This window comes from Schistocerca gregaria, chromosome 11 (genome assembly GCF_023897955.1).
Source record: "Schistocerca gregaria isolate iqSchGreg1 chromosome 11, iqSchGreg1.2, whole genome shotgun sequence".
In the NCBI taxonomy this organism is placed as follows: domain Eukaryota; kingdom Metazoa; phylum Arthropoda; class Insecta; order Orthoptera; family Acrididae; genus Schistocerca; species Schistocerca gregaria.
This window is the reverse complement of record NC_064930.1, coordinates 99413966-99558144: the sequence shown is the minus strand read 5'-3', so window position 1 is coordinate 99558144 and position 144179 is coordinate 99413966. Positions and strand designations below refer to the sequence as shown.

Genomic DNA, 144179 nt, shown 5'->3' with positions numbered 1-144179 from the left:
TCTTCTTTTTGTTGCTGCTATTTATTGCGCTACAGACACGACCATTTGTAAAAATGATTGTACAAACCAAACTAAATAACCACTATTCACTTTCGCTTTCACCATCGCGCCGAACTCAACAGAAGTAAATTTACAAACACTAAACAGCTCAGTGGTGTGAAGAGAATGAAAGCTCATATTTAGCCTAAGCCTTATAAAAATTGCTTCTTTCTACAGTAGACTCTCCATGAAAGGTGGGGGTTCATGAATTTATGTGAAGAGAGGTATTTCATTTAAAGACAGAAATGACCTTACTGCATTAAGTGTTGATAAATATTATGAACTCTCCGCTATTGAAGTAACAGAACACAGCATTTTAAAAAAATGGTTATTTGTGCGTAGCAACACCAAGTGGTGCTGTGAAAATTTTTTCTCTAAACTGAATAGGACGCAAGCTAAGGTATCTTGCTCAAAAACGAGCATAATCGTCTGTGGGGACCTCAGTATTAATACAATGAAGTCAGATGATGTCAGTTATGCCTATTTAAATGTTTTACACAGTCATGGCATGAATTCGCGTGGAAACTGTTCCGCTAGAATAACCAAACAATCTTCTACATTGATAGACCAAGTAGCAACAGACACAGACAGGAAAAAATGCTGTATACATGCTCAAGAGCTAGGCTTATGGTATCATTTTTGCCAGATATTAAAAGTAAATTTTTGTGTAGAAATACCCCCTAAATTAAAAGTATACAAAAGGCTCTTCTCAAAGTCAAACTTACATGAATATTCAGCCCAGATACAATATGAAAGATTAGAGGAAGTCTATGCAGAAACAAATGTGAACACAATGTTTTATAGTTTCTTGCACATTTTGAAACTAAAATTTGAGAAACCATTCCTCAAAACTTTGCATACCATTGCAATTTCAGAAAAAAATACATAGATAACCAGAGGAAACAAACAAATCCTCTGAAACTCTTAGGTACCTCGCTTCAACCAAAAATAGACAGACTGACCCAGCCTTTTTCCGATTTTATTAAAACTACAAGAGAATATACAGAAAGGTACTACTAGTTGCTAAAAACCTCTCGCACAATAAAATACTACTGTGGGCAGAAAACAAAAGCAAAACAGCCTGGCATATTATCAAATGGGAAACAGCAAATACAGAGCAAAAACATTTGAATTCAAAAATTAAGAACAAAAATAGACAAACGAACCACCCAAAATTCGTTAACAGCATTGCTAAGAAATTACAACAGAACTTTGAAGACATATCTTACTCACCACCATTCACCGAACTCAATGGCACTCTATCCAACAACTGATAAACAGGTAGCACACGTTAAACATCAATTACAAATCAACTGGTCTAGATGAAACCCCAGCTCGCGTCCTTAAAGAATACGCAAATTCCATAAAAGCTCCATTATCAAAAATATTCAGTGAATCATTCAAATATGTTTCCCTGAGCACCTAAAACAAGCGAAAGTGATACCCATACTTAAAAATGGTGATGTGTAAAATGTAGAAAACTACAGACCAATCTCTCTACTTTCCACCATTCCCAAATTTTTGAAACTGTAATGAAAAATAGGTTAATGCAGTATCTAAATAAGTTCAATCTTCTTTCCAAAGAACAACATGGTTTCAGGCCCAAAAGAGGTACAGAATCAGCTATTGCACAACTTATAAAGGTCATTCGTGAGGCACTGGACGAAAATGACAATGTGAATGGAATTTTCTTGGATTTATCGAAGGTATTTGATACAGTGGACCACATAAGTTTATTACATAAAGGTGTGGTGAAGAAGTGGTTTAAGTCCAACCTAGAAAACATGATGCAGCATGTTGAGATTTCACATACTTCAGGATTTCTAGTAAAACACTTATCAGGTCCAAAATATATTAATATAGGTGTCCCACAAGGTAGTATATTAGGTCCAATCCTTTTTCTTATTTACATTAATGATTTTCCGCAGAATACTATTTACTGATGACAGCAACATAGTGATCACAGCCAAAACGCCAACATACTTGTCAGGATAGTCCAATGCGCTCTTCAAAGATGTTCACAAGTGATCACTGAAAAATATAATAACATAAGGAAAACTAATTGTATGTACTTTCAGTCGAATGAAAGACACAATCATGGTAAAATAACAATGATGTAAATGAATGTATCATGGATACCAATTTTTTGGGATTGAAGCTATACTGCCAGTTGAAATGGACAGAACATGTAAAAGCTTTAACAAAGTGACTGTCCACAGTATGTTATGCTCTATGAATATTTGCACCAGTGTGCAATATTTCTTGCCTCAAATAGAAATATTTTTGATACATACACTTAAACCTCAGTTGTGGAATCATGTTTTGGGGAACAAGAGATGGAAATATTCAGTCTGTCTTTCATGTACAAAAAAGAGCTACAGTATATGGATAATAACCAACAGCAGCAATAGAGCCCATTGTACTGATATATTCAAAAAACTAGTAATTCTCACTGTCACATGTGAGTGTATTTTGGAGACTGTGACGTATGCGAGGAAAAATATTCATCTGTGTGCTACAAACAGCTCAGTATGTAACCATGAAACTAGATCCAGCCACTACTTATGCCTAAACAGAAAAACAAGTCCAAGACACAGAACAGTATGCTATGTAATGGCCAAAAACTGTACAACTGGCTGCCACAAGAAATAAAAATAAACTTCATACCTTTAGCCAAAAGCTAAAAACATATTTATTAAGTAAAAGCTGTTACAATGTAAATGAGTATTTACAATAATTGTAGACAGCTATTTAATAGACACAAATATCACATAGACCTATATAAATTGACAGTAAGGGGCATAATTACATATATTGTAAGAATTGACCTGTAAAAATTGTAATAATTGAATTGTAAACATTATAATAAACCATGTATGTTTTAGTTCATAAGACACAACTGACGACATACATGCAATTTGTATTGTTATACGGATGAATAAACATATCAGTTAATCTATCTGTTTAAATTACTGGCCATTAGGCAACAAAATCTAGGCGAAGTGTCTCAGCTGTGAAGTAAGTGCACAGTGTGAACTAATATTAAAGTATTCCCCACTGACTGCTACTGCGAAAAGGTATTAATATGTACTAGAAGAAAATAATAAATTAAAGTAGTTTATAGGCGGAAGGAAAACACTGCAAAATGAACGACATGTACCTTGTTCAATGTGCTTTGGTCACGATTTTTCCAGCGGAACAGAGAACAAAACTGGCAGTGAGGATAATGTGGCATGCAGAAGTTCAAAATAAGATTCGTAATAAATTAACGAAGAAAAGCATGTATCAGAAATATATGTAAACGTAGCCCAACTATACATACTGTAGGCAAACCATCAGCTTCTGTGGAGGTGATAAATGATGACTCCTCCTCTTCCAGCACCTTGTAAAGAATGTGGAACTCTCCTTCACAGTCTCAATTTTTTAACATTTTTCTAACCCAGACTCTTTTTGCTCTCTGTTCATGATCAAGTGCAACAGCAATCATTAAAACTGCTTTAAACTAAATTTTGGCATTTTCTCCTAGAATAGTTTCAACGAGAAATATTTGGTGTACTTTACAACTGAATGCTCATTAGCACAGTGGTAAAAATAAGTCCTCTGTTGGGAATGCTATCAAGATGACGTGAAAAAATTATATGAAGAGCAGTTACTTATACATGTAAACATATACCACTATATGGGAAATGTATTTTTCCTAGGAATGTTTGATATGGTATTCACACACAGCAGTCTGATGCATCTGTTGTATCAAACATTTTTACATAAACTTTATAACTCCATTATATTTACAAAAGAAGATAAGATTGCAGATTAGATTTGATTAGTTTGATTTGATCAGTTAGTTACTTTTATGTTCCATGGATCATCATGATGATGTGAACCAAGTCGTTTTACTTTCATATTTCAAACTAATTTGTACATCTATTTGCACTCTAAACAACACCATACAATTTTTCCTCCTGAAATGAAACAAGACATACAGATTACGTTAGCAGTTCCTACCTACCACCTCTTCCATATTACATACATAGCAATTCTTCTACAGAATAGGAGTTGTCAAGGAGAGACTTTTGCAATTTATTTTCAAGTTTTACCTTGCAATCTGTTAGACATTCTAAATCACTGGGTAAGTGGTCAAAAATTTTTGTTGCAGTGTTGTGCACCCTTTTCTGTGCTGAAGACTACCTTAATGTTGAGTAATGAATGTCATTTTTGTCTTCTAGTATCGTAATTACTGGTCTCATTGTTCCTTTTGATCTGTAGTCGATTATTCCCAACCAACTTCACGAGGAAATAAATATACTGTGAAGCACTAGCCAGAATAACCAACTCCTTAAACAGATGTCTACAAGATGATCACAGGTGAACACCACATATTATTCTTACAGCACGTTTTTCGGCAATGAAGACCTTCTTTCTTAAAGATAGGTTACCACAGAACATTATACCATATAATATTAGTGAATGAAAATAAGCAAAATATTTCAGCTTGTTGATTTATCTCTCCCCAAAATTTACTATGATGCTAAGTGCAAATGTGGCTGAACTATGTTGTTTTAGAAGTTCCAAAATGTGTTTTTTTTTTTTCAATTTTAATTCTCATCAATATTGACACCTAAGAATTTTGGTTTCCGCCTTATGTATTACTTCATCACTTTGTGTTACACTTATCACTGTTGCAGTACCCGTAGAGTTGCAGAATTGAATAAAATTTGTCTTTGTGAAATTCAGGGTGAGACCATTTGCAGAAAACCAGTCAATATTACTTTTGAGAAATTTGTTCTTCCATTTCTGTATGTATACTGGGAGTGATTACAATACTGGCGTCATCAGGAAAAAGAACTCATTCTGCTTGTTGTTCATTATCCAGTAGGTCATTTACATATATGAGGAACAGTAGCTGAACTAAGATTGAGATCCTTTTGGTTAGGTGTGACATAATCAATTTGTTGGTTATACCGTCAATCCCATAAGACCTAGGTGTAACAAAACCCAGATACCCATAAATGTTACAAGATAGGAATATGTGTATTGTTTCATCTGCATATAAAAAATTACTAAACTTTATTTGCATCAACAAAGGAAAATTTATTTTCCGAATTTCAGTACCCATCCAGATAGCCAGAACGCTGATACTGCCTATATGTACCTCAATCTGTCAAAAATAGTGTAACATCAGTAATTCACTTTGTATGTTGAAGTTTACTATTATTTAATCATCATGTGAAAGGTACTTTTCCAACAAAGACAACTGTTGATCTGGATTAAATATAAATTTTCTTTATGACTAATGCTGTAGCGATCTATTTCACTGTTTCTTTAGGTGTCAGGTATCCTTAGCAATTATGTTAATAATTTGTTGGAAAAAATGAGAGTAGATACTTATACCTACTGAGGACCTTTGGTAGCATGCCATGAGGGACGTTAATTGCATTCAGTTCCTTCTGTTGTGATGTATTGAGATTCTACGGTCAAAGTTATTATAAAATATTATTTAGCAAAGACTAATCGGATATACACCAACCAAGTCACAGACTGTGATAATTCTAATCCTTTGAAGTACAGACAGCCTGATTCTTTGCATGTTATTCCAATACTGCACCTGATTGCGTTCTTCTGTGCAGTTTTTGATGAACTGGAGCTTCTCCGTACTAGTGACAGTCATATTCTCGTAGAAACGGATGCTGTAGAATACCAATTGTGATATAATTAAGTAATTTAAAAATTAATTTTCTGTACTCCTCCTCCCCCCAAAAAAGTAGGGTATAGATCAACCAGCCTGCCATTGATATAATGTGGCATGTGTTCATATGAAATTATCCAGTTCCATAATCCAGATGCGAGTGAAAAAAGACAATGTATGTGTATACAGTCTGTGTGTTTCACTATCCACATGTCAACTTACAGTTAGATTAATTAGGTGACACTTTATTGCACTGTGACGGTGTCAGGTAATTCATTATTACATATTTTATGAACAAGTTCATTTTTGTAAATTTTTAAGCTCTGTAGGTAAACATTTGATGTCTCGTTTAGTAGCTATGGATTGAATAATTATTAATTCTTATATGTGTAATAAAATTAGACAGCCCATAGTGATTCTCTGTTCTGGATTTACTGATGTTGGTTACTGATTTGTTGATCTATAAATGAGTTACTCAGGTCTGGTGAAATTTCTTCCATGCTTTGGTTTATAATGTAGGCAGTAGTGCTTCACCCATGCTCACATTATCATCAATTTTGTGGCCTGAGATATTTGAATACTTAGCATGCTCCATACATTATTTACCATACCTGATTAAAATTGTTTGCCATTCACTTTCTCACTTTCTGACTTAATTTTAAAGATACAGTGTTTCCTCACTGTTGTGACTATTATATCCTACTTCAGTGTGTGACACGTAATGACATAAAAATAAGTCTTAAAACATTTAGCTGTGCCATGTACTTATTTTATTAGGTTAGGAACTGATATTGTGCTAACAGTTTTTCTTCTAGTATCTAGCACAGATTTTTTCCAAGCTTTTCAGTTAGCGTGTAAGCTTATTTTCTTGCAGTATTAGTTGTAGTGCACTTGAGGTTTTACCCATTAATTGGTCTACTAACTACACCTGAATACTTTTTTTACTATTCAGAGGTAGTCTAAGTGCAAACTTTTCCCAATTTAATTGTATTACTTTGGTTCTCATTGAACTGGACGCTGGGATCTGCTTTGATCCCTGGTAGTTTCCATAGTTATGATAATTACAAATTATTATATTAAGAAAGAAAGATAGTTGACAGTTAAGGAAATAAGAGATCGAACTGTGCTCAGATTTGATGTTATCATAGGGAAGGAAAGCAACTGTGGCCCTTTCATGACATCATTCCAGTACTTGCCTGTGGCAATTTGGAAAACTATGGAAAACACAAAAGTGGTTGGCCAGCCCAGAGATTGAATCTGGGTCTGCTATATTATCGAGATACACAGTGTAATGTGCTAGTTATTTACACAGTAAAAAATAAACAATGTCTTCAGTGAATGGCTCAAGTTTACTTTTAAATGTGCCTAGGGCGGTTATGACTTGCAGCTGTTTCCAAAGAGCAAGAGCAGTTAACAAATGTCATTTTTTGAACTCTTTGCCTTTCCATGGATACACAAACATTGGCACCATGCTAAGAACCTTACTTTAGTGTGTTTATTGTTTCCACTATACCCTTAAGGTAAGCAGTAGTTTCCTTTGATAATCAATAATGCGTTTATGTCATCAAACATAAAATCATTGAATGTCGCCAGACTCACATATTCTACACACCAACCTGAATAGTCGTTTTGTTGCCACTTCCCCTAATGATTTTAGAAATTCTGATGGAACGTTATCTATCCCTTCTGCCTTATTTGACCGCAAGTCCTCCAAAGCTCTTTTAAATTCCGATTCTAATACTGGATCCCCTATCTCTTCTAAATCGACTCCTAGTTCTTCTTTTATCACATCAGACAAATCTTCAGTCTCATAGAGGCTTTCAATGTATTCTTTCCACCTATTTGCTCTCTCCTCTGCATTTAACAGTGGAATTCCCGTTGCACTCTTAAGGTTACCACCGTTGCTTTTAATGTCACCAAAGGTTGTTTTGACTTTCCTGTATGCTGAGTCTGTCCTTCCGACAATCATATCTTTTTCGATGTCTTCACGTTTTTCCTGCAGCCATTTCGTCTTAGCTTCCCTGCACTTCCTATTTATTTCATTCCTCAGCGACTTGTATTTCTGTATTCCTGATTTTCCCGGAACATGTTTGTACTTCCTCCTTTCATCAATCAATTGAAGTACTTCTTCTGTTACCCATGGTTTGTTCTCAGCTACCTTCTTTGTACCTATGTTTTCCTTCCCAACTTCTGTTATGGCCCTTTTTAGAGACGTCCATTCCTCTTCAACTGTTTTGTCTACTGCGCTATTCCTTATTGCTGTATCTACAGCGTTAGAGAACTTCAAACGTATCTCGTCATTCCTTAGAACTTCCGTATCCCACTTCTTAGTGTATTGATTCTTTCTGATTAATGTCTTGAACTTCAGCCTACTCCTCATCACTACTATATTGTGATCTGAGTCTATATCTGCTCCTGGGTATGCCTTACAATCCAGTATTTGATTTCGGAATCTCTGTCTGACCATGATGTAACCTAATTGAAATCTTCCCATATCTCCCGGCCTTTTCCAAGTATACCTCCTCCTCTTGTGATTCTTAAACAGGGTATTCGCTATTACTAGCTGAAATTTGTTACAGAAATCAATTAGTCTTTCTCCTCTTTCATTCCTTGTCCCAAGCCCATATTCTCCTGTAACCTTTTCTTCTACTCCTTCCCCTACAACTGCATTCCAGTCGCCCATGACTATTAGATTTTCGTCCCCCTTTACATACTGCATTAGCTTTTCAATATCGTCATACCCTTTCTCTACCTGTTCATCTTCAGCTTGCGACGTCAGCATGTATACCTGAACTATCGTTGTCGGTGTTGGTCTACTGTCGATTCTGATTAGAGCAACCTGGTCACTGAACTGTTCACAGTAACACACCCTCTGCCCTACCTTCCTATTCATAACGGATCCTACACCTGTTGTACCATTTTCTGCTGCTGTTGATATTACCCGATACTCATCTGACCAGAAATCCTTGTCTTCCTTCCACTTCACTTCACTGACCCCTACTATATCTAGATTGAGCCTTTGCATTTCCCTTTTCAGATTTTCTAGTTTCCCTACCACGTTCAAGCTTCTGACATTCCATGCCCCGACTCATAGAACATTATCCTTTCGTTGATTATTCAATCTTTTTCTCATGGTAACCTGTGTCTATCTCGAGCAAACATGAATGCATATTCCTGATTGAAACGAACTGTTTCCTGTTATTCAAGTAAGAAGTGATGATGGCTAAAGTGTTCTCTTGCAACCCATTGTATTCCAATTTCCTTGGTAGGATGTCGACAGAAATGCAATCAAATGCCTTGCTTAACTCACATAATAGAAGTGATACTTTGTTTTTGTTTTCAGTAGCAGATAATATTCTATCATTGATTTATAACACAGCAGCAGTTGTGTTTTTCCCTTGCGAAATACAAACTGAAAGTTACAAAGTAAGCCATGATCTTCAAAGTAGGTATTTAGCTGATTGCGCGTTAGTGCATCATATATTTTTGACAATATAGGCACAATTGAAATTGGTCGATAGCTTTGAGACGGTTCTCTATTCCGCTTTTTAGAAACTGGGATGACTTTAGATATCATGAGTGTATTAGGAAAAACTCCAAATTCTAAGCATTTATTAAAATTTGAGAACAGTCAGGTTACTTTTGAAAGGAACTATTTCCTACTGTTATTGTAATATTAAACAATGGAGAATCTGGGATGTAATGTAACATATTATGAAAAAGCTACCTCCTTACTGCCATCGAGTTGCCTCTACAAACATGTACTGCTGCTACTCATAGTGTGGCTTCAGGTCTCATAGGTTGTGGTTTGGTTTTGTGTGTGTGTGTGTGTGTGTGTGTGTGTGTGTGTGTGTGTGTGTGTGTGTGTGTGTGTGTGTGTGCGTGTGTGTGTGTGTGTGTGTATGTGTGTGTGTGTGTTTGATAAAGGACTTATGATAGTTTTTTCATTGTATGTCACAATACCCATTTACTCCCACTGATCACATTTTTCTCGTATACTAAGTATAAACATGGGATTTCCACCAGATGCGTGTATTTGTCTTGAAAACAACAAAATTCAGCAATTTTCTATGCAGTAAATGCATGAATCAGTTTTAAGAGAGCATGTTACAGTCTTTAAGAGTGGTTCAGTGTTCATGATTTTTGAAATCAATACCTTATATTAGATGCATCTGAAAAATTTCGTTAATCGTCTCAGAAAATAAAGGAAAGCAGGCTTACAAACAAAATACCTTTACTGGCATACAAAGTACTCACCATTAGCCATAACACATTTTTGAAATTGGTGATAGATGTGTTGAAAACTGTTAGCAGTCCTTCTGGAATTTTCAAAGCACTGTGGTCATGCAACAATTGAAAAGCCTAAGCCTTTCAGGGGTAATTTAAGGCAGGTAAACAGAAAGAAATCTGCTGGCACCAAATCTGGAGAGTAAGGGGGCACTTAAGAACAGTCACCTTGCACTGAGTCAAACAGTTGAGCATGTAGACGTTGTGGGTATCCAACTCGTGACTGTGATGATTTAGGCTATTCCTCAAGATGTGTTTGCTGATTTTTCAAAAGCTTTACTACCAGTTTCAGAAGTCTGTTGTAGTGAATGGTGATTACTCTTGAAAGTCCCTATAGGTATTTTGTTTGTAACTCAATTTCTTTATTTACTAAGGCCATTGAACGTTCCAGTTGCTCCAAGAGACAGATAGCTGAAAGGAGTAGAGGAATGCATTCTGAAGAAAGGAGAAGACTAGACCAAGGCGAAGACGTAGAGATGGTGGCAAGACAGAAGGCGATGGAGAAGCCTATGTTCCAGAGGCTGGAAACTGTCGAAGATGATGATGATGACTGCTAATACTGCATTAATGACACACTGCTTCTAGTGAATTATAGTAATACCGATGCATATATGCAATACTGTTAATGGCCTACACAGTATGGAAAAAACAAAGGTCAGAGTAGATAACTAAAATCTCAGTAGCACAAACTTTCTATAATGGTGAGTCACCAAACGAGACAACACACACACAGACACACACACACACACACACACACACACACACACACACACACACACACACACACACACCATCCATCCGAGACAAAGCAAGCTGGGATCTCTCTATTCCCTCACTTGTTTTGCCAACTGCCTCCTTAAATTCATTTTATTTTCATTTTTACCTAATTACAGTACCATTAATATTCATGAGTATACTCTGCATTTCCCTTAAAGAGAAAGGTTGGCAGTCAGTCTTAAAGAATACAGCGCCAACTCTAATTTTGTGCTTAGTTTTTGTAATGCAATTAATTTTCCAATTTATTTTGACCATTCCTAGTTAATATCTTTTGCCACACATCATTGTGGAGTGACATTAGTAATTGTTTCAGGACTTATATTCTATTGCTGACTTATAAACAAATATACATTTTGTACTAACTATAAACATTTGGAAGAAGAACTACTAGAATTGTTAAAGTATTTATTTGGCTCTATTCAAAAACATATTAGCAAAGCCAGCTCTTAATTTATTCCAAAATAATTACCAGGTTTGTCAAAAGTATTGTTTGTACAACTATATCTCTTAATTTAATTATTTAAACAAATAATTCAGCCTAACCTTTGTGATAGAAGGAAATGATAAAAAGAAGGGATTTTTTGATGTATTCAGTTAATTGAATGAGTAATGTTTTAAATGTAGCTTCTGTAACTTAACATCAAATAGTATATAGTTTCAGTGCCTATTATAGTGAGGTTATGTAAAGGACCGATTTTTCGTCCCCAGACAGTCAGCCCAAGGCCAATTCTCAGACGTGAAACATGTAATGTTTAGATTAACATCAATGCATCAACTTAACAGTGCAACAATTAGGCTATATGTTAGAAAATTAATGACAATGTCCGTTTATTTTTTTAAAAAAATAGTGTCACACATATCATATTATTCTGCAAGAACTGTGTGGTTAGGTTTTCACTGCTCATAGATGTTCAACACCAAACTGTTGTGACAGTATGCTGATGCCTGCAATGCATCATTGAGGCTTATCAACATATACCAATAGTGGACTGACCATAGAACTGTGTAATATTGGGAGGTTGTGAACAGTGAAACTAAAAGAACTATGAAATCACATTGTGCAACTGTCGGCTACATCATTTACAGTAGTCAGTGTTGAAGTTCAACTCCCCAATATTTCAGCCAGTATAACAATGCAGTATACCAAGACAGAGGACTATCAACGTAGAAATAAAGCAGGTGAACGTCACACATCCAGTGGCCCATCAACAATCTGCTTACAGATGCATTATCAACAGTAACAAATGTACCTTAAATAAAAAACACATATCTTCAGTCTGAAATTAGTCTAATCCACAAAATAACAGCAAGTGCCTGAGAACAATTTGACACACAATAGAACAATTGTGAAGCATCCAGCTTACACAGCAGAAAAACACTGTCCTGCAATCAGTAGAAGAGCTCCCACAAATGTCTGCTGCACTGTAGCACAACGAGACAGAAAAGAGATTAAATTAATTTACAGGGTGAGGCCATTAAGACAGGCCAACCCAGCCTATTCAGATAGGGTAAATAGAGCACTATGTTTCAGTGGATAGTGTGAAGAATTGTGCGATGTGTGTAAGTAATTTATTATGTTTATAGTTGTAGAATTATGACACTAACTTTATTATTTTTTATGAAATCATTAAGGTTTTTCCCTTGTAGCAGGGCCTCAACAACATAACATGTATCAGATCTCACTGAGGAGCACCAAGATTAGAGGGCACCAAACCACCATCCTCCCATCAGCAGTAGAGCTGTCTGCTGTACAGGAGCAGATGTAACCAAAAATGAACCTCACGTACAACTGATGTGTTTACCTGTGTGCCTGCAGCCTGAAGTCCCATTAATTTGTGCTCTGCTGTTGCAGCGACTGGACAACTTGCTCATAAAGCTGTTGAGACACTCATAATGTATAGGAAAGATGAAAACATTAATATAACTTATGGCAGATGCCGCCAAGATGTTAGAGCACTGGTGCAGTTGCCTGGGAACGGTATCCTTAGTGTGGCCGCAGCGTACCATTTGTCTTTGGAAACATTAAAAAAATTCTAATAATTATAAATGTGGATAGTAAAGTACACCAACAAAGAATAGAAGCAACCGATGAAACAAATGCAAATAATATTTCAGCAGCAGTAACATACAATCCAAAAGCTATTTCTTGTAAGAGGAATCACAGATACACAATAGGGATCTACCAAAGGAGTGATCTGCAAACACTACATTCCATCACATTTCATTCTGTCCACATTTCACTCCATCTCTAGGTGTCTGGCAATGACTTACAAAATTAGTTACAGATTTGAGAATGTTAAGTAGGAAAACTGGAATGAGATGTGGCATATCTATGAAAAGTTTTGTTTACGGAAGATGGATCCTTTATAGACCACGAGCAAGTCAGTCTTCACAATTTCTGCCAACAGTCAGTTTACAATTCACAGTACACAGAAATGGATAAAAATACAATGCTGGTCTATCAAAGTTGGGTGCACGTCTTAAATACACTCTGCTACCTACATGATATTTTTATAGATAATGACAGAGAAAAAGCCTTGTTTCCTTAAAGTCCCCTGTATCGTCCAGAAATTATTTTTAGTACAATAGCCAAATACAGAATGATTTTCTGATTAAAATTTTTTATTAGTATTGAATACATGAATGAATATCACTGAAACTCAAATGGATTAATGTTTCTTAATGGTGTGTGTGTGTGTGTGTGTGTGTGTGTGTGTGTGTGTGTGTGTGTGTGTGTGTGTCTGTGTGTGTGTGTGTGTGCCTTTCAGCTCAACAACCAATGGCTCAGTGTGTTGGGTTGTTGTCTAAGCTATTTTCACATAGGACACAGAAATTGCCTACAGTAACCATAACCCATAGAAGGTCACAACTTTATAAAATTATAGAACAGATATGATTCTATGTACTAGTCCAGTAATTACACATTTCATTTGTTCATATGTTGTAATAACTTACGTTTTGTTTTGTTGTTTCACAGGTTTCACTTATATTCTGTTGCTTCACACTGTTGATAAGGATTTTCCTTGTACTGTAGTTAGTAATAACAATTTGTAATGCTTCAGACACTGTTTAACAAATGCTAAATTGGTATGACTAGTGTTAGCAGCACACTCACGTTTGTGTTTCTCATTTTGTAGGCATGCATTTTGTTGTTTAGCACTAAATGAAAACATTTTAGCGCAATAACACAAGAAAGGAAACAATCTTCCACACGAAACCAAACAAGAACTAATATTAGACATGAAGGAACCATGCACCATGGTAAATTATTGACATTAATTTGCCAAATGAAATGAAAATCAGAAGAAACTAGTGAAATTCAAAGTACTTTTGAAAGTGTTCTCCAGGTCTAGATGAGCTGCTCCAAAATCTTGCGAACAATAACATAATATTTTATTGTCATTGCCAATCTAACATCATTGTTTGTTCTTGATAAGCTGATAACATTCAACAAATCTGGAGAGTTAATACACTGATATTATATGTTATTGGCAAAGGTTATACAGGCTCCTTTTTGAGGTTAGATTTTTAACATTTAAAAAGTACTTAATACAATATTACTGGTACAAATTTTCTTTTTCCCACCACAAGGAATGAGCACACATTGAATGGCATCGACATGTTAAGTACTAGCCACAGATTATGTAAAAATACAGTGGAACAATTTAGTTGTATGTTGGAGTACAAAATGAAAAACAACAGTATAGCTTTACTTTATGTGAATGCACAAGTCAGCAAACCCCCCTCATCATATGCATTACGATCACCTAAACAGAAGTTGTGACTCTAAAAAGTTCGTAACTTCTCATGCCCAGAATATACATTTTTTAGGTGGTGGAAGTACAGAAAAGATAAAATCTTTTCAGTCTTAGCTCACTGGGCCCCAATTATGCAGATTTGTCAATGCAAAACTGACAATCACACTGTTTAATTAAAACCAAAGTTTCCCAGAAGTCTTGACAAATCATTGACGTTAAAGTTTCCATTGAGCGTTTCCAATATCTGCCATGATTTTCACAGTACCTGAAGACTTACTGAGGCAAATAAAACGCAATACTTAAATAAAATTATTTTTCAGTCATAAATACAGAAACAGTTACATTAGTATTATGAACATATAATCAATACTAAACATTTCTTGCGAAACACAACTAGCTCTTTATACTCATGAAGTAATGAATGTTATCGGCAGGGGATGTCAAATAGATTCCATATTTTTAGATTTCCAGAAGGCATTCGACACCGTTCCTCACAAGCGCCTTCTAACCAAACTTTGTGCCTCTGGAATATCACCTCAGTTCTGTTACTGGATTCGTGATTTTCTGTCAGAAAGGTCACAGTCCGCAGTAATACACGGAAATTTATCCAGTAAAACAGAAATAATATCCGGCGTTCTCCAATGAAATGTTATTGGACCTCTCTTGTTCCTGATCTATATAAACGACACAGGAGACAATCTCAGTAGCCGTCATACTGTTTGCAGATGATGCTGCCATTTACCGTCTTGTAAAGTCATCAGACAATCAAAACTACTTGCAAAATGATTTAGATAAGATATCTGTATGGTGCCAAAAGTGACAATTGACCCTGAATAAAGGAAAGTGTGAAGTTATTCGCCTGAGTACTAAAAGAAATCCGCTAAATTTCGATTACGCGATAAGCCACACAAATGTGAAGGCATTAAATTCAACTAAATACTTAGGGATTACAATTACAAATACCCTAAATTGGAACGATCATATAGATAATGTTGTCGGTACAGTCAACCAAAGACTGAAATTCACTGACAGAACACTTAGAAGGTGCAACCGATCTACCAAAGAGGATAGGGGAATAGTGCCACAGACATGATACGTGACTTGGAGTGGCAATCGTTAAAACAAAGGCGTTTTTCGTTGTGACAGGATGTTATGAAATTTCAGTCGCCGGTTTTTTCCTCCGATTGCGTTCTGGTGGCACCCACCTACATAGGGAGAAATGATCATCATGATAAAATAAGGGAAATCAGAGCTTGCACAGAAAAATTTAAGGGCTCATTTTTCCCGCTCGCCGTTGGAGAGTGGAATGGAAGAGAGACAGGTGATTCATTGAACCCTCTGCCAGTCACTTTATTGTGAATACCAGAGTAATTAAATAGACATAGATGTAGGTGTACCCACACAGTGTAATTATTAAGGTACTGAAATCTAAATTGAAGTGACTCTGGTACAATTTTCAGCCCTCCCATAATGATTTCCATATGGCAAGGTTTCTTTCAAGATATCCCTATTGCTCCCCTATCTCATTCCATTCAAACTGAACTAATGTCACATCCAAGTACCTGTAATATTTTTTCTTATTTCCATAATATATAGCAATGTTTCTTTCTATCTTTGCTGGTAACCAAGAGAATATAGTAGTTAATCTGTTTTATTTTTGACAATATTTCTGCTGAAGGGACCTTAATGGGGTTACAGAATAATCAATGGTTCGCTCTGTTTGCAGAATCAAGGCACCTTCACAGGAAATACGAATTCACTCTGGTTAGCATAAAATCAACCACTTTCAAATTATTGAAGGCTCAAATCCTCTCAAAAATCCTCATAAATGCTTCACTAATATTGTTCATGTTGTGTCCTCCTATCAACATACCTACATGATATAAATTGCCCAATGCTCCCTCCTTGCCCATACCCTTCTAAGCATTTTATAAAAAATTCATATTCGTCACCAGTATTTGATTTGACTACATTATAATTAGTCTCAGTTTCATTTTTTGTGCAAACATAATTTTTGTTGAAATTCTGAAAGTGTTCAACATTTTTCTCTTGTGGCATGCCTTTTCTTGATTTGATGAGCCAGTTTTTGATGCTGGTTAACATCTTTGGATTGCATTCTGCTCTGACTGACTGTCATCAGTGAGAAATGCACTTGGTTCATGGAAGTTTCCCCCCAAAATTTTCCCCTACTAGCTCTTTGAAAACCTGGAACCCTATTACCAAAACTTCACAGCTTTCAGATGAAGTCACTATAATGCGCAGCAGCAATCCTCCACATTCACTGTATGTGAGCAATACAAAAACTCTGCAACCATCATGGTCCAGAGAACTTGTAGAATCTATAAAAACAATTTTGGATGCAGCTTGCCTGTGTAGGTGCACTTTCTGCATTAATGGTGAACAATTGCTGAAAAGAAAATACACTTATATTAATCCTGGCAGCATTTATGCAATCTACACTTGATAAACTACAACTAACTGAAAGTGCTCTCTTACCATATTATATAATCATCACCACTCAAAACCATCTTAGAACATACAGTCTTAACTTCCACTAACTTGCCCTGATACTTATCATGCACAGCATGGATTGTGACTTTCATTTTTGAAGGACAGTTGGTATTCTCTGTCACCTTATTCACTGCTAGATCATGAGTTCTCTCAAGACATGTGTTATACTGACAGTTTAACCTTTGTTTAAAAATGACTACTTTTCCTGAAACTTGTTCAGTGTGACTTACTGAGTATGTTGTCTCAGTTTTCTCTGGAAACTGTGCCAACAACTACCAAAATTCGTATCTTGATCTAGCTTCCACTAGAAAATTCTTAGCTCTGGCATATCACTGGCATTATCCTCAATATCCGGCACATATGTTTTCTATTCTGGAAGAATTTCCTGTTAAGAAAAATAACAGTGTGTATTAGTAATATGCCAAGTTGAGAATCTGCCTCTCTTGAACCACAAATAACATGTGTGGTGTACACTAGAATGTCACAAATTTCATGAAGAAAAAACCAAGCATAGTAAAATTTTCAGACAAAACTGAACAAAGTGTCAGCGGCCTCAATTTTTTTTTGGATAATTAGAGACTGTTTCAGAAAGACATAATAAACTATAATGAAGATAATTACTATGAAACCAATTTCATCTAATAATACAAACTCTTTGGGAAACAAATATAAGTGTATGAGCCCCCTTACACTAATACTGAAAGGGGAATATGGAAGAATGTCACACAGCAACAAATAAACAGTTGAAATCATGGCAAAAGCATTTAATAAACTGGAAGCAAAGAAATGTTATGAATCAATGTAGATATGCAAATAAAATCCAAACTCAACGAATTAAACCCTTCAACTTTCCAAGAGATATGAAAGACACACAAAGGACAAAAACTTAATTGTGATATGGTGAAGATTACGTTTTTGTTGAGATGTGAAAGTATTCAAGTGACAATCGGGACCTCCTTACACATGGCTATGGATAACTGGAAAATTTCCCCAAAACTGTTCTATAGCTTCTGTCCATCCACTAAACAGAAAGAGTGATAAAAGCAATCTGTACAACCTCATAAAACAAACTTGTGATAAGGTGAATTCCCATCCCAATTACCAGTACTGTTCAACTGTGGACTGAAATGTGAGAATTGTGTAAGGTTAACTCAAAGCAGACAAGAACTGAAAGTACAAAGAGTGATATATGTTTAAACTGCTCAGAATTTGCTGATGATCTGGCTCTCCTACCTAACAATTTTCAAGAGACTACACAGCAAGTTAAATTACGGCAAGCACAAAAATTTGCTTATATCATTTGGAAAAACAAAAGATCATGGTAACTGAACACCTACTTGCAAACAAGATTATAACTGAGGAACAGGAAATCAAAACTGTTTATAAATCTACATTATTTCGGTGTAATCATGACATACGATCAACATGAGAGAGCAACATGGTAAACTAGAATAAAAAACATTACCTAAAACACAACTTAAAAGAATGTCTACAGCAGGAAAATTAAAACATTATAAAACAATTATACAACCAGAAACAACATATGCAGCTGAAACCATCTTCAAAACAAGTAATACAGTAGGAATTGACAACATACCACATGCATACATAAACAATATCAAATAAATGGACATTGAAGGATGGCAACAAATGAAACAGTGGAAAAGGGAACAGAACCAGAAACGAGTACAATCAGGAAGAAACACATCTTGTTCTTTGGAGATCTGACGGGAGCAGCAGAAAATAGAGTTAGTCACAGGATAGCAGATAAATTGTAAAATAGTAAGAGCAAAATGAAATAGATCACAGAAACAGAGGAAGATGTAGGATAATTCTAAATTAAAGTAGATGACTTGAAAAAACAAAACTGTGAAAACTAGAATACTGCAAGAAACATGAACCACACTGCAAACGAAGATCAATTAACTGACAATATTGAGATAGCTCTTAAACAAAGAAAGAAAACATCTCAAAGTACGAAAACATATCAAAGTACGAAGAAATTGTGGGCAGGCAGAAATAAACAGCCTTTATCCAATAATACATCATCCTTGTACAGACACTGTATAAATCTTTGCATAACTGGATATAGCTGCCCAGTAAGGCCATAAAATAATGTTAATAATAAAGGTAAGAAGCTAAAAAGGGTAGTAGGAAAACAGTACTGTAAATAAACTACTGGCCATTAAAATTGCTACATCAAGGAGAAATGCATATGATAAACGGGTATTAATTGGACAAATATATTATACTAGTACTGACATATGGTTACATTTTCACTCAATTTGGGTGCATAGATCCTGAGAAAACAGTACCCAGAACAACCACCTCTGGCCATACTGACGGCCTTGATACGCCTGGGCATTGAGTCAAACAGAGCTTGGATGGCTTGTACAGGTACAGCTGGCCATGCAGCTTCAACACGATACCACAGTTCATCAAGAGTAGTGACTGGCGTATTGTGACGAGCCAGTTGCTCGGCCACCATTGACGAGACGTTTTCAGTTGGTGAAAGATCTGGAGAATGCGCTGGCCAGGGCAGCAGTCGAACATTTTATACATCCAGAAAGGCCCGTACAGGACCTGCAACATGCGGTCGTGCATTATCCTGCTGAAATGTAGGTTTTTGCAGGGATCGAATGAAGGGTAGAGCCACGGGTAGCAACACTTCTAAAATGTAACGTCCACTGTTCACATTGTCGTCAATGCGAACAAGAGGTGACCGAGATGTGTAACCAGTGGGACTCCATACCATCACGCCAGATGATACACCAGTATGGCGATGACAAATACACGCTTCCAATGTGTGTTCACCGCGATGTCGCCAAACACGGATGCGACCATCACGATGCTGTAAACAGAACCTGGATTCATCCGAAAAAATGACGTTTTGCCATTCATGCACCCAGGTTCGTAGTGAAGTATATCATGGTAGGCCCTCCTGTCTGTGATGCAGCGTCAAGGATAACCACAGCTACGGTCTCCGAGCTGATAGTCCATGCTGCTGCGAACGTCGTCGAACTGTTCGTGCAGATGGTTGTTGTCTTGCAAACGTCCCCATCTGTTGACTCAGGGATCGATACGTGGCTGTAGGATCCGTTATAACCATGCGGATAAGGTGCCTGTCATCTCGTCTGCTAGTGATACGAGGTTGTTGGGATCCAGCACTGCATACCGTATTACCCTCCTGAACCCACCAATTCCATATTCTGCTAACAGACATTGGATCTTGACCAACGTGAGCTGCAGTGTCGCGATACGATTAACCGCAATCGCGATAGGCTGCAATCTGACCTTTATCAAAGTCGGAAACGTAATGGTACGCATTTCTCCTCCTTACACGAGGCATCACAACAACGTTTCACCAGGCAACGCCAGTCAACTGCTGTTTGCGTATGAGAAATCGGTTGGAAAGTTTCCTCATGTCAGCACGTTGTAGGTGTCGCCCCCGGCGCCAACGTTGTGTGAATGCTCTGAAAAGCCAATCATTTCCATATCACAGCATCTTCTTCCTGTCGGTTAACTTTCGCGTCTGTAGCACGTCATCTTCATGGTGTAGCAATTTTAATGACCAGTAGTGTAGTTACAGCTATTTCAGTCTTTTGTTTGTCCGCAATTTTATCACTGAAAGTAATCATAATGAATTATAATTGCTAACTTCGACCAAGCGAATAAAAAGCGAAAATACGACTCCATGGGAATGCAATGCACGTGTTTCACATCACAGAACAACAGTTATATACTGACACAGGTTTAGGTGCACGCAGGTGAAAAATATCGCTCTCCCACTCCCCTTCCAGATGTGTCTTCTCAATGGTCGTTTGGTTAGAGCTGGTATGACGTGGTGGAGAGAGTGCGAAACCACAGCGTGTGTTGTGACATCACAGCAGGTGTCACACAATATCGGCTCTTTGGCAGCCTGGAAGACCCTGCAACACAGACGGTTCAATAATGAACAAACGTTCGTCAATCTACCATTACTTCCCGCGTCTTGTGGTATAAACCTAAATTGTCATTTCAAGTAGCACAAAATAAATATGGACGTAATTTCCTTCACTAATGCCTATTACAGCTGCAAATATCATATTCGCAATATTTCGACTTTGTTGATGGTGCAACTTCATAATTTTAACATAAGCTCGTAGAGTGACAATACATAAATGGTAATGTGCCTTTTCATATAACGATTAGCGATCCACACGTGTGCCTGTTTTATGAATCAGAATAAAACTAACACATTTTAATGGGAAAGAAGTGCAGATGTGAATCACTAATTGTAAAATATAGCAGGTGCATACCATGTTCATTTTCTGTTAATGGAAAATTACCAAATTAGCTGTAACCTAGTCACCAAACTTTCGTTACATACGATTACACAGTTAAAGCAATAGCACACAAATTAACGCAAACATTAGTGAGTCTACTGATTTATGTCATGTCCTCAATGACTAAGTTAACTAACATTCACGACTCTTTAAAATAATTGAGAAATTCAGTTACAGGTAGTTTTCTCTCTCACACACACACACACAGAAAGTGAGGGGGTGGGTGGGAAGAAACAGAAAGGAATAAAAACATAAAAGTGACTTTATTTTGCCTCATAATATGATTACCAAAACACTGTTCTACATGTCAATAAAAAAATGAAAGTAAAGTTTTTTCATTTTTTCATTATTTTTAAACATTTGTATTTTTCTTCACAGAAGCCTCATTTCTTCTCTTAGTATAATAATTTAATACGATATTTACACAACAGAGCAACATGGAACACCTGGTAGAGTCAAGGGTATGTCTGTTTTCACATTGAAATCAACTACCTCTACATCAACACGGATACTCGGCAAATCACATTTAAGTGCCTGGTAGAGGGTTCATCAGATCACTTTCACAATTCTGCTAGGGAAGTTACTGCTCACCATATAACGGAAATGCTGAATCGCAGCAGATAGGCACAACAAAAAGATATTCTTCATACTTAAAGCTTTCGGCCAAAGGCCTTTGTAACAACAGACATATACTGTGAGCAGTGTGGTGTGTGTGTGTGTGTGTGTGTGTGTGTGTGTGTGTGTGTGTGTGTGTGTGTCTATTGCTGACAAAGGCCATTGCCCGAAATCTTTAAGTGTGGAAATGTTTTTGTTGTGCCTATCTGCGACCCAGCATCCATTGGTGAAGAGCAACTTTCCTTCTCTTGTACAGGTACATTCCATCCTGGATTTTCCATTGTTTGATTTTCACCTCCACAATTCTCCATTATTCCCGTCTCGTATAGCGCACGGAAAGAACGAACAACTGTATCTTTCCGTACGAGCTCTGATTTCCACTAAATAATCATGGTGATTGTTTCTCCCCATGTAGGTAGGGAGCAATAAAATATTTTCACATTTGGAGGAGAAAACTGGTGATTGGAATTTCGTGAGAAGATTCTGTCGCAACGAAAAATGCGTGTGTTTTAATGACGTCCACCCCAAATCCTGATCATTTCAGTAACAGTCTCTCCCCTATTTCGAGATAATACAAAACGTGCTGCTCTTCTTTGAACTTTTTCAATGTACTCTGTCAATCCTATTTAGTAGGGATCTCACACTGCGCAGTAGTATTCTAAAAGAGGACTGATAAGTGTAGTGTAGGCAGTCTCTTTAGTGGATCTATTACACTTTCCAAGTGTCCTGCCGATAAAAAGAAGTCTTCGGTTAGTATTCCCCATCAACATTTCCTGTGTGTTCCTTCCAACTGAAGCTGTTCGTAAGCGCAATTCCCAGGTATTTAGTTGAATTTATGGCGTTCATATTTGACTGATTTATCGTGTAACCAAATTTTAACGGATCCCTTTTAGCACTCATGTGGATGACCTCACATTTTAATTATTTAGGGTCAACTGCCAATTTTTGCATCATATATACATCTTTTCTAAATCGCTTTTCAATTTGTTTTGATCTTCTGATGGCTTTATTGGTCGATAAACGACAGCATCATCTGCAAACAACCTAAGACAGCTTCTTGTCTCCCAAACCGTTTATAAGGAACAGACAAAGGCCTGTATCACAACCTTTGGGTGCGCCATAAATCACTTCTGATTCACTCAATGACTTTCCGTCAATTACTACAAACTGTGACCTCCAGTCGCATAACTGAGGCGATATTCCATAAGCACGCAATTTCAGTACAAGCCGCTTGTGTGGTATAGTGTCAAAAACATTCCGGAAATCCAGAAATACGGAATCAATCTGAAATCCCTTGTCAGTAGCTCTCAGCACTTCATGCGAATAAAGGACTAGTTGTGTTTGTCAAGAACGATGTTTTCTAAATTCATGTTGACTGTATGTCAATAGACCGTTTTGTTTGAGATAATCACAATGTTTCAACAGAATATATGATTCAAAATCTTGCTGCATATCGACGTTAATGATATGGGCCTGTAATTTAGTGTATTACTCCTGCTACCTTTCTTGAATATTGGTGCGACCTGTGCAACTTCCCAGTCTTTCGTTATGGATCTTTCTTTGAGCGAACAGTTGTATGTGCTTGTTAAGTTTGAAGCTATTGCATCAGCATACTCTGAAAGGAACCTAATTGGTATACAGTCTGGACCAGAAGACTTGCTTTTATGAAATGATTTAATTTGCTTCATTACTCCAAGGATATTCACTTCTACATTACTCATGTTGACAGCTGTTCTTGATTCAAACTCTGGAATATTTACTTCGTCTTCTTTTGTGAAGGCATTTTGGAAGGCTTGCTTTTAGTAACTCTTCTTTGGCAACACTGTTTTCGATAGTATCTCCATTGTTATAGTGCAGAGAAGGCACTGATTGTGTCTTTCCGCTAACATACTTCACATACGAACAGAATCTCTTCGGATTTTCTGCCACGTTACGATACGAAGTTTCGCTGTGTAAACTATTATAAGCATCTCTCATTGAAGTCTGCGCTAAATTTCGAGCTTCTGTAAAAAATCGCCAGTCTTGGGGATTTTGCATCTGTTTAAATTTGGCATGATTGTTTCGTTGTTCCTGCAACAGTGTTCTCAGCCGTTTTGTGCACCAAGGAGGGTCAGCTCCGTCGTTTGTTAATTTATTTGGTATAAATCTCTCAGTTGGTGCCGACACTATTTCTTTGAATTCAAGTCACATCTGGTCTACATTTATATTGTTAATCTGGAAGGAGTGGAGATTGTCTCTAAGGAAGGCGTCAAGTGAAAATTTATCTGCTTTTTTGAATAGGTATATTTTCCGTTTATGTTTGGAGGATTTTGTTACAATATTCAATCAATTTGTGTTCGCTTATCCCTGTATCCATTTTGATGCCCGTTATTAAGTCAGAATTATTTGTTACTGAAAGGTCAAGTGTGTTTTCACAACCATTCATACACACCAAAAAACGTTTTGCATCACCCCAGTTCCTAGAACTCCTGAAGATAGACGTTGACTGTGAATACTGTATCATAGACACAGTCTATTGACTGTTCAGAGATGTCACTGAACCTGCACAAAGATGTAAACGACCATGAATAAGCAGCGCCTATTTGACGGAGGGGTCCGACAGCCGATCAGTTCCAATCATGCCACCAGGAAGAAGGTACACAGCTTGTGTTGTCTGTAGTTCAACCATGCCTAGGCAGTCAATACTGTGCTTCAATCGCGTCCGCATAGCTACTTTGTGCCTGGAAGGACTCTCATCAAGGGAAGTGTCCAGGTGTCTCAGAGCAAACAAAAGCGATGTCTTTCGGGCATGGAGGAGATACAGAGACACAGGAACTGTCGATGACATGCCTCACACAATTAGCCCAAGGGCTACTACTGCAGAGGATGACCGCTACCTACGGATTATGGCTCGGAGGAACTCTGACAGCAATGCCACCACGTTGAATAATACTTTTCGTGCAGCCACAGGATGTCGTGTTAAAACTCAAACTGTGCGCAATAGGCTGCATGATGCCCAACTTCACTCCCAACGTCCATCTTTGCAACCATGACACCATTCGGCGCGGTACAGATGGGCCCAACAACATGCCAAATGAACCTCTCAGGATTGGCATCATGTTCTCTTCACCAATGGGGGTTCCATATGCTGTCAACCAGACAATCGTTGGAGATGTTGTTGGAGGCAACCTGGTCAGGCTGAATGCCTTAGACACACTGTCTAGCGAATGCAGCAAGTTGGATGTTCCTTGCTGTTTAGTGGTGGTATTATTTGGGGCCGACATACACTGCTGATGGTCATGGAAGGCCCCGTAACGGCTCTATGATACGTGAATGCCATCCTCCGACCCATAGTGCAACCGTATTTGCAGCATATTGGTGAGGCATTTGTCTTCATGAACGACAATTCGCGTCCCATCGTGCACATCTTGTGAATGTCTTCCTTCAGGATAATGACATCGCTTGACTAGAGTCACCGGCATGTTCTCCAGACATGAACCCTATTGAAAATACCTGGAATAGACTGAAAAATCGCCTGTGAGGAGTGGGAAAATCTGGGCCAACAGTGCCTTAATGAACCTGTGGGTAGTATGCCACGATGAATTCAGGCGTGAATCTATGCAAGAGGACGTGCTACTGGGTATTAGGGGTACCGTTGTGTACAGTAATCTGGACCACCACATCTGAAGGTCTCACTGTATGGTGGTACATCAATGTGTGATTTTCATGAGCAATAAAAAAGGCGGAAATGACGTTTATGTTGATGTCTATTTCAATTTTTTGTACAGCTTCTGGAACTCTCGGAACCATGGTGATGCAAAACTTTTTTTAATGTGTGTACTATTCACGTGGGATCATGAACTAACAGCTTGAAATAATTTTCAGAGAATGTGCTTAGCATAATTTTGGATTATGTTTTATGCATATCTCTGGAATTAAACATGTATTTTCGTCAACATATCGAGGGTAAATTAAAGACACCATCAACTACAATCGTATAAGTCGGGCACATGTTTGAAATCAAACTCAAGTTTTCTTTGAACCTTCAGCAATTATATCATCTGAATTGGCAGGTCGGGAAAAGCATCCAATCATTATTTTATTCTGGTTGCCAACAATGACCTCTGCCCATACTAATGCACAGAAGCTGTCTACTTCAATTTTGCAACAAGATAAACTAGTTCTAATAGCAACAAACACGCCACAATCAACCGTGTTCAGGCTATCCTTTCGGAACTCCATTAGGTTCTTCACAAAAGCTTATCTCCAGCTTTAGCCAGCTTTCAGTGCCTATAACGATTCGAGTATCAGTGCTTTCTATTAGCACTTGCAGCTCTGGTACTTTCCAAACACCACTATGACAATTTACAACTGATATACTGATGGTTCCTGTGTCTATGTTCTTCCTGTGTTCAGCTTGCGCCCTTTCTGACTAAAAACCTTTTTCCTGAGACCCTCTAATCTAAAAAAACGGCCCAGTCCACACCACACAGCGCCTGCTACCCGTGTAGCCACGTCCTGCCTATAGTGGACTCCTGACCTATTCAGTAATACCCAGAACCCAACCGCCCTAAGGCGCAAGTCGAGGAATCTGCAGCCTACACCATCGCAGAACCGATAAACCTTTAACTCGGACCGTCCACTCGGCTCTGTACCAGAGGTCCGCAATGGGTCCTATCGACTATGCTGCAAATGCTCAGCTTTGCCTTCATTTCGCTTGCAAGACTGGCAGCCTTTACCGCTTCTGTTAGCGGCTAGAAAACAGAGAGAACCTCTCCTGATTCAAATTGACTCACATCATTGGCACCTACGTGGGCCACCACCGGCAGTTGGCTGCACTCTGTGATCTTCAAGGCATCCGAGAGGATTCATTCATCTGGAATGACTCCACCCGGTATGCACACACAGTGCTCATTGGTTTTCTTCCCCTTCTTGGCAGCCATGTTCCTAAGGGGCCCCATAAAGCACCTAACATTGGAGCTCGAAATTATCAATAATCTGAACCTCTGTGGTTCTCCAGATCTTGCAGGATGAAAGGTTTCCTCTGAAACAGGACAGGCAATGGCCTCTGGCTCAGTGACAGTGTCAGCCACAGGCAGCACCTGGAACATATTAGTCAGACTAACAGGGGAAGCCTTACTTGCGACCTCCTAGGAAATCTGTTGTCGCCTGCTACGCCCTGGGGCAACCTCCCACTTGTCCACAGGTGAAGGGTCAACTTCAGTCTGAGTAGTAACTGGAGTGGCCGCCGTTGAGAACAAAGTGTCACCAACTTGGATCGCACCCACACACAACAATCACAGACTACCAGCATCTGCTGAGGAACTCTACTGTAGGCACTGACGCAAATACAGGAACTGCTAACTACCAAAGCACTCAGGTGAAACGAAATAAAGGATAGAAAAATTTCCAGTATCAGTCACAAGAAAAGATTATTTATGCGTCACACAACTGGTTCCAGGCTTATGCCCATCCTCAGGTATTTATACATTCATATACATGTTTATATTGCTTGGGATCAATAAAGATGATGCATCATTATTACAATTAAGTAAATTATATCCATAGTGGATACTGTAGAACTCCGTGACTGTTCCCTAATGGGAAAGTTAATAATTCACCCCTGATCAGGAACTTGTTATATGACACAAACTCGGTTTAATTTCCGATGCAATCAAAAACACGAGAACTGTGGCTATTAAATATTACTTTAACACACAGGAACTCAGGAAACTAAACTATTAAAGCGCACAGATGATGATATAAAATTCGCTTCTGGTTGGGAACTTGTAAAAGTCACCAAATCAGTTACTTCCCTGTTGCTGTGTGTGTCTCAGCCATCTGCTGCTGCCTGACTAAACAAATGTTTTTTTATAATTTTTTGAAAAGTTATAATATTATGAGAAGGGAAGTTCCTACTCACCATATAGTGTAGATGCTAAGTCGCATAGGCACAACAGAAAGACTCACAATTATAGTGTTGTTTCAGCTGTTTGAGACCGCAGTCATTTGTGTGTGTGAGTGTGTATGTCTGTCTATTGTTTAAATAAACATAAGTTATACATGACACTACATCTTCTTTGACATATGCCAAGCCTCCTTGGTCCTTTGCCATTATCAAATGATCATCCTGCTTTACTTCATCTGTAATGGGAAATACTTTGCAATACTCAGTGATTTTTTTTCAGCACTTGGTGTCAACAGTATCCTGATATGTAGTGCAATATTGGCCAAGTGTCCTCCACCATCCCTTCAACATAATTCTCGCCTACTACCACATTTAATAAATCTGTTACTGGGGTATCTTTAACTGCAGGACTTCAAAAGTTGTTTCAAAAATATCTGACACCTTAAAAACCACATATCCAACGACTTCAGCATGTTTTCCATGCTCTGAGCCCTAAGTTTTAGCTCAGTTTCAAAAACCAGTTTAAGAGAAATGTGGTAATTTCCTCCACTTTGTTGGTGGTATTTACAGAATCTATCTTCCAGACTGTCAGTCTGTACTTTTCCAAGGAGTAAATAGTACTTGTTTTTTTCAGACAGCCAATAGCTACTGAAATCAATTGAAGCAGTTGTATGTTTAGAATTAGTAGTTACAGGTTCCCAGAAAACATTTCGTAGCTTCTGACTCTTAAGTAATGTTTCTACATTCACAATACATTACTATAGATTTATTATTTTTATAAATTTTGCGGTGCTTTCCCAATTTTGAATTCGTTTCTTTGAACATTGTTTCCGTAAACAACCACTGTCATCTCATTATAGATACAAAGCACCAGTTTTTTTGCCTTTCAATTGAAGTTGGAAACAGATTTTACAGTTAGGGAATTTCCGTATAATAATGAATCATATTTTTCAATCATGTGCAGCTATTTTAGTGCTGTGTCTGATTAAAACCCTCCCTCCATGCTCTCATTGAAATCAGGAAAACACAGAATCTGCTCCTTTTGTCTTAACCAATTGTTCTGGATACACTTTAAAAGTTTTTGCAACGTGACAATACTTTATCTGTACTTCTGGCAGAGTATTAAAGTTAGATATTGCTTTTCTATTAACTGAATTATTGCCTCCACTAACACAACCAGATCAGTTTCAGCTGCTTCTAATTTAAGAATAACTTTTTTTATGTATGAGAAAAGTACATCAGCCTGAATTGTTTTAACTGAGAGAATGTGTACCACATCCTTGTAAGGTGGATCTAAACTTTGTATCATAAAAACACAAGCAATTGTTGCAAATAAAAATTTGTCACTGTTGGAGACACCACCGACAATATTCCCACCTTTGTAATCAAGCTGGGATTTAAATTATTTCATCAATTAACAGAAGCACTGTTTTATCCAGTGAGTCAATGTTCCAGCTTTTAGTATGATATAACTTGTGAACTGATCACTATCTTGTTCAATGACTGGGCCAGCTTACTACAAAGTCTGCAGTGTATTTGTATTTGGCATACTAATAATGCCACTGCTTCTCAGAAACTTATGTCCGCTTGGGCTAATAGTATTTACTAATGACCACATAATCAGAGTCAGCATAATACCTAAACTGAGATGAACTTTAAGATTTCAGGAAAGATACCTGTTCCTTTAAAAAATGTGTGAGTTTCCCTTTCTGGCACCTTCTCTACTAAATTCTGCAATTATCAACATGAAAGTCATCTTTATTGTACACCAAAAAATAACAGCATCACTCAGCTCTTGTGTGTTGCAGACTTTTTTTGGGAAATTTCATCTTTCCAACACATTTCAATTCCACATCATTCATAAAAACAATGAGAAATAAATCGCTGTTTATAACAAAGTAGCAAACAACTCTTGGGTAAAAACTGTGGTTAATTAACAATAAACACACAGTGTCTACTTCGTATACTGCCTATTTTGTTAACTACAGTCCAGTGACTATGCTTATCGCAGACACTTATTTTACTTTTTAGCTGCTCTAAATTACGGAAAGAAGTCGCTTCTGTCAATTTCACCTGCGTTTCTACACTTTGTCGAATGGAAATGTGAAGGCACTGTCTTCTAGTCGCTATCTGCTACTTCCGGGGTCCTCTCAGGCTGATGCTGGCATATTGATATTGGACAAATATGAAGGGCATCCTGGTAACTCTGAAGGTATAGCATCTGAAAAAGAAAAGCTTAACATCAAAAGACATGCAACTACACAATCAGCTTTCTTGTTACGACAGTATAATTCACAAATGTAGGCTCCTCCCTAACATTTGGCTCTTTAACCTGCCTTTTCTTAAGCGTCGACGATCCAATGGTGCCGTTACCAGTTTGCAGTTCTTGGGTCGTACATACTTGTACTGCTTAGTGTTTAATATATCTTATTCGTTGAAATGCAGTTCACAAACCTTAAAAGAAGCGTTCAGTTGATTGTTAAAGATGTTATGAAAACTACCGTTAAGATGTACGAAATTGTGTATTACTTCCATTCGTAACACATTTTGGTATAAAAGGTATTATGTGTTATAGTTTATGTAATAGTACTGTAGTAGTTAACAAACACAACGATACTTACAACTGAATGTTTGCTAGGCACTCAATCTTGTCTGTGAACGGCCGAGATCTATTTCCGTCTTAGAGATTCATCAGACAGAAAATAAAACACAGACACCTTAGGCCCATTGCCGTAATTGCCTCTGCAATACACCACCTCCGTGGCATTCTGATAGCGCTTTAACTTATTTGGCACAATTGAAAACGTTAACGTTCACTTGATCCGAAGCACAACACACCATGTGGTACTACGTACTCAAAGAGATCGGATGGTTCAAGATCATTACGCCTGATGTCGTAGCCATCTGAGAAGTGTGCTATTTTGATTTGTTTTAGAGAAGGCGTTGGCAAAACCACTGTTGTTTCCATTCTGGCGGGCCCTTACGCCATCCAGAGACGTAACCGAAGATAACTCTTTGGATAGAACAGTTGCTCACCGAAGTTCTTTGGGTTGTATGAAAGTGCGCATGTAAATTCGACTGGCTTTGGTGTTTTTCCGCTGCTAAAACAATTTTCGATCTGTTTTAAGGATGAAGCAGGAAGTGAGTTGAATTTCTGTATTTTTATGTAAATAGTTTCATTTTTTATTGGTATAATTAAAAGCATTGTTGACGTATTCGGAAATTGGACATTACCAGAAACTCATAATCGCAAGTATGAGCGCCGTTTAGCCCAAAAAGATCTGTCCACTACGGGTCAGCTGTCTCATCCTTCAAAGTAACTGTTCGTGGGCTGGTAGTTGATTTATCTTTCTTCATTGTGAGTGCATATTTGATTTATAGTAATGATATTAAATTAGTAAACCCCCAATTTTTAGAAAACCGGTTTTCTAAACTGATTAAGCCGACGTTAACTATACACAAGAAACTCGTAACTTGGTACATAAAAATATGAATGTTTCTGATAAAAAGTATGTAAGTGATTGGCAAAGAGAAACTAGCCGTGGATTTGCGGATTTGCTTCCAAGCATAAAGTCTTTTTGGTTAGATGTACTTTTGATTCCTTGTGAAGAAATACAGGTATAGAACATGTCAGGAAACAACAGTACACAAATATTTATAAGAAATACGAGTACGCTAATTACCATCCACAGATCCAAAGCATTTTAAATCCCAGATGGGCTTCATGGGTGTGGAATAAATCACAAAAATCTTAGAAGGAAAGAATGTCATTTGAAAGATAATAGGCCTACATATTTTTTCTCAGAACTTGTGACTGTTCAATACACTGAGCTGTCCGTGCTAATTCTTGGGCCATTCTCTTAGACATCAAATAGGAAGAAAATCATTTTACAACACTTATTTGCAATGGCTGCATTACTACATTGAACTTGCACAGAAGTTATGGATAATGTGTGTACTTGTACAAAGGACACATTTTTCGACCAAAGTAAGTATAGTAACTCTAATTGTTTATGAAGATTATCGTACTGATTCCATGAACTGAGCTGTTGGTTTGACAAAGAGAGATTTTTAATGCCAAAACTTCATTAACAAATGAATGTCAGAATGCAGTAGTTAGTATCCCTAGTTCCTCTTTAGCAAAGGTCATACAGTCAGAAACTGTGCGAGTGAAAAAACAAGTGTATTTGTCGTGTGTAAGGCAAAAGATATTTGACATGTCTAAATCTTAACATAGAGAAGTAAATGATGATGTTTTAGAAAGCTTGAACACTTTTTAGTGTGACAGCCAAATTAGTAAATTGTTTCTGCAAAAAGGTGATGCGGGTCAACCAAAGCGTCCGATCCCACCCGTCTGCTTTGACCCATGACGTACGGCTGTTGTGTGTGATGTCACGACGGTGCGGAATTTAGTTTGTGAGAGTGGCATGTTTGTAGGTGCCGTCGTTTTGATGCGATTGGTGGTGCTCTCTGGTAGTGTGTTAGGGGATGTTTTTGGTTTAGTTTGCGAGTGTGGTATCATGTGTGAATTTTGGTAAATTGCTTCTTTTTATGTCTTTGGTAGGTATGGATACGACTGACAGGGTCAACAGTTTTCGGTTGTCGGCTATGATGGGGGACAGTGCGTTGTCTCTAATAAAATTTCTTCAACTATTCGGATTTTTGGATGAAGTCGTGAAGTGTTCAGTATGTCGGGAAGAAATGAGGCTTATTTAAAGTTCCGGCGTCTCGGACCAGGCACGTCTGTATGTGGAGATGTAAAGATAACAGGTCAAGGGAAGTGTTCGATCCCAATGTGTGGCTCTAAATGTTGGTATCGGGAGATGTTTTTGAGTTATATAGGTCAAGGGAAGTGTTAGGTCATAATGTATGGGATTGGGAGCTGCTGTTGAGCTATATAGTAAAGGGAAGTGACCGATTCCAGATGATATTGTTTTGTGATGTCGCTTTTTTCCGTGGTTTTGTATGGGGGTGGGTCTCTAAATTTGTTTAGTTTGTGCCCACCCAAAAAACCCCTATTTCCCACACTTGTCCCATTAGTATCATTAGGCTTTTTATGGAATGTGTGTGTTTGTGTTTTTCGATGTATTTTCGTCCTCATAATGTGTACGTAATGACTTTATATGCCCCATATTGGAATCGTGGTTTATGGTCATTCCGCCATATTTGTGACGTCATGAGTCAAAGCAGGCAGGTGCGATCGGACGCTTCCATATTTCCGTAACCAAGATAGCAGAAGTGCTTGCTGTTTCAAGAGGCACCACATCAAAGATTTCTAGTGCATGCAGTGAAAACAGAAAAAAAATCGTCCACTGAGTCATGACCTTGGAAAGTGTGTGTCGAGCGATCATGACAGGCGGCCGTCGAACAGGATAGTGATGAAAACTAAAAGAGGATGACAGCTGCAAAAGTCACTGCAGAACTAAGTGTCACACTCTTGAATGCTGTTAGCTCTGTGAGGTGGGAATTGCAGAGTGAGCTTGAGTTTGAAAACCATTTGTCAGTGATGCAGGATGTCTGTAGCAGGAAAATGTGGTGCTGAAGGCATAAAAAGTGGAACTGTGGAGAAAATCATTTGGTCACATGTGTCTTGTTTCATAGTTTCCAACTTCTGGTCAGTGTGGGCTCCCAAGAGTGAAACATGGTGAGAGTTCGGTGATAATTTCGGAAGCCCCGTTATGGTAGTCCATGGGCCTTGTGATTACAGTGTAAGGTCATATTTCTGCCAGGTGTTATTTGACCACTCTGGCTGATGAGGTCCATCCCATGGTACAGTATTTTTTCACCATTGGTGTTTCTGTACTGCATGATGACAAGGCTCCTGTTTCATGGAGCTCACGTCATCCAGGACTGGTTTTCTGGTTACGAGGATGAATTATTGCATCTTCCTTGGTCGCCACAGTTACCGGATCTCAGTGTTATGGAGCCTTTGTGGTCTACTTTGGAGAGAAGGTTGCGTGATCGCAGTCCACTTCCATTATTGCCATTCAAAGATGACTTGAAGCTGTTTTGAATGTCTGCAGTTTTCCTGCACCGTATTAAGCATGATACTGTGATGTGTTGGTGGGGTATCCATATTTTTGTCCAGTTCCTGTAATCTGAGTGCCTCCTTCTCTGTAGTATGAATAATCTTTTATTCCTGTGATGACAGAGTTCTCCACTGCCCGCACCACCACCACCACCACACTGTGATTCCATGTTTCATATATGGCTCAAAAAGTAGATGACAGACTGTGCTTAAGAGGTCTTGATAGGTATATTATTCCAGTTACATTATTGCAAATATCACTGAGCTGAGATTATTGGAAACAGTATTTATCTGCTAAACAATGCTTTTTTCAGGTGGAAATACATAAGCGTCCGATTCCACCCATCTGCTTTGACTCATGACGTTACAAATATGGCGGAAACGACCATACACTACTACTCCAACATGGCGCCTATGATGTCATTATGTAAACATGACCACAAACACAAAAGTACATTGAAAAACCTACACACACACATTCCACAAACAACCTAACGAAAGTAACAGGACAGGTGTTGGAAATTGGGGGTTTTTGGGTGGGGACAAAGTAAATATAAACTAATTTAGACACACACCACAATACCAAACCACAGAAAACAACAACTGACAACACAAAACTCCCCAAATTCCACTAAACACATCCTCTGGAATCTGACACTTCTCTTGACCTATATAGCTCAACAGCAACTCTGATACCGCAACTCCCACAGCCACACATTGGAATCGAACACTTCCCTTGACCTATACAGGTCAACAGAAACTACCGAAATCAAATCGTAAAATCCAAAACTACAACCACATCCACTATCATCACTACCTCAAAAAACACAACAAAAATGGAATCTAACACTTCCCTTGACCTGTTATCTTTACGACATCTCCACATATAGCTGTCCCTCGGCTGAGACACCGGAACTTTAGTAAGCCTCATTTCTTCACGACACACTGAACACTTCACGACTTCATCCAAAAATGAATAGTTGAAGAAATTTTATTAGAGGCAACGCACTATCCCCCATCATCGCTGACAACCAAAATCTGTTGACCTTGTCAGTGATATCCATACCCATTGAAGACATAAAAAAGCAATTTATCAAAATTCACACACAACGAACAGAAAACAACAACAATAATGTCAGTATAACCAAACCAAAATCATTAACTCACTGAAAAAATTCTGCTGAAAGTGCAGTCACTACTGATACCACACACATGCAATGCTACCGTGCAAATGAACCCAATACACCACGTAACACGCTTCCTATAAACACACAACCAGAGAGAACCACTGACTGCAACAATACGCCACACACGAAAACTAAACCAAAAAAATCACCAACACACAACACATAAACACCGCCAGAGAGCACCACCGATCACACCAAAAGACCTACAAACACGCCACTCTCACAAACTAAATTCCGCGCTGTTGTGACGTCACACACTATAACAGCCTTACGACACGGGGCAAAGACGGCGGGTGGGATCGGACTCTTCGGTCGACCCTTTCAGATTGATTAGCTCACTCTCCATGAGGCATTTTGCCATATTGACTTTGAATTACTGTATTCATAATCTGAGCTCTGTTTGTATCACCTGACATGTTTGAAATTAGTCTAATCGTCTTTTTTGACTTTGTAAGTTACCTACTTTCTGAAGGCATGAACATTAAAAGGTATAGAAGTTTCCTATATAACCCTTTTCTGTCTATCTTTGTAAATATGTTGCTTGTATTAAGGCCTTTCCTTCAAGAAATTTTAACAGTATTGCTGCTGCTTTGGACATCCATTCTGTACATTTGGAGACCTGTCACGATGTGCTCTTTATTAACTTTAATTCAGACTTGGTGGAACATCACTAAGACATTCTACAACATATTTAAAATTGCAATGTTCATGTCGGCTGCCAACAGAATGTAATGGAATGTAAAGAGTGCTTCAGTGTTGATGGAACTATGATATCTGCTTGAAGCATCAGAAGTTAATGTCTCATCTTTGTGCTTACTGATGTAACAAACTTGCTTCCTCCACATGCTCTCTATTTCATTCATAGCAAATTCTATGCAAGGACATGTAGGAAGTAGTGAAGAGTACAATTCAAACCTTCAGTTTTGAATAGTGACACTATCAGACAGCATGCAGACTGTGATGCCAGTCATCCACATATATTGTATTGTTTGACAATTAGGAATAGCATCATACCGAGTGAGGTGATACAGTGGTTAGCGCACTGGACTCGCACTTGCGATTACGATGGGTCAAACCTGCACCTGGTATATATTTATAATATATGGCCATTGGTGATGAATATGTGTGTGAACTGCCACACGTTGGTTAATAGCCTGGGATTGATGTGGTCAGGCCTTACGTGGTGGTGAATTGGGTGTATTGTGTTTTATATAACTTGAGTGATAGTTCAGTGAGGTGTACTGCAGTTCTTCTGTTGTGTCCTGCTATTGGCAATTCATTATTGTTATGTGTAGCCAACCAGGTGATAGTACACAGTAGCCAATGAGAATTGCTAAATCTCACGGTTTCTGTCAATAGAAGATACATAATTGTTACATTTGCTTTGCATCGTGAATACAGGATTATAAACACAAAATCAAATAGGGGTAATGCAGGAGTAGGTTTAATAATGAATTTAAAAAAATAGGAGTGTGGGTAAACTGCTAAAAACAGCATAGTGGACACATTGTTGTGGGCAAGATAGACACGAAGCCCACACCTACCACAGTAGTACAAGTTTACAGGCCAATTAGCTCCGCAGATGATTAAGAGATTGATGAAATGTATGATGAGATAAAAGAAATTATTCAGATACAAAAGAGATGAAAATTTAAGTGATCGGTGACTGGAATTCGATAGTAGGAAAAGGAAGAGAAGGAAACGTAGTAGGTGAGTATGGATTGGGGGTAAGAAATGAAAGAGGAAGATGCCTGGTAGAATTTTGCACAGAGCATAACTTAATCATAACTAACAATTGGTTCAAGAATCATGAGAGAAGGTTGTATAAATGGAAGAGGCCTGGAAATACTGGAAGGTTTCAGATAGGTTATATAATGGTGAGACAGAGATTTAGGAACCAGGTTTTAAATTGTAAGACATTTCCAGGGGCAGATGTGGATTCTGACCACAACCTATTGGTTATAAACTGTCGATTAAAACTGAAGAAACTGCAAAAAGGTGGGAATTTAAGGAGGTGGGACTTGGATAAACTTAAAGAACTGGAGGTTGTAGAGTGTTTCAGGGAGAGCATTAGGGAAAGATTGACAGGAATGGGTGAAAGAAATATAGTAGAAGAAGAATGGGTAGCTTTGAGGGATGAAATAGTGAAGGCAGCAGACTAGGTAAAAAGACGAGAGCTAGTAGAAACCTTTGGGTAACAGAAGATATATTGAAGTTAATTGATGAAAGGAGAAAATATAAAAAAGCAGTAAATGAAGCAGGCAAAAAGGAATACAAGCGTCTCAAAAATTAGATCGAGAGGAAGTGCAAAATGGCTAAGCAGGGATGACTCGAGGACAAATGTAAGGATGTAGAGGCTTACCTCACTGGGGTAAGACAGATACTGCCTACAGGAAAATTAAAGAGGCCTTTGGAGAAAAGAGAACCATTTGTATGAATATCAAGAGCTCAGATGGCAACCCAGTTCTAAGCAAAGAAGGGAAGGCAGAAAGGTGGAAGGAGTATATAGAGGGTCCATACAAGGGCAATGTACTTCAGAACAATATTATGGAAATGGAAGAGGATCTAGATGAAGATGTAATAGGAGATACGATACTGCGTGAAGAGTTTGACGGAGCACTAAAAGACCCAAGCCGAAACAAGACCCTGGGAGTAGACAACATTCCATTAGAACTACTGGCAGCCTTGAGAGAGCCAGCCCTCACAAAACTCTACCCTCTAGTGAAGCAAGATAAATGAGGCAGGCGAAATGCCCTCTGACTTCAAGAAGAATATAATAATTCCAGTCCCAAAGAAAGCAGGTGCTGACACATGTGAAAATTACCAAACTATCAGGTTAATAAGACATGGCTGCAAAATACTAACGCAAATTCCTTACAGACGAATGGAAAAACTGGTAGAAGCCGACCTCGGCGAAGTTCAGTTTGGATTCTGCAGAAATGTTGGAACACATGAGGCAATACTGACCCTACGAGTTACCTTAGAAGATAGATTAAGGAAAGGTAAACATACATTTGTAACACTTGTAGACTTAGAGAAAGCTTTGGACAATGTTAACAGGAATACTCTTTTTCAAATTCTGAATGTGGCAGGGGTAAAATACAGGGAGCGAAAGGCAATCTACAATTTATACAGAAACCAGATGGCAGTTAATAGTTGAAGGGAATGAAAGGGAAGCAGTGGTTAGGAAGGGAGTGAGACAGGGTTGTAGCCTCTCCCCGATGATGTTCAACCTGTATATTGAGCAAGCAGTAAAGGAAACAAAAGAAAAGTTTGGATTAGGTATTAAAATCGACGGAGAAGAAATAAAAACTTTGATGTTCGCCGGTGACATTGTAATTCTGTCAGAGACAGCAAAGAACCTGGAAGAGCAGTTGAACAGAATGGACAGTGTCTTGAAAGGAGGATGTAAGATAAACATCAACAAAAGCAAAATGAGGATAATGGAATGTAATCAAATTAAGTTGGGTGATGCTGAGGAAATTAGATTATGAAATGAGACACTTAAAGTAGTAAAGGAGGTTTTGCTATTTGGGGAGCAAAATAGTACAGAGAAAGTAAAATGTAGACTAGAAATAAGTGTTTCTGAAGAAGAGAAATTTGTTAACATTGAGTATAGAAGTAAGTGTCACGAAGTCATTTCTGAAAGCATTTGTATGGAGTGTAGTGATGTACGATAGTGAAACATGGACGATAAATAGTTTGGACAAGAAGAGAATAGAAGCTTTCAAAATGTGGTGCTACAGAAGAATGCTGAAGATTAGATGGGTAGATCATGTAATTAATGAGGAGGTACGAAATAGAATTGGGGAGAAGAGGAGTTTGTGGCACAACGTGACTAGAAGGAATCGGTTGGTAGGACATGTTCTGAGGCATCAAGGGATCACTAATTTATTATTGGAGAGCAGCGTGGAGGGTAAAAATCGTGGAGGACGACCAAGAGATGAGTACACTAAGCAGATTCAGAAGGATGTAGGTTGCAGTAGGTACTGTGATAGAGTAGCATGGAGAGCAGCATCAAACCTGTCTCTGGCCTGAAGACTGCAACAACAACAACATGGAAAAGTGCCATAATAACTTGTACTAATGTGCCTATTATGTATTTCAAGATTGCTTAATGATTTTGTATTTATATCCATACAGGAGAAAGCTACGCGTACATCAGAACAACCTGTACTCGAGCCTGTGGCCTAAGTGAGGTTGGAATATGGTAATTTTCTTGAGAGTTGGTAATGAATCTCCAAATGGAAAATAAGATTGTCATAATAGGTTTGTGTGTAGTGTAGCACAAGATATATATTTCTCATTGCAACAACCAAGTTGTAGGTCTCATTTCTGATTATGTCAAACATTCCATTGATATGGTTAAATTCAGTTTTAACCAAATAGAACAAAATACCAGCTAATTTTATTTGCGAACCATAGAAAATTAAAAATGGTAATCCCATTGGCTACTTCCATGTGACTAATGATTTGTCACATTGGCTTATCACAACTCATCATGTGAAAAGCATGCAATAAAAAAGCCATAGTACACTGTAATTGTACTTTGAGGCAAAAGTGCACTTGCGCTGTGTCACAGGTCTGTTTTGTGTAGCTATTGAGAACAACAGTGGACCCAATATTGGTCTGTGTAATGACTATTTCCCTTTATAAAGGTGCACTATCATTGTGTTCACTCTTCGGGTTTCTTAGTGCAGCAATCTACATGCTTTTAGTTAGATGCCATAGAAAAAAGTCACTAGCAGAATCTCTGATACCTAATATTTTGTCTTGTTTGGGAGAGTAACTGTGTACTGCACCATCATGATTTTGGGCAAGAAAATACCCATTCAGAGTAATTTGTCATTTAAATTTTATACAATCAAACAATGGAATATCCAGGATGGAATGTAACAATATTATGGAAAGGAAAGGTGCCACTCACTATATAGCAGAGATGATGGGTCGCAGTTATGCACAACAAAAGGACAGTCACCAGTTAGCTTTCGGCCAGTATGGCCTTCGTCAAGAATAGACAACAGATAGACACTGCCAGCAGTGTGGCTTCAGATCATAGATATTGCTGGTGGCTGCCTGCAGTTCGGCTGCAGTTGCCAGAGACTGCAGTCGTGTGTGTGTGGTCTATTATTGACGAAGGCCATCTGGCCAAAAGCTAATTTTAATTAGTGACAGTCTTTTTGTTGTGCCTATTTGTGACTCAGCATCTCCATTATATGGTGAGTGGCAAATTTTGTATGTCATTTATGAATTGAAGAATAGCAAAGTTCTGTGCAGAGAACCTATTGAAATCTAAATTGACACTATTTTTTTTAATCAAATTTTTTTTCAGGTGACTGTCAACAGCATTGAAATAGTTGGAGAAATACATGATACACATTGTGCTTTCTTAGAATACATTTATTCACTACTGGTTTTGATTGTGTTCCATCTTCACAGTAGAAAAATATTTATAGTAACATGTTCACATGTCATAACTCGACAGGCTGTAAATCGTGTGTATGGCATGTGAAGTTGTCACAGTAGAACCTATGAGTGTTCTGTGACACAGTGATGATGTGATGAGTGGCATCATTAATGTGTAAACCGGAAGAGAACAGATGACTGATAATATCTTTTTGTCTATATTGTTTTTTTGGAATGTAGGTTTGGGTGACACATTGACTTGTAGTGTAACCCAAGATATAGGTGACAGGCTGCTTGAAGGTTAGTGAAGCCAATGAACATGAATGCAGAATTGTAGGTGTGAGGACATACTGATGTGTGCTTGAGTCTAGGCCTAGATTAAGTTGAAATTTGAGTGTTTGGTTAAGAGTTGGCAACACAGTACCGAAGGCTTCATTTAATCTGTTCTTTCTTACATAAGCTTCTCCATTACATTCATGGAGTAGATAAGTAGTTCATGTGATTTAATAGCTCAGTTTTGTTTTCATAACTGCTGTGGTGTACGAGGTTATGCACTGAGTGCACAAAATGGAAATTTATTGAGAGAGACATTGTTTTATGATTTGTGAAGAAAGAATCATAAATACAGCCCCGTTCCAACTTCATGTCGAAAGCGTTCATAACCATCTTTTGCAGCTCGGATGTGCAGAAAGAGTATCATTGATGTTTTGTAAGGTACTGGCTGGGATGTAGAGCCATGCTGACTCCAGTGCCGTGACCAGCTGAATTTCGTCTCACAATTGAGGATCCGTGGTACAAACAGCTTGGTCGAGGTGGTCCTACAGATTCTTGAATGAGTTTCGATTGGGCTGCGGGTGGCCAGTGTAGTATGGCAAACTCGTCTCGCTGATCCTGCTGCTGTTTCGAACCACACACATATACTGTGAACTGTGCATTGCCCATTGTGCCGAGGAAATACAGACTGCATATAGCCGTGAACATAGACCTGAAGGATAGATGCATATCTTTGTTGATCCGCTGTGTCTACCAGAATGACAAGATCACCCAGGGAATGCCACGAAAACATCCCTAGTCCGTAACTCCCTCCTCCTGCCTCTGGACGCTTCTGGCGGTTATTGTAGGGGTGTACATGCCCATGCCTGTCTGTCCGGTGGAGCATAAAACGTGGTTGATCTGTAAAAGTCACGTGTAACGTGAGTACATTTTGTGCCTACGTCCAGAGATAGACACTTGTGAATGGCTGAAGTGGTTTCTCTTGTTTTATCTCTATAGTGTGAGTTATCTGCCTTTACTTTGTCCTTCTGTTTCTTTGGTTCTTCTCTGTACCTTCTTCTCCACTGCGGCGTTTGAGAATTTTTCTCTTCTTTCCTTTTCTGTGTTCCTTTTCCTTTCTTTTCTCCCTGTGTGTGTCTGAAGGTCGACCCACACGTTCCCACGCATAGCCCGTGACGGGGTGACATGTAATTCCCTGCCCTGGGTAGACAGGTAGGATACTTCCGTAGTCCCTGGTAAAGGCCAGGCCCAGAGAGGGGTGATTACCCGAGCTGGTACCTTCCGAACATGCCAATTGGTCCCTCTGTCCATTTCTTGGGAGGTGTGGCAATCACCTAAGGTAGGAGTGCCCTCAGAGAGCGCCTCCACCGTGAAGGAGCGCATCATCGGATATGCTGGTAATCGTGGGGGATACTTTCGCGATGGTTTCTTCTTCTACTACAACTTCTGCCCACAAGAGGGAGCTAGATGAGTCTCACCAACAGGAAATTCTTCCATCATTGCCAAAGTTACTAGTTGTTTCTCGGTCTGACGAAGTTCAAGACTTCTCAACAGTGAACCCTTTCATTATTCAAAAAGGTGTCGACACAGTTGCAGGTCCTGTAAAGTCTTATTCCTGGTTACAAAATGGCATCTTGTTGTTAGAAACAGACAGTGCCCTCCAGGCACAAAAATTGCTTTGAACTGCACTGCTAAACACCTTCTCTGCCTGGGTGGAAGCGCACAGCATTTTAAACTCATGATGCGGGGTGGTTTATACCAGATCACTTGACGGATTATCAAATGAGGACGTTCAAAATTACCTTTCTGATCAGGGAGTAAAGGCCATGTATCCAGTAATGAAAAGGGTTGAAAAGGAATTGGTAACAACCTGCACACTCTTCTTGACATTGACAGAGTTCAACTTCCATTGAACATTAAAGCAGGATATGAGATAATTTCAGTTCACCCTTTCATCCCCAACCCTATGTATTGCTATCAATGCCAGAGGTTTAATCATACCAGCCACTCATGTTCCAATACAAATGGGGCTAGAAAGCCACCTTGGCATTGCCTCTGGCCCTGCCTTCTTTGTGACCTTTGTCAACTTTCCAAAGATAGTATCCCCCCTATACTTTATCAGCGAGCATTTGGTGCTCTATGCTCACAAATGGAGGATGCCACATTTATTTACACTGACGGCTCCGAGACTACCTTTGGTGTCGGGAGTGCCTATGTTATTAACGACACCCCTATTAGATTTTGGGTTCCCAACCAGTGTTCAGTTTTTACTGCAGAGCTTTACGCTGTTCTCCAGGCTGTCTAATACATCTGTCACCATCGGCAGATACAGTACGTTACATGCAAGGATTCGCTCAGCTCTTTTCTCATCCTCCAAGCTCTTTATCCTGTCCACCCTCTGGTCCACCAGATTCAGGACTGCCTCCACATGCTCAACTTCGGGAGCATCTCTGTGGCATTCCGCTGGATCCCAGGGCATGTTGGCATATGTGGAAATGAGGCAGCTGATATAGCAGCAAAGGCCCGCTGTTCACGTGGTTCCCTTTTCCGATCTTGAGAACATTTTATGTTGTGGTGTTGCTCTTTTATGGCACACACATTGGCATTCACTTCAGGATAATAAATTATGGGGCACAAAACCTCTTCCCTGTGCTCGGAACTCTTCTTCCCGGCCTCATCGTCGGGAGGAGATAATTTTAACTAGGCTCCATATTGGGCACTGTCTTTTTAGCCATTGACATCTTTTAAGTGGCGACCCTCCCCCGCTTTGACCCCACTGCTCTTAATTGTGGGTGGTGAGACACCTTTTACTTCAGTGCCCCTATTTTAATCTGCTACGTGACCGTTTACAGCTGCCGCTTGATACATCTTCCCTTTTAGCAGATGGAGCTTGGCCAATTGTGTCCTTGAGTTTATAAGTGTTAGTGAGAGGCATTTGAAGCTCTTCAATAGCACTTTTCTAAGATTTCCTTCTGTTGTTATTTCCCTGCCTTCAGTTTTGTTCCCATTGCTGCTGATTTAAATTCCTGTTTTTGCCCTTCACTAAACCACAGAATGGGCGCTTATGACTATAGCTGCTTTGTGCCCTAAGACCATAATAAAAAAAATTGTGGACTTTCAGTTGCTCAACAGTTGCACGTCTGTTTGTGTGTCCACGTCTCTGCAGCCGGGTGTGCCACAGTTGCCTTGGCGACCATTATTTTTTCTTGCACAGTATTGTTTAAGATGGCAGCATGCAAATAGTTTACAAACAACACACTTTATATAGCCTCCACTGTTGGTGTTGCCACCTGCCGTATTTGTGTTGTTATTGCACGTTGAAACTGAACGTAGGTGGTGATAACATTAATGTGACCGGACCTTGTATGAATTAAAGTGTTGGGTAGTGTTTTCTGTTTTTACTTGACTGGGATGTAGCCTTAAAAGGGAATAAAATTCTGATGATTTTGACAAGAAGAGACTAGGAACTTTTGAAATGAAATGTGCCACAGAAGAATACTGAAGACTTAGTTCATAGATAGGATAGCAAATGAAAGAGCACTCACTCAAAAAGGAAAAAAAAATTATGGCTCACCTTGAGTAAATTTGGGTCGGTAGGACACTTTGTCGTGTCAGTCGACAGTTAATTTGGTAATGGATGGAAGTGTGGAGATGAAACATTTTGAACAAGACAAAAGCTTGGCTATAGTGAGCAAGTTCGAATGGATTGAGGCTGCAGTAGCTACGCAGAGCTGAAGAGACCTGCGCAGGAGAGCTGCATCAAGTCACTCTGTGGACTGAAGATGTCCAGAATTCATTTGATATTTCCTTACACCAGACTTCAAATCAAATTGTGTGCCAATAGAGTACCATTTCATTTGTGCGACTGGATTCGTGATTTCCTGTTAGAAAGCTCACAGTATGTAGCACTGACAGAAGTCATATGTGGTCTACCCCAAGGAAGTGTTACAGGCCTTCTTCTGTTCCTAATCTATATAAACAATTTATAAGAGACAATGTGACCAGCCCTCTTAGATTCTTTGCAGATGATGCTGTCATTTACCATCCAGCAAATTCATCAGAAAATCAAAACCAGTTTGCAAAGTGATTTAAACACGATATCTGTATTGTGCAAAAAGTGGCAAATGTCTTTGAATAAGGAAAAGTGTGAGGTCATCCACATGAGTAATAAAAATAAATTTTAATTATGTGATAAATCACATGCATCTAAGAGCTGTCAGGTCAATGAAATATGTTGGAATTACAATTACTAACAACTTACGTTGGCTCAATCACAAAGATAATGTTGGGGAAAGGCGAACCAAAGACTGTGTTTCATTGGCAGAACACTTAGTAGATGGTAAACGTTTATGAGGGAGTGCTGAAAAATAATGCCTCTGAATTTTATGTGAAAAGTCTTAAAGGTTTTAAAATAAAACAAACATTATTAACATTCTACGTCTTTACTCTTCAGGTTTACATATTTATTTTTTAACAAAGGCATTGAAGCGACAAACACGTCTCCCGATGAGAGACCAGTTTGTTGATACTGTCACTGTAGAATGTGTGACTTTGCTGATGGAGCCACAACCTCCCATCTGCTTCCACTGCTTCACATCACTATCAAAGAGAAGTCCTCGAAAGTGCGTTTTAAGTTTTGGAAACTTGAAAATCGAATGGGCCAAGTCAGGACTGTATGGAGGATGATCAATGACTGTTAACCCGAGGCACTGGATTGTTGCAGATCTCTCAATGCTCCATGTGTGGTCAAACTGTTTGAATTTGAAACACGATGTCAGAACACTGTTTCTCACGGGCCGATGTAGGTACATCACACACTGCCATGTTATGCACTGCATTACAGAGTCCTTTAGCACCAGAGGACTGCAGATGTATAAGCATGTAGAATGTTGATGACATTTGTTTTATTTTAAAAGCTGTAAGATTTTTCACAAAAAATAGAGAGAACCGGAGACATTACTTTGTACACTGCTCTGTCCTCTGCTAGAGTATTGCTGTGTAGTGTGGTACGTTACCAGATAAGATTAATGGAGAACATAAAAAAAGTCCAAAGAAAGGCAGCTCATTTTGTATTATCATGAAATGGGAGAGTATTTTTAACGGGTATTGCAGGTGGGGTGGCATTTGTTAAAACAAAAGTGTTTTTCATTACGATAAAATCTTTTCTCAGAATTTCAGTCATAAACTTTCTCCTCATTATTGCCGCCAACCTATGTAGGGAGAAATGATTGTAGTAGTAGTACAAGAGAAATTAGAGCTTTTACAGAAATATATGTATAATTTTTGCATGTGCTGAGTGTGGAACTGAAGAGTAAGTGTCCTAAGGTGATTCAAAGAATCCTCTTCCGGGCACTGAAGTGTGAATTGCAGAGTAGTCAAATTGGTATACTACATGAATGACAAGTGTTTCATGTGGAATACAAATACCGTAGGTTTCTCAGCTGTTAAAATCGGTGCTTGATTTCAGCTATGGATGACTAAGAACAGAGACCGAGAGTTCCACTTCATACAGCTTGTAGTGACAAGAACACAACCTTAGTGTACCTGTCATATTAGTTTGATTGTTATCTTATAACTCAGTGTGGCAGAGGCAGATGCATGTATGGTCTCCGTGCATTATCTTGCCTGCCTTTGTTCCACTTCAAGGAAGAACAATTCAGCAGTATGTATTGTCCAATAAACTGTCAGTTCTGCAGCCATCAGTGTAGCAGTTATGGACTATTACATTTCATAACCTCGAGGAATCGGTTGATGCAAAAGTCTGATTAAGTAACTGCTGTTGTGAATTCAAATGGCTTTGTACAGTGCTGTTCTATTCGGCCACTCGTACTGCTATAACAGGGAAAGTTGTAAAAAATGAAGGATTATGCACATATTGTATGATATAGACAGATCAGACAGTGAAATAAACTAAGTATGGAATATTGTTAAAATGGAGACAGGGAAGTGAGTCATAGATGATATTTTCTGCTATAGCATGGGACCATTGTAAAAGACAGTTCATGTGTAGCATATATTTTTAATAATTACTTTTTACAGAGATCAGAAAACTGGTGCAAATAGTTCAGAAGAGAAAGCAAAACAGTACACCAAAGTCACTACAGAGGATGTTAATGAAATAAAAATTAATCTTGCATCCTCATCTGAAATTAGAAAAATCATTGTGATTACAAAGAGTTGAAAGTTCAAATGGGTGCATAGTAACTGAAAAGCTGTAGGTTTCTAAAATGCAACATCCTACTTCAGTTAGGTAATGCATGATGTAATGTTTTGTTAGACTGTTTCTTTAGACAGGTTGAAATATGCCATTGTTACGTCGAATCTGATATTCATACAATAATTTACTGAGTACAATAACATCTTTAAACGATAAAATATCACCAGATGGGATCTTCTGTGACTGTCTAAGACATTTGACTTTGTGAATAAAAATAATCTGTTATAGAAACTTTTATAAAGTGTTTAGTTCCAGATATGTCTGGTACAATTATTATTCAAGAAATTGAATTCAGAGTGTTAACTAAGGCATTTTGAGTATTAAAAAGAAAGCCGCCATGTCATCTGCATGGGAGAAAGTACGATGGGAGTTCCAAAGGATTTGATTGTTGTCCCAATACTGCAGGGCTTCACAGCAAACATTCTCTGTGAGCAGGCAGTGAACTCGTGCCTGCAAGCAGCGAGTACCGTACATCCTTCACCATCATGGGGAATAGGACGAGGAAACCGTGTAAGCAAGGAATTCAATTCTGAGGGAAATTTTTGAAGAAATCTAGACTGCCTCTATACTTCCTGTTGCATTACAGATCATCACTTTCAAAATGCAGAGTAATACTATTTTGTTATTGTAAGCTGTTTGATTCTCCCATTCTGTTGCACTACAAATCCTGGTTTTTGCCCTTAATATGGCTGATGGTCCATCTGTAGGCACACAAACTAATAAATTCTATGACAAACCCACACATTTTCTACACTTTCTTCGACACTGATACAGATGACACACCCAGCTGTGTGCTTGTGTTATCTACACTTGCATAGAGTGCCAAAGAGTAGCAACGAACTTTTTACAATGATTTTGCAAACTGGTTCTGAACATCATTTGCCATAACCTTTGTGAACCCGTGAGTGTCACAATCATTCTACCTAAAGTGGACATAAATCTTCAGCTGGAACTACCATGTTTTCTTTTATTAAATTACAATATGTGATAGGGCACAAGGACTTTGCTAAAAGTAGTGCAGTTTTGTAGCTCATCCAAACGGCACACTCACATGATATTTCTTCTTTCTATTCTTCCTCTTCAGTAAGCTTCTTCTTAAGTCTCAACAACTCGTGTACATACTCAAGTTGTGTGCATTTTTGCATCTTGGTGTTATTTGATGTAATAAAAAAAAAAAAGCTGTGGCTCTATAAATTGAATTTCCTGGAAGTATTGGGCATCTTACAACACAGTAAAAACTGCGCAGATCCAGCTTTTTGTGTAAAATAATGAGATTCCTTGTACTGTGGATTGAAGTGCAAAGACATTCTTGGTGATATGCAATGCCAACTCACATAGGTGATATTAAGTGGCACCACAGTTAAAACTGCTCTTCACTTATGTCAATTTGCACTTCGTCCCTATTGTTGTGGTATGATGCACACACATTTCCCTCACTCTCCACTTTGTTGCAACTGGTGCATTTGTGAGCAAGAGAATGAGCAGATGCACACACTCAAAATCAGCGAGTTGTTAAGCCGTGCACTAGTGTTCATACCTTGTGTAAATGATCTGCCATGAGCCAAAATTAGTCCTGTTTGCAGATGGTACAAGTACTGTTGTGAAGTGGAGCAAAGAAGCTTCAACAGAGAAAATAGTAAATCATGTTTTTTTTAAAAAAGTTACTGACTGGTTTTGCACAAACGGGCTAGCTTTATTCTAAAAAAAATTAAAAAGAGCACACGTACATGCACACGGGGGGGGGGGGGGGGGGGAGATCATTCAGTTGTGGACTGTTAAAAATATCCCACTTCCTAGTAACATAGTGGACCAACAAGAAATAACAAACAGAATAGAAAGTTCTGTTATTTCTTGAAGATTTGACTAATTTTAGTGTTAGAATAATTGCCAAGTTGGGGGATGTAGATGTCAGTAAGTTAACATATTTTCATTCTCTGATGTCTTATGGGACAATATTCTAAGATAACTCCTCACTTAGGCAAAAAGTGGACTATACACTGCATAAATAAATTAATTAGAATTGTGTTTGGGATTCACCCATGTACATGTTGCAGACACCTCTTTAAGCAACTGGGAATATCAACTGCATCCTCACAGTACTTTTATTCACTTATGAAATACGGTTTCAACACTCCATCTGATTTTGAGAGCAGCCAGATATATTTACAAGTGCAACACTATAGGGGGAAAAGATCTGCATTACCCTTTAACGAATCTTTATCTTTTGAACAGAAAATGGTAAAATATCCATATAAAACTCTCTATTTGCCCATTGTTATAAAACGTCTGACAAATGTAGATTAAAGATGTCTCTCCGTAACACAACTTCTAAGCTGTAAATGAATTTTTAATGGAAATAGTCTTTTTTTTTGCGAGAGAGAGAGAGAGAGAGAGAGAGAGAGAGAGAGAGAGAGAGAGAGAGAGAGAGAGAGAGAGGGGGGGAGAAGTAATTATGCAGCAGCTTGTAGACATATAAATACCGTATTTACTCGAATCTAAGCCGCATTTTTTCCGGTTTTTGTAATCCAGAAATCCGCCTGTGGTTTAGAATCGAGTGCAAAGTAAGCGGGAGTTCTGAAAAATGTTGGTAGGTGCCACCACAACTAATTTCTGCCGTCAAATATATGTAGCGCTACACAGGCATGCTTTTCAGGCACAGAGATAAATACTGCCGCCGAAACCTCTGCTTCAGTAAATAAATTTAAAAAAAAAAAGGTGGAAGACGAGTTTTTTTTCTTCGCCCCGAATTTCAACCACTGCATTTTCATACATTATCCAAATTCCGTATTGTTCATCTTCGAAAGTAGCAGCCTTTCAATGTACTACAAAAATCTGACTGACAAGGCTGTTTGGGATGTTTGTTAATATGGCCGGTTCTACGTTCTGAATTTTTTCCTACCTGTGACAAGAGATGGTTGCTAATAGGAACTTCTATGAATTCTGAATGGCATGCAGCATTCTCTTCACCATAAGAATAATACGAATATAAACATTAAGCCATGTATTCTTTCGTGTTTGCCGCTATCTCATTTAAATCCTGTCTGCCTAATAAACTACGAAACTAGAGTGAGACAACAGCAAACGCGGAAGAATATACATATAATGTCATGTTTATATTCGTATTATTCTTATGCCAAATAGTGATACAGTCAGAAATGAAGCACGGCAACTGACTACATTTTTAAATCTAAGATGACTAATTTCTGTGCAGAATGTAATGTACCAATCAGGTGTCTGCAAAGATTTACAAACGGAGAAAAATTTTCGCTGCACTTTCGTTCAGAACATCTTCTATCATACGCAGTCAATTATTTGGTTCTTGCTGATCATTATCAAAGAAAGCAGTAGTGTGAGTAACAACAAATAGCAGTATATTGCCATTGTTTCACTACTGAAACGGTATCTATCTCTTTTTTTTTAAATTGTAGGTTGCGGTAGGGCGCACAAAAGCAAGCCATGCCTTGAGTGCCGACAGGCCGTAAGCACTCATTATCAGAATGCGACAAGCAATGCATGACACAGTACAGTAATGCATTTTCAGCTTAGTGACATAAACAACTATAACAAAGAGAACGGCACTTATCAGATCAAAGAAAAATAAGCAATCAATTCAAGCCAGGCGAAGCACATGAAAAAGGGTACCCTTATAAATACGAACAGAGCGCCTGGTGCATAGCAGTGGCTGGCTACCTGGTAAAGCGTAACTGCTAAGCTTAAGACTTGAACCAAACTAATGTAGCTGTATCGTCATACATTTAACCTAAATTGTCCCTCATATTACAATGGAACAACTTTGTTTCGATTTGGAGGTGCGGCCTAAAACTTAAAACTTTTCTCTCCCCTTGAATTTAGAGTCTCAAATTTCAGGTGCGGCTTAGATACGGGGAAATTTTTTTCTTTGATTTCGAGTGTTATTTTGCAGGTGCGGCTTAGATTTCTAGTGAATACGGTATTATTTTCATCTAATTTTATGTAATTCTTTATGTATTTGTGTTTCATTTTTGATCTGTCAAAAGTTTCACAACATTCATCATCATAATGCTTGTCATGAATATGATCTGTTGAAGGAAAAACTAACAAACATACTACGTTTAGACATATTTTGAAAGAGATATGTCTCTTCATAGAGGTACAAATGCTTCTCATTTTGGATCAAATAATCAGCAGTGCAGGAACTTTTTGTAATTCTTACCATGGAAAGCTTTGCTAATAGGCTTCACTGCTACCTGCATAAACAAGAGATGAAAAAAAAAGAATACAAAATGGCGGTGGTTTACATACCAAGAATTCTACTTGTGTCTTTGGCAAATGATTGATGATCCAAATATGTATTATCAGTGCATGGTTGAGTGATGTTTGTAAAAATGAGTGCAGTTTGACATACTCTTTCATAATTAGTAACACACCATCCAGCATGTTAATGTGAGCACAGTGAAGAGTATATGTCAGGAGACGTGGGAAACAGTGCAGTCATTGTTGTTATGCAGAGATGAAGCAATTTATCGTACATCCAAAAGGTTATGATCATTGCCTTTCCAACCAAGGACAGGAGCACTTCTGAAACAGCTACGGCTGTAAGCTGTTCACATGTTTCAGTGATATAATGTGCATGTCTAAATGGCACTGTCCAAAACTGGTGTGGAGGCAACTCTGGTGCACCGCGGGCCACAGATGACAGGGGTGAACGACAGCTGTGGAGATGTGCACGGGCTGATAGACGTGTAACTGTTGAGTGACTGATGAACCGAGGGACTGCAGCTGTCTCTCCTCGACGACCATTCGGCAAACAGTGCGGCAGGTGGGTCTCTGCAGTATTCGTCTGGTTTATGTGCCTGTACTGACGGCCGTTCATTGGTGACGAAGGCTTGAATTTTTCACTGGGTAACAGGGCGAGTGCTTGAGGACAATGTTCTGGAAATGGAAGAGAATGTAGATGAAGACGAAATGGGAGATACAATACTGCGCGAAGAGTTTGGCAGAGCACCGATAGACCTAAGTCGAAACAAGGCTCCGGGAGTAGACTACATTCCTGACAAAACTCTACCATCTGGTGAGCAAGATGTGTGAGACAGGTGAAATACCCTCAGACTTCAAGATGATTATAATAATTCCAATCCCAAAGAAAGCAGGTGTTGACAGATGTGAAAATTACCGAACTATCAGTTTAATAAGCCACAGCTGCAAAATACTAACGCAAATTCTTTACAGATGAATGGAAAAACTGGTAGAAGCCGACCTTGGGGAAGATCAGTTTGGATTCCGTAGAAATATTGGAACACGTGAGGCAATACTGACCTTATGACTTATCTTAGAAGAAAGATTAAGGAAAGGCAAACCTATGTTTCTAGCATTTGTAGACTTAGAGAAAGCTTTTGACAATGTTGACTGGAATACTCTTTCAAATTCTGAAGGTGGCAGAGGTAAAATACAGGGAGCGAAAGGCTATTTACAATTTGTACAGAAACCAGGTGGCAGTTATAAAGAGTCGAGGGGCATGAAAGTGAAGCAGAGGTTGGGAAGGGAGCGAGACAGGGTTGTAGTCTCTCCCCGATGTTATTCAATCTGTATATTGCACAAGTAGTAAAGGAAACAAAAGAAAAATTCAGAGTAGGTATTAAAATCCATGGAGAAAAAGTAAAAACTTTGAGGTTCGCCGATGACATTGTAATTCTGTCAGAGACAGCAAAGGACGTGAAAGAGCAGCTGAGCGGAATGGACAGTGTCTTGAAAGGAGGATATAAGATGAACATTAACAAAAGCAAAACGAGGATAATGGAATGTAGTCAAATTAAGTCAGGTGATGCTGAGGGAATTAGATTAGGAAATGAGACACTTAAAGTAGTAAAGGGGTTTTGCTATTTGGGGAGAAAAATAACTGATGATGGTCAAAGTAGAGAGGATATAAAATGTAGACTGGCAATGGCAAGAAAAGCGTTTCAGAAGAAGAAAAATTTGTTAACATCGAGTATAGATTTAAGTGTCAGGAAGTCTTATCTGAAAGTATTTGTATGGAGTGTAGCCATGTATGGGAGTGAAACATGGACGATAAGTAGTTTGGACAAGAAGAGAATAGAAGCTTTTGAAATGTCGTGCTACAGAAGAACGCTGAAGATTAGATGGGTAGATCACATAACTAATGAGGAGGTACTGAATAGAATTGGGGAGAAGAGAAGTTTATGGCACAACTTGACTAGAAGAAGGGACCGGTTGGTAGGACATGTTCTGAGGCAGCAAGGGATCACCAATTTAGCATTGGAGGGCAGTGTGGAGGGTAAGAATCATAGAGAGAGACCAAGAGATGAATACAATAAGCAGATTAAGGAGGACGTAGGTTGCAGTAAGTATTGGGAGATGAAGCACAGGATAGAGAAGCATGGAGAGCTGCATCAAACCAGTCTCAGGACTGAAGACCACAACAACAACAACAACAACAACAACATAACAGATGGTCGTTTCAGATGCATAATATACTACCTTCTATTAAAGAGGTGGCTGTCGGTATGTATAGCCCTGCAAGAATCGTCCACTGCAGAGTGAAAAGCTCATTCTGGAAACATCCCCCAGGCTGTGGCCAAGCCATGTCTCCACAATAGCCTTTGTTTCAGGAGTGTTAGTTCTGCAAGGTATGCAGGAGAGCTTCTGTAAAGTTTGGAAGATAGGTGACGAGGTACTGGCAGAAGTAAAGCTGTGAGGATGGGGCGTGAGTCGTGCTTGGGTAGCTCAGTTAGTAGAGCACTTGCCTGCGAAAGACAAAGGTCCTGAGTTCGAGTCTCGGTGTGGCAAACAGTTTTAATCTGACTTTATATTGTCGACCTTTTGGTATTGACCAGACACTTCCTTCACAACTGACCATGTGGTTTTAATTTTATCCTGTGAATTAGCCAATCTATTTGTGTATCACTTACTCTTTTGCCTTAACAATAACATTTTTGAGCAACTTAAAGTACTTGTAATGGTCTAATGTAGCTTTTTTGACTTCTTCTAACATTTTGATAGAATTCCGACTTTGTTCTACATGATATCCTCATCCTGCTAGTTAGCCACCCACACTGCCTTTTGCTGCTATTACACCGTTTAGAACATTCAAATGGAAAGCAACTTTCAAAGGGCATGGGAAATGTGTTAAGGAATGCATTATATTTGTCACCTATGCTAGCCATTCTTCTTTCATAACGGGGTTTAAAAACACTCTGTTGCTGTTGGATTACCTTTCATACATAGTTGGTAATTATGAGACATTTGTTTGGTCTTGTAGTGTTAAAATTTGTGCTTCATGGTCTGAAAGACCATTCACCCATTTATTAAAAGAATGTCCATCTAGTAATGAAGAATGAATAAAAATATTGTCTGTGGCTGTGCTACTGTTCCCTTGCACCTTGGTTGGAGAAAACAGTTTGCATCACATCATATGAGTTGGGAGATGTACCAACATCCTTTTCCTTGGGGAGTCACATACAAGATTAATGTTGAAGTTACCATATATATCTAATTTTTGGTACTTCCTATAAAGTGAACCAAGAATCCTCTGTAGCTTGAGTAGAAATGCTCTGAAGTCAGAGTTAGGGGTTAGGGGACATATAAACAACAACAATTAGAAGTTTAGTTTCACTAAATTCAACTGACCCTGCACAACATTCAAATACCTGTTCAGTGCAGTGCCATGATAAGTCTATGGACTCAACTGGAATATTGCTTTTTACATATATGCCCCCACCCCCTCCACAAAGAACTTCTTGAAAAACAGGCATGTAATCTGTATTGTGGTAAATGAAGCTTCTGAATTGTCGAACTATTGAAGTGGTGCTCTGATATAGCAAAAATGTCAGATTCAACATCTATAAGCAGTTCACTGACTTTACTTCTAATACTTTTTATTTTTTAATGACATGTGTTAATTCTTTCTCTACTTTGATTCCTGACCTCCTCCTGAAGATAATTTCTTTGTTACAAAGATTTCCTTTAAGCAGGTATACCGATCAGCTCACAGTCTAACAAATGTGCAGCTCTAATACCAACTACTACAGGAATTTATCCACAAGTTATCCCACCACCACTCACCACACTGTCACCTATAAGGTTTGCGAGGTTTCCTATCCATACCTATTGAGGTACAGGCCACACTTAGTGAAACCCAATCTCTTGATATTCTTAACTGACATCACTGCAGTGTGATCCATGCCCTGTGCCATCAGTGTCTTATCCAGCCCCATGTTAACACATGTAACAGCAACATCAAGGTGAGGCCAATCATGACCCTGAAACAGTTGCACAAAGTGCACATTGGTGCCACCACTTCGAGTAGATATCTTTACCAGGTCACCACTTACATCATGTTCCTTGTCCCTATCAAGACTATACCCTCCTCCACCCATTATATCACTACCTTATCCTCTTTTGTAAAATTGCTACATAACTCCCCTGTACTGTCAGTCATGTAGCCAACCCTGCAAAATGCTGGTGACCTGGTACTCACTCCTCATTCCCCAACACTTCCTTCAACTGCTGGCCCACGCCTCTACAGTGTGAATGTAGAATTCGTGACTGACTTAGGTGTCCTACTGCTGAGTACTGCTGCATGTTTCCCACGCTTACATCTACAAGAAGCTCCTCTCCACTCAGCTCTGACAGTTGGTCAAATCTATTGCATATCCACAATGTACAACTATCTGAATATCGCCTCCTCCTAGTTGCCTTCTTACCACCTGCCAGTTCCCATTCCTCAGAACCCTTCACCTTCCTCACCCATCTAGTTCCTCCTTTGTGTCTAGTAACTGCACTTGAAGGGCATAGATCTTATGCTCCTGCTCCTCTATCAACTTATTTCTACTTCAGATTCTTTATTCCGGGGAGAGTATCTTGCAAGAATGCCCATTGGCTTCTTCCTTGCATTCCTCCCACCCACCCCCTTCAAGAAAATACCTTGAACAAATCCCACTAATCACAACTAATACCACCAAAACATCACACAATTTTGTAGCTAAAACAAAAAATGGAAGGGGCTACTGGAACATTCAATAAATTGAAACTATGAATGAAAATTTTACTGAAATATTTCACTAGAAACCATAAAAAAAACTCAGCTGAAAACTACTGCCAGGAAGTTTTCATATGACACTGCATTGCAGAACCAAAGTTCATTCTGTAACCGTTGTTGATATTTGATAATACACCAATGATTTTACAGCAACGTGAAGAGTTGTACCAAATTAAGTCATTGAAATTAGTATGTGCGTGTTCTAGGTGTGAATCAAGTAACTTTGCTGAACTTCCCCGTAGAAATATACGCAGAAAATTATTTGTTACTGTAATGTGTGTTGCTACTTATTGAGGTATGCGATACTTTCATTGTGACACTGCGGAATCTGTATTTATTGAACTGTTTGACGTTTTATGTGAAAAATCCACAGACCCATATCTTGATGTATTTACAGTGTTTTAAGTTTTAAGTGAGACATCTGTGTAACTGTGTCTCTTACATTTTTAATGCTGTAACACTCCTCAGTTTCTTTTTACCCCTTTCTAATTTCAGATACTTGCATGCTTAGCTGTGAATGGAAGTTCCATCAATGGTGGCGAAGATGAAGAAGCCAAAGTGTCAGAGGTGGTAGAAAAGGTATTTTTCTGAAATCTGACTCTTAGTGTAAACTAAATTACTCCAGAATGAGATTTTCACTCTGCAGCGGAGTGTGCGCTGATATGAAACTTCCTGGCAGATCAAAAACTGTGTGCCCGACCGACACTCGAACTCGGGACTTTTGCCTTTACTCCAATTGCCATGGCATCTCATAGAGAGTCTGTTTCATATTATGAAGACTATCCACAAAGCAACCTCTGTTTGACTGTAAATAACATACTGTACTAGTCATACCAAACTTTTTAGAAGAATCTCAAATTTACCAGCTCCCTTAATAGTTCAAATACGTCCCATTTGTTCCGATTCAAAAAATTTTGTGTTCGTCGCCCCGACACCATTATCTGCTATTTTACATGTGTGTTAGCAAAGAAAACTTACCTTTCATCATTGGTGACAATGTCATTCAGTAAATTAATACTTGTATCTGAAGGAACACAGATATTTATGATTCTCGCAAAGGACTTCAGGTACCCAATAAAAACAGAAATTGGGGATTCCGTAATTGTTTGGTAGCCATTTTGCGCAAAACACTCAGAATTCTGCATAACAATTGAGATGTTGTGTAACACTGGTTTTATATGGATTTATTTGTTATTTGACAACTAAAAGATAACACAACTTTCTGTCATTATGAAAATTTGTCCTCCACCTGTTGTGTTCATGAAACAATTGGTGTATAGCACATTGATTTTCTCTGGAAAATGTGGGAAATTACTCATTTGTTACAAAAAACTTTGAGATTCTGCTTCGAAACAATCAGTTGGGTAAGGAACAGTGAAGAAGGGCATTGAGATGTAATGTTGTTTTATCACAGCTAATTCCAGCATGCTACCCAGATGTCAGGAATCTTAGTTTTTGTTCATTATTTATTGTATGATTGCATCTCTTGCCTCTGAGAATTTGTCATGGAGTTATGTATTTATCGTTCATAAAAGAGCAAAAGTAAATTTTAATTTTATGGAAAGTGTAAATAAGGTATATCTTTGAATACACACGTCACATCAGCACCGAATGTTCAGTCTTCAGTTCGTTTCTGTTAGTTTGAATACTAGGAGGTATTTTGTCAACTTTCTTGTAGTGTTGTGGCTCAAATTAATGTTGTAAGAATGTCAGGTTTTCAACATGTGACATGTTCTTGTTATCAAAGCTTTCTGACATTACATTCTAGTGACAACAGTTTGCAGCATCTTTATACAAAAATTTCTGAATGTTTGATGTTTTTGGACAGTGGTGACATGTTGGTAATAAAGAAATTTCCAGGAGTGTGGTTTAAACTGTAAATATTGGCTGAACTTGGAATCTGTATTACTAAATTGGTAACCCGGTTCATGGTGCACATTCTCAGTTTGAGGTTGCCTATCTAATGGTGTGCAGGGGCAACAAAAATTTGATTCTTAATATTTCATGTAATTACAATTGACCAGATTCAAAATGCTTTGATAATGAGAGTATTTAGTTGCTTCCGATAACTTCTAATATAATTTTGAACCTTTTCTAAACATTGTTTGTTTACTTGCTCGACATAAAATAAGTAACTCATTACGTCATTTGGAAAGTAATCAGCAGTGTGAAGCTGTTTGTACCTGGTAGTTAGATTCTTTAAAGAAATACGCTTTACTAGAGATCACTAACAGGTGATGTGGAAAACTTAAATTTCATTTGTGGCAATGAAAACTAGTTCCTTTACAAAGGACACCCAGGAGAAAGGCCACAATTTAATCATTGTATCCCTAAAAGATGTATGAAATAAGTATTATTGTCAATGGTGTTGAGAAACTGCTGAAATAGTTAAATTTTAATATAGATTCAGGGTCTCATGGAATCCCTATAAGATTCTGTACGGAATTTGCAGCTGAATTAGTCCCTCTTTTAACTATAATCTATTGTAGGTCCCTCGAACAAAAAACTGTGCCCAGTTGTTAAAAAAAGGCACAGGTAACATTCTTCTACTAGAAGAGTAGTAGAAGTGATCCACAAAACTGTATTCCAATATATTTGGCATTGATTTGTTGTAGTATCTTAGAAATGTTGTGAGCCCAAACATAATGAGATACCTTGAACAAAATTACCTCCTCAGTTGCAAAAAGCATAATTTCAAAAACATTGATCACATTTTTTCTCACATGGAATACTGAAAGCTTTGGCTCAAGGCAGCCAGGTAGGTGCAGTACTTCTTGATTTTCAAAAAGCATTGTGTTGCAACCCTTGCTGTTCATATTGTATATTAATGACATTGCAGACAATAGTACAATCAGGATTTTTTTCAGGTGATCCAGTTATCTGTTATGAAATACTGTCTGAGAGTAGCTGCATAAATATTCAACAAGTTCTTGATAAGATTTCAACATGGTGCAGAGATTGGCAACCGACTCTAAATGTTCATAAATGTAAAACTTGACACTTTCCACACAAAAAAGTAGTATCCCATGAATATATCAGTGAGTAACTGTTGGGATCAGCCAACTCATACAAATACCTTGGGGGTAAAATGTTGTAGGGATGTGAAATAGAATGGTCACATAGGTTCAGTCATGGGTAAATCAGGTGGTAGACATCAATTTATTGTTAGAATACTGGTGAAGTGCAATCAGTGTACAAAGGAGATTGCTTACAAATCAGCCATATGACCGGTTCCTGAAACAAGTTTGTGGCACCTGAACGTAATAGGACTAACAGAGAATATTGACGTATACAGAGAATGGCAGCACAAGTGGTCATAGGTTTGTTTAATATATGGGAGAATGTTACAGAGATACTGAACATGCTGAACTGAAATACTCTTAAAGATAGATGGAAACTGTCTGGAGAAAGTCTGTTAGTAAAGTTTCCCCTGGAGGAGGAGCTCGCGGTTTTTTTTATGAGTCAGTGTTAGATGCACACAGGGCCCTGAGCTATTACAGCCCATTCTTCCTTCCCTGGCTGTATTTCCTTCACCATGCCCTTCCCTCTCCATCTTCATTTATTTCCTGCTGTCCCATCCTTCCCCTCTTTCCGTGTTCTGATTTATGTCGACCTGGCTATCCTCTGGGGTTCCCTGTATTGCTTCCAGTTTAGTTTCATCCAGCCTGTTCTCTTTCATCCTTTTTGCCATTTAGATCACCGATTGGGGTTTGACCTCCATTTCTACATTTTCTGTTTTTTGTGTAAAACCTTTGGGGAAAACTCCCTCCCAAACATCTACATTGTGGATGCTCTCCCTCCTTCCTTCTTCTCTTCCTTCGCTGCCGTAGCCTCCCCCTCCACCCTGCTAGGTCACCAGCACGTGTAGCTGCTGTGTGTGTGGGGGGGGGGGGGGCTGGTATGTACCCATCTGGCTGAGCCCACCTAACAATGCAGGGATCGCACTACTGATACCTGAGCTGTCCCCATTTATGGCAAGAAGTGTTTGCTTGAGCATAGGAACTTGGGGCAATGGCTGCTGTGCCAGGTGGCCCTAGCTATAGCTGGGTGGCACCCATGGGGCGAGTCCCTGATGATGGGGTGGTATCAGCATGGACACGGTGGTATCAGCGTGGATACTCGGCACCTGAAGTGTATCAAGCTGCAAAATATCTGGCCATTCTCAAATGGTTGTCTCATCAAATGGTAAAGGATCGTTGAATTCTGTTTGGTATGACCTGTCAGCCTTCCCTTCCCTGGCTATACCCAGGGAATAGGTTCAGGCTTGCTGTCTTGTAGAGATGGGCAAACTGAAACACTTAACTGTTTCGAAACAAATGAAACAGTACAATGTAATGTTTCAATACGCTGATTTGAAACAGTTAAACAGTTTGTGTTTTGTAATCTAATAAACCTACACATTTTATCATCTTGAATGTCTTCTGTATAAGTAAGTCCATATAAACACAAATGAGGTGCGAGAGCACTAATCATATTGCAGAAAGTATGAAACTATCACTTAGGTGTATTGGCAGTTTCGTATTTCCTGCAGCAAATGCGGTGCTTTTGTGTTGTGTGAGTTTCATACTTTTCAATTGGCTGAGGACAGCCATAGCTGAAGATAGAAGAGCCACCACAAACGGAACTGGAGGTGAGAGCAAACTGCGGAAATTACGGAAATGCTACTGGGATTCCCACATTCCGTTAGTATGGGTAAGATGCCCATCCTACTAATTTCCATGCACACAAAGGGAATCATTGTGGATAATAGGCACAGTGACTATAGACTCACCAGTAACGCCAAATAATTCGAATAAATAACAAACTAGAAAAAAATTTTGTCTTTCAAGGTGTTTCGAACTGCTGCTATAAATTCACCATGCTCCCCAGCCTTTCCCGTTCACCATTACTCTGTAAGTGATATGTCAAACAGATTGCTTGCAATTATACCTACATCAAATTAATGTATATGTTTAATAACTGTCACTCTCCGCCTTTTTTTATTCAAAATGTTGTAGGCTTATTTGTCTTTCTTAATATGATTACTGTACATGAGCAGAGAAGCGTATGTTATAAAAAAAAGTAATTGAACTGAATGATTTTCACATATTTATTATTTTGAATGTGAATAGTATGCGTTGTTTTATTGTTTGGTTAATGTTTATAAAGCAGATGTTACGCAATTTCGGAATAGGACAGTCAGCTAGAAATGAAGCTTTATTTTCAGATATCTTAAGCTTCATGCTATTGCCTGTCAAAAAGATTTCGACACTCTTGAAAGTGTTTCACGAAGTGGCATGTTGTGTTTCAGTATCTGTGCCGATCCCGAATCTCGTCCGACACAGAGCGCAATGAAACATCACTGTTTCAATACAATTAGTCCGTTCCAAGCACAGGTGGACTGAAACAGTCTTATTTTGAAACAACGATACAGTTCTTGTGTCTGGCTCGAGATCGAATCTGGTCGGTTATCGGAGACAGGGGTGGAATGAAACACCACTGTTTCGAAACAGTGGACCACAGCCGTTCCGAAACACTGAAACAGTTCCATGTATAGATACACTGTATCGATACACTGTATCGAAACATAGAAACAGTGGCCAAGTCTACTGTCTTGGGATGAAACACTTTCCCTGATACCTCGTCAGCATTGCCACAAAGAGGACAAGTTTGGTGAAGTGGAGTCTCTCCTTGTTGATCAAAACTTCTTCCGCCGCCCAATCTGCAGCTCTTCGTGCTTGTGATTGTCTTGGCAATGTCCCAGTCTATTACCTCTCACTAGTCTCTGAATGTGGTCCAGGGAGTGATTTTTCATAGGGACCTCATCCTGTAAACTGATGAAGAATGCCAGATCAATCTGGAGCTACATGGTGTCAATTTTGTTCAATGTGTGCAGAAGAGTCGTCAAGACAACCGCACTGATGCTGGTACCTTCATTCTGGCTCTCGAAGAAGATACCCTCCCAGAGAAGGTGAAGGTTATGTGAAGCTGTACGTCCCACCACCCACGAGGTGTTTTTGGTGCTTGCGTTTTGCGCATATATCCTCCCGGTGTGTGGTAACTGTGAATACCCAATATGTGAAGGAAGCCCCTGTGTTATGCCACCTGTGTGTGTCAGTTGTTATGATCGCCCCTCTCCTCAGTCATCAGATTGCCCAGCTTACTAGAGAGTAAAGAAGATCTAACATTACAAGTCCCAGGATTGTATATGTTGTTCTGAGACTTGCCAAAAATATATGACTGACTCCATTCAGTGTCTTTCTTGAGCTTTTGCCCCTGTTGCATCCTTCCCCTTCACACAGCACACGTATGGAATAACATCAAGACAGTGGAATTTGAATATTTCTGATAAGTAGTGTCAGCCGAGAACCGCTAAACATACATCGTGTACCGGGGGGCTCAAGGATGCAACAGTTTTGTCTATATATGCAATGATTATGGTAAGAAGATGTCAGTCTTCGTGCAGCTGCTCGACCAACATCATTGGACTGCTCACACAGAAGATGGCACGATATTGCAGGAGGAGAAGACGTACCGGCCTAACAGTGTATAGAGCAATAGACAGTACTGCCATTGAAACCAAGAACTCTGTAGGTGCACAAGTCTGCCTGCGTGGTCCTTCAGTGTTCTGTGGTGTTGTTCTTAACTTTACCATTACCGACAATGATGCGTTTTTCCATTTTGGTGTTGAAACTTCCTGGCAGATTAAAACTGTGTGCCCAACCGAGACACGAACTCGGGACCTTTGCCTTTCGCGGGCAAGTGCTCTACCATCTGAGCTACCGAAGCACAACTCACGCTTGGTCCTCACAGCTTCACTTCTGCCAGTATCTCGTCTCCAGAATGAGATTTTCACTCTGCAGCAGAGTGTGTGCTGGAAACATCCCCCAGGCTGTGGCTAAGCTATGTCTCCGCAGTATCCTTTCTTTCAGGAGTGCTGGTTCTGCAAGGTTCGCAGGAGAGCTTCTGTAAAGTTTGGAAGGTAGGAGACGAGATACTGGCAGAAGTGAAGCTGTGAGGATCGGGTGTGAGTCGTGCTTTGGTAGCTCAGATGGTAGAGCACTTGCCCGCGAAAGGCAAAGGTCCACAGCTTGAGTATCGGTCAGGCACACAGTTTTAATCTGCCAGGAAGTTTCATACCAGCGCACACTCCGCTGCAGAGTGAAAATCTCATTCTGGCTTTCGGTGTTATTTGACGTAATAAAAAAAGAAAAAGGTGTGACTTTGTAAACCGAACTTCCTGGAAGTGTTCCGCCTCTTATGATACAGTAAACAGTGTGGAGATCCATCTTTTTGTGTAAAATAATGAGATTCCTTGTACTGTCGATTGAAGTGCAAAGACATTCTTGGTGATACACAATGCCGACTCACCTGAGTTGTCACATCAGTGTGACTTGACTGTGTATTTTTACGAAGGTTGACTGAAAAGTAATGCCTCCACCTTCGTAACTCCTCAACAGTGGGCAGCATTGGTATGCAGCAGGTACTTGCTTGTTCCGTAGCCTCTTCTCTACAGCTCCAGTTGGTGGGAAGCCTTAGCATTGAACGGTAGTGTTGTTACAGTGTTAAGTATGGAACCCTGCACAGACGGTCGATCAGTGCTATTCTTGACAGCAGAAGGTGTCACCACAAAGGAGATTCAGCAGAGAATGAAAGCAGTTTGTGGTGAGTGTGTAGATGTGAGTACTGTGCATAGTTGGGTGAGTAAGTTTAAAGATGTTGAAACGGGAACATCTGACCTGCATGACAAACAGAGTTGGATGCCCTGTGACAGCAACCACCGAGTTTCACAAGCAAAATGTTGGCAGATTGATTCAGGACGATCATCGTATCACTCAGAAAGAAATTGCAAGCACTTTCAGATTTCACTAGAACGTGTGGTCATGGTTTTTCCAGATGAGGGCTGCATCTTGATTTTCTTTTTCTGGGGCGAGTCTTTGTGTCGATATTCCATGTACTGATGTTTTGTGTCCGGGTTGTAATTGTGTTCCCATGTTTTGTCTCCTGTCACAGTTGAATGGAGAAAGGCGTCACCTTCATTCTCGTAACACGAGAGGAGTTCCTGGCAAATTTAGAGTCTGTGCACTTTCATTTGACGAGTCAGCATCTGCGGTGCCCATAATGCACAAATCTTCCGATAGCCAAGCAAGCTACATTGTGACCCACACATTCCTGTGAAAAGCCGGTTGTACTTGCAGTTTCTCTCTGAGTGATATGATGATGTCCTGAATCAATCTGTCAACATTTTGCTTGTGGAACTCGGTGTTTGCTGTCACAGGGCATCCAACTCTTTGTTTGTCATTCTCTGATGAATCTTCTTTGGGGTGACACCTTCTGCTGTCAAGAATTCCATAACTGCTCGTTGCTTAAATCGCACTGATCGACCATCTGTGCAGGGTTCCATACTTAAATCTGTAACAATATAACTGTTCAATGCTAAGGCTTCCTACCAACTGGAGCTGTAGAGAAGAGCCTACGAAACAAGCCAGTATCTGCCGCATACCAATGGTGCCAACCCTTGAAGAATTAAGAGAGTGTAGGCATTACTTTTCAGTCAACCCTCATACATAAAATAAAAATTTCTGGTTGTGTAGATGCATATGACAGAAACCTCTGCGGATATTTAAATAGTGGTGCTGAAGAAATAGGAATTTGAGCAGCTACGTGATGTGGGTATAATGAACAGAATGTGTTTGGCAGCAGAAGAGAGGGAAGATTATGTGATGGAAGAACCCGTCATCTCACACACTGGGGCACTGAAATGCTTCAGTCTGTTACCAGAGTGTGCAGGACTAAATTAGTGACTAGAGAAATGTTTTTACTTTACTGAAATACAGAACAGTTGTTGGGAAAACAGCAAATGAAAAACAGAGCAATAGAATTGTTGATTTATTTTCCACAAGTGATACAAAATACTGTTTTTTTAAGTGTAATTTCTAAAGAAGTTGTTGGTAGGGTTTTGGTTGTTCTGGAAAATCTATAATTCTCAGGTAATTACATTTTACCTGGAAATCTCAGAGAATTTCAGTAATTCTGTAGAATCTTGTGGAATTCTGTGTTTTTAACCTAACATTGGAGCTTAATTTTATTGAGCTTTATCAGTCATGAATTTTAAAATACTTAATTTCATAGTGTTAATTATTTCATTATTAGTCACTATAGATTATAAATGTTTATAAAAACTGGCTGCTAAAGTAGAGCGGAGAGTAAAGAAAACTCATTACTATTAGCTGCTCAAACCCCTCCCGACCTGTTGCCGTTAACTTCTCAGGAGCCTTTTATGACATATTCCCCCCACCCCACCCCCCACCCACCTCCCCACCCCTCCCACCCCTTTACATGGAATTGTCAGAGAATATTTTTTTTTCCAAGTTTGAATAGCTACCCTGTGTAGACCTGGGCCTGTGGCATGCATAGTTGGGTGTTCTGTGTAGCAGTGTTGTCAGCACTTGCTATTATGCATGGTGGGAAGCAAAGGGTGTGTTTCAACTGCCGGTTCTGCACAGCCAGTGAGAGAGCAGTGTTTTGCAGCAGTAGACAAAGGAATGTTGGAGCAACGTCCACAGTTGTAACACAGTCAGAGGAAATGGACAAATATTTTGAACACAGATTAGTAAATTAATTCACCCTGTGCTGTTCTGTCTCAAACCGACCACAGGCATAAAATTCATGACACATTCAGGATGAAGCAAATATTTATGACAGCTGAATTAATAAAGCTGTGGTGTTAGGCACTAACGTAACTGCAACCTTATAATTCATGACATATTTGTAAAAAAAGCAGTCAAATCTATGTGATAAATTTAATTTTTTCAAGTGAGACACGCATTCTAGTCTAACCTAGATCTTGTGTTAACGTCAGTGTATCACCACGACCAGATTTCTTATAGTCTTAACATTTGTTGCATTCCAACCTAACCACACCCTCATCATTTGTGCCATATTTATAAAAAAAATAGCTAAATATTTGTGACAACAGCAAAGAGGAGAAACAAAGCTTTATCAATATGGAAATTTTGCCTTCATAAACTGCGTTACAAATAATTTAAGAGTTTGTTACTCTCACAACAGGTCATTAATTAACTTTGTTGATGAAACTCCCTGGCAGATTCCAACTTGTGTGGATAGTTCAGTTGGTAAAGCATCTTCCTGCATAAAGCAAGGGATACCGTTTTAATTCCTGACCCAGCACACAGTTTTAATTTACTTATTATTTTTATTTTATACTTCTACTTCCGTAGGAGCAAATTGAGGAGCAAATCTTCAAGGTAATGGTACATGTCAGTACATGAAATTACAAAATTAAAGTAATAACAGATAAAAGAAAATGTTTATGAATACAAAAAATGCCAAGCCATATGTTTAAGTAAATGCAGTCAACAATATGACATAGGAATCAGCTTAATTTTTCAAGGAGCTCTTTGACAGAAAAGGGGGAGTTAACCATGAGGAGACTCTTCAGTTTCAATTGTAAAACACGTGAATTACTGCTAAGGTTGTTGAATTTGTGTGGTAACTTACTGAAAATGGATGCAGCAGTATGCTGCACACATTTCTGCTCATGAATCGAGGAAGAGTGATCCAGATGCAAATTTGATTTCTGCCTAGTACAAAAACTAGTGAACAGGGGTTGAGAAGAGATTCATGAATGTACACCACTTACTGCCTGAACTGACAGTTTCTAAGCCAAAAATTATTGAATTGTGTGTTAGAAACTGTAAAAACTGAGTCTTCTGTGATTTGGCGTTAGTATATTTTCTACAAGCCATAAACTTCCACCATGAAGTGCACTATTTGAAACTGAGCCAGTGTTGCACACAACATCCTTCACTATGAAGCTAGTATAAATAAGGGAAGGAGTGATCCCTGGGGCGCACCCCCCCCCCCCCCTTCCACACACACACACACACACACACACACACACACACACACACACACACACACACACACTTACCGTGTCCCACTCAGACCCCACTTCACAGCCATTCTCAGCACTGTGAATAGTGACCTTTTGCTGTCTGTTGTTAAAGTGAGAGGTGAACCAATTGGGAGCTACTTCCCATAGTCTCTAATGGTCCAACTTTGGGAGCAGTATTTTGTGACCATCACAATCAAATTCCTTAGTTAAATCAAAAAATATGCCTATCATTTGAAACCTTTTGTTTAATCCATCCAGTACCTCACAGAGAAAAGAGAATACTTCTAAAGCCAAACTCTAGATTTGATCTCAAATTATGTGATATAAAGTGATTAATTATCCTTATATAAACAGCCTTTTCAATAACTTTAGCAAACACTGATGGCATAGAAATAGGTCTAAAATTGTCTACATTATCCCTTTCTCCCTTTTTATAAAGCGGCTTTACTACTGAGTACTTTAATCGTTCAGCAAACTGACCATTCTTAAAGGAACTCCATCGTAACCATGAGAGTCCTTAGTCTTCAGTGATTCAATTATTGATTCAGTATCACAGAGGAGTATTTTGGATGTCAATATCAGAAAGGTTACGTGAGTCCCTGTAGAAACTAAGTATTTATTTAATTCACCAGCAATGCTGAGAAAATGATTGTTGAATACTGTACATATTCTGACTTATCAGTAACAGAGATATTTTTACTACGAACTGACTTTATATTGTTGACCTAGTATTGTTGACCAAACACTTCCTTCACAACTGACCATATGGTTTTAATTTTATTGTGTGAATTAACTATTATATTTGCATACCACATACTCTTTGCCTTCCTAGTAACATTTTTAAGCACCTTACAGTACTTGTAATGGACTAATGTAGCTATATTATGACTTCTTCTAACATTTTGATAGAATTCCCACTTTTTTCTACATGATATCCTCATTCTGCTAGTAAGCCACCCAGACTGCCTTTTATAGCTAGTATCCTGTTTAGAATATTCAAATGGAAAGCAACTCTCAAAGAGCATGGGAAGTGTGTTAAGGAATGCATTTTGTCATCTGTGCTAACAGCACTATAAACATCCTGCCATTCTTGTTTCTTAACAGGGTTTAAAAGACTCTCTGTTGCTGTTGGATTACCTTTCGTGCATAGTTGATAATTATATGAGACATTTTTTGGTCTTTTAGTGTTAAAATTTGTGCATCATGGTATGAAAGGCCATTCACCCATTTCCTAACAGAACGCCCATGTAGTAATGAATGAATAAAAATATTGTCTGTGGCTGTGCTACTGTTCCCTTACACTTTTGTTGGGGAAAAAAAAACAGTCTGCATCAGATCATATGAGTTGGGAGATCTAGCAACATCCTTTTCCTTGCACAATCACATAAAAAATTAATATTGAAGTTACCACATATAACTAATTTTTGGTACTTTCTATAAAGTGAACAAGAATCCTCTCTAGCTTGAGCAGAAATGTTCTGAAGTCATAGTTAGGGGTTAGGGGACATATAAACAACAAACAAATTCAACTGCCCCTGCGAAACATTCAAATACCTGTTTAGTGTAGTGCCATGTTAAAGCTAAGGGCTCAAACGGAATGCTGTTTGTTTTTACGTAAATGGCCACTCCCCCAGTCCAAAAAGAACTCCTTGAAAAACAGCCAGCCAATCTGTATCCTGGTAGAAGAAGCCTCTGAATAGCCAAATTATTAAAGTGGTCCTTTTTTTATACCAGTAATGTCCAATTGAACATTTATAAGCAGTTCACTAACTTTATCTGTAATACTTCTTATATATTGATGAAATATGCTAATTCCTTCTGTACTTAGATACCCAACCGCTTCTGAAGCTAATTCCTTTGTCAGAGGGACTTCCCTTAAGCAGGTATACCTATCAGCTGAATTGAGTCTAAATGAATGCAGCTCTAACACCAACTACTACAGGAATTTTTCCACTAGTGATCCCACCACCACTCACCACACTGTCACCTATAAGGTTTGCGAGGTTGCCTTTCCATACCTATTGAGGTGCAGGCCACGCCTAGTGAAACCCAATCTCTTGATATTCTCAACTGACATCACTGCAATGTGATCCATGCTCTCTGCCATCAGTGTCTTCTCCAGCCCCATGTTAACACATGTAACAGCAACATCAAGGTGAGGCCAATCATGACCCTGAAACAGTTGCACAAAGTGCACATTGGTGCCACCACTTTGAGTAGATATCTTTACCAGGTCACCACTTACATCATGTTCCTTGTCCCTATCAAGACTATACCCTCCTCCACCCATTATATCACTACCTTATCCTCTTTTGTAAAATTGCTACATAACTCCCCTGTACTGTCAGTCATGTAGCCAACCCTGCAAAATGCTGGTGACCTGGTACTCACTCCTCATTCCCCAACACTTCCTTCAACTGCTGGCCCACGCCTCTACAGTGTGAATGTAGAATTCGTGACTGACTTAGGTGTCCTACTGCTGAGTACTGCTGCATGTTTCCCACGCTTACATCTACGAGAGGCTCCTCTCCACCTAGCTCTGACAGTTGGTCAAATCTATTACATATCCACAATGTACAACTATCTGAATATCGCCTCCTCCTAGTTGCCTTCTTTCCACCTGCCAGTTCCCATTCCTCAGCACCCTTCACCTTCCTCACCCATCTAGTTCCTCCTTTGTGTCTAGTAACTGCACTTGAAGGGCATAGATCTTATGCTCCTGCTCCTCTATCAACTTATTTCTACTTCAGATTCTGTATTCCGAGGAGAGTACCTTGCAAGAATGCCCACTGGCTTCTCCACTGCATTCCTCCCACCCGTCCCCTTCAAGAAAATATTTTGAACAAATCCCACACCGTAACCCACTACTCACAAACCTGTGACGATACCCAAACTTATCACACAAAATAAAATTTTAAGTTACTGAAAAAACTAAACGTCTACATTACCGAAGTTCAGTTACAACAGTAGAACTATTCAAAGATCTAACGATAGTGGTCTCGAAATTCTCTCTCTTCTAAGAAAGCAACAACTTCTATCAATACTACTAAACCACAACTAATACCAATACCACCAAAACTTCACACAGTTTTGAAGCTAAAACCAAACATACAAGCGGCCACTGGAATATTCAATGAAATTAATACAGTGAATGAAAATTTTACTGAAATATTTCACTAGGAACCATAAAAAAGTCGGCTGAATACTACTGCCAGGAAGTTTTCATATCACACTCCACTGCAGAAACAAAATTCATTCTGGAACCATTGTTGATATTTGATAATACACCAATGATTTTACAGCAACGTGAAGAGTTGTACCAAATGAAGTCTTTCAAATTAGTTTGTGCGTGTTCTAGGCGTGAATTAAGTAACTGTGCTGAACTTCCTCGTAGAAATATACGCAGAAAATTATTTCAGTTTCTGCAGTGTGTGTCACTGCTTATTGAGGTATATGATACTTTCATTGTGAGACTGGGGAATCTGAATTTATTGAGCTGTTTGAAGTTTTATAGGAAAAATCCACATAACTGTATCTTGATACATTTACACTGTTTGAAGTTTTAAGGGAGACATCAGTATAATTGTGTCTCTTACATTTTTAATGTTGTAACACTCCTCAGTTTCTTTTTCCCTTTCTAATTTCAGATACCTACATGCTTATCTGTGAATGGAAGTTCCATCAATGGCGAAGGAGAAGAAGTCAAAGTGTCAGAGGTGACAGAAAAGGTATTTTTCTGAAATTTGACTCTTAGTGTAAACTAAGTTACTCCAGTTGCCACGGCATCTCTCTAGGGTCTGTTTCATATTATGAGGACTATCCACAAAGCAACCTCTGTTCGACTGTAAATAATGTACTGTAATAGTTATACTAAACTTTTTAGAAGAATCTCAAATTTATCAGCTCTCGCAATGAGTTGAAAAACTCTATCTTCATAACATCCTGTCACCTGAGCTTGCAGCCACAATAACAGCACGCGGGGTGCAAACTATTTTTTCATATCGCTTGAAGCCAAGTATGGGTTCAAGGCTGATGTTCAAATACGTCCCATTTGTGCTGATGCAAAAATTTGTGTAATCGCTGCCCCACCACCTTTAACTGCTATTTTACATCTGTATTAGCATAGAAAACTTGCCTTTCATCACTGATGACAGTGTCATTCAGTAAGTTAATGCCTCCATCTTAAGGAACACCAATTATGCACAGAGATTTATGGTTCTGCCAAAGGACTACAGGTACCCAATAAAAACAGAACTTGGAGGTTCTCTAATTGTTTGGTCACCATCTTGCGTAAAACAATAGAGATGTTGTGAAACACTTTTTTTTATATGGATTTATTCATTTGTTGACAACTACTAGATACCGGAGGTTTCCGTCATGGTGAAAATTTTGCTCCACCTTTCGTGCACATTAAACCATTGGTATACAGCACATTCACTTGTCGCATTTGATCTGTATACACAGGATTATGATTTCATCTGGAAAAAGTGGGAAATTAGTCATTTGTTACAAATAACTTTGAGGTTCTGCTTCAGAAACAATCAGTTGGAAGGAACAGCGAAGAAGGACATTGAGATGCTGTAATGTTGTTTTATCACAGCTAATTCCAGCATGCTACCCAAATGTCAGGAATCTTAGTTTTTGTTCATTATTTATTGTATGATTCAATCTCTTGCCTCTGAAAATTTGTCATGGAGTTATGTATTTGTTGTTCATAAAAGAGCAAAAGTAAATTTTAATTTTATGGAAAGTGTAAATAAGGTATATATTTGAATACACACTTCAGATCAGCACCGAATGTTCAGTCTTCAGTTCGTTTCCATTAGTTTCAATACTAGGAGGCATTTTGTCAACTTTTGTGTAGTGTTGTGGCTCAAATTAATGTTGTAAGAATGTCAGGTTTTCAACATGTGACATATTCTTGTTATCAAAGCTTTCTGACATTACATTCTAGTGACAACAGTTTGCAGCATCTTTATACAAAAATTTCTGAATGTTTGATGTTTTTGGACAGTGGTGACATGTTGGTAATAAAGAAATTTCCAGGAGTGTGGTTAAAACTGTAAATATTGGCTGAACTTGGAATCTGTATTACTAAATTGGTAACCCGGTTCATGGTGCACATTCTCAGTTTGAGGTTGCCTATCTAATGGTGTGCAGGGGCAACAAAAATTTGATTCTTAATATTTCATGTAATTACAATTGACCGGATTCAAAATGCTTTGATAATGAGAGTATTTAGTTGCTTCCGATAACTTCTAATATAATTTTGAACCTTTTCTAAACATTGTTTGTTTACTTGCTCGACATAAAATAAGTAACTCATTACGTCATTTGGAAAGTAATCAGCAGTGTGAAGCTGTTTGTACCTGGTAGTTAGATTCTTTAAAGAAATACGCTTTACTAGAGATCACTAACAGGTGATGTGGAAAACTTAAATTTCATTTGTGGCAATGAAAACTAGTTCCTTTACAAAGGACACCCAGGAGAAAGGCCACAATTTAATCACTGTATCCCTAAAAGATGTATGAAACAAGTATTATTGTCAATGGTGTTGAGAAACTGCTGAAATAGTTAAATTTTAATATAGATTCAGGGTCTCATGGAATCCCTATAAGATTCTGTACGGAATTTGCAGCTGAATTAGTCCCTCTTTTAACTATAATCTATTGTAGGTCCCTCGAACGAAAAACTGTGCCCAGTTGTTAAAAAAAGGCACAGGTAACATTCTTCTACTAGAAGAGTAGTAGAAGTGATCCACAAAACTGTATTCCAATATATTTGGCATTGACTTGTTGTAGTATCTTAGAAATGTTGTGAGCCCAAACATAATGAGATACCTTGAACAAAATTACCTCCTCAGTTGCAAAAAGCATAATTTCAAAAACATTGATCACATTTTTTCTCACATGGCATAATGAAAGCTTTGGTTCAAGGCAGCCAGGTAAATGCAGTATTTCTTGATTTTCAAAAAGCATTGTGTTGCAACCTTTGCTGTTCATATTGTATATTAATGACATTGCAGACAATAGTACAATCAGGATTTTTTTCAGGTGATCCAGTTATCTGTTATGAAATACTGTCTGAGAGTAGCTGCATAAATATTCAACAAGTTCTTGATAAGATTTCAACATGGTGCAGAGATTGGCAACCGACTCTAAATGTTCATAAATGTAAAACTTGACACTTTCCACACAAAAAAGTAGTATCCCATGAATATATCAGTGAGTAACTGTTGGGATCAGCCAACTCATACAAATACCTTGGGGGTAAAATGTTGTAGGGATGTGAAATAGAATGGTCACATAGGTTCAGTCATGGGTAAATCAGGTGGTAGACATCAATTTATTGTTAGAATACTGGTGAAGTGCAATCAGTGTACAAAGGAGATTGCTTACAAATCAGCCATATGACCGGTTCCTGAAACAAGTTTGTGGCACCTGAACGTAATAGGACTAACAGAGAATATTGACGTATACAGAGAATGGCAGCACAAGTGGTCATAGGTTTGTTTAATATATGGGAGAATGTTACAGAGATACTGAACATGCTGAACTGAAATACTTTTAAATATAGATGTAAACTGTCTGGAGAAAGTCTGTTAGTAAAGTTTCCCCTGGAGGAGGAGCTCGCGGTTTTTTTTATGAGTCAGTGTTAGATGCACACAGGGCCCTGAGCTATTACAGCCCATTCTTCCTTCCCTGGCTGTATTTCCTTCACCATGCCCTTCCCTCCCTATCTTCATTTATTTCCTGCTGCCCCATCCTTCCTCTCTTTCCGTGTTCTGATTTATGTTGACCTGGCTATCCTCTGGGGTTCCCTGTATTGCTTCCAGTTTAGTTTCATCCAGCCTGTTCTCTTTCATCCTTTTCGCATTTAGATCACCGATTGGGGTTTGACCTCCACTTCTACATTTTCTGTTTTTTGTGTATAGCCTTTGGGGAAAACTCCCTCCCAAACATCTACAGTGTGGATCCTCCCCCTCCTTTCTTCCTCTCTTCCTTCACTGCCGTGCCCCCCCCCCCCCCTTTCACCGTGCTAGGTCACCAGCATGTGTAGCCGCTGTGTGTGGAGGGTGCTGGTATGTACCCATCTGGCTGAGCCCACCTAACAATGCAGGGATCGCAGTACTGATACCTGAGCTGTCCCCTTCCCAATTATGCCAAGAAGTCATTGCTTGTGTGCCTGGGGCGCAGGAACTCCTGGCAATGGCTGCTTTCCCTGATACCTCGTCTGTACTAGGATGGACAGGGACACATTCATCGCCACAAAGCCTCTCACCAGTCTCTGAATGTGGTCCAGGGAGTGATTTTTCATAGGGACCTCATCCTGCAAACTGATGACGAATGCAGGCCAATCTGGAGCTACATGGTGTCAGTTTTGTTCAATGTGTGCAGAAGAGTCGTAAAGACAACCGCACTGATGCTGGTGCCTTCATTCAGGCTCTCGAGGAAGATACCCTCCCAGAGAAGGTGAAGGTTATGTGGAGCTGTACGTACCACCACCCACGAGGTGTTTTCGGTGCTTGCATATACCCTCCCGCTGTATCTCGGACCCTCTGTGTGGTAACTGTGAATACCCACTCTGTGAAGGAAGCCCCTGTGTTATGCCACCTGTGTGTGTCAGTTGTTATGATCGCCCCTCTCCTCAGTCACCAGATTGCACTGCTTACTAGAGAGAAAAGAAGATCCAAGAGTACAAGTTCCTGGATCGTCTATGTTGTGTTGAGACTTGCCAAAAATATACGTCTGACTCCTTCAAGCATCGTTGAGGAGCTTTTTCCCCTGTTGCATCCTTTCCCCCTCCTACCCCTTCCTTACCCCAGCCCCGTCCCTTTCTCCTCTCCCTTCCCCCTTCCCCCTCCCCCTACCCATCCTCCTCCTGTACAATTCCCACTCCTCCTCCTTTGGGAGCTGCTCCCTCTCTCCGCTCAGAATAGTGCCCCTCTTTTATTGGCAACTGCTGGTGATCGCACTTCCCCTGGGACCCCCTTCCCCCCTTCCTGTGCCGTCTGTTGTCAGACGCCTACAATGACACTTAGCCACAATATACACCATCTGTGCGTCCCATGGTCTCCTACGCTCTCGCAGTTTTGGGTGTTACAGAAACCTGCTCTCCCTCTTTGCCCTATCCTCCTCCACTTGTGATAGAGAAGTAGTATAAGGAGAAAAATAAGAAACAACATAAGTCCGAGGACAAGATCACCCTTGTGGCCCCGGAGTTGTCATCTCGCCCCCTCACAGCTGAGTCTGATGTGTTATCTACGTCCGAGGACAAGATCACCCTGGTGGCCCCGGAGTTGTCATCTCGCCCCCTCACAGCTGAGTCTGATGTCTTATCTATGGATGTCACCCTATCCTTGTCGGTGAACACCAGCGACTGAGTGAAACGACCTCCCCTCGTCTTCTTTATGTCTAACCTGGAATCTCACCACACGATATTCCAGTGGAATTGCATTGAATATTATTGTCACCTACGGGAAGCACAACAACTTGTTTCCTATTGTTCTGCTTTCTTCTGTGATGACCACACTCCAACGTTTTGTAGTTACTGGGCGTTATGTCGGAACCGTGCAAGTCCCGAGATAGCATCTGAAGGGTCTGCACTTTGGTTCGCACCGATTTCATTAGTGACTGGATCCCCCTTCGCACCAATGTGTAAGCAGTAGTGGTTAGAGTGCAAACAGCTCCAGCATTCACTGTTTGCAATGTCTACCTCCCTCCAGGCAGACTACTTCCTTGCACTGAATACAGCAACTCCTGCACCCTATGTCCTCCTCGGGGACTTACGTGCACAACATCCCCTGTGGGAGAGGGCTACTTCGACAGATAGGGATCTTCTAATTGACGTTGATTTGTGTCTCTCAGTTAGGGTCCCGCTACCCACTTCAGTGCCGCTCATGGCACATTTACTGCTATCGATCTCATAACCTCCTTCCCTGTTTTCATGACTTCCCTATCACCCCCATAATGATCTTTGGGACAGTAACCACTTTCTGGTGATTCAGTCAGTCCCCTGCCACCACCGTTGCACATTTGCAGGGCCAGTTGGCCTTTATACAGGGTGTTACAAAAGTGTGGCCAAACTTTCAGGAAGCGTTCCTCACACACAAATAAAGAAAAGATGTTATGTGGACATGTGTCCGGAAATGCTTAATTTCCATGTTAGAGCTCATTTTAGTTTCGCCAGTACTGTACTTCCTTGATTCACCGCCAGTTGGCACAATTGAAGGAAGGTAATGTTGACTTCGGTGCTTGTGTTGACATGCGACTCATTGCTCTACAGTACTACCATCAAGCACATCAGTACGTAGCATCAACAGGTTAGTGTTCATCACGAACGTGGTTTTGCAGCCAGTGCAATATTTACAAATGCCCATTTGATGTATGGGTTAGTATGGGGCAATAGCCGTGGCACGGTATGTTTGTATCGAGACAGATTTCCATAACGTAGGTGTCCCGACAGGAAGACGTTCGAAGCAATTGATCGGCGTCTTAGGGAGCACGGAACATTCCAGCCTATAAATCGCGACTGGGGAAGACCTAGAACGACGAGGACACCTGCAATGGACGAGGCAATTCTTCGTGCAGTTGACGATAACCCTAATGTCAGCATCAGAGAAGTTGCTGCTGTACAAGGTAACGTTTACCACGTGACTGTATGGAGAGTGTTACGGGAGAACCAGTTGTTTCCGTACCGTGTACACCGTGTACAGCGTGTGCAGGCACTATCAGCAGCTGATTGGCCTCCACAGGTACACTTCTGCGAATGGTTCATCCGACAGTGTGTCAATCCTCATTTCAGTGCAAATGTTCTCTTTACGGATGAGGCTTCATTCCAATGTGATCAAATTGTAAATTTTCACAATCAACATGTGTGGGCTGACGAGAATCCACACGCAATTGTGCAATCACGACATCGACACAGATTTTCTGTGAACGTTTGGGCAAGCATTGTTGGTGATGTCTCGATTGGGCCTCACGTTCTTCCACCTACGCTCAATGGAGCACGTTATCATGATTTCATATGGGATATTCTACCTGTGCTGCTAGAACATGTGCCTTTACGAGTACGACACAATGTGTGGTTCGTGCACGATGGAGCTCCTGCACATTTCAGTTGAAGTGTTCGTACGCTTCTCAGCAACAGATTCGGTGACCGATGGATTGGCAGAGGCGGACCAATACCGTGGCCTCCACGCTCTCCTGACCTCAACCATCTTGACTTTCATTTATGGGGGCATTTGAAAGATCTTGTCTACGCAACCCCGGTACCAAATGTAGAGACTCTTCGTGCTCGTGTTGTGGACGGCTGTGATACAATATGCCATTCTTCAGGGCTGCATCATCACATCAGGGATTCCGTGCGTTGGAAGGTGGATGCACGTATCCTCACTAACGGAGGACATTTTGAACATTTCCTCTAACAAAGTGTTTTAAGTCACGTTTCATTTCAGGCAAATGCCTTCAAATCGAAACAAAGTTGGTCCATTGTAATATGAGACACAATTTAGGTCGAATGAATGAAGATACAGCTACAGTAGTTTGGTTCGAGTCGTACGCTTAGCAGTTAAACTTTACCAGGTAGCCATTGCTATGCGTCAGGTGCTTCGCCCTTATTTATACGGGTACCCTTCCTTTTTCGCGTACCTCATCTGGTTTGAATTGGTTGTTTATTTTTCTTTGATCTGATAAATGCCGTTCTCTTTGTTATAGGTGTCACTCTAAGCTGAAAATGCATTACTGTACTGTACTGTTTGCTATAGGTGTTTACGTCGTTGTAAGCTGAAAATACATTACTGTATCGTGTCACGCATTGTTTGTCGCATTCTGATAATGAGTGTTTACGGCCTGTCGCCGCTCGCGGCATGGCTTGCTTTTGTGTGCCCTACCGCCGCTTATAATAAAAAAAAAAAAAAAAAAAAAGAGAGAGGAATTGTCTCATTAGTGAAACAATGGCAAGTGACTGCTATTTGTTGTTACTTACACTGCTGCTTTCTTTGATAGTGATCAACAAGAACCAAATACTAGACTGAGTATGATAGATGATGTTCTCAACGAGAGTTTAGCGAAAAATTTTCTCTGTTTGAAAATCTTCGCAGTCGCCTCTTTAGTACATTATATGCTGAACTGAAATTAGTCATCTTAGATTTAAAAATCTAGTAAATTGCCATGCTTCATTTCTGACTGTGTCACTATTAGGCATAAGAATAATACGAATATAAACATGGGATGATATCTGTATTTTTCCGCATTTGCTGTTGTCTCATTCTAGTTTCGTAGTTTTAGGCAGACAGGATTTAAATGAGTTAGGTTGTGTTTTTTTTTTTTTTTTTTTCCTGTCGCTGAGGATTTGGCGCCAGTATTTATTTCTGTGCCTGCAAAGCATGCCTGTGTAGCGCTACATATATTTGACGGTAGAAGTTAGTTGTGGCGGCACCTACCAACATTTCAACATTTTCCAGAACTTACGCTTACTTTGCACTCGATTCTAAGCCGCAGGCGGTTTTTTGGATTATAAAAACCGGAAAAAAGGTGCAGCTTAGATTCGAGTAAATACAGTACTCGTACCTCAGGACCTTTTGCCCCCGTATCAGTGTGGCTTCCGGTAAGGACGGTCTCCAACTGATCATTTACTCAGTCTCCCATGGCTTCCAGTTTTCTACCTCCAAAACCCAGGTTACGCGTATTTTCATCGACCCACAGCACACCTCAATCCAGAACTTTATTTAGGTGACTACCTCCTAGATGTTGTAGTGCAGTCCCTTTTCTAGGGCCTTATTTTTGGTAAAATGCTGATGTTGGGTCCCCATATCCACCACTTGAAGACTACATGCATGCGGAAGGTTAATGCTCTCCACTTCCTGGTCCACATATCGGGGGGGGGGGGGGGGGGGGGGGAGGAGGAGGCAGACCGTGCTACTCTTCTTCATCTTTACTGTGCCCTGGTTCTGTCCAAACTAGATTGTGGTAGTCCGGTTTACAGTTCAGTGGCTCCTTCCATTATGAAAATACTTGACCCTGTTCACCATTGTGGAGCGCATCTCGCTATTGACAATCTCCTCACAGAAGTGGGGATTCTCCCTCTACAAATATGATGGAGCCAGCTCCTGGTTTCTTACGCAATCACCATTCATCGATTCCCTGGCCATTCCATGTACCCTGCTCTCTTTGCGAATGGTAACTGGCCACGGGTGAGGTTGGCAGTTTCAATGTGTCTCACTTCCCCCCCGTCGGGATCTCTATGCCCGCTCTCTGGAATGCCCCCGTGTTGTAACAGTCACCACCCAGAAACAATGCAATATTTTCAAAAAATGTCAACAGTTTTGAAGTTTTTTGCCACTGAAATCTGTATTACACAGTGGATTTCATGTCTGGCAGGATCTTCAGTATTTTAATACTCATTTTGAAGTTTTAATATTGATATCCTATCAACATACAAGGCACGTTCTAAAACTAAGGTCTGGTGACTAACATTTAACTGACTGTAAGTCTAAATGAAGTTTCACACATGCAGCCCTGTCTACTGACTCTTTAGGAAACAACTGCAGTGTTCGTTTGATTCAGTATCATTTGCCAGTTGATGAGAGCAGATCACAATGGCCGAGACAATTGTAGATCCCGCCATTTGTGAAGTGCGGGAGGTGCTAAGATTTTTGCCGGCGAAAGGATCTTGAGCTGCTGAAATGTGTCATGAGTTGTGCCTACTACACGAACCTGAAAAATGGGTGACAAACCCATTCAAAAATGGTGTCAATAATTTCAAATTTGCTGTTCAAATGTCGATGGTGAGCAGTATTTATACTAGCAACATTGTTGATAAAAGTGAACCGAAAACTTCTAAGCAATCAGCGATTGATGATTATTTTTCTGGCTAATGAATTCAAAAATGGTGCTTGAATCGCAGTTTACAAAATTGACATTGAACAGCTTTGACATCACAAACTGTGTGTGAGGGAGGTTCCAAAAATGCTCACTGATCAGCACAAAGAGCAGAGAAAACACAGTACAGACACTTTTTGGAGCACTATAGACAACGAGGAGATGGAATTTGTTTCCCACATTGTTACGACCGACAAGATATGGATATCGTACACCAGTGCAGAATCAAAACAAACCAAATAATGAGATTTTCACTCTGCAGCGTAGTGTGCGCTGATATGAAACTTCCTGGCAGATTAAAACTGTGTGCCCGACCGAGACTCGAACTTGGGACCTTTGCCTTTCGCAGGCAGGTGCTCTACCATCTGAGCTACCAAAGCACGACTCCCACCCGGTACTCACAGCTTTACTTCTGCCAGTATCCGTCTCCTACCTTCCAAAATTTACAGAAGCTCTCCTGCGAACCTTGCAGAACTAGCACTCATGAAAGAAAGGAAGTTTGTAAGGTAGGAGACGGATACTGGCAGAAGTAAAGCTGTGAGTACCGGGCGTGAGTCGTGCTTCGGTAGCTCAGATGGTAGAGCACCTGCCCGCGAAAGGCAAAGGTCCCGAGTTCGAGTCTCGGTCGGGCACACAGTTCTAATCTGCCAGGAAGTTTCAAACCAAATAAGTTTAAGCAATCTCTGTTCTCAAAATGAAAAGTGATTTCTATCATTTTTGGGGAAAAAAGAGCATCCTTTTGATTGATTTCATGTACCATGGGTCAATAGCAGCTGATGTATTCTGTGAAATGCTCACCGAACTGAGACATGCTATCCATAATTGATGCAGTGGGAAAATGTTGTGTGGTGTAATCCTCCACTACAATAAGCACACCTTCACACACTGCCAGAACCAAGGAGAGGATTCAAGATTTTTGTTGTGAACGTTTTGAGCATCCTCTATATAGTCATGACCTTGTACCATTGTACTTGACTATTTCTTCTTTTTGCATTTGAAGAAGTGGCTGGGTGAGTAACAAATGATGAACTCAAGACTGGTGTTACCAACTTATTCAGTGGCCAGTTGAAGACTCCTGTGAGAGAGGTTAAAGAAGCTGGTGCAGTGTTACAGAAAGTGTAGAGATGTGAATGGCAATTATGCGGCAAAATAAAGTTGATATATAGTAAAATATTACTGTTGATGAAAACCTTTCCTAATGAGCTGAATTATTTATTGCCAAATGTACCCTAGTTTTTGAATACACTTTGTGTATTCAAAATTATTATTTTGAGGAACAACTAAGGTAGGAAGCTGATATTTGTAGCACAAAATCTATGTAACTTCAGCCCATGTCAGTGATGCATGCAGCCAATATTGAATATAAGGGATCATTAGTTACCTTTGAATGAGCTGTTACTGGGTATTTATAAAAGAACAATAATACAATCTTTCTTACGATTTATGCTTCAATATGCAAGGCAAAAAAAATACGGCCTTTCCCCAGTTCGTGTGAAATAATGTGACAAATGGAACCATACAGGGCCTTTGTATTTTATAAAAGTATAACAGTGTTTTACATGACAGATTTTTGATTAATTAATCTGTGCTCTTTCCTATAAAATTGTGTTTTATGTTAGAATCCTAAGTGAACCAGCTTAAAATTTAAGTTTTGTACATTGATTTTAGTTATTAATTATTCTGCTAATATCAGAGTTCAAAGCTTGCCTACATAAATTTAGAAGTAAATGTCGATCTACATTCATAGTCATTATTAGTTTTTGTGAAAGAAACAAACTGTATCTGAAATTTTTGATTATGTGATGTATTTTTATCTAACGTTATTAACTTTGCCGCATGTGAAATGTAATTCCAGAATTGTGCCAAAATTCTCTTATTAGTAATCAGTAGTGTCAGCTTTCTACCAAAAATTGTCATTGCCCCCCCCCCCCCCCAAAAAAAAAAAAAAAAAAACAAAAAAAGACAAGAAGACAATTGGTAAATTGAAAAGATACGTATGTATCAGGTGATTCACTGATTCAGAGTACAGAATATTCCACTACTGTTCTGCTGTTGTGGTTAAACTACAGTGGATACAGTAAGTGAATGAGAAGTAATGTAGTGTGGCTTCCACGCTGAGCTTAGTGACCAGGGTAAATGTAGTGACTGTTCTGTCCCCCTCACTGCTTCTCGTGGTAGGTTGAAACTGAGGTTACTTTCAGGATAGCCCTCGTAATTTCTACAGATTATTATTATATGTTTAACAACTGAAAATTATGCATCTGTTGCACTTTTTATTTATGACGTACGTCTGTATTTTAACTTCTCATTTAAGGAACAGCAGCGTGGAAAAAGACAGCGGAGTGGAGCTCAGAAGCGCAAATTGAGAATGCAGCGGGCACTGGCAGCAGGAGAGAAGGTGATTCCCAGATCTGAACGATTGCAGAGAGGGAGAGCTCCGGCTAAGGTAGTTCCAAACTCCAGGCCCGCGGGTGCGACGAATGGCAAACTGGAGGTGTCTCCAGGAGAGGAAGCCGGTCATTCAGAACCGGGTCAAAACCCAAGCGACGGCCCCGCGTCTCCGTGCGGGGACCCGACGACCTCCGTGAGGATGGCCGTCGTCTGCAGAGGGTTCCCGGCGGTTAAGATCTCCGAGGAGCAGCACGATGCGCTGCAGGATGCCCTGCTCGACAGGATCGAGCTGTCCGGTGGCACGCAGCCGTTGCAGTTCCTGTCTGCTCGGTGCACCGACGGGGCCTCGTATTTCATTTGCGCCAACAAGTGGACGGCGGTGTGGCTGGAGGAGACAATACCCGACGTCAGCCCGTGGGGAGGTGCCAGGCTGAAGGTCGGGCCTGCCAACGCAGTGATGCGGCTGGCGAAGGTTCTTGTCTGGATCCCGAAACCTGCGAGCAAGAAGGGTACCCCCGAGATTCTGGCACTTCTGCAGAAGCAGAATATAGGCGTGCCATCTGCAGAATGGAAGGCCGTCAGCAGGAAAGATGCGGACGACGGCACGTCGCTGGTTCTCGTTATCGACGAGAAGTCTTACCGGGCACTGAGGGGGTACAAATTTAAATTGTATCTCGGTATGGGGCAAGTGTCCTTCAAGATCCTCGCGAGACCACCAGGATTCAATTGAATTAGTCTCTCCCCACCCCTGCCCCCACCGCCCTTCCCCGTGAGGGGCAGTTCAGCGACCTCGCACACGCGATTGGTGGCCGAGAAACGTTTCTCGGCACCACTTTGAGGAACTGAGACTCGGGATTGTGGTCCTCAGGCACGCAGAGAGTAAGGAACTGTGTAGGTGGGTGTCCAGCTGTAAATCTACATATTTTCTGACACGTCGAGGCATTGGAGTGTTAACTGATTTGCTTTGTGGAGTTATACCGGCTTTGGTCACACAGTCGTGGCTGGACTTTGGTTCCACACACCTAGTGCATACACCTTCCGGCAGAGCTCATTATGTGCTTCAGGCTGGTCTAACCTGGAACTGTTGATTAAGACTATGATACATTGCTCCGTGCTGTAGACAGTCATTGTTTGAAAGTTACCAACTGTAATTTGTTAAGATTACTTCTCAATTGTAACATGTACCGTGTTGAGGGGATATAATCCTCATGTATAATTAGGGGAAAGAAAGTTTACCTCAGACTGCATTTAATGTTCTTCTTTTTATTTTGCCATCACCAATTTCAAGGCTTTCAGCCTCATCATCAGATGTATTTAGTATAAATACATACATCAAATTGGTATGTTGTATACGACTGTCTTGTCAACATAATTTTTCCTACAAAAGCTTGCCCTATCAAATGGTGGAAAGCTATAATATATGTGTGCACTGTCTAAGCATTTGACAGCTATGAGCGAGACTTTGTAGCTGTGCTTCAAGTCCTTCATTGCTACACTCATTGCAGTGTTCTGAGTGCTGAGTACTTCTGACTTGCTCATCGTTTGTCAGCTTGCTTTGTTCTTCCAGTCTTCGAACAGGCACTGGGAGAGTTAAGTTAAAAGTTATTTATAATTTTACTTGTAACGACACTGCAGCCGCACAGATGCAGTGACTCAGAATCGCCAGTCGTCACAGGATGTACATTGCAGTGTAATCTGTTAAAAGTCCAGCAAACTATGAAGTGAAGTGTGCTGTCACTCCACTGTTAACACTGATGGCAAAATTGCATAATGTGCATCACATCACCAACACTCGAGTTCACTGCATGCTACAAAGTTTGGTGCCAGCCTGTTGAAGGTGCTGACATCAAATAGACAGTGAAGTCTCCGGAAGGAATTTTCACTTTGCAGTGGAGTAGTTGTTGATTGGGAACTTCTGTGTGCCAGGCTGGGTATTAAATGCAGAACTTTCTTGGGCAAAAGCCCTACTGAATTTTCCTAAGTTCAGAGCAGTTGTCCTGCACACCTTACTGGACTAGCACTTCTGAAAGAAAAAAAAGAAATGTACAGTTTGCAAAAATACCACCTGTCAGGTTCAGAGCAAACGATAAAGTGTGACAGAAGACAGGCAGTAGTGCAGCAATCTACTGTACCTCATATTCCACTATAGCTAAACAATAAAACGAGTGTATATTTCAGACGTTCTACAAGAATTCCCTAGTTTGGAACAGGACCTGTAAGACTGACATCCATCAAGATGGCAGTCACCTAATTGGCACAGATATTGCTTCTGGTCAGTCTTGAGGACATCACGGTTTGTGCCTACCAGAGCGATCCATTTTTATTGCTACAACCGTGTCTATCACCTCTCATCTCATGTCAAGGGATGTGCTCTTGGGGGTGCACAGTCGTCAGTTGCTCGGCCACATGTATCAGTAATAGGATTTCTCAGTGCACCTAAAACTGCATTTTTATGTACCATATTTTATGGTAGTGTTGGCCGCAACATTGTTGCTGGAAACATCACTGCATTGTGGCTACAATACGAGGCTGTGTAGTCGTATGGCCTGGCGACACTGCTGACTGAGCAGGCAGCTGCAGGTAGTTACCGAGGTATGCGTGAGGTGTTGCCAGTCGTGCCCATATGGGGTGGAGAATATTTCATATGGTCGGGCCATATCTGCCTCTGTCCTTGTCTGTAAATACCTCTATCTCACTCTCACTCTTTTTCGTGCAGACAGCACTGCAGTATTCAGTCACATAACAATATTATTTCACTTTCGTGCATTTACTTAAACACACTCTGTCTGTTGTCTTCAGGAATGTAGAAATGGGATAGCAGGAAAACCACGAATTTCATAAACGTGATTCATTTATGACCACAGCTGTTGTGGAACATAGAAAGTAATATATATATATATATATATATATATATATATATATATATATATATATATATAAAATAGAAAGAAACTTCCACATGGGAAAAATATATTAAAAACAAAGATTCCAAGACTTACCAAGCGGGAAAGCGCCGGCAGACAGGCACATGAACAAAACACACAAACACACACACAGAATTACGAGCTTTCGCAACTGGCAGTTGCTTCGTCAGGAAAGAGGTAAGGAGAGGGAAAAATGAAAGGATGTGGGTTTTAAGGGAGAGGGTAAGGGGTCATTCCAATCCCGGGAGCGGAAAGACTTCCCTTAGGGGAAAAAAAGGACAGGTGTACACTCGCCCGCGCGCGCGCGCGCGCACACACACACACACACACACACACACACACACACACACACACACACATCCATCCGCACATACACAGGCACAAGCAGACATATCTGTGTATGTGCGGATGGATGTGTGTGTGTGTGTGTGTGTGTGTGTGTGTGTGTGTGTGTGTGTGTGTGTGTGTGCGCGCGCGCGCGCGCGCGCGCGAGTGTACACCTGTCATTTTTTTCCCCTAAGGGAAGTCTTTCCGCTCCCGGGATTGGAATGACCCCTTACCCTCTCCCTTAAAACCCACATCCTTTCATTTTTCCCTCTCCTTACCTCTTTCCTGACGAAGCAACTGCCAGTTGCGAAAGCTCGTAATTCTGTGTGTGTGTTTGTGTGTTTTGTTCATGTGCCTGTCTGCCGGCGCTTTCCCGCTTGGTAAGTCTTGGAATCTTTGTTTTTAATATATTTTTCCCATGTGGAAGTTTCTTTCTATTTTTTATATATATATATATATATTTTATATATATATATATATAATTTTTTTTTCTACGTAGGTTCTGGCAACATTTAAACTTTTTGTAAGTGTCATCGCTTGTGCTTCCGTGTTCGTGACCAAGTATACACTGGCCTACTTTCCGTGTTCCACATATCTCGTCATACATGTATCACACGTAGTTGTTGCAGTGTACTGGTGAACTACAATAAAATATAAATGTAAACATTTGATACTTCTGACAAACCTTAATGAATTTTTTGAGCCCTTCCACAAAATCATTAAAAGCTTCCTGTATTAACACACATACCGATGAAAAGTGTGATTTAAAACTACATCAAACGTGTGTGTGAATCACCAGTAGCCACTAACCCAAGGGTGATTGCTAGTCTTGCTATAATTAGTGTACAGTCTCTCGTATTGGTATTGCTCTTATCAACTCTCAAACCAATTGCTTTTACAATAGATTCAAATTGTGTTCGAATTATAGAAAAACTATCCACCCAGAATCAATTCATGAGTCAGAGTTTCAGTAGCTCTTCCCCTATTTAAAAGAAGAATGCACACACAATGTCTGATTTCACTTTTCCTTGTAAACATTTTTCTTCGTGGGATGCAAAAGCAAGAGGGCTGCAAACTCTTCCACTAATTCCCGTCCATCTATTTTGTAACAGTAATGTGACCCCGAAATTCGTGTCTGCATTGTGTTGCAGAGTCATAATTAGGACAATACTCAGTTTCTGTGTCCCATGTAAATGTACCTCAATCTACAGGACAGCTTTTCTGCCCCACTTGTCATTAGCAGATTAAATAGAAACTGGGCAGTGGATACTGCGTAGTATGCCATTTATAAACAACTCCTGGATACAACTTGTATAAACAGTGTACTCAATTTAAATAATGTATTGTAACTGATGTGTGGAAACTATCTCGCAGGAAGTAGACACAGGTTCCAACACTTAAGTGCCCATATTTATGCTGACTGTCATGCCAACCACAAATACACATTTGTTGTGAATGACACCATTTTCGTCTTTGATGTGCATGTACAGAGTGCAGAAAAACAATTTGACCAAAAGTTTAGAGCAAAAAGACAGCATCAAATTGAGGAATTTTAGTATAAGAACTAAGGGTCATAGTTGAATATTAACGGCAATATGCCAGTGTGAAAACGGTGATCGGTTTTGAACATATTTAATGTTAATTAAGTCGTAGCTAATCTGTGCACAAGAGAATACTCATTTACTTTGACCCTTTTAGGACATACTGAAACATCGATGTGTGATTGTTTTAATTTCTGAAGAAGTACTGTTGGGTTTGTCAGCTAAGTATGATACACGAGTATGTGGTGCTTTAAAGTTTTTCTTGTCATCATGACGATTGGTTGGTCCAAACATTGTGCTTACATATACATTTTCTGTGAATTACAATTCATTTTGAGTAAAGATGTCCATATATTAGATTTCAATTACATTCCTGTAGTGCCGAAAACATGCAGCTGTGACTCCTAGTTCCTGTGCTCAAATTCCTTTGTTTGGTGCCGTCTTTTTGCCCTTTTCTCACATAATATGCTGTGAACAGTAGATGAAGTGCATCAGGCAAATTCCATATTTCTAGATTTTTGGAAAGCATTTGAGATGGTGCCCCATTCCAGGTTATTAACATAGGTACATTTACAGATACACAGACGGCTCAGAGATTTCTTAAGTAATAGAACCCAGTATGTTGTCCTCAACAGTGAGCGTTCATCAGAGACATCAGGAGTTCGCCAGGAAATTGTGATAGGACCACTGTTGTTCGCTATATACATAAATGATTGGTGCACAGGGTGGGCAGCAGCCTGCGATTGTTTGCTGATGATGCTGTAGTGCACGGTAAGGTGTTGTAATTGAGTGACTATAGGAGCATACAAGACGATTTAGACAAAATTTCCAGTTGGTATGATGAATGACAGTCAGCTCTAAATGTGGAAAAATATAAGTTAATGCAGAAGGTGGCAGGAGTAAAATATAGACAGCAAAAGGCTATTTACAATTTGTACAGAAAGTAGATGGCAGTAATAAGAGTCGAGGGGTATGAAAGGGAAGCAGTGGTTGGGAAGGGAGTGAGACACGGTTGTAGCCTATCCCCGATGTTATTCAATCTGCATATTGATCTAGCAGTAAAGGAAACAAAAGAAAAGTTCGGAGTAGGTATTAAAATCCACGGAGAAGAAATAAAAACTTTGATGTTCGCCGATGACATTGTAATTCTGTCAGAGACAGCAAAGGACTTGCAAGAGCAGTTGAACGGAATGGACAGTGTCTTGAAAGGAGGATATAAGATGAACGTCAACAAAAGCAAGACAAGGATAATGGAATGTAGTCGAATTAAGTCAGGTGATGCTGAGGGAATTAGATTAGGAAACGAGACGCTTAAAGTAGTAAAGGAGTTTTGCTATTTGGGGAGCAAAATAACTGATGATGGTCGAAGTAGAGAGGATATAAAATGTAGACTGGCAATGGCAAGGAAAGCGTTTCTGAAGAAGAAAAATTTGTTAACATCAAGTGTAGATCTAAGTGTCAGGAAGTCGTTTCTGAAAGTATTTGTAGCCATGTATGGAAGTGAAACGTGGACAATAAATAGCTTAGACAAGAAGATAATAGAAGCTTTCGAAATGTGGTGCTACAGAAGAATGCTGGAGATTAGATGGGTAGATCACATAACTAATGAGGAGGTATTGAATAGAATTGGGGAGAAGTGGAGTTTGTGGCACAACTTGACAAAAGAAGGGACCGGTTGGTAGGACATGTTTTGAGGCATCAAGGCATCACAAATTTAGTATTGGAGCTCAGCGTGGAGGGTAAAAATCGTAGAGGGAGACAAAGAGATGAATACACTAAGCAGATTCAGAAGGATGTAGGCTGCAGTAGATACTGGGAGATGAAGAAGCTTGCACAGGATAGAGTAGCATGGAGAGCTGCGTCAAATCAGTCTCTGGACTGAAGACCACAACAACAACAACAACAATGCAGATGAGTAGAAAAATGAAACCTATAATGCTGGGATACGGTATTACCAGTGTCCCACTTGACACAGTCAAGTTGTTTAAGTATATGGGCATAATGTTGCAAGGCAGTCTGAAATGGAATGAGCATGTGAGAACTGTGATAGGGAAGGCTAATTGTCAACTTCGGTTTAATGAGAGAATTTTAGAAAAGAGTAGTTCACCTGTAAAGGGAACTGCATATGGGACAATGGTGCGACATGTTTGAGAGTACTGCTCAAGTGTTTGGGATACGTTCCAGGTCGGATTGAAGGAAGACATTGAAGTAAGTCAGAGGTGGGCTGCTAGATTTGTTATCTGTAGGTTTGAACAACATGTAAGTACCACGGAGATGCTTCGAGAACTCAGATGGGAATCCTTGGGGGGAAGGCAATGTTCTTTTTGAGAACCGGCATTTGGAGTTGACTGCTGAATGATTCTACTCCCGCAACATACATAGCGTGGTAGGACCACGAAGGCAAGATACATGAAATGAGATCCAATACGGAGGCATATAGACAGTCGTTTTTCACTAACACTATTTGTGAGTGTAACAGGAAAGAAAATGACTAGTAGCGTTGCAAGGTACCCTCCACCACACACCATACAGTGGCTTATGAAGTATCTGTGTAAATATACACCTTTGGTCAAATTCTTTTTCTGCACCCTGTGTTCATAGTAAATCCCACTATTGTTGTGGTTTTGTCTGTTAAGTCATTATCAGGGGTTTAAGTGCAGCCAATAGAAAATACTAAAGCCACACATTTCACAGAAAACAGTTACGTCTATTACCCAGTGCCTTCAAGAAGAAGATGGGACTGAGAAGTGGCCAAACTTATCACATACTGGAAAACAGCAACTGTCAAAGTGGGTACAAAAAATAGCTTTGATGTGACCTTGTATGGCTCTTCTGGGTATTTGTTATACACACTGCCTGTATAAAAAATCAAAATGTAACATCTTATTATGAGAACATTTCATAAAATTGACATGCTTTGCCAGGTTTAGGACTATATGTAACAACTGCAATTGATTCTCAAGAAATTGGCTTTGTGGTGTGTACACATTCCAGCACAGTGCACCATTCGGTCAAAAACAGGTGGGTTCAGCTTCAACATTTTTTCTGTAACTTTTAGCTTCACATCTAACAGTATATTTGTTTATTCCACCAAAGGTAACAATGAAAATTACAAATCCAGTTACAGAAAAAATGAAAACACAAGACTATAACCAAACAGAATCCAAGTGGAAAGCCCGCATCTCATGGTTGTGCGGTAGCGTTCTCGCTTCCCACACCCGGGTTCCCGGGTTCGATTCCCGGCGGGGTCAGGGATTTTTTCTCTGCCTCGTGATGGCTGGGTGTTGTGTGATGTCCTTAGGTTAGTTAGGTTTAAGTAGTTCTAAGTTCTAGGGGAGAAAGAAAACTGGCGTTCTACGGATCGGAGCGTGGAATGTCAGATCCCTTAATCGGGCAGGTAGGTTAGAAAATTTAAAAAGGGAAATGGATAGGTTAAAGTTAGATATAGTGGGAATTAGTGAAGTTCGGTGGCAGGAGGAACAAGACTTCTGGTCAGGTGACTACAGGGTTATAAACACAAAATCAAATAGGGGTAATGCAGGAGTAGGTTTAATAATGAATAGGAAAATAGGAATGCGGGTAAGCTACTACAAACAGCATAGTGTGGCCAAGATAGATACGAAGCCCACACATACTACAGTAGTACAAGTTTATATGCCAACTAGCTCTGCAGATGATGAAGAAATTGAAGAAATGTACGATGAAATAAAAGAAATTATTCAGATAGTGAAGGGAGACGAAAATTTAATAGTAATGGGTGACTGGAATTCGAGTGTAGGAAAAGGGAGAGAAGGAAACATAGTAGGTGAATATGGATTGGGGCTAAGAAATGAAAGAGGAAGCCACCTAGTAGAATTTTGCACAGAGCACAACTTAATCATAGCTAACACTTGGTTTAAGAATCATGAAAGAAGGTTGTATACGTGGAAGAACCCTGGAGATACTAAAAGGTATCAGATATATTATATAATGGTAAGACAGAGATTTAGGAACCAGGTTTTAAGTTGTAAGACATTTCCAGGGGCAGATGTGGACTCTGACCACAATCTATTGGTTATGACCTGTAGATTAAAACTGAAGAAACTGCAAAAATGTGGGAAATTAAGGAGATGGGACCTGGATAAACTGAAAGAACCAGAGGTTGTACAGAGTTTCAGGGAGAGGATAAGGGAACAATTGACAGGAATAGGGGAAAGAAATACAGTAGAAGAAGAATGGGTAGCTCTGAGGGATGAAGTAGTGAAGGCAGCAGAGGATAAAGTAGGTACAAAGACGAGGGCTGCTAGAAATCCTTGGGTAACAGAAGAAATATTGAATTTAATTGATGAAAGGAGAAAATATAAAAATGCAGTAAATGAAGCAGGCAAAAAGGAATACAAACGTCTCAAAAATGAGATCGACAGGAAGTGCAAAATGGCTAAACAGGGATGGCTAGAGGACAAATGTAAGGATGTAGAAGCTTATCTCACTAGGGGTAAGATAGATACTGCCCACAGGAAAATTAGAGACCTTTGGAGAGAAGAGAACCATGTGTATGAATATCAAGAGCTCAGATGGCAACCCAGTTCTAAGCAAAGAAGGGAAGGCAGAAAGGTGGAAGGAGTATATAGAAGGTTTATACAAGGGCGATGTACTTGAGGACAATATTATGGAAATGGAAGAGGATGTAGATGAAGACGAAATGGGAGATACAATACTGCGTGAAGAGTTTGACAGAGCACTGAAAGACCTGAGTCGAAACAAGGCCCCCGGAGTAGACAACATTCCATTGGATCTACTGACGGCCTTGGGAAAGCCAGTCCTAACAAAACTATACCATCTGGTGAGCAAGATGTATGAGACAGGTGAAATACCCTCAGACTTCAGGAAGAATATAATAATTCCAATCCCAAAGAAAGCAGGTGCTGACAGATGTGAAAATTACCGAACTATCAGTTTAATAAGCCACAGCTGCAAAATACTAACGCGAATTCTTTACAGACGAATGGAAAAACTGGTAGATGCAGACCTCGGGGAGGATCAGTTTGGATTCCGTCGAAATGTTGGAACACGTGAGGCAATACTGACCTTACGACTTATCTTAGAAGAAAGATTAAGAAAAGGCAAACCTACGTTTCTAGCATTTGTAGACTTAGAGAAAGCTTTTGACAATGTTGACTGGAATACTCTTTTTCAAATTCTAAAGGTGGCAGGGGTAAAATACAGGGAGCGAAAGGCTATTTATAATTTGTACAGAAACCAGATGGCAGTCATAAGAGTCGAGGGGCATGAAAGGGAAGCAGTGGTTGGGAAAGGAGTGAGACAGGGTTGTAGCCTCTCCCCGATGTTATTCAATCTGTATATTGAGCAAGCAGTAAAGGAAACAAAAGAAAAATTTGGAGTAGGTATTAAAATTCATGGAGACGAAGTAAAAACTTTGAGGTTCGCCGATGACATTGTAATTCTGTCAGAGACGGCAAAGGACTTGGAAGAGCAGTTGAACGGAATGGACAGTGTCTTGAAAGGAGGATATAAGATGAACATTAACAAAAGCAAAACGAGGATAATGGAATGTAGTCAAATTAAATCGGGTGATGCTGAGGGAGTTAGATTAGGAAATGAGACACTTAAAGTAGTAAAGGAGTTTTGCTATTTAGGAAGTAAAATAACTGATGATGGTCGAAGTAGAGAGGATATAAAATGTAGACTGGCAATGGCAAGGAAAGCGTTTCTGAAGAAGAGAAATTTGTTAACATCGAATATAGATTTATGTATCAGGAAGTCGTTTCTGAAAGTATTTGTTTGGAGTGTAGCCATGTATGGAAGTGAAACATGGACGATAACTAGTTTGGACAAGAAGAGAATAGAAGCTTTCGAAATGTGGTGCTACAGAAGAATACTGAAGATAAGGTGGATAGATCACGTAACTAATGAGGAGGTATTGAATAGGATTGGGGAGAAGAGAAGTTTGTGGCACAAGACTAGAAGAAGGGATCGGTTGGTAGGACATGTTTTGAGGCATCAAGGGATCACAAATTTAGCATTGGAGGGCAGCGTGGAGGGTAAAAATCGTAGAGGGAGACCGAGAGATCAGTACACTAAGCAGATTCAGAAGGATGTAGGTTGCAGTAGGTACTGGGAGATGAAGCAGCTTGCACAGGATAGAGTAGCATGGAGAGCTGCATCAAACCAGTCTCAGGACTGAAGACAACAACAACAACAAAGTTCTAGGGGACTGATGACCTAAGATGTTAAGTTCCATAGTTCTCAGAACCATTTGAACCAAGTGAAAACAAACACTGAACAAGAATTAGCAATGTTGTACAATAATACATGTCAATTAAAACAATAAAAATGTATGCGTGAAAATTCTAGTAATCTAATGAACTTCAATAATTTTAACAAATAAGTCTTCATTTTATTTTATACAATACTCTATTACTACATAGATCTTTGATGTTATTTGGCACTGAATTAAATATTTTAGTAGTGGAATACTGTACATTTTTGAGTGGAAGAGAGCTTTTTGAAATCCCAAGGGAGGTTGGCCTTCCTTCCTTGTATTATCATTATAGTATATTTCACTGGTTCTCATAGTGCATAGGATTGTCAACCATGCAGTTGATAATGGAATAAATGTATTGAAAAGTTGTGTCTTCAGAGTCTTTCACAGCATCACGCTTCAATAAAATCTTGGTTACAAGCTGCAACTTTTCAAATAAAACACTCAATGTTTCGACATCTGTCTTTGCTGTTGTCATCAACAGCTGAAATCACTGCCAACCCCGGCAGTCAGTGATTTCATCTTCTGATGACGGTGATAGATACAGCTGCCAAAAGCTCTAGTGTTTTATTTGAAATGACGCAGCTTGTAAACTGAGATGGTTTTATTATTGAGAAGTTGCTGCAAATGTTTCAAATTTCTTAAAAAGATTGCATCAGGAGTTTTCAGGGCAACTGTGTACATAATTTGAACTATCCTTTCCTGCAGAAAGAGACGTTTCCTTGATGTCATTTGAAAATGTCATAAGAAATCTGTTCAGAGTGAGTTTAACCCTTTAGTGCCCGAATTATTTTTTATTTTTTGTATTTTACATTTAATTCTTCTACCATGTTTGCTACAATTGAAAAGAAGCATCTAAAGTGAAAAAAAACATTCTTTTTCTTTCTAGTTTTAATATAATCTACTGTACCATATATGTACATGTACATGAGAACAAATTACAAATCAAAAACAACAAATTACTTGGTCAAATCAGCTGCAAAACATTCCAACACAAGGCCCCACACTACATTTCTTGCACTGAGTATGTGCTGGTGTCTGTAAAGTTTATTCCAATACACCATCTTTTGAGTTTCTGTATTTTCATCTGCTTCATTCCATCAAACCAAAGGTCATCTGCTATGGTACTGAAGTGCGGGATTCGTCCAGGCCTTGTTGGTAGTGGCGCATTTCCTTTAAGAAGTATACCTGTATAATTTCTCTCCAGAAAATTTTATGAGAGATTGTATTTCCATTTGTGTGGTAGGTTACCTAGGCGTTATACACAGTATCTCATTTATCTTGACCCAACCTAAATAACTGACCAGATGCAAATCACAAAATGTTTCAAGCAAATGTTCTTTAGCCGTCAGGGGGACATCAATTAGCTTGATTGCCTTCATTGTAGCTTTGTTTTTTACAAAGATATGAACAGTGGTATCACTTTTCTAAATGGCATCCTGTATTTTTTATTCGGTAATTCGTTTCCTCTCCTAAAGACCTATTCAAAAATGTATCACAGTGTACCACTCACTCAGACACTATGTTACTAATTACATAACACAACATTGACGTTGACACTCCCAGCACTTAGTGCAGGTACTGCTGACATTGACAGAGGGCAAATGTAAACATAAATAGAATGCACACCAGTCATTCCGACAACCATCATCCGTTGAAGAGTTGTGTGAATAGAATGTACACCAACGAAGAGTAGGTAGAAGTGCTACTCATCTATGGGAAATGTAAGTTAGCAGAACAGTAATAGCAATGCTATTTTCTTATGCATGAGTACATTTAGTACAGTAGTTTAGTCCTTTTAAATACTTTTTTGTAGAGTGGGCATACAGTAAAGGCTGACCTTCCTACAAACTGCATCATCATAACGTTTCTTTTATTATTGTTGTTGTTGAAGGTAGACGAAATGCTATGCAGGCAGAGGAACTGTACAAAGAGTGATATCCTGACAAGGATCAACCTTCCCGACAGATGTTTTCTCGTCTTGTTGTGACGCTTCAGGAAACAGGAAGTTCAACTCACGACAATGCAGTCGTCCTAGCACTTGCATCCTGCCAGATGGACTGGTCGAGGAGGAACAGTTACTTGGCCTGCTAGGTCTCCTGTTTTCAATCCTCTGTACTTTTTTCTTGGGGGTTGCATCAAAGATGTTGTCTATCCCGGTAGCCCAACTACTCCAGAGGACGTGCAGGAACATATCATGTTTGCTTGTAATTCTCTTAAGCAGGCAACAATGGAAGTAGTAAATAATTCTTTCATTCAACGAGTGCACTGGTGTATCGGTGTCCAGGGTCTCCACTTTGAGTACCTTTGAATGTTCTACTCCTGGGCAATAGTATAGGAGTGTCAGTCAGTTTTGTGTTATGTTTTTACTTGGTTTTCATTTGTTTTCTGACAACTCCAGCAAGTGGGTGAGTTTGTGATCCCAACCTCAAAAGTCAGTGTTGTGTTGTGTAATTAGTAACACTGTGTTTCAGTGAATCGTACTCTATGATGAATTTTTGAATAGGTCTTTATAAGAGCAAATGAATCACCGAAAAAAAATGCAGGGTGCCTTTTTAAAAAGTCATACCGCCCTTCATATCTTTGTAAAAAAAAACAGTTACAACAAAGGCAATCATGCTGATTGATATCCCCCTGATGGCTAAAGAGCATTTGCTTGAAACATTTTGCAATTTGCGCCTGAGCAAACAGTTGTTTAGGATGGTCAAGATAAATGGGACACCCTGTATAGTGTCACGTTCAATAACGAACTGAAATGAACCTCATACCATTTCCTGTTAAGATATCTATCCTGTACTGATTACCTTTTTGATCCATTCAATCAGTCCCACCCGTGTGCTTGTTTTATTCTGTGATGATGGGGAGTTCAGGAAGTACAATGTGTTCTCATGGCTGTCGATGCTGTCTTTTAACATTGGTTACTGGATTCACACCGGTCTTATTTGATGCTGCAGAAATAATGGAGATGTTATGCCATTTACATGCAAGTTGGCAGTTCTTCTAGAAAATGTGGAATTCTTAGGGAATTACATTTTACATGGAAAAATCGAGGGAACTCTCAGGGAATTTCGGGAATTTATTAATATATAAGAGGATTGTATGTTTTTAACCTAGCACGAAATTTAATTTTATAGAATTCTATAAATCACAGTTTTCTACTGCTTATAGCTAGTATATCTCAGCAGGAAGGAAAGCAGAATCGTTGTGGTATGCCCCCACCCCACCCACACCCACTGTGAATTTATCAGGACCTTCTTATGACACCATCTTTCTTCCCAAATCTGGAATTCTCAGGGAAAGTTTTTCTTTATAGCATAGTGAACGCATTATTCTGGCCAAGATAGACACGAAGCCCACGCCAACTACTGTAGTACAAGTTTATATGCCAAGTAGCTCTGCAGATGCCGAAGAAATTGAAGAAATGTATGATGAGATAAAAGAAATTATTCAGGTAGTGAAGGGAGACGAAAATTTGATAGTCATGGGTGACTGGATTTCGTCAGTAGGAAAAGAGAGAGAAGGAAACATAGTAGGTGAATATGGATTGGGGCTAAGAAATGAAAGAGGAAGCCGCCTGGTAGATTTTTGCGCAGAGCATAACTTAATCGTAGCTAATACTTGGTTTAAGAATCATGAAAGGAGGTTGTATACATGGAAGAACCCTGGAGATACTACAAGGTATCATATAGATTATATAATGGTAAGACAGAAATTTAGGAACCAGGTTTTAAGTTGTAAGACATTTCCAGGGGCAGATGTGGACTCTGACCACAATCTATTGGTTATGAACTGTAGATTAAAACTGCAAAAAGGTGGGAATCTAAGGAGTGGGGCCTGCATAAACTGAAAGAACCAGAGATTGTACAGAGTTTCAGGGAGAGGATAAGGGAGCAATTGACAGGAATGGGGGAAAGAAATACAGTAGAGGAAGAATGTGTAGCTTTGAGGGATGGAGTAGTGAAGGCAGCAGAGGATCAAATAGGTAAAAAGACGAGGGCTAATAGAAATCCTTGGGTAACAGAAGAGATATTGAATTTAACTGATGAAAGGAGAAAATATAAAAATGCAGCAAATGAAGCAGGCAAAAAGGAATACAAACGTCTCAAAAATGAGATTGACAGGAGGTGCAAAATGGCTAAGAAGGGATGGATAGAGGACAAATGTAAGGATGTAGAGGCTTATCTCACTAGGGGTAAGAGAGATACTGCCTACAGGAAAATTAAAGAGACCTTTGGAGAAAGGAGAACCACTTGTATGAATATCAAGAGCTTTGATGGAAGCCCAGTCCTAAGCAAAGAAGGGAAAGCAGAAAGGTGGAAGGAGTATATAGAAGGTTTATACAAGGGCGATGTACTTGAGGACAATATTATGGAAATGGAAGAGGATGTAGATGAAGATGAAATGGGTGACATGATATTGCGTGAAGAGTTTAACAGAGCACTGAAAGATCTGAGTCGAAACAAGGCCCCCGAAGTAGAAAACATTCCATTAGATCTAAAGACAACCTTGGGAGAGCCAGTCCTGACAAAACTCTACCATCTGGTGAGCAAGATGTATGAGACAGGCGAAATACCCTCAGACTTCAAGAAGAATATAATAATTCCAATCCCAAAGAAAGCAGGTTTTGACAGATGTGAAAATTACCGAACTATCAGTTTAATAAGTCACAGCTGCAAAATACTAACACGAATTCTTTACAGACGAATGGAAAAACTGATAGAAGCCGACCTCGGGAAAGGATTCCGTAGAAATGTTGGAACAAGTGAGGCAATACTGACCCTACGACTTATCTTAGAAGAAAGATTAAGGAAAAGCAAAGATAAACCTACATTTCTAGCATTTGTAGACTTAGAGAAAGCTTTTGACAATGTTGACTGGAATACTCTCTTTCAAATTCTGAAGGTGGCAGGGGTAAAATACAGGGAGCGAAAGGCTATTTACAATTTGTGCAGAAACCAGATGGCAGTTATAAGAGTCAAGGGACGTGGAAGGCAAGCAGTGGTTGGGAAGGGAGTGAGACAGGGTTGTAGCCTATCCCCGATGTTATTCAATCTGTATATTGAGCAAGCAATGAAGGAAGCAAAAGAAAAGTTCGGAGTAGGTATTAAAATCCACAGAGAAGAAATACAAAATTACCACAGAAATAGGCATTGCAGAATAACACACAAAAATTACTAAAGTGATCTCACTGGTGGCTAGCATTAACTTTTATGTAAGGCTGAAAATTTAGCATGTGTCTCTGCAATACAAGTAGTGCTACATAAATTTAAATAAATAACATATGATTTCATTTAAGGAATTACATACAGTTTTTGCAGTTGCCAGTTGTCCGCAATAGTGGGCTGCTTTTCACAACTGCAAACACAGGAATAAAAGAACAGTAAACAATCCTTAAATAAGCATAACAAGAGTATATAAGTTCATTTTTGTCTAAAAACCCAGTAAAAGGCTAGCTGTATCACATGTACCATTAATGTAATGTGGGCACTAATAGGTTACAGGAGAAAATTTCAATTCTTTATTCAAAAATGTGATGAACTCTTACAGAAAAAATATTTATAGTTCCAACCACAGAGCTGATGAATGAAGAAGCAACTGAGACTTCTTACTTAGCTACCAGATAGCTCAATGTGAAATCTAGTCTGTTTTGGAAAATCTTAACTTTTCTCTATGCAGGTGCTAAAATGTATGGTAAATGAAGAATCAGCAAAACAAATAGCTTAACATTCCATGTAAGAAAGAAATGCCATCTCAGCAACTAGTTCAAAAGTGAACATACTTTTTGGTCTCAAATCATCAGTATGTTCATTACTAATGGATGAATTTAACAATGCAGCTGATTCTCGCTATTAATTATAATAGCTAGATTTCAGCACATAACTGGAGGATCTTAATTTTATGCAAATCTTTGCCACCACATATTACTGGGGTTGAAACATTTGGTTTCCTAGATTCTTTTCTTGAAGAGAATGAAATAACATGGGACAACTGCTAGGAAGAAAGGACACAAGACGCATAATTTTTTGTCTGTGTAGTTTACTAAAAATAGCACGAGAACTGTTCTACTAACCACTGCATGATCCACAGGCAAAAGAAAAAGTTAAATATTTTGAACATGGCTGTAGCTCAGCAACAGTTAGAGATCAGTAAATGAATCCAAAGCAGCCAACAAGTTGCAACAAAAGGTGCCTTTTCAACCTTTGGCCATGCTTTCAAAGGATGTAAACCCGTCATCTTGAGACGTATATGTAACTAAAATTTCATATTGTAGAAACACCAGATGATGAAGCAGTCACATTTTTCCAATGAAAATACGCTGTATCAGTGAATGCATTATAATAAAATAGAAAGATTCCAAGACTTACTGCCGGCCGCGGTGGTCTCGCAGTTCTAGGCGCGCAGTCCGGAACCGTGCGACTGCTACGGTCGCAGGTTCGAATCCCGCCTCGGGCATGGATGTGTGTGATGTCCTTAGGTTAGTTAGGTTTAAGTAGTTCTAAGTTCTATGGGACTAATGACCACAGCAGTTGAGTCCCGTAGTGCTCAGAGCCATTTTGAACCAAGACTTACCAAGCGGGAAAGCGCCGGTAGACAGGTACAATAAAATAACACACACACAAAATTTCGAGCTTTCGCAACCGGCGGTTCTTTCGTCAGGAAAGAGGGAAGGAGAAGGAAAGATGAATGGATGTGGGTTTTAAGGGAGGGTAAGGAGTCATTCCAATCTCGGGAGCGGAAAGACCTTAGGGGGGGGGGGGGGGGGGGAGAATAGGTATATACTCGCGCGCACACACACACACACACACAAATCCATCCATACATATACAGACACAAGCAGACATATTTAAAGACAAAGAGTTTGGGCAGATATCAAACAGATAGAGAATTTTACCGGAAAAACAATGCTGCTGTTATTTTAAACATAGCTTTATTCATTCTCTTTTTGTAGCCAATCACTTCCAGCAGCAGTGGGACGCTCGGCAGTGTGAGTATTACATACTGAGAAGTCATAAAATGGGGTCTGAAACTGTGCGAAGTGACTATCCCATGCCTGATACGTTACATGTGTTTAACTGTTAGGTATCATTTACTCATGCTAACGTTTTAATAATTGTTTCCTTATTTACAGGTTACAAAATGTCCGTAACACATGAAGAATGCATTGAAATCATCTTGATATCAGGAGAAAGAAGCACATGGGTCATTGCTGAGGATTTCAACAGTCGTCACCCAACCAGACAGCCCATCACTCACAGCACAGTTGCCAAGCTTTTGGCCAAATGCCAAGCAACATGTTCTGTCGCAGATAAACCTAAGGCTGGAAGACCAAAATCCACCACCAATGAAGCAACAACAATGAGCGTGTTGGCATCATTTAGCAAGAGTCCGCAACGGAGTTCTCGTCGCCTGTCACAAGATTTGGGGTTAGCCGTACCTCCATACAGCGAATTTTATCCCAGCATAAATGGCACCTGTACAGAATTCAGCTGCTCCAACACCTGAACGAGGATGACACAGACCGTCGGGTACAGTTCGCAGAATGGGTGCCACAGCAGCTGCAGATAAACCCACATTTCCCCTATAAGGTGCTGTTGAGTGATGAAGCCAATTTCTTGATCAATGGTGAAGTGAACAAGCTGAATCACAGATACTGGTCCGACACAAATCTGCACTTTATTGATGCTTCCAAAATGATTGACTCACAAAAAGTGATGGTCTGGTGTGGTGTGTGGGGTACCAAAGTCGTTGGACCTTTTTTTATTGATGATATGTTAACAGCCAACGGTTATCTGAGTTTACTGGATGAAGAAGTGTTTACCTCATTAACGGAGAACGGGACATTTCCGGAATTCTTCAAGCATGATGGAGCCCCACCACATTATGGGCACAATGAGTGAGCATACCTCGATGTGCAGTTCCCTCAAAAGTGGATTGGTCATAGGGGTGCTGTGGAGTGGCCACCACGTTCTCCAGATTTGACTCCTTTGGATTTTTGGGGTCATGTCAAAGCACTGGTTTATTTTGTGAAAATACAGGATTTGCATCTCTAAAGCAGTGCATTGTTGATGCATGTGGTCAAATTCAGCCAAATGTGTTGGTCATAGTTCATCAGGACTGAGTTCGGAGGATAGCATTAACAATCCAACATAATGGAAAACATATCGAGCCATTCCTATGACTGTTGGTGGTCTCTTGGGACTGTGTAACATCGGCGTAATGTCTCTTCAGCACATAACACATGCTGCCAAGTGTTCCACCGCTGCCATATGTAACTGCCTATAACCCGAGAATGAATAAAGCTATGTTTAAAATAACAATGGCATTGTTTTTCTGATGGAAATTCTCTATCTGTTTGATATGTCGCATGACCACATTCCCATTTGAAATTTTGGAGTTGAATCCGAGATGGCGGCTTTCAAGATGACCGCCATGTTGGTGGCATAGCCTGTAAAGTTTCCGCCTTCCCATTCCTCATGTAGGGACTCTGTTTCCTTGTTTGCTACTCCATTTGAATTTTATGAGGGCGTTTCCGGATTTTTGGACCACTTTGTACTTGGTGTTCGCAGAAGGATTTGTTTTTATTGAACTGACACCTAATTAATCATAGGAAGGAAATTTAAATTAATCCCATTACCAGAACTTTGGTGAGGAACATTGTTTCAAAAGGCTGCTTTGATACTTTTTTCATTTCCAACTGCGTATATTTGTGAAACAACGTTTCAGGTTATTTAGTGACAAAAAATGTTTTGTGTGCACAGTTCAGGTCCTTGCCATAGATTTTTTGTGAAAATATTGGGGTAAAGTCATAAATGTTAAGTACTAATATGTAATTTAATTATCAATAACATCACAGCCTACCATAGCGTCCGCTGTTGGTGTATGTGCATTGATGCCCGACGTGTCAGTTTCAGTTGACAACACAACAATATTGGGTTGTCATGATACTTGTTTGGCACTTTCATGTTTTTGGTGTTGCCTTGCAATGATGCGAGCACATATTCTGTAGATTTTGGATGTTTTAGGCTTTTTGGATTCATTTCGACTCAGGCATTCCTCTGACTTGTGTTTTCTATAATTCCGTTCACATTTATGAGTCGTATGAGGTGACAGCTTTCATTATTTAGTAATTTTTAATTTAATGCTGATCTTCACTTATATTCTATCAAGTATTTTTATTGTTTCACTGCAGGTTCTTGTAGTGCTCCGTGAGCTCTTTACAATTACAACCAAATCAGTGTCCTAGCTAAATGCATTTCCAAGGTACATTAATTTATAATGTTGCACAAAGCTAATTTGGAACGACCGTGCATGTGCCTACATTCGTATGATGATGTCACAGCAAAACAAAAACTGCACAAGAAACACATACAGAAATGATCTACCCATTGTAGGCTCAAGCATTGTTAATGTAGGAGCTCATCGACTATGTTCATCAAATTTACTGAGTTTCTCTTCTGTGGTAATCAATACATTTGAAGTGAAGCTTTCGTGATGCTTAGCCAAAAGTTTTTGTATATACTGAAGCAAATGATTGTATGATCTGAAGAGTGTTCTTCTTCATTACATTCCCATTTATGTATTACAGGGAACATGCGATTACTTCCAACTGTGAAGTCAGTATTACCTTTTGCCCTTGCATCTGTGTTGTTCTGTCACTAGCTTCATCTCTAATAAAGTAGTCTTTGACGTTACATTATTCTTTAATATCTTTGTCAGTTTCCAAATTGTGCCACATCCTCGTCCTTCAGTTAATGTCTGTGGCACTTAAAATACCAGTCCTTTTCGTAATAGATTGTACACATCCCTTGCTATATTGAAATAAATGATAACTGAATAGAATATTTTAGCACCTCCTCTGAATACTGGTTCAACATTATTGCATTTATTCCTGAGTTGGCGATTATTGCTGCAGCATCTTTTCTTTTGGCTCCTGCACTGGAAGTTCAGTATTTTAACGTTAATCGAGAGGTTTATTTTGTATACAGCATTTATCCTGGCCTAACATTAGACCTGTTTTGTTTTCTTGTATTAATTGCAAAAGATTGTTGTTGCAGTGTGGGATCATTGTAGCTTTGTGTAAATGCACCGAGATGTCTGTCATGATCGTATTTGTGATTCCAAGGCAAGAGAGAATTGTTGCAGCTTCATTCTGAAGACTGTCTTTTCTATCTCCAATTTTAGGATGCTGATGTCCTATATAAATTGTTTTGCTACTAGAAGCACCTGTTAAAACGCCTAGTTGCTTTCAAGAACCTTGTAAATTCTGTATGGGAAAGGAGTTGCCTTCTTCAGAGCATGATTTGCACTGTCGTGCCTGCAGTCAGTATTCCAGTTGTAACTAGTTCACATCCAGACATCGCAGCCAGTTCTCCATGTCGGCTGACCATAGCTTGGGATATTTTGCTTTCTAAGTGGCCAGGCAGAAATTTATCCCTGTAAAGATGACGCATTGAATTGCAATCAAGCTTAGTGGAACACTCTTACATACAACCAGGCAGCACACGTCTCACACACACGTGATCACTATCTCCAGCCACTATGGCTGCATTGCAACTGTTGCATTGAACGAACACAGTTGCAGTCTGGCCAGAACCGCTGGAGATAGTGGTGTGTGTGTGTGTGTGTGTGTGTGTGTGTGTGTGTGTGTGTGTGTGTGTGTGTTTGTTTCCCTTTCTTTTCTGAAGAAAGCTTTGGTGGAAAGCTCAGTGTGTAACTTTTCAGAAACTCTTTACCCCAGATTCCATGGGGGAGGGGAGTAGGTGCCCCCATTGCAGATGGCTATAGTGGTACTTCCTCGTTTTGCTTGATGTGTGCAAGTTGGAGTTTTTTTGTTTCTGTCACTGTGTACTAACAAGCCCTTGTACATTTCCTTAGGTTCCTAAAGTCTACCTCTGGCTGTATTATTTGTTTGCATTTAGTGTTGGGCATTTTTCAGTCAGATTTGTGACATTTTTGACTACTTCTAGCAGGAATGCCCTACTGCTTTCATTAGGTAGGGAAATGTTTCAAGGCTTCCATCATCTTTGTAGTTATTCATTATGACGTTTTTGCTGACTTCTATTACGTAAATCGTAGTTGTTTCGTTCTAAGTGGATCTTGGGAAGAGGCTGCTGTTACATTCGGGATATGATGTCTTGATGTTTTAAATTGTTTGTGAATGATAACATCCCTATTAACATCACTTGAATCATTCGTTTCTGATGTTGGGAGAGGTTATATAGGTTCTTTACAACCGTCATATCCCCTTAGTTTGTCGAGACCAGCTGCATGCTTGTTTTTATTCTAAGCTTTTTGCCTCGATCTTCGTTTTGCTGTTGTTGCTAAAACACATATTTTGTTTTGTTCCTGGATAACTTTTTCTTCCATGTAGTTATTCATAGCAGGTGTATTATCTATCCTTTCCTCACATAACTGTGTCCTGGTTCTTGCATATAGGGTGCCATATGGATAGTTTTACTTCACATGTTCGATTCCATGGCATCCATTCCATACAGTGTCATACATTGTATTATGACTTACGAAACAGCTTTATACGAATTGGTTTTTGATTTTGAAGTGTTATCCCAGTGTCATCAAAAATGTAATTTGCCGGTCCTTGAAATGATTCAGTAGTACTCCATCCTGAAACTTCCAATCCAGAAAGTATCTCATATAAATGACCTACATCTTACTAAATTGTGACTTCTACTTCCTTCTTTAAACTCATTTGAGCCTGACATGTTTTGTGTTGATCTTCTTGTAGAAGTTGGTGGACATAGGTAATTGGTTTGAGAAATACATGTATTGTTCCTGCAATTCTGAAGCCGGTTTAATATTCCATCAGTAGTGTGTACAATGTTCTTGGTAATAATTGCCTAGCCTGCCGAGTCTTTTGTTGTATGACCACTTGCAAATATATATATTAAAAACAAAGATTCCAAGACTTACCAAGCGGGAAAGCGCCGGTAGATAGGCTCAGTAAATAAAACACAGAATTTCGAGCTTTCGCAACCGGCGGCTGCTTCGTCAGGAAAGAGGGAAGGAAAAGGAAAGATGAAAGGATGTAGGTTTTAAGGGAGAGGGTAAGGAGTCATTCCAATCCCGGGAGCGGAAAGACTTACCTTAGGGGGAAAAAAGGGATAGGTATATTCTCTCTCTCTCTCTCTCTCTCTCTCTCTCTCTCTCTCTCTCTCTCTCTCTCTCACACACACACACACACACACACACACACACACACACACACACATTTATCCATACATATACAGACACAAGCAGACATATTTAAAGGCAAAGAGTTTGGACAGAGATGTCAGTCGAGGCGGAAGTGCAGAGGTAAAGATGATGTTGAATGACAGGTGAGGAATGAGTGGCGGCAACTTGAAATTAGTGGAGATTGAGGCCTGGTGGATAACGAGAAGAGGATATATTGAAGGGCAAGTCCCCATCTCCGGAGTTCGGATAGGTTGGTGTTGGTGGGAAGTATCCAGATAACCCAGACGGTGTAACACTGTGCCAAGATGTGCTGGCCGTGCACCAAGGCATATTTAGCCACAGGGTGATCCTCATTACCAACAAACTGTCTGCCTGTGTCCATTCGTGCAAATGGACAGTTTGTTGCTGGTCATTCCCACATACACTCCTGGAAATGGAAAAAAGATCACATTGACACCGGTGTGTCAGACCCACCATACTTGCTCCGGACACTGCGAGAGGGGTGTACAAGCAATGATCACACGCACGGCACAGCGGACACACCAGGAACCGCGGTGTTGGCCGTCGAATGGTGCTAGCTGCGCAGCATTTGTGCACCGCTGCCGTCAGTGTCAGCCAGTTTGCCGTGGCATACGGAGCTCCATCGCAGTCTTTAACACTGGTAGCATGCCGCGACAGTGTGGACGTGAACCGTATGTGCAGTTGACGGACTTTGAGCGAGTGCGTATAGTGGGCATGCGGGAGGCCGGGTGGACGTACCACCGAATTGCTCAACACGTGGGGCGTGAGGTCTCCACAGTACATCGATGTTGTCGCCAGTGGTCGGCGGAAGGTGCACGTGCCCATCGACCTGGAACCGGACCGCAGCGACGCACGGATGCACGCCAAGACCGTAGGATCCTACGCAGTGCCGTAGGGGACCGCACCGCCACTTCCCAGCAAATTAGGGACACTGTTGCTCCTGGGGTATCGGCAATGACCATTCGCAACCGTCTCCATGAAGCTGGGCTACGGTCCCGCACACCGTTAGGCCGTCTTCCGCTCACGCCCCAACATCGTGCAGCCCGCCTCCAGTGGTGTCGCGACAGGCGTGAATGGAGGGACGAATGGAGACGTGTCGTCTTCAGCGATGAGTCGCTTCTGCCTTGGTGCCACTGATGGTCGTATGCGTGTTTGGCGCCGTGCAGGTGAGCGCCACAATCAGGACTGCATACGACCGAGGCACACAGGGCCAACATCCGGCATCATGGTGTGGGGAGCGATCTCCTACACTGGCCGTACACCTCTGGTGATCATCGAGGGGACACTGAATAGTGCACGGTACATCCAAACCGTCATCGAACCCATCGTTCTACCATTCCTAGACCGGCAAGGGAACTTGCTGTTCCAACAGGACCATGCACGTCCGCATGTATCCCGTGCCACCCGACGTGCTCTAGAAGGTGTAAGTCAACTACCCTGGCCAGCAAGATCTTCGGATCTGTCCCCCATTGAGCATGTTTGGGACTGGATGAAGCGTCGTCTCACGCGGTCTGCACGTCCAGCACAAACGCTGGTCCAACTGTGGCGCCAGGTGGAAATGGCATGGCAAGCCGTTCCACAGGACTACATCCAGCATCTCTACGATCGTCTCCATGGGAGAATAGCAGCCTGCATTGCTGCGAAAGGTGGATATACACTGTACTAGTGCCAACATTGTGCATGCTCTGTTGCCTGTGTCTATGTGCCTGTGGTTCTGTCAGTTTGATCATATGATGTATCTGACCCCAGGAATGTGTCAATAAAGTTTCCCCTTCCTGGGACAATGAATTCACGGTGTTCTTATTTCAATTTCCAGGAGTGTAGAAAGCGTCACAGTGTAGGCAGGTCAGTTGGTAAATCACGTGGGTGCTTTCACACGTGGCTCTTCCTTTGATCGTGTACACCTTCCGGGTTACAGGACTGGAGGAGGTGGTGGTGGGAGGGTGCATAGGACAGGTTTTACACCGGGGGCGGTTACAAGGGTAGGAGCCAGAGGGTAGGGAAGGTGGTTTGGGGATTTCATAGGGATGAATCAAGAGGTTACGAAGGTTAGGTGGACGGCGGAAAGACACTCTTGGTGGAGTGGGGAGGATTTCATGAAGGATGGATCTCATTTCGGGGCAGGATTTTAGGAAGTCGTATCCCTGCTGGAGAGCCACATTCAGAGTCTCATCCAGTCCCGGGAAGTATCCTGTCACAAGTGGGTCACTTTTAGGGTTCTTCTGTGAGAGGTTCTGGGTTTGAGGGGATGAGGAAGTGGCTCTGGTTATTTGCTTCTGTACCAGGTCGGGAGGGTAGTTGCGGGATGCGAAAGCTGTTTTCAGGTTGTTGGTGTAATGGTTCAGGGATTCAGGACTGGAGCAGATTCATTTGCCACGAAGGCCTAGGCTGTAGGGAAGGGACCGTTTGATATGGAATGGGAGGTACTGTTGCTTGTTGGTGGGTTCGATGTGGACGGATGTGTGAAGCTGGCCATTGGACAGATGGAGGTCAACGTCAAGGAAAGTGGCATGGGATTTGGAGTAGGACCAGGTGAATCTGATGGAACCAAAGAAGTTGAGGTTGGAGAGGAAATTCAGGAGTTGTTCTTCATTGTGAGTCCAGATCATGAAGATGTCATCAATAAATCTGTACCAAACTTTAGGTTGGCAGGCTTGGGTAACCAAGAAGGCTTCCTCTAAGTGACCCATAAATAGGTTGGCATACGAGGGGGCCATCCTGGTACCCATGGCTGTTCCCTTTAATTGTTGGTATGTCTGGCCTTCAAAAGTGAAGAAGTTGTGGGTCAGGATGAAGCTGGCTAAGGTGACGAAAGAGGTTTTAGGTAGGGTGGCAGGTGATCGGCGTGAAAGGAAGTGCTCCATTGCAGCGAGGCCCTGGATATTTGTGTATAGGGAAGTGGCATCGGTGGTTACAAGGATGGTTTCCGGGGGTAACAGACTGGGTAAGGATTCCAGGCGTTTGAGAAAGTGGTTGGTGTCTTTGATGAAGGATGGGAGACTGCATGTAATGGGTTGAAGGTGTTGATCTACGTAGGCAGAGATACGTTCTGTGGGGGGTTGGTAACCAGCTACAATGGGGCGGCCGGGATGTTTGGGTTTGTGAATTTTGGGAAGTAGGTAGAAGGTAGGAGTGCGAGGTGTCGGTGGGGTCAGGAGTTTGATGGAGTCAGGTGAAAGGTTTTGTAGGGGGCCTAAGGTTCTGACGATTCCTTGAAGCTCCGCCTAGACATCAGGAATGGGATTACCTTGGCAAACTTTGTATGTAGAGTTGTCTGAAAGCTGACGCAGTCCCTCAGCCACATACTCCCAATGATCAAGTATCACGGTCGTGGAACCCTTGTCAGCCGGAAGAATGATGATGGATCGGTCAGCTTTCAGATCACGGATAGCCTGGGCTTCGGCTGTGGTGATGTTGGGAGTAGGATTAAGGTTTTTCAAGAAAGATTGAGAGGCAAGGCTGGAAGTGAGAAATTCCTGGAAGGTTTGGAGAGGGTGATTTTGAGGAAGAGGAGGTGGGTCCCGCTGTGATGGAGGATGGAACTGTTCCAGGCAGGGTTCAATTTGGATAGTGTCTTGGGGAGTTGGATCATTAGGAGTGGGATCAGGATTATTCTTCTTCGTGGCAAAGTGATATTTCCAGCAAAGACTACGAGTGTAGGGCAGTAAATCTTTGACAAGGGCAGTTTGGTTGAACCTGGTAGTGGGGCTGAAGGTGAGGCCTTTGGATAGGACAGAGGTTTCGGATTGGGAGAGAGGTTTGGAGGAAAGGTTAAGTACTGAACACCCCAATTCAGTAGTTAACCTTTCCTCCAAACCTCTCTCCCAATCCAATTTTCTGCTGATGTAATCAGTTTTGCCACTCCATTACAGGAATTACTTCTCAGTTTGTCTTCAGTTAGTGAAAGAAGGTAATGAAACTGGTTGCGTGTGAATCTGAAAAATGCTGTAAACATCTCCACATTGTTGAACAAATATTTTTTAACTAAAATTTTATACACCCCTTCTTCATGATGCGAAAACTTTTGTCTCACTGCTCTTCACTTCCTGAGTACTTTTTCCCATAACATACTGTCCTTCTCTTCCCTAACTTCCATGTACTTTCAGAGTGCCAAAATTAACAGTTTTTTAGCTCGAGGATTGCGCTGCATGTTTGGACTTCAGTGTCTCCGTTGCTGCTGTTGTGCTGCACTGCCCCGGGCCTAGCAGAAAGCTCCTTGCAGCATGCAGGAAATAGCGTCACGCCAATGAACTGCACAAAACTGCTCTCGTCTAGAGAAAACTATAGCACCCACTGACTTCTAACAAACATTCTAACAAACTGTAAAAATTATTTCAAACCTTTACGAAACTACTTCTTGTTTTCAGTCTCCCAACGCCGTCCCCCGCCCCCCCCCCCCTCCCAAAAAAAAAAAAAAAAAGTGGCAAAAATTCTGTGTCAGATGCTAGATTTTGCTTTATTACTTCACTACTACTGACTCTATTGGCCAGAACTTTTGCAGATGTTATTGGCATATATTACTGAAGGTAATTAAAAAGTTATGTTGTACAACACTTAGTTTAGCAGATATGGCATAATAAATATTGAGTAGTGCGAAAATTCAATTTTTTCTGAAAATATTAAATATTAATCTATTTCAGTAGCACAAAACTTTCGTTAAGTTAAAAGAGAGGTATGAGGAGTTAGTTCTCATATCACTCTACCAGGTACAGTTGCCAACTTAAAAAACTCATTTTTTAGGTTCTGTCATACACCACTCTGCGCCTAGGAAAACGTTTCACATAGCAAGCTGCGATAAATTCCCGCAGCTAGGAAAATGTAGCTTTACTCGTACAAACATTATGTATTTCCCATACATGGGAGGACATTTTGATGGAAAATTGCTGGCTGGTATTAGCAGATAAATACAATATTGCAATGCCTGTGTCATTAAGAAGAACGATGGCCTAGAAGGATGGGCACTGCAATGGCTACAGCTGTTATGAAATACATGGAATGTATTCACAGCTGTGAATACAAATAACTATCTGCTGGAGATGGGAATGATGTGCACACATTTCAGAAGGAACGTAACATTAGTCTTTGTAACAACACAGGCACTTAAATATCCTACTTACCTGCCAACACCAGGCAGCAACTTTCAATTAAAATGTCCTTCCTAGTACAGGAATCATGTAATGTGTGCATGAGTAATGTTGGGTTGCAGGGACAATGAATTATGGAAGTTTGGGTTTGGCTGTAAGTTGTGACACAGTCAAAGAGGTTAAGGCGACCACTTACGTTAGCGGGAAATCCCAGTTTGAGTCCCAGTCCAGCACAAAATTTCACATTCCCATCTACAGCTGATGGTTGTTCATATTTGCAACTGCGAATACATTTTGTGCCTTTCATAATGGCTGTAGTCGCTGCAGTGCTTGTTCCTTCGGATGTGACTGCACGTCTGAAGGAAGAGTGCATCGTTCTTCTTAACAACATAGGCACTACGATATCACAGGAAACAAAGTCCGAACCCTCATAAAGATGTACTTAGGGATAACGTGGCACATGGCTGGCACCAAGCAAGGTCTCTGATTACTGCCAACCACAGGTAAACACCTTCGTCAGTGGGTCTACCCATACTATGCACCTTGTGTGCCCTACCTGACAGGTTATCGCACTCTTCCGTAATGCAACCCAGGCTAGATCATCTGCCTCCACCAGAGTGTGCACTGGTGGGGATACTAAAGCTATACAAAGTATAAACAGTATTGGTAAGGGTGTCTGTGCATAGAATCTTTTTACCGTAAACATTGCCTCTTTTTCTAATGCTAAAAACATTTTTCTCTTTTGAAAGAGCAGACAGAGCCGCTGTTATAACCATGATTTTTTGAGAATCATGTTATCAATTTCTGAGCTTAGGCTGTTTCACAGTGTACATATTGTAAAACCTACGTACTTTTTCACCATCAGATATATGGTCTCTTTCACGGAATAGGTAGGAAAAATGTTCTATGTCCTCATGGAACCTATGTAACGTGGCCTAAAAATAAAGCAGACAATGAAATAATGGAAAAGGAGACAAAATTACATGAAATTTACTACAACTATATAGTGAATGTGGTGAGTATAGGTTAACTGCCAATGCTAACGGGCACAACCACCATCTCACCAACATTTTCAATATCACAACGTTCTTCCAGAGATACCTTGAAATTGATAATACAGTTTATTGAGAAGCTTTTTTACTTCCTCTGTTTGAAATTCATTGTGATATATTTTGACGTTTTATTCCTTTCTGACGAGTGTGAATCCACCTTACGAGATAATATCATTTTGACTTAGTGGTACTACTGGTCTTTCCCCATCACTATTACCACCACTCGATGGATACGACAAGAAACAAATGGAAGGATGATTTATGGAGAATATCTTGAGACTCAAGTTAAGTGGTTTGTTTTCTTCAGTTACGGGTTTTACAACTAAGAAAGCTCATGTCACATTTAGGTATATCAAGGTTATTAAAGTACAAGACAGCTAATTTATATGTGGAGGAGAAATGCAAAGCATCAGTTACAAAATACTAAGTGATTACATTTAATTCGTTGTTGTTACACTCACTACTACTATACAGGGTGAGTCACCTAACGTTACCACTGGATATATTTCGTGAACCACATCAAATACTGATAAATCGATTCCACAGACCGAATGTGAGGAGAGGGGCTAGTGTAATTGGTTAACACAAACCACAAAAAAATGCACGGAAGTATGTTTTTTTAACACAAACCTACGTTTTTTTTAATGGAACCCTGTTAGTTTTGTTAGCACATCTGAACATATAAACAAATACGTAATCAGTGCCATTTGTTGCATTGTAAAATGTTAATTACATCCGGTGATATTGTAACCTAAAGTTGACACTTGAGTACCACTCCTCCGCTGTTCGATCGTGTTTATCGAAGAGCACCGAATTACGTAGGGATCCAAAGGGAACGATGATGGACCTTAGGTACAGAAGAGACTGGAACAGCACATTACGTCCACATGCTAACACCTTTTTATTGGTCTTTTTTTCACTGACACACATGTACATTATCATGAGGAGTGACATACACGTACACACGTGGTTTCTGTTTTCAGTTACGGAGTGGAATAGACTGTGTCCGGACATATCAGGTCAATAGATGTTCAATGTGGTGGCCATCATTTGCTGCACACAATTTCAATCTCTGGCGTAATGAATGTCGTACACTCCGCAGTACATCTGGTGTAATGTCGCCGTAGGCTGCCACAATACGTTGTTTGATATCCTCTGGGGTTGTAGGCACATCACGGTACACATTCTCCTTTAACGTACCCCACTGAAAAAAGTCCAGAGGTGTAAGATCAGGAGAATGGGCTGGCCAATTTATGCGTCTTCCACACCCTATGAAACGCCCGTCGAACATCCTGTCAAGGATCAGCCTAGCGTTAATTGCGGAATGTGCAGGTGCATCATCATGCTGATACCACATACGTCGACGCGTTTCCAGTGGGACGTTTTTGAGCAACGTTGGCAGATCATTCTGTAGAAACACGATGTATGTTGCAGCTGTTTGGGCCCCTGCAGTGAAGTGAGGACAAATGAGATGGTCGCCAATGATTCCGCACCACACACTTACAGTCCATGGTCGCTGTCGCTCTACCTGTCTGAGCCAGTGAGGATTGTCCATGGACCAGTAATGCATGTTCCATAGATTCGCTGCCCTGTGGTTTGTGAAACCCACTTCATCGGTAAACAGGTAGAACTGCAACGCATTCTCTGTTAATGCCCATTGAATTGCACTCAATGATTAAAGTCATCACAATGTAATTGTTGATGTAGCGACACATGAAATGGGTGAAAGCGGTGACGATGCAATATGCTCCTGTGACGGGCCTGTTACGGACCCGTTTGCGTGCTACGACCATACCTGTTGCATACAGTTGGCGGTAGATGTTTTGCAATGTGCAGCACGTAGGATGCTCTCTGTCCGGGTACCGTTCTGCATACACCCTGCAGGCTTCAGCTGCATTTCGTCCACACTCGCCATAGATGAGTATCATCTCCGCCTTTTCAGAGATTGAATACACCATGCTCACAGTTCCAACACTACACTATCACAGACGACCGAGCAAGGTGGCGCAGTGGTTTCCACACTGGACTCGCATTCAGGAGGACGACAGTTCAATCCCGTCTCCAGCCATCCTGATTTAGGTTTTCCGTGATTTCCCTAAATCGCTTCAGGCAAATGCTGGGATGGTTCCTTTGAAAGGGCACGGCCGATTTCCTTCCCAATCCTTCCCTAACCCAAGTATGAGCTCCGTCTCTAATGACCTCGTTGTCGACGGGGCGTTAACCACTAACCACCACCACCACCACCACCACCACCACCACCACCACCACCACCACCACCACCACCACTATCACAGACGTCTGGTTACACTGTGTACTACAGTTGGTCTGTGTGCGGAGACGAATGCAGAATAACAATAGCAGATAGCGCTACATGCGGACACTGCGACAGCTAGACCAAACCACAACAGTGCACTACAGCCACACTCGTAAACACGGTCGTCATCGTAAACATGTCCCTGCAGATGCTGCTCGCCGACAGTGGCCCGTGTTTGTTACAACACGCAACTGAACATCGGGGGTTTCAAGCATCAACTTTAGGTTACAATATCTCCGGATGTAGTTAACTTTTAACAATGCAACAAACGGCACTGATTACGCATTTATTTATATGTTTAGATGTGCTAACAAAACTAACGGGGTTTCATTTAAAAAGACGTAGGTTTGTGTTAAAAACATACTTCCGTGCATTTTTGTATGGTTTGTATTAAACAATTACACTAGCCCCTCTCCTCACGTTCGGTCTGTGGAATCGGTTCGTCAGTATTTGATGTGGTTTACGAATTATATCCAGCAGTAACGTTAGGCGACTCACCCTGTATGTGTGAGCAGTTCATGTCATATGGAAACATCTTAGGAATGACAAAAACAAAATAACATAGTGTAAGTTATCAGATGCATGACATTTCTTATCAATCGCTCTTCACAGACTTCATGATAGTTGTAGGTTTAATCATCCTGTTATGAGGATAAAAAAATTATAATGCACTGAATGGGCATTCAAGGTTTATATCATACAATCTGTGTCAGGTCTTGCCGCTATTTGCATTTAAATTAAATGCTAGTGAAAAAAATTATTTATTAATTCATAACATACCGTATTTACTTGAATCCAAGCCGCATTCGAATCTAAGCTGTACCTGAAAAATGAGACTCTAAATAAAAAAAAAAAAAATCCCGAATCTAAGCCGCACCTGAAATATGAGACTCGAAATTCAAGGTGAGAGAAAAGTTTTAAGCCGCACCTCCAAATCGAAACAAAGTTGATCCATTATAATATGAGACATAATTTAGGTCGAATGAATGACGATACAGCTATAGTAGTTTGGTTCGAGTCGTAAGCTTAGCAGTTAAGCTTTAACAGGTAGCCATTGCTATGCGTCAAGCGCTCTGTCCGTATTTATACGGGTACCTTTCCTTTTTCGCGTGCTTCGTCTGGTTTGAATTGATTGGTTATATTTCTTTGATCTGATAAGTGCCGTTCTCTTTGTTATAGGTGTTTATGTCACTCTAAGCTGAAAATGCATTACTGTACTGTGTCATGCATTGTTTGTCACTTTCTGATAATTAGTGTTCACGACCTGTCGCCGCTCGCAGCATGGCTTGCTTTTGTGCACGCTACCGGCACTTACAATTAAAAAACAAAAGAGAGGAATCGTCTCATTAGTGAAACAATGGCAAGAGACTGCTGTTTGTTGTTACTTACACTACTGCTTTCTTTGATAATGATCAACAAGAACCAAATAATAAACTGTGTATGATAGAAGATGTTCTGAACGAGAGTTCAGCGAAAATTTTTCTCCGTTTGAAACCTGAGGTGTGTGCAAACCTGGAAGTTGGAGTTGGAGGTTTGAGCGAAACCTCTCCAATCTGTGGGTTCAAACCACATCTGCACAGACAAGTTGGAGCTTGTGGACAGGAGATCGCCGCAAATCTGGCCCGAAACAGCTGTTTACTCAGTCTAGTGTTTGTATTTGTGTGCACAGGGCATTAAAATGCCCGATTCTCGTCCGTGTTCTCGAGAGTTTGTAAGTGAATCCGTTGAAATATATAGAAACCAGCCATGTTTGTGGAAGATTAAAAGTAAAGAATGTAGTGACCGAGGCAAAAAGACAGCAGCATACAATGCTTTGATTGAAAAATTGCGGGCAGTTGACGCCTCGGAAAGCAGAGAAACGGCAATAAAAAAAAAAAAAAAAAACTCGTTGCGAACTGGCGAAATTATTTGCGGATGGATGTCGAAACTTATAATTATCTCTTAAAACTTGTAACCCCTCATGTTATGAGACAAATATTTGTATGAGAAGGGCAATTTCTCGTCATGAACGGCTGGCGGTAACTTTAAGATTCCTAGCAACAGGAAGGAGCTACAAGGATTTGGAATTTTCAACTGCAATATCGAAACAAGCGTTGAGTAAAATAATACCCAACACATGCAAAGTTATTTACGCTCTCCTGAAGGATGAGTCCATGAAGGAAAGTCAAGTAAATTAAGTCTGACAGCGAACTGTTTACCGAAAAGAGTTATCCAAAGTTCAGAAATCTAGAAGTTCTGGTGTAAGAGTAGATCAAGTATACCAGCCAATGTTATGGTATTTTGATCTGCTTGGCTTTCTTAGTGATCAAGAAACGCCCAGACCAGGCAGGAGTACAATTGAAGATGAAATTGGAGTGTCAATGTGCCAGGAAATGAAACACGAGGTAATGTAAAACAAAACAGGTTCGCCCTGCAACTCTCGCTCTAAATGTACGTGAGAAAACTGCTTTCGCTTTAGCAGCCACTGTCTACACCATTTTGATCGCTTTCTTTGTTTCCTGCGGTTGGTCTGAATGTTTTTTGCAACACAAGTTGCGAACCCAGACCACAACAGAACTTCCTCCATTTCTATATTTCAAAATAACTGAATTATATTTTTGACGTTTACGGGGAGCGTAGTCGCTTGCTACTGATATTTCTTTTCTACACCGACAGATGGCGGGCGAGTAGTAGATTGGGGTTTGTGTCATTTGAACACACCACATTTGCGGCGATCTTTTGCATGTTACAGAGATCTGCGCCGATGTCTGCGTAGACAGATCGTTGCGTGTGGACCGGGCTTATAGTCATCTTGGAATGACTCCTTACCCTCTCCCTTAAAACCCACATCCTTTCGTCTTTCCCTCTCCTTCCTTCTTTCCTGAAGAAGCAACCGTTGGTTGCGAAAGCTAGAATTTTGTGTGTTTGTTTGTGTGTCTATCGACCTGCCAGCGCTTTTGTTTGGTAAGTCCCATCATCTTTGTTTTTAGATATATTTTTCCCACGTGGAATGTTTCCCTCTATTATATAACTAAATAAATAGTTTGATAATATTCACACCTGTCAGAATCTGCTTTCTGTGGAATTGGAACTATTATATTCTACTTGAAGTCTAAGGGTATTTTGCCTGTTGCATTTATCTTGCACATCAGATGGAAGAGTTTTGTCATGGCTGTCTTTCCCAGTGCTGTCAGTATTTCTGGCAGAATGTCGACTACACCTGCAACATTGTTTTGATTTAGGTCTTTCAGTACCCTGTCAGATTATTCTTGCAGTATCATCTCCCATCTTATCTTCTTCTACACCCTCTTACATTTCTATAACATGGCCCACAAGTTTATCTCCCTTGTATAGAACCTCTATAATACTCCTTCCACCTTTTAGCTCTCCCTTCTTTTCTTACAACTAGTTTTCCATCTGAGGTCTTGATATTCATATAGCTAAAGGCTTCTTTAATTTTCCTATTGGCTGTATCTATATTCATCTATGCTTCCAAATCCTTACATTTGTCTTCTAGCCATTCCCGCTCAGCCATTTTGCGCTTCTAGTCAGCCTCATTTTTTAGACATTTGTATTCTCTTTTGCCTACTTCATTTGCTACATTTTTATATTTTCTGTTTTGTCAGTTAAATACAATATCTCCCATGTTATCCAAAGATTTTTACTAGACTTTGTCATTTTGCCTATTTAATCCTCACCTGCCTTCACTATTTTTTCTCAGAGGTACTCATTCATCTTCTACTGTATTCCTTTTCCCTCTTCTAATCAATCATTGCCGAATGCTCCCACTAAAACTCTCAACAACTGGTTCTTTCAACCTATCCAGGTCCCATCTCCTTCATTTCTTACTTTTTGCAAATTCTTCAGTTTAATCTAAAGTTCTTAATCGATAAATTATGATCAGAGTTTGTATCTGCTCCTGGAAATGTCTTACAGTTCGAAATCTGGTTCTGAAATCGCTGTGTTACCATTATATAATCAATCTGAAACCTTCCTTATCACCGGGTGTCTTCCATATATACAGTCTTCTTTCATGGGTCTTAAACCAAGTGTTAGTGATTATTAAGTTACGCTGTGTGCAAAATTCTACCTGCTGGCTTTCTCTTTCATTCCTGTTCCCCAGTCCATATTCACCTACTGTTCTTTCTTCTCTTGTTTGTCCTGCTATCAAATTCCAATTCCCCATCAGCATTAAATGTTCGTGTCTGGTAGCTGTGTGAACCATTTCCTTTATCTCATCATACAGTTCTTCAATCTCATCGTTGTCTTTGGAGATAGCTGGCATGTGAGCTTTTCCTATTATGGTTAGTGTGGACATCATGTCCACCTGGACAATGATAGTGTTTTCACTATGCTGTTCATAGTAGCTTCCATACATTTTTCTTATTCACTGTTAAACTTAATTCTACATTACTCGTATTTAATTTTGTATTTATAGTCCTATATTCACCTGTGTGGAAGATGGTTCCTCCTGCTGCCAAACTTCTCTAATTCCTACAATATCTAACTTCAACTATTCCATTTCCCAACTTACCTGCCTGGTTAAGGGAGCTAACAATCCACGCTCTGATCCATAGAACCCCAGTTTTGTTTCTCTTGATGATGAAGTCCTCTTGAGTAGTCCTCCCAGGGGGACTATTTTACCTACTACATTGTCTAAATATGCACTTAACCATACCAGAAACACTGATTGTACACTAGGAAGGTATATTTTACATTACTGAAGTTTTTACTTTCAAAGCCTAGACTTCGCTAATAAAAGAAAATTATTTTTAGTCATATGCCTCGACTAAAATGTCCATTTTCACTGAATTTTGTAAGGTACCATTTCTTGCTTTTCATTTGAAGCACAATGAATAACCGGGTACATTTCTAAATTCTGTCAGGTATATGAGTTTACATTCTGATATTCTTTAAATTTAATTTCCCTTGCCACTCATTTTCCTGTTTAAGTGAATTAGACTGACTTATTCTTAGCGGTCAGAACACTATCGCGTGATGTGAAACCTACCATTTGTGTTCATCATTTGGTAACCTTCGATAGGTTTCTCATTCCAATTATCATCAATACTGACAGTAACTACTACAAAGTATCAGACTTAACGTTTCTTTGTTTGCTTTTCAGCTGAATAGGTGGGTTTTGATGCTGAACCAAGTGGCAGAAACACAGTGCTTTAGTCTACAGAAAGTGTATTTTGTTCTATGCCGTATATTTGAGAATTATTATAACACATTGCGTCCATATGCCCATTGCCATGTTGTTAAAACTCTTTCAGGATTGACATATTTGATACAATTGCTCCTGTTCACTCACATTCAACTTTCCTCTCCTGTGTCCACTATAAATCATCGTGGAAAGTAAGGGTTCACTGGCTATTTAGCTTCCTACAAATTGATTGTGGAGTGGTGTGTGAGTTAATGCAAATTATATGTTTGGTTAAATTATAAATTGTAAATCACAGCAGACTTAATTGTAACTTTTTCCACAAATTGTTCCACTATTTGTTTAGCTATGTAATATGATACATGCTTCCAAAATTCTTGAACAATCGCAGAAAATATTTTATTTGGAATGTTGTCTCTACTTTTGTGGGTTAGCGCTGTCTTCACCTAAAAGTACTTGCAAAATGTTTGGTAGCAAATATGCAACTTTTATTATCGTATATCAGAGAACAATATACCAAAGTTAGTAAACACAAGAAATTATCCTCAATTTAGTCACTCACAAAGTGTTTCCAAATTTTCATATTAGTTTTCTTTTACATTACAAAACTGATATCTAAAAGTTAAAACCTAACTAAACTACAATGTAATGTGTATAACACATGATGAAACAACATGTTGTAGTTAGGTGTAGCCACAAAACTAATAAAGTTACTGAATCTTCAGTTTCTTTATTTTGCACTTGAAGACTTTCAAAATAATCATGATGCATAAGTGATATGTATGCAAGAGTCTTATATCATTCACTTGTATTTATTCATAGGATGTAGTCCATCATATATTTATACCTCCGTTAACATGTTGAAAATCTGTTCACTCCCCCTGTTACGTAATGAACCATTCTAAAATGTTTGCTTTTTCTTGAGGATTGCCCATCATCATCATCATCATTATCAGGTTTTTGGTGTGGTGTCACCGCCAGACACCACACTTGGTAGGTGGTAGCCTTTAAATCGGCTGCTGTCCGGTAGTATACGTCAGACCCGCGTGTGATTGCAGACCGAGCGCCATCACACGGCGGGTCTAGAGAGACTCCCTAGTTCTCGCCCCAGTTGTGCAGCCGACTTTGCTAGCGATGGTTCACTGACTTCTATACTTTCATTTGCCGAGAAGATAGTTTAGCATAGCCTTCAGTTACGTCATTTGCTATGACCTAGCAAGGCGCCACTATCAGTTACTATTGATATTGTGAACTATGTACCGTCAAGAGCGACGTTCGTCATTAATGGATTTAAGTTAAGTATTCCACCAGCTACGTCCGTTTTTCTAAATGCTAATTTCCTTGTTCTGTTCCAGACCTCACACCAGCCTGCGTGAGCTAAAACGCGTGCCTTTCGGCCTCCTCTAGTAACACAGTGTAGGCTCTCGTGCCAACCACAACATTTGGCATGCAATTTAAGTTAAATATCATTTTCGAAGTTTACATCTTGACCGTCATCACAGTTTTTCATTGTTGCGTTCAGCTTTATTCCAGAAGCTATTACAAAACAATATTCTTGGTGTTTGACTGTTTTTCTTCACACTTTAGTGGATAACTACACAGTTCTTCAGCAGTGTGTCCAAGGAATTACTTCATCTTTGCATTTTTTATAAGCCCTGCCTTCATTTCTTCTTTGCTTGTTTATTGCCCTCTTAGTAATATTTCTTTTCCTTTTTCTGGTGTGTTATTGTCTACCCAGTGTATGGTGTGGTGATCTACTTTCGCTTCTCTTTCAGTAGATACACTCCTGGAAATGGAAAAAAGAACACATTGACACCGGTGTGTCAGACCCACCATACTTGCTCCGGACATCGCGAGAGGGCTGTACAAGCAATGATCACACGCACGGCACAGCGGACACACCAGGAACCGCGGTGTTGGCCGTCGAATGGCGCTAGCTGCGCAGCATTTGTGCAACGCCGCCGTCAGTGTCAGCCAGTTTGCTGTGGCATACGGAGCTCCATCGCAGTCTTTAACACTGGTAGCATGCCGCAACAGCGTGGACGTGAACCGTATGTGCAGTTGACGGACTTTGAGCGAGGGCGTATAGTGGGCATGCGGGAGGCCAGGTGGACGTACCGCCGAATTGCTCAACACGTGGGGCATGAGGTCTCCACAGTACATCGATGTTGTTGCCAGTGGTCGGCGGAAGGTGCACGTGCCTGTCGACCTGGGACCGGACCGCAGCGATGCACGGATGCACGCCAAGACCGTAGGATCCTACGCAATGCCATAGGGGACCACACCGCCACTTCTCAGCAAATTAGGGACACTGTTGCTTCTGGGGTATCGGCGAGGACCATTCTCAACCGTCTCCATGAAGCTGGGCTATGGTCCCACACACCGTTAGGCCGTCTTCTGCTCACGCCCCAACATCGTGCAGCCCGCCTCCAGTGGTGTCGCGACAGGCGTGAATGGAGGGACGAATGGAGACGTGTCGTCTTCAGCGATGAGAGTCGCTTCTGCCTTGGTGCCAATGATGGCCGTATGCGTGTTTGGCGCCGTGCAGGTAAGCGCCACAATCAGGACTGCATACGACCAAGGCACACAGGGCCAACACCCGGCATCATGGTGTGGGGAGTGATCTCCTACAATGGCCGTACACCGCTGGTGATCGTCGAGGAGACACTGAATAGTGCACGGTACATCCAAACCGTCATCGAACCCATCGTTCTACCATTCCTAGACTGGCAAGGGAACTTGCTGTTCCAACAGGACAGTGCACGTCCGCATGTATCCCGTGCCATCCAACGTGCTCTAGAAGGTGTAAGTCAACTACCCTGGCCAGCAAGATCTCCGGATCTGTCCCCCATTGAGCATGTTTGGGACTGGATGAAGCGTCGTCTCACACGATCTGCACGTTCAGCACGAACGCTGGTCCAACTGAGGCGCCAGGTGGAAATGGCATGGCAAGCCGTTCCACGGGACTACATCCAGCATCTCTACGATCGTCTCCATGGGAGAATAGCAGCCTGCATTGCTGCGAAAGGTGGATATACACTGTACTAGTGCCAACATTGTGCATGCTCTGTTGCCTGTGTATATGTGCCTGTGGTTCTGTCAGTGTGATCATGTGATGTATCTGACCCCAGGAATGTGTCAATAAAGTTTCCCCTTCCTGGGACAATGAATTCACGGTGTTCTTATTTCAATTTCCAGGAGTGTATATACTGTGCTTAAAAATAAACATAGGCAAATAGTTGTAAAGAAATAAAACAGAAAAGAAAAAGATGATAACCCACAGTGTTGAATGTTAGGATCAAAACAATGCTAACTCTCCATCAAATGTATAACACCTTATTGTTTTGTTAAGGTGAAGTGAAAAAAGTGACTGTAGCTACCTCAAAAGCATTAATTCATGTAGATTACATTAAAGGTATATAGTCTTAATGTCAATAAAGCTTCCAAAATTTTAATAAATGTTAAACCTAAACTATGTGTGGTTAGATTGCTGGCAAGGTATGCTAGGCCACACTTATGCTATTTGCAGTAATGGATTTATTCCCTGGCATTTTATCTGGTTCTCCATTACTGTAAATGGATCACAGTCGTCATTAATATCCTTGCCAAACAGCTGCCTTTTTACTCAATTACACTATGGCATGGGATTGTTTTATCCAAACATAAGAGTTCAACTAGAATAGGACAAAATAGTACATTTAGCTGTCAGTGCTTTCTAGTGGAATAAATTGGGACTACATATTGTCAACACACAGTGCAGTTGAAACCAAGACATATAGTGTGATCAGACTAATTTTAATTGGGTTAGCACTCTCTTCTCCCAACCCGTTCAGTTCTTTGTAGTCAAATCATGATATTAAATTTCATTCATGAGCCAAGACTTGTATACGAGAGGGCATTTTTCTTAAATCAGTGCATATCCAGAATTACTTTCCTAAGTGATCCCATTTATAAAACCTAGCAGTAACCTTACATTTGGATCATGGATCACTTATCAAAGACAAATACATTTGTGGAGTTTGGAGCCTTTGGTATCTGCATATATAAGATTTGCTTCTTAGGCAATTGCATTGCTTTGTTCTTTGTGTGCATGTCATTATGCATATGTCGCTAGTTGGGACTTAATAGAACACCTGATCTACTTATTACCCACTTGACATAGAACAGTCTGTTCACTGGTAGTGAAAACATCACCCAACATAACCTCAGATCTTAATTTAGATGATAATGTTGATGTGCAGCAGCAGCCATCATCTGCACAGCCTCAGACTTTTAAGAAGTGCTAATTGGCAGACCTTTTTTGAGCACACACGCTGCAGAAGTCACTAGCAGTTGGAAAACTGTGGGCTGCTAGCCTTTTGTTTATCTCACTATCACATGAAGTTGCTTATTACACACAGTAATTCCAGTTACAGTGGTATACATAGTATTGTTTTTGTGTGTGTTTTGCTTACGAGAGCTGAAATTCGGAATCTACGAAAATTAAGCTGAGGCACACCCTTCAAAATCAAATTCAAAGTGCACTTAGCCTCATTTTATTGCAGCAGAACATAATGTTCAGAGATATTTACTTCCTGTCGTTAACTGTAATGGTAGGTCAGATTCCGATATTTTGTATAGGGAGTGTCGTACTGAAAGTATAGGCTGTAGGAAAATATGAAAAAGGCTGAAATAACAATAATATATACACTGAGGTGATCAAAGCCATTGGATACCCCCTAGTGTTGTGCCAAACCTTCTATTGCCTGGTGTGGTGCATCAGCTTTACATGACACGGACTGAACAAGTCGTGGGAAGTCCCCTGCAGAAATACTGAGCCATGCAGCCTCTACAGCTGCCCATAGTTGCGAAAGTGTTGCTGGTGCAGGATTTTGTGCACAAACTGAGTTCTGGATTATGTCCCATAATGGCCATATCATTCACTCAAATTGTTCAGAACGTTCCTCAAACCAGTTGCAAATAGTTGTGGCCCAGTGACATTGTACTTTGACACCCATAAAAATTCCATCATTGTTTGGAACATGAAGTGCACAGTATCCGAATAGCGGAATGTAATCATTTTGAGTCAATGATTGTTTCAGATGGACCAGAGGACACAGTCCATTCCATGTAAACACAGCCTACACTATTATGGAGTCACCACCAGCTTTCACAGTGTCTTGTTGACAATGTGTGTCCACGGCTTCATACAGTCAGCACTATACTCAAACCCTTCCGTCAGCTCATAGCAGCTGAAATTGAGACTCACATGAGCAGGCTGCAGCTTCTCAGTGACCTAGGGTCCGACCAATATCGTCACATGTCTGTGAGAGGCACTGCAAACACTGTTGTGCTGTTAGCAAAGTCACTCGTGTCAGTTGTCTGCTGCCATAGCCTATTAATGCTACATTTCACCACTCTGTAATAACGGATATATTAGTGGTAAATCCTGCATTGATTCTGGCAGTTATTTCACACGGTGTTTGTCTATTAGCATTGACAACTGTGCACAAATGCTGTTGCCCTTGGTTGTTAAATGGAGGCCATGGGCCACTCCATTGTCTGTGGTCAGAGGTAATGCCTGAAATTTGGTATTTTTGACACACTCTTGACACTGTAGACCAAAGAATATTGAATACTCTAACGATTTCTGTAATGGAATGTCCCATGCATATAGCTTCAACTACCATTCCAAATTCAAAGTCTGCTAATTCCCATCAAGTGGCCACAATCACATCGGGAACTTCTTCACACGAATTGCCTAAGTAAAAATGACAGCTCAGCCAAAGCAGTGGCCTTTTGTACCTTGTGTACCACTGTTGTCTGTATATGTGAATATTGATATCACATAACGTAACATCCCATGAACCATGAACCTTGCCGTTGGTGGGGAGGCTTGCGTGCCTCAACGATACAGATCTCCGTACTGTAGATGCAACCACAATGGAGGGGTATCTGTTGAGAGGCCAGACAAACGTGTGGTTCCTGAAGAGGGGCAGCAGCCTTTTCAGTAGTTGCAGGGGCAACAGTCTGTATGGTTGACTGATCTGGCCTTGTAACACTAACCAAAACGGCCTTGCTGTTCTGGTACTGTGCACGGCTGAAAGCAAGGGGACACTAAAGCCGTAATTTTTCCCGAGGGCATGCAGCTTTCCTGTATGATTAAATGATGATGGGGTCCTCTTGGGTAAAATATTCCGGAGGTAAAATAGTTCCCCATTTGGATCTCCGGGCGGGGACTCCTCAGAAGGAAGTCATCAGGGGTTTGTATGGAGTGTAGCCATGTATGGAAGTGGAACATGGATGATAAATAATTTGAACAAGAAGAGAGTAGAGGGTTTCAAAATGTGGTGCTACAGAAGAATGCTGAAGATTAGATGGGTAGATCACAAAACTAATGAGGAGATATTGAATAGAATTGGGGAGAAGAGGAGTTTGTGGCACAACTTGACTAGAAAAAAGGATCGGTTGGCAGGACATGTTCTGAGGCATCAAAGGATCACCAATTTAGTATTGGAGAGCAGTGTGGAGGGTAAAAATCATAGAGGGAGACCAAGAAATGAATACACTAAGCAGATTCAGTAGGATGTAGGCTGCAGTAGGTACTGGGAGATGAAGAAGCTTGCACAGGATAGAGTAGCATGGAGAGCTGCATCTAACCAGTCTCAGGACTGAAGACCACAACACCACCATCATCTCAGTGTAATTCTGCAATGCACAAAATTAAAGTATATAAAATCATGTAGCTTAGTGAGATATAAAAATCTATAACAATAAAATATCAATGAAAATCATCAATTTTTAAAAATATAATGTAATTGGATAGATAAAAAATCTATTCACCAAGTGGTGGCAGGATAACACACAAAAAAGGTAATATACACAAGCTTTCTGAGCCTGTGGCTCCTTCTTCCGGTAGAAGGGTTGAAGGGAAAGGAAGAGGGGTGATGGAAAAGGACTGGTGAAGTTTAGGAAAGTGGATAGAGTTTGGAAAAGTCACTCCAAACTCCAGGTCAGGGGAGACTAACCAGACAGGTTATAGAAGACTTTTCTGCTAAACTCCGCTAGTCATTTTCCTTCACCCCTCTTCGTTCCCCTCAACCCTTCAGCTAGAAGAAGGAGCCACTGGCTCCAAAAGCATGCATATGTAATACCCATGTTGTTTGTATTCTCCTGCCACTGCTTGGCGAGTAGATTTTCTATGTATACAGTCACATTATAACAATAAAATAAAGTATATCGAGGCTGGCACCATAATTCATGAACACTTAAACTTTTAATATATGTGACTGAAAAAAAATCTGGGCTCTGGTGATCACTAAATGACTGACTGACTGAATGAATGAATGAATGAAGGAATGAATGATGCTCTATTTTTATTAACTTGCATAAATTAAGATACCTTTTAACATAGTGCAATGAATTATTGTACTTGATAACCACATGTTATTTTGACATGTTGTCCCATTTTTGACCAAACTTATTTTTCCATTTCACATCTTTACTGTCTAACCTAGTTTGTCTGGCACATTAGATCTGTAGCCCATGACAGTAATGTCTTGTTATTCTCCTGAGCACAAAATTTGCTGACCCAGTTTTCTATACAGTCTGAGAGGAGAACATGGAGAAATGTTTGTTCATGGTCTGGGAGTTGAGAGGGTCAAGGATGGCAAAACTGTTGAAACATATCAGTTTCGTTTTAATCCTGAAATAGCTTTCAATTGATTCGTGTAAACATGATATTTTATTACATACCCATGCAAAGGAATGCGTCTGAGAGGAGATATCATTCACACTGCAATGATTTGCAGTTATTTTACAGAAGTATTCCTAAGTGTATTGTTGAATAATGTCCTGATTGACAAATCCTAATGTTACCTACTCCGAGGCTCCACTTAAGCAGCCAGTGTGGTATTGGAAACTCCATGCTGTGACGTAAAGGCTTTGGCTTGTGAAATTCATCTGCTGCATACTTCTCGAGGAGAACCTCATACAAATAACACAACACAAACTAATATTTGCACTAACACTGAATACCATATGTAGAAATAAGCACCCATGTATTATTTAAAAGACATAACTTTTAAAATAAAATTAACGACCAACACCTTTACTTATTTGTGTACAACTAGGGTACACAAAACTTCACACTCACAAAAGGAAAAACCCTGAATTTAATTCTACCAAAATTTTATACCCTCACAATTGCTGAACTATATTAATGAATAGGTGTGTTACTATTTTCTAGCTAATCCAACTCAAATGTTAAATATTACAACAAGAACATTTTTTCATTCATATATGATATCCGAACATAATTCATACTTGCTTTTATTTTTATTAGTTAATCATTTTTGTGTTTAAAACATTCATAACATTATAATCTTATAATTCTTGAAAGCTAGTATTAGACTTTACATCAGGTAAGTATATACACATTCCCTTGTGTTATTCATCATAATAATTATTTTTTAATTTTCTTGTAAAGTCAGTTTACTGTATCAACTAAAACAGTTGTTCCAATTAAATCAGTTTTGTTAATATCACAATATATAATTATCATTGTCATTACTTTTTCTTCATTGTCTAGGTTGTACTTAAAGTATAGAAACAATGGAAATTCGTCTATGGAATAATATATAAAATAAAGGAAAAGAGCCCCTCACCTTATAGCTGGGTGGTGTGCAGTGCATAAAACACACAATGAAAAACAGTAGTCGCACTTTCTCTGGCACAAGTACACACTTTCGACCACACAAACACCCAAAAAAAGCTCACCCGCAGTTGTGGCTAGGCTCTCCCATTGGTAACATGAGCTGCCTGGACCAAAGAATATGCCACCACAACATCTGCAATTGAACTTTTCAATTTATTTTTTGCAGCATTGTTACTTCAACTGAGTGCCACTGAAACAATTCACACAGATAAGCAGTGTATGTCTAAATGTGCTGTTACTTGGTCCAGCCCATATAAAAGATTGAAACCTGTCACAATAGCTGACGGAAGGAGTTTTATAGGATGCCTGCCGAACACGGAACTCAACAAAAGACTACAATGCTTTCATACTGGAGCACAAGACCATCTCGGGCATTTCTGTGGTTTGGCAAAATGAGTTCTGCTCTCCGATGTAGATGTCTCATGAAATACTTTGATCTTGTTGATTGTGAGAAATGTCGAGCACGAGGTCATCCTGACTATGACCCGTGAATCAGATATCAGCCATTGGCCAGTGACATGTTCAGGCATCATTACATGCCACATAAGCAGCTTAGTATTGATGAATGTCTAGTTGGTACTAAATGTCACCCTTCCATATTACAATATTTGCCAAACACAAACAACCAGTGTCGGGGAATCAACTTCTGGATGCCTTGTGACACACTCATTGTCTTGAGTTTTATACTCACAGAGGTGCCAAAAGTCAAGAAGATAAGAATGAAATTGCAAAACATGGGTAAGGATACTATGTTGTTCTGAAGTTATTCTGTCTGGGTAATTATTTGAACAAACATTATCACACATTCGTACATGACTTTTCATAATGTCTGTACCAATTGCAAAATGTTTATTCAAATTAGATACCAACGTTACTGGCACTGCAAAGAAAAACAGAAAATTTTTATCACAACAATTTTAATAAAATTGGCGTTAGGTAAAATATTTACTATAGGTGAGGTCCAATACTAGCTTGTGCATACTGAGAGAGAACCTCTCAGTGAACCTCTGTCCGTTTACTGCTGTTGGTGATATTAATGTCAAGTAGGAAGGAAGCCAAGACTAATAAGACATGTGTTGAATAGCCACACATGATGCAATGCTGTGTGCCTGTTTGGATAAGAGGAGAACTCTCCATTATCAGAAGGATGTATCATTCAGCATTGTGAATGCCGTTTAACCCATGCATGTTATACAAATAACAATAAAGAATAAAAAAAAGTGATTCTAAATATCTATTTACTGTAAATGATAATCCTAGGGGTTCCCCAGATTTGAGAAAACTTCCAGACAATGAAGTCAAGCTTCCTGCATGTGTACTAGCAAAGGTGAAAAAGAATGAAGGTGCAACTAGGGGTTACATGGTGGATGCTTTCCGTAAACACAAATGTTACGTGATACAGAACTGCATAAAATAAGCAGACTGTAATGTACTACCAATTATTATAATTATTACTTCTATAAACAACATTAAAATTTAAATTTTCTTATGTCATTTGACTCAGAAATTTGATGGTAAGCAGTATTTTTTTCATATTTTTAAGTTGAATACAGCAATATGGCAATTTCAGTGGATCACTTTTGAATGAATGTTTGCTGCATTAAAATTTACAGCTTGCAGCATTCCACTTGAGTTAGATGTGAATTAGCTAACGAAAATTTAATTGGACTTTCTTAACCTCTTACTTTGTTCAGCTGTCATCTGGAATGGGGCGAGAAGACTTTGTCTCATCTTTGCCTGCTGCTTGCTTAAACGCAATACAATACTGCAATATCTGCCTTTCTTGAAAAACTTTGCAGAGACTTTGTGTATGCATAATGTGTGTATTGTCCACAAACATATAAAGTGTCTTTTAGGTAACAGTAAATATCAGATCAAACATCCAACCTCTACGTATAAGTTTATACAAGGAAAGATGGGATCACAATGTCATTTCATTAACAGTTTGTTTGAGTTCAGTCAAAACCATTGCCAGTGTTATATATATGTTCTCTGAGGATACCATGCTTTTCCAGCGTAGGACAGCAATGGTTGGAGCCCATATATTCATGTACCTTCCACTTGCAGAGTTACTATGATCGCTATCCAATCATAAAGACATGCATAGTCCTTTGTCAAAATTATTAACATGCAAACAAAATAACAAATTTGCTCAATAGTTGAGCTCTCTTGTAGACTATCTTGTTTTTGGGTTTTCTTTCGTTAGAATTATTTGTCATTAAGAATATGTAGGAACACACCTGTCCTCTGGAGCGCTATGTAACATGTGAAGATATCGTTATTTTGCAATGGATATATATATATATATATATATATATATATGTATCTTGTTTTTTTTCCGCTTGTTCAGATATCTTTGATGTTGTAGCGCATTTTTCTTTTGTCTTGTAATATAGAGATAAAAGTTGTTTTCTAGATGTAATGTGTAACTGGAAATTATTATTTTTTGTAAGTAGATAAATATGTTTAGCGTTTATTGATTGTGGAAAGCTTTAATTTTTTTGTGTTTATCATTTACTGTAATAAGTTTGGTAGAAAATAGTTGTGTGAAGATATATGTAATTTACTTTGATGTTGTATAAACTGAGAGAGAGAGAGAGAGAGAGAGAGAGAGAGAGAGAGAGAGAGCAGTATCGATAGTCAATCCAACAAAGGGGCTTTGTTTTGTGTTGTTGGGTAGCTACTAGCTAGTGATGGGCTAAACTGCGATTTTCCGATATCAGTGATTTCTGTGAATGCTACTTTTCAGTATCTGCTATTCTTAACTGTGATTTGTCGCAGTTAAGGAACGTAGGTTCGCGTATCCCTCCGCCACTGCGATTTCTGCTACTTCCGCGATTTCTGTGACTTCTGCTACTTCTGCGATATTTGTGACTTCTGCTACTTCTGCGATTTCTGTGACTTCTGCGATTTCTGCGACTTACCACCATATGAAAAAGTTACATCTGCCCACACAGAAAATTGCATCTCAACAAATCTGTCATTGGTAAGTAAGTTTTACGTTTGTTCTTCCGTTGGCTTTAATTATGTGTTAGAGAAACAACTGTGAAAATATTAATAGTGTAATTAATATGTAAGTAGCCATAGAGTAGCGTAATAGTTCGTGTTTAGAAAATGAATTCTAACATATTGTTATGTTCACAGCTACCCGAACTACATTTCAGTCACTCAGTAAATTGATAACTCAAAATATCATTGTCAACAGATCTGGAGAAATTGCTACTGCGTCTTTAGACCGTTTTCGTCAGACGAGAGGTTAGTTTCCAAGTATTTCGATGGACTTAATTACTTCAGTGAGATCGTTCTTGCAAATGTGAAATATACCCCATAGAGTGGCTTTCATTACAGCAAATATTAGCAATCTACTCTGTCAATTATATTGCTTGTAATTAGTGACAGCAAAAATTGTTTAATAACCCTTGTGATTTTGCAGACACAGTTCTGACTCTTGATTACTGGTTGCTGTACCTATCTATCCACATCAAGGCTATTCAGAGAGACTCGTGAAGATTCAAGACAGCTCTTAGAGGATTTGCAGTTTAAAAGTGACATAATTGTGAAATAAGTGTGCAGATGAGTGATTAAACTGTGTTTTATTGAAGTTGTTATGCGATATTAAAGGAATAATAAATGTTAAATACAGTGAGTGAATAATGAAAATCTCATTTTCCACATGTTTAAGCCGTCCTATACCCGTAATTTTCCGCCACATATTTACTGGTAAACACTAGTTGAAGAGTGACATGCCGCCCCCCCCCCCCCCCCCCCCCCCCCCGTCACCACAATCTTGGTGTGATATGAAAGCGGGAAGTACAGATCTTCCAGTTAAATCAGGAATAGCTTAAGTGCAATACTTGAAAGTAACACAGGAAAAGCCTACTTATGTAGGTGGTTGTAGTGTCGGCAAAAAGTTCGTGTGTGTGAAATTGCCATGTAGAACACCAGGGGCAAAACTTTTATCCCGAGTCTTGAACTTTGCCGGAATAAAAGTGAGGAATTCATATGACTCAATAATGCTGTTTTCATTTCACTACACTTATACAGATGTCTGAGTTCTGCTGTGTTAACATTGCAAAGTCCTGTAGACATGTGGAGTATTAACCAAAATTGTCATATTGGAAGCAGAATCACATTTGTTACGTTACTTGATATTTTCAGGAGAAAAAGGCAATGTTGCTTCTTATTAATATAATACATTCAGAGTCACAGCTGTGTTTGACCAATCATAACTGATGCTGAATGTGCATGTCGTCATATAATGTGAAGGGCTTATTTCAATAGTGGTACAAGTCCATTACCTCCACTTTTCTGTCTATAATGCTTCTGAAATTAATGATCCAAACAAAGGTTCATTTCTAGCAAGAAGCCATATGCTTGAATATTTCTGGTATCTCAACTGTAGATTTTTCAGCGCTCATTTAACTTTACGACTCCGTATCTCAAAATGAACAAAAATGGACTTGTACCACTAATGAAATAAGTCCTTCATCCGCACACACAGCACACCGATCTCGTGAGCCACAAGGCTCTTATAACGAAGTACGTACGTCGTTCAACAGATGGCACTACGAAAAGAATGTTAACTGCGCTTTTTAGTTGCTACTTGCGACTCTTAGTTGCGACTTGTCACAGAAATCGCAGTTAAGACTCGATAGCGTGTCGCTGAGATGAGCGTAGTACGAACTGTGGCCAACAGATGGCACTGTTAACTGCGCTTTTTAGTTGCTACTTGTGACTCTTAGTTGCGATTTGTCACTGAAATCGCAGAAAGCAGTATGGAATTCGGCCAATAGATGGCTCACGGCGTTTATTGTGAAATGCTACTTGCGACTGCTAACCGTGACTGAAATCGCAGTTAGATTTTGTAAAGTTGTTACTGTGATATCTGTGACTTCTCAATCACTGTGATTTCTAACAGATACGCGATTTCCTGCTCACCACTGCTACTAGCTAGAGAGGCGGACAAATGTTTTACTGTGGGAGTTGTGACTTTTACGAACTGGTGAAGATTGGGTTTAGTGGCACGCGATGTACATTTTGAATGACTGTTTTATACCAGTACGTGATATGATAATCTTGAGTGTAGAAACTGGGCCAAGTAAATACTGAGACGGTGCCGTGAGACGAAGTAGCTATGACAATGCAACCGAGAATTGACGGTATTGTAGCTCTGTATCTGCGAATTAAACTGAGCTTGTATTTTGACTGTGTTTTCGTACACTCAAGTACTGTGAACTTAGGTATTTATTCACGTTACGTTGAACTACCGGGCGCTTATAATCAGTAACAGTTGTTCTGAACTTATGCGAACTTTCTGTTGTGTGTGAGTACACTCCCGCCCAGGACGGGTTTTCGCGATTGCGGCAGTCATAATAGGAACTGACTTTCTATAGAATTCGCCGTCGGCAAGTTTTATAAACTGTGTGTGGCATAAGTGAACTTAAATTGTGTGTGCATGAAACATTAAAACTGTGCACATACGGACATCAGTAACAACAATTACATCGACCAACCTGTGGCCTGTAAAACGCCACTGTAAACAGGTTTGCAGCTTAAAGAATACCACCACCCACCCCATTATGAGTACAAAATCATCAGCTGTAATCACACGACCACGGGAGCACATCTCAGCGTTTCACCAGGACCAGCCAGTTGCCGTCGATCTCGCGGCCATCGTCACAATACACAAGATAAGATTTAAAAGCAGCGCTCTCCTCTCGAAGACTCAAAATTATTGCAAACAATATTAATTTCCTTTTGGCTGACATACACATAACATTTGTCTTTTTTAGAATAAAAGTGTTCCCCACGAAGTGGTGTGTTCTATGTAGACATTGTTCACTTTCATTAACAGTAGCTGTTTCCCTTTTAATTATTTCCATTTTATTTTATTTACATTTTAAATCCGCTGCCGCTGCATGTGTATTTTTTTATAAATTTTGGAGGGTGTGTGCCTAAATTCGTGTGCCGTAGGATTTACCAGAAGTATTGTAATGCTTTGCTACTCGCAAAAAGGGCGCCCGCCATTAATTTCTTAAACGTCGACCAATGACAGTGAAGCTCGCTTGCTATTGGTGCTAACATTCTATAGTGGGTAATTCAAAGGTGGGTAGCTGTCAAACCACATGGGTTGTGATTACTTTGAATGTTATTCTATGCTAAACTGGGATAAATGCACGGTCAGATATTGTGTTGGGAAGTAAAATTTGGAGAAACGTCTATTTAGATACGGCTTGATTTGGACTGCATTAGTTAACACGGTATTTTTCGGGTATTTTGGCGATGCTTAGTGACAGGGTAGAATCGCAACTGTCACAAACACCATAAATTACACAACTCTGAACATCTGAACATCTGAACACGTACTAGCAGATAAACCCCCCAGTTTCTCAAATTTTTAGCTTGATAATGTCAGAAACGTTAAATCTTATTTATCTAGTGATGAGTACTATTTACAAATGTAGCTTATATGAGCACTCTTTGGTTTGGCAACACTTTTGGTGTATGAATACTGTCATTTGTGTCACTCTCGTTTGTCAGAAGGTTAATTTGTTAGTTTCCAAGAGCAGCAGCTATGTGAAGAACAAAAGTACCTGAGCTCAATTGTTTGAGGACCTCAGTAAAATGCTTCTTCCAGTTCAGCTTTTCACCAATATGTACACCCAGAAATTTGGAGCAGTCTGCCATATTTAGTGGCTCCTGTTCATGTGCTTCATCAGTTGTTGGGATGACTGTTACACAGAACTGAATAAAGAGAATTTTCTCAAAATTAAGAGATAGTCAATTTTCAAAGAACCCCTTAACAATTCTTTGAAAAAATCATTAATGAGCTCTTCTCTTGCTTTCTCTCTAATAGAATGTAATTGAATAGATAATAAAAATCTCACCAAGTGGCAGCAGGAGAATGCACATATAAAGAAAGGTTTTATGTATGCAAGCTTTTGGAGCCAGTGGTTACTTCTTCTGGTAGAAGGATTTCCTTCACCCCTCTACCTCGCCCTTATGACAGCAGAAGCAGCCACTGGCTCCAAAAGCTTGCATATGTAAAAGCTCATTTTGTGTGTGTTTTCTCCTGCCACTGTGTGGTGGAAAGATTTTTCATCTATCAAGTTACATTATATTGTCAAAAATTAATTATTTCTCTCTAGTAGGATTTATTGTAACTCTGCTTGTTGAATGTTTAGTGGAAGATCATTCACACGTATAAGAAACAGGAGTGGACCCAAAAATTGAACCCTGCAGGATCACCTTTGTGGCTTCTCCCCACAGAAATTTCTGTGTTTCCAACACTGGCTGGATCATTGCATTCTTCAGTTAAAACTTCCGGCTGCATTCTGTTTTTTACCGTAAGTATGATTCAAATCAGCAGTGTTAAAGCCATCAATTCCATAAAACTTCAATTTTTATAAGAATGTTGCATTATCTATACAATCAAGAGCCTTGGAAATATCACAGAGTATACCATCAGGCAATATTTTATTACTTAATACATTTAGTATGTGATGGATGAATTTGTAAATAGCATTCTCTGTTAAGTATTCCATCTCGATTCCAAATTGTGATATGCCAGATAAATTGTTTTGTATTAAATATGAGTGCATTATTTTTCCAAATATTTTGGAAAAAGATGTCAGTAGGGAAATTGAACAATAATTGTTTGTCTGTCTTATCACATTTCTTATAACATGGCTGAACAATTGCATATTTTAACCTGCGTGGCAATTTCTTTTTTCTTATGAGTGAGGCATCATACATGTTACTAAGGATAGTATTTATTAATTTTGAATGGCTTTTCAGAATGCAGTTTTAAATTCCTTGAACAACATATGAGCCTTTGTTTTTTAGAATTTTTATAGTTCTATTAATTTCCATGAAGGATGTTGGTGCTACTTCTAGGTACTTAAAGTTCAATGGAATGGCCTTTTTAGTATAATCTCTTACTGCTTCAACTGAACCATTTAATCTTATTTTTGGTGCTAAATTTTGAATGTGATTGTTGAAAGTACTCTCAACTTGTGAATTATCAGTGGAAGAAATCACTGTTCTTTTGAAACTTTGAGGGTTAATTTATGCCAAGTCTCATTAAATGAATATATTGTGCACATGCAGTTAGAATGCTTAATGCCTTGAAGATGCACCTACAAAATGACTGTCAGTAAGTGCTAGAATCACAATCTCCAGATGCCCACATACAATGTGAATGGAATTCCTGATCAGATTAGCTGATTATATGCTTCACCATTTGACAACTTAATATTTGCTCAAATGCAGGAGCTTTTACTCCTAGGTACTTAATTTGAGATTGATTTGCGCCTCATTGGCAATGAAGTGGTGTACTCTACATACAAAATTCATGTTACTAATCAGCAAGTACTTAATTCCTTTCTAATTTGACATGTAGTGATGTTATTCTACTTACTTTTGTTCTTTCCCTTACTACTAGGCTCTATCAAAAAATATTCGATAATTCACTCAATATTCTTTGATTTATTTTCAGAAACACATCGCAAATCCAGTACCACTCTAGAACGACTACAATATTGCACAATCAAACATTCTCTGCCACCACCCTCTGTTTTCTGGGATGGTTGCTAAGGGTAGGCCATGGCCAGTAGCCAAGTTCACTATATTATATTTTACCATTTGTGTCAAATTAATGTGTCTGGTAACATTAACATTATGGAACTGTCAGTAGTAGTAGCATAGATATACTTTAAGAAAATGAAATGAGTTGCACTCCACTGTGAAAACCCACTGTCATAAAATGTTTTTTTTGAAGTGGATGACAATTGTATGTCGTGTGTTGGAGTAATTGTTGCAACAAATGTGATTTTTTAACATGACATGTTCAAAACAACTACAGTAAAATAAAACTGTTTATTGCAAAAGGAGTTATGTTTCTCACCTCACAGCCTGTGAGGATGGGTTCTAGGTCTATAAGGTAGACAGAAGAGCTGATGTGAAGCTTGGAATCTAGGAGACGAGGTACTGGCGGAATTAAGGATGTGGAGGAGGGGTCATGAGTCTTGCTTCGGTAGCGCAATTTGTTAGGCACTTGCCTGCAAAATGCGAAGGTCCTACGTTCGAGCCTCGGTCCGGAACACAGTTTTCATCTGTCAGGAAGTCCCAAAGTCATTTATGTTGTATACTGTATTTACTGAAATCTAAGCCGCACTTTTCTCCGGTTTTTGTGATCCAAAAAACCACCTGCGGCTTAGAATCGAGTGCAAAGTAAGTGGAAGTTCTGAAAAATGTTTGTATGTGCCGCCACAAATAACTTCTGCCATCTAATATATATAGCGCTACACAGGCTTGCTTTGCAGGCACAAAGAAAATTACTGGCACCATAACCTCTGCGTCAGTAAATAAATTAAAAAAAAAAAGTAGAAGAATGTAAACATTATGCCCTGTATTCTTTCGTGTTTGCTGCTATTTCATTTAAATCCTGTCTGCCTAATGAACCACGAAACTAGAGTGAGACAACAGCAAACGCAGAAGAAAAATATCATGCCATGATTATATTCATATTATTCTTATGCCGAATAGTGATACAGTCAGAAATGAAGCAGGGCAACTGACTAGATTTTTAAATCTAAGATGAATAATTTCTGTGCAGAATAATGTACTAAAGAGGTGTCTGCAAAGATTTTCAAACGGAGAAAAATTTTCATTGAGCTCCCGTTCAGAACATAATCTATCATACGCAGTCTATTATTTGGTTCTTGCTGATCATTATCAAAGAAAGCAGCAGTGTAACAACAAACAGCAGTCTTTTGCCATTGTTTCACTAATGAAACAATTCCTTTTTTTAAAAATGTAAGTGGCGGTAGCGCGCATAAAAGCAAGCCATACCGCGAGCGGCGACAGGCCGTAAACACCCACTATCAGAATGCGACAAACAATGCATGACACAGTACAGTAATGCATTTTCAGCTTAGAGCGACGTAAACACCTATAACAAAGAGAACGGCACTTATCAGATCAAAGCAAAATAAGCAATCGATTCAAACCAGACGAAGCACATGAAAAATGAAGGGTACCCATATAAATATGGACTAAGCGCCTGACACATAGCAATGGCTACCTGGCAAAGCTTAACTGTTAAGCTTACGACTCGAACCAAACTACTGTAGCTGTATCTTCATCCATTCGACCTCAGTTGTGTTGCATGTTACAATGGATGAACTTTGTTTCGATTTTTGGGGAGGGGGGGGGGGGGGTCGAAAACTTTTCTCTCACTGTGAATTTCGAGTCTCAAATTTCAGGAGCGGCTTAGATTGGGGAAATTTTTTTCCTCGATTTCGAGTCTCATTTTTCAGGTGCGGCTTGGATTCGAGTAAATATGTAGCTTTCTTCAGTGTCAATATGTCTATAGATAAGAAGTCTCCAGTAACATCACCACGAGTGAGATACAGAAAGTGAAATGGGTTATGGCTAAGAATGTGAATTCGTTTATCAGGTCGATAGTATGATGATATAAATTTATTTATCACAGGTCATCAAATGATTTGGATATACACCTACAAGAATGAAGTAGCTTCTTTTGCCTTGGATGAATATAGTTCAAAATAATATAACGAACCATACAGCTATGTTACTTACCTGGTTTACACTTCAGGAGCAAAGGTTGTGAGAACTGCAAGTCTTCTGATGCAATAAATCCATCATTTTAGGATGATCTGAGCAATAATTTACTTATTTCTACAAGCATGTTTAGGAAAAACAACTTCTTTATGGAGACTCTGCTTCTGTGTATAATATTAATGCAAAATCTCTGTGATTGAAATGAAAATGTCCGGTTGGGGCTCTGACTTGGGATTGTGTAACTTAAGCTTTAGCTATTGTAACTGTAAACAATGTGATTGAGAGATGGTTATGGACAGTTCACTTTGTGGCATGTGGCTGGTGAGTGCCATGTCTAGAGTTTTGGGAGGGTATTAGGGAAGGGGGAGGGGGAGGGCCCCTTGTGTGAAAGTTTACACTGTCATCTATAACTGAGTAGGCTGAAGAACAAACAAAAAGATAGCACCACTGTAGTTTATTTGTTGCAGTTACCATGATGCTGCCACAGAGTTTCAATGTCTGTCTGATGTCTCTCCTGCAAGTGTTGTGACGGGAGACCTCAGCAACATCTTTGTCTAAAGATGTTGCCGAGGTCTGACGTGTTGGGCACTTTACCTGATCACTGAACCCCACTTTCAAGAGTTTCACTAAGATAACAATGGCAATGATATAATTAACTCTGAAACACACACTGCCTGAGAAAGCAGAGAAATGTGATTACAAATTTGTAGAAAAGTTGTTGAAGACATCAACAATGGATTAGAATAATAATTATAGTCACTCATCTTGAGATGTTTCAGTTGAAAATATTTACCTTTTGTGTTCTTTTCATAGAGTGAACCATTAATGAATGTGTTCATTACATTGACCAAATATGCAGTTCCAACCCATCTGATCTAACATGATACTCTGGAAGTGAAATAAGTTGTCAATATGTGCTCTCATAGAGGCTACCACTTTTGGAACAGCTGCAATAAGTGTTTTAATGAATTATTGGAAGGTGGTCCAGGGTGATATATGTACACAAGTAAATGCAAAAGTGGTTACATACAAAAGAAATTTACTCTTCCTTCGATATGTACATAGCAACTCAGGGTTAAGTCTTCCACAAATCGATAACTTTAAAGGGTGGTTACCAAGTTTTGCTGTTAGCTCGATTTTAAACGTATGTTGGTTCAAAATTCGAACTTTTGCGTGTGTTGAAAATTGATTGTGACACAACAAAAGCACTTTCCTAGGATTTGAATATGGGTGGGAAGTCTACGTGTACCACATAAAGTAACTTGTCATGATTATATATTTCACTATTTATCTGAAATTTATTATAACTAACAGACACAACCATCATCACAAGTATTCCCACTTCCCTTCAAAGGCCCTCTACAGAAGGCTCGAAGTGCCAAAAGTTGTTGGTTGGTTGTGCCAAAGTAAAAGGTTTGAATATTGTAGTACATATTAAAGTATTTTCAGGTAGTATAATATTTTGAGAATATGAAAATTTTTGATATTCCAGATTACATTCAGTCCCACCTACATCATATAAAAAGGCTTCCTTGTAGCACTTTCCTTTCTCTGTAGCCAAAAGAGACTGCCAAGGGGATACATATTTGGGAGCCAAATCTATACTTTTTGTGCACGAGAGCAAACACGTCTGACAATTTAGTAATTCGTAAGTACATTCTCAACATAACTTTCAAATCAATTTAATTTTTCTATATGACTTCACCTTGTGTTACAAAGATCATGTGAAAAAGTCCAGTAGTAAGAAATGGCTGTGAAATTGTTTGTCATCCAGAATAACAATACTGATCCAAATGAAAGTGTCTTCAACTACCACTCTCTTTCATGCAGAACAAAATCACAAAGCTATTACATTACCGCAGAAGTAATCATTTGCGTCCAAAGCCTTTCTCGCTTGGTAACATAATAAAAGACATCCGTGCCTGTGTAATCTGAAAATGTGCAGCGAAGTTTTGTGTGAGAATTCATATTATAACAGTTCAAATTGGGTACCAAAAGAATAACAAGCCAACAGTTAAGTGTTGGCATACACCCCATTTAATGAAACAGTCTAGACGGCTTTTAACTTGGTTATCTACACAAAACTAAACTGAAGTTTCAGTGGCATCACTTCAAATCTCCCACACAATGACTAGCTTGCAAGTATGTGAAATGAGCAAGGGGCGGGGAAAAAAAACTATAATGACATACTTCTAGTGGCTCAGTAAAATTTTTAAAACTATTTAATACATCAGAATCAAACAGATGTGGGAATCAATTGTAGGTGCCATACAAGTGGACGTCCGATACGTCAAATAGTCAGTTGGCCTTGCTAGTGTGATATGCAGAACAGTAATGATAACAGTCAGGAATTACTTCACTGTGTTAACTCCATTATAAATGATAAAAAGATTTTCAGTGCTTACTACAATGAAACAACTCTGAACACGGGACAAGGGACAGAAGCATGTTCCCCCAACTTTATCCAAATAATAATCTTTCTCGAATGTTTTGAAATAACTCAAAACTCAAATTAAATTATGATTACTGTTGACTGAGAGACCCAAACATCACTATTGGCACACTTCCCATTTTCCAAAAATACCGCGAGACTTAAGCAATAAAGACAATGTGAGTAAAATTATATGAAAGGACAAAACTCCCAAAGGTCATTTTTAAAAAAGTAACAAACACAAATACACCAAAATTAGCGTATACATTAAATTATACCCTACAGTATGCCAAAATGTAGTAAATTGGGATAGGTCCTTATATGGACTTTACAAAATTCGAACAAAAATGCTTGACACCAATAACGTAGTAAATCTAGAATGAGATTTGCAACTTAAGTGATCAAAATGTGAAAATTGTGAGATGGCATAATATTTTTTCATTTACAAAGAAACATACATACATATACATACATACAAGCTCACAGTGAGGTAATACACGATAGATCTATTTATAAAAGAAGAAATATGCTAATATGTCATCCACAGATCCTATGTGAAATGGTTTTCATGGATATGAAGTAATTAAAGAAGTCTTAAAAAATATCTTCATTTAAGAAGTCATAATAAACTTTAAATACAATATGCAAATCCACAATGTACTGGAGCACAAAAAGTTCATAATCTGTTGTAGCCACACACCATCAAACAGAAAATCAGTTTACCACACTTACTTACACACAACATATTACTCATTCAAACATGCACAGAGGTCAAATTTTCCATAAAATTTTTGTTCTTGGTACACTTGGTACATCAGTCAGTTCTACAAATAAATTTGTGAATGAAGTAGAGGAAGTTGGCCACCAATTAATCATTTAACCGCGTCTTGAATTTAAATGTCTTACTACCTACACATTTGGAAGAGGCAAGTTACTGAAACGGTGTATTCTTAAACAATGAACGCCTTCTACACCAAAGAAACTACATTTGCATTTTTACTGTAGAGTAAAGTTATTTCTAGTATTCAACCATGAACTAAGCTGTTGATTTCAATAGATACTGTGCATTGTGGCAGTTTTTACCACCTGCAGCTGTACGTTGCAATATGATTTTAAAATGAGATCTTTTAAATGTGAAGTTTGCGGAAAAGAGGGGTATTTCCACATTCCACCTACAGAAACTGAGCGAAATGATGCCTCCTGTTACAAATAACGAATGTTTGTGTACCTACCAGTGCTACTTATGCGACAAGGATTTTACTTGAAAAGATACTTTAAAATACCATCAACAAAATATTCATGTCGAACCACAATAGAAAAGATTTAAGTGTAAGATGTATGCATTTGAAACCGATTCTAAAAACGGCTGGATGGGTCTTTTTAGTATGAACATGCATTATGTGTGAAACCAGAAGTCCTAGAATTCTCCAGTGAAGAAGAATTTTGAAACGGAATGTGCAACACATTCTACATTTGTTAAAAGTTTTGGCATTAAATTTTACAGTGAGGATCCCACATGTTGTTATGTTTGTCATCGCTCAGGTCAGATTATCTCCAAAGCTGATGGGAGTAGACATCTAAAATTGACAGGGAGCAGCAAAATCAATAGAAACTGCCTGAACAGATTAAAGTCCATTATAAGGAAGGAAAATGTCACGTTACTTTTGTGTCTTCTCATGTAGGTCACAATATGGACCTAAGTCACTTGAATCTGACAGAAAAAGAATGGACAAAGATAGCTGAAGACATTGCTGCAGGAATCCCATTCCATACTGTCCTCCAAAAAATTCAATGAACAGTGCAGAATTCAAATTTGGAGAGAGTGAAATATACAAGGATGCAGGATTTGTATAACATTTCAGCTGCATACAACCTGTCTTCAAAGTCAGTCAGACATCCAAATGATGTGATAAGCATTCAAGCTTGGGCGCAAGAAGTGAAGCAAAGTGACAATCCATTTGTATTGTTCTATAGGCCTCAAGAAACAATGATCTGCACCATGAACTGAGAAGTGAAGACTTTGTGTTAAAAATAATGAGCAATATACAAGACGAAATGGAAGCAAAATATGGAAGTGATTGTATTTGTGTTGGTGGAACTCATAGCCTAAACGGCTACGATTTTGAAGTCACTATGTTACTGCTACTTGATGATGTGAGGCAAAGATATCCGTGTGCTTTCCTCATGTCTAGCAGGAAGAACTGATGTTTTGAGTATGTTTTTCAATTGTGTTAAGCATCAGGTTGTACAGATTTCCTCAAAAGCATTGATGACAGTTCTGGCAGAATCGTATAGTATCACTTGAACAAAACAAGGGGATCTCCTGAACTGAAACTTTTCTGTACCTGGCATGTCGATTGAGCCTGGAACACCAATATTAAGAACAAAATTCAAAATTTGGACAAGAGAAACGAGGTCTACAAACTTGTTAAGTCGTTAATGCAGGTAAGAGACGTTGCTGTGTTTCAGGAATCATTGATTAAAGCACTGCAGAATCTCAACAGCAATTCAGATACTTCATAATTTGGTCACTGTTTCACGATTTATTATGAGAAAAATGTAAAGTGTTGGGCATATTGTCATAGGATGTGAGTCAGACTCAACACAAACCACCTAGAGAGTACGCATAAGACACTGAAATACATACATGGTAACGCAAAGCAGGTGAAACATTTGGATAAAGGTATATCCGCATTGATGTAGCTTGTAACAGCAAGGCTGTTTGACAGGATCATTGCCAATGTGAAAGGAAAACTAACACGTAGAGAACACTTCTGGATGAATGTTTGTACCACATTAGCTAGCTTGTTGGTCTCATATTGAGGAACGTGATCGTTCTAATCTGTGTTCTGCCATCCAGATTTAGGTTTTCCATTATTTCCCTGAATCATCAAGGTAAATGCTGGGATGGTTCCTTCGAAAGGCCAAGGCCGATTTTCTTCTCCATCCTTGAAACTATCTGAGCTTGTGCTCTGTCTCTGACGACCTCACTGTTGACAGGATGTCAAACGTCGATCTTCCCCTTCTTCACCAGCCTCTTGCATGGCAGTTCTGCTTGTGCCAGCAGCCTAGAATGCTAGCATCGCTAGGTTGATCCGCTCCCAAGGCATTCTGGGCAGTGATGAATGTCATTAAGGCTCGGGACAATGCTGGTGATGACCATGCATTTGGCACCCGTCCCCAAAATTACAACAGAGTAAGTTGCAATCATCAACTTGTAGTATACATTTATTTTTGATCTAGCTAGAGGAGTAACACATGTGCAACTGTTAAACAGATTAAGTATTTTCTTACTATAGCTGGGAATATATCAACATCTGATTGTTCACAATCAGTTTTCCTGATAATGTAATTCATTTACCTAAAAATAAATTTCATAAATAAATATTAATTTCAGGGTCAGTATAAAC

The 144179-nt window shown here is 39.7% G+C and overlaps 1 protein-coding gene and 1 long non-coding RNA gene across 2 annotated transcripts; both read left to right on the top strand.

The window, feature by feature from the left end:
- The first annotated feature begins 30742 nt into the window (after positions 1–30742).
- On the top strand, positions 30743–83446 carry LOC126295096 (uncharacterized). The gene is made up of 4 exons (XM_049987352.1): positions 30743–31026; positions 56526–56609; positions 70575–70655; positions 82123–83446. Exons 1-4 carry the CDS (start codon positions 31015–31017, stop codon positions 82927–82929), a joined length of 984 nt encoding a protein of 327 aa, XP_049843309.1. The 5' UTR covers positions 30743–31014; the 3' UTR covers positions 82930–83446.
- A 3596-nt stretch (positions 83447–87042) lies between these two features.
- LOC126295100 (uncharacterized) lies at positions 87043–101571 on the top strand. The gene is made up of 2 exons (XR_007552383.1): positions 87043–90012; positions 100383–101571. It is a non-coding gene; the product is annotated as an uncharacterized LOC126295100 (long non-coding RNA).
- Positions 101572–144179: the final 42608 nt, after the last annotated feature.

Coding starts and splice junctions, on each gene's coding strand:
- LOC126295096 (XM_049987352.1), top strand. Junction 56,610..70,574: donor TGTCAGAGGTGGTAGAAAAG/GTATTTTTCTGA, acceptor TTCTAATTTCAG/ATACCTACATGCTTATCTGT. Junction 70,656..82,122: donor TGTCAGAGGTGACAGAAAAG/GTATTTTTCTGA, acceptor TTCTCATTTAAG/GAACAGCAGCGTGGAAAAAG.